Here is a 110070-nt window from a genome sequence, read left to right as displayed (position 1 = left end):
TTTCACCTTTCTTACGGGACATGGGAGGCTGCACAGTTCCCAGGTATTCCTTCTTCTTTTTTCACACCAGAGCTTAGAGCTTCTGTTTAGGTTTACATCCACATTTAAAGTTTAATCTTTACACTTTCTCAAACCTCATTAGGTGAATACCTGTCATAGTTTAAAAAATAGACCATCTGAAATCCTCATAAACTGTCTCAAAATGATCGTGTGCAACATTTTTCCTCTGATTCTAATTTCTTTACTACACTAATTAGGCTGAACTTTGCCAGGAGAAATAAGTGTTTACTCTAAACAGTTGTTTTCTATTTAAATAACTTGTACATATCCCGAGGTTTAAATGAAAGAAGAAATCCAAATGTTTATTGAGGACGTTCAGCTCAGAAACTTCTCCAACATTTTCATTCAAGCAAGGAACCTCAATTTAATTTGATCGATATCGACATGCCAGTTAATGGCTGTTTCTGTTTGCCTCACCCGTAAAGCTGCTGAAGCTGTTTCTTTGTGCGCATAAGAAACTGTACTCGTGGAAACCCCTAAATCAATAATTATAGGGTTTAATGAATGGGCCGGGCCGCTGCCATTAATCGCGCTCTGTCCTCGCCGCGAGTCCAACGCGCTGGCATCAAAGGTCAAATGGAAGAAGCCCGTAAAAGCGCCCGCATGACACCGCTAGTGCTGTGTGAGAGCGGCCAGCCGCAGCTGCGCCTCTCTATCAAAGCAATAGAGAAAAGTGCTGCACAGCCGCCTTTCCTTTACTGCCATAAAGCCAAACACTCAGAGAGGATGAAATGATACAAGAGACCTATGTGTGCAATATAAGGTTCGAGGGCCACCGAGGGGTGGTTTAAGGCACCTCAACAGGTCCACAATAAATTAGATTAAGGTATAGCGCAGAAAGGGAATGTGTGATGATGTTTTTTTGAGTACTTCTTGATTTTACACCGAAAATAGAGCCGAAAATAGAGCGATTTAGTTCCCTAGAGTGTAGTTCAAGTGCTAGGGTCACAAAAAAAATGCTATATTATTAGTGTTGTTGTTGTTGTTGTTGTTATTAAAGCATGTATATGTATGTATTTATTTTTTCAAACTTGTGCATAGGCCTGCACCTGCGATGGCCAAAAACTGCATCTTGGTGCGTTGTCTGTAGGTATTCTATATACAAAAGAACAATTACATATTTTTTCTCTTTACAAGTCTTTCCTTGTCTGCGGTCTTTGCTCTTTATCGTTTCTCAATGACGTGCGTAAAAGGAGCCAACCCCCTTACACTCTGCCGTATTTGTATCCTAGCATGCCTTCCACTAAGTTATGGTGCGTCATTTTCAGGCAGATCATCAGCTGTAATCACCCCGCACAACTTCCCTGTTACAGTTATGATCGCGTGCATGTGATTGTCTGCATGTGTATGGGCATGCAGATAAGGTGCAGCTTTGGCCGCTGCGTGTCTGAAATAAATGCACGTAAAGTGTTTTATTTGCCAGAAAGGTAAGCTGTAGCCACATTTCCTCTTCGGTGAACTCATTTGAATTTAAATACAGACGCCACGGCTAAATTTAAACAAATATGAAAACTGAAAAGTAGGTAACCTACTTGGCTGTGATTATGAAAATAAATTTGAATCCCGTAAACCAACACCGGCCAGACTTTACAGTAAACACACATCCCCACTTTCCTCAAACAGGCCAGGATGACGGGTGTAGCATCACTTGCTATCATATTATGGTGATCCGTGCAGGCTAATATCTGCAGTCATTAATACTCCCGCCTCGGAAAACTGTGAGTGTGCGTGCGTGCGTACGCGCACCCGTCAGCCCTCGTCTTTATTTTCTGCAGCAGGTGCTCGTTTAGTGTGTCGGAGTCGACAGGGCGAAGATCTTCCAAAGTTAATATTGTGTTTCCAGAGATGATGGGGAGTTCACTGTCCTCGCTTTATTTACACATTCTAAATTAATTAAGCGAAGGATTCCTCTGCCTGTTGCAAAAACACGGAGGCTGGAGGGAGAGCAGCGAGGGGAGGCTCTGATTTATAGCGGCGGTGCAAATATCGGGCCACGGCTCTCCTCTCCTCTCCTCTCCTCTCCTCTCCTCTCCTCTCCTCTCCTCTACAGCCAACATTCCTCTGCGGGTCGAGGAGGGAAGCTCGTCCGATACGCGCACGCACGCACACACACATTCAGGAGTAAGAGAGAGGAGTGTGCGATGGATACAACGGTCCTGTATGAAAGTGAAAGGAAAGTGCACAAAGTTAAGGGAGAGCCTCAGTCTGTCTCCACAAGTCGGGAAAACAATGTGTATTTTGTGGACATATGTGTCCACAAAGTAACACGAGACGGCTTGTTTTCATTATTACCACATTGCAAAGTCGTTCCCAACTGTGCAGTAGCAGTTTTTATAATTGTGTATCCAGTCAGATCTGGACTGCATCCAGTCAACCAGTCAATGAGGAACCTGCAGGTGTGGTCTCGTTATTTGAGCGCGTTTATTGTATGGAGCAACGTTTGAGGCGTCGTATTCACAAATCCTAAAACAAATACATTTAACTGATATCTATAATATCAGTAATTATATTTTTGTAATTAAGGCTGCACTTAGTTTGCAGATATTCCTACTATGAATAATAATTCTGCCTATATATTTATTATATTATATTATATTATATTATATTATATTATATTATATTATATTATATTATATTATATTATATTATATTATCGATTTGAAGGACCTGACCTTGAAGGTCTGACATCTCTATTTAATCACGTCCACACATGTTCTAGAAAACACACACACAGCGGAGCTGTCAGCACACCTTCTGTCCTTGCGTCCTTTAAGACGCAAAAGATACATCGATCAGGGTCATATACCGTTATTGGCAAGGCAGTGAAGATTTAAACAAAACGATTTCATTTAATCCTCGGCTGTCCTTCGCTTTGTAATCCTGACGGAAACGTAATAATAGACGTATTCATAATAATGATAATAATAATAATAATTATATGGTCTTTCTATACTGGTAATCCTCGCGACTCGTAAAAGAAAAACGTATTTCGAGTGGAAATAAAACTAGAAATAAATCTAAACGTTTTGTTGACATCCACAGTCTATAAATAAATTAAGGCTGCATTACTACGCCCAAGCGGGGCATATGGAAGTGCTTAGAAAGAAACGGGAATTGCCTTGAAATTTATAAACGTGTTTATGGTGACTGTTGAGTCATTTGGCTGTCACTTCACATATCACTCAGTCCTCATTTCGTTGGAGGAAAAAAATGACAAACGTCGTTGTGATGTCTAAATACAGACGAGCTGTGGTACTGAAACTGGGGGTGGTCTCCAAGTGACAACAGCGCGGAAACCAAGATCTTTACGACGCATTAACTTGTCAATTGTGGTGATGAGATCCTATTTGGACTTACATGAATTGTTAAAGAGAATTGTGAACGCTGGCCCTGGATATATGTTGTGTGTTTGTGGTAATTCCGGGCCTATTCTGATCACAGGTCTGCATGTAATCTCACAGCGGGGATGACCAGTGCGCATTCGAGCTGAAAATCCATACAAATTACTTCAGTTTCAAATCTCAAATTTTCAAAGCCGGTTCGTTAGTCTGAGCCTCTGCATAGCGGATACTCTGCATGTGAGTGCCGTATGTTATATGTCTATAGTGATTTTATTGGCTTAGCTTTCTTTCCTGCCGTTATTTAAATGTTTTTTTAATCACCTCTACAAACGCTTGATGTGGATTTTAATGGTCTGATGCGGTGCGTAATGACTCCCCGTCAGGGCTGGGGTACAGAGAAAACTTCAGTAGTCTGCTAATGTTTTTTTCTGCCTCATTTACTCTGCAAATTATATATATGGAGGAGATCAGTTAACGCGGTGGATACAGGCGCTGATCAGAATCGTTTCCCAAATCCTTATCGGCTGTCCAATTTCCACTAACAAGCAGGGAGAGATAGAAAAGAAATAAAGGCTGGGTCCAGATAAAGAAAGTAGTCATGTGTTGGTTTTCGTTTCAAAGACTTTCAGTGAGCTGTGCTGTGAGGAAAACAGAGGAGTCAGCCCTCCCACCCTTCATCCTTAATAATCATCTGTCAAAACACCCACAAACTGATTTAACCATTTGCGCACAGATCTGGTAAATAAAGGAGGCTTTACACCCCCTTCTGTCTGGAAACATGTGCTCCAACAACTCTGAAAAAGACCAATGGGCCTGTTTTCTGTAGCCGGACGAGTCCCACTGCTTCTTTTATATGTATCCCGAGACAACACAGACGACATGAAAGCGGAGCAAACCGAGGGCCTTTTGAGAAGATTGCTTTTCAGGGTCTAAATGTGTGTGGCTGGTCTCACAGGGGACCGCTCGCTGTGCTCACATTCACTCCTCTGGGCCAGGGGTCCACACTGACAACATCAACAAACGGCCAGAAAGCCGCATTATGGTGGATTAGGAGCCTGATGAAAAATGCTGCTACAAATTAGCAACGAAAGCCCAAAAGACCGTGGGTATATCCTTGTTCACTTTCAATTACAGACCGCCGAGGCCTGCTAACGTCCCCATTCATTTAGGGCCTTTGTAACTCGCAGGAAAAATGGTTCTTTACAAGCGAGCGAGAGCCACACAAGAGGAATACTTGCCCAGTGTTGCGTGATATTCATGAATGTTAGGTACAACAAGTTGCGTCTCAGGCGTTTAAAGTAAAAATCCGTGCGTTTTTCACAGCTAAAAGAGTCCTAAATTATAAGCGAGGCTGAAATATTTCTAACCGTTCAGGTGCAGCTGTGAAGGTTTGAGGAGCAAGTTTTGGGTCTAAAGTGCAAATACATTAAAAAATGAAACGAGCCCTTTCTGCATGCTCAAACATTTACATAACCTGGTTTAAAATTAAAGAGTGTATTAATGTGAAGGACACCATTCAAAATAAAGACAATTAAAAGATTTTTTTTTTTTTTTTTTCTAAATGATTTAGTTGAATTCAGCTCACGTGCCGGTGCTCTTTTTGAGGGTCAACTTCCCATGCAACAAAAATAACGATATAATTGTTTAAATTCACAAACATTTATTATTCTCGTCATTACAACAAAAAAATGACCTATGAACATTTAGGCGTTTATCTATTGGCAACACATACTGTATGTTTCACAGATTAAATTGTGAATAGGTAGAACGAACAATTAAAAGGTTTAGAGAGAGAGAGAGACAGAGAGAGAAAATTGTATTGCGCTCTTTAATACCAAAAATCACACAGCCTACGTGTCCACTGACAGCATGAAATGATATTGGCACAAGTTCACCATATAGAGGAGGCCGAAGGGGAGCGCTAGTGGGGAAACGGTTCTTTTTTGTATGTCAGGATACCCCCCCTCTTTGTCTCCCATGTGCTTTCTAAGTAAAACCTGAGTTTGCCGTCTTGTCAACCTATGTATCAACAACAACAGTGCCACTTTCTCACGACGCACAAAATAAAAACAATATAAATCATAATAAAATTCTCAATTATATATTTTTAAAAATCGGAATTAATCTCCCATTGGTGGCATATTTAACTTAAAACAACAGAATCATTTTCTTTTCCCAGCTCTGACAAATGAAGGCCAGACTGCAGGTCAGCTTTGTTTTTGTTTGTTTTTTTCTTTAAAAAACGGTCCTTCTCCGAGTTTCTCTTGCTATTGTTTCTTAATATTATACACATATTTACAAACCATAAATAAACTTATCTCCTCGCTTACATTGTGAGAAAACTGAAGGAGCCCAAAACCCTTTTTACTTCAGCAAGAATGCACGTCCTACCTTCTAACAGGACGAGGCCACAGTTGGCTTTTTTTAATAAAAGGTTTTCAGCGTCTTTGAGATCTTTTTTTTTTCTCTCTTTTCTAGAAATGACAAGTGTTCATAGTTGGGGTTTTGCTGGAAAAAGTCTGACCTTGTGGCCCAGGTTGTAATATGCTCTCCTGTGTTAAGTTCAAGTGACTGGAAGCAGAGGCCAGTGCTGGGGTCAGCATGGCCAGGATCTGAGCCTGGCTCCCCGGCTGCGAGCTGTAGGAAGAGGCGGTGGAGTTGGCAGCACCGATGATATTGTCAATGGAGAATGAAGGCCGACTCGGGGTGCTGGAGTCCGTCTTGAGGGGTGGCAGAGATGGGCTGAGTTGAGGATAAAAGGGCTTTCTTAAATCGGCCCCTAAAAGGGAGGGCAGGTGATGCGGCGCGGGGAATATGGAGGCTGACGAGGGCAAGGTGCAGGGGGCGTTTGGGAACGGGAATGAACCACCTGTGTGGTGTGGGTGGTAAGGGTTGTGCGCTGCGTGGAAGTTCTGCAGCTGCAGTCCGTAGTTGTATCCGTATGGGCCGTATCCAAACCCGGGTAGAAAGCCGCCAGAGTCCCTGAGGATTTCGTTAGTCTGGTGCCGCTTGAAGCGCTTCCTCCTGCGCAAGAAGCTGCCGTTGTCGAACATGTCTGCGGAATCCGGGTCGAGAGTCCAGTAGTTGCCTTTTCCGGGGTTGCCGGGCTCTCGTGGTATTTTCACGAAGCAGTCGTTTAGAGAAAGGTTGTGGCGAATAGAGTTTTGCCACGCGGGAAATTTCTCCCGATAGTAGGGGAATCTATTGCTGATGAACTCACAGATCTCGCTGAGAGTGAGGCGTTTCTTGGGACTCTGCAGGATGGCCATTGTAATCAGGGCGATGTAAGAGTAGGGTGGCTTCACAAGTGCACTTTTTCTGGGTTTGTCTCCAATCCCGGCCCCGGACTCTGCGCTGGACCCCAACTGGTCCGACGGACAGTCGGAGCTGCTGAGCCCAGGAGAGGAAACCCTCTCCGCCGCGTTCTGCGAGTAATTATCGTCCGAGTCATTGTCCAAGTTGAACTCGTGGTGAATGTACTTCCCGTCCTTTCCAACGGATATGTCACCACCGACCACATCTATGTCCACATCTTCGGACAATGCAGAGCTGTCGGACATATCCGTCCCTAAAGTCATCCTTGGAGACGCCGCTTCTCTTCCCCCTCTCTCCCAGATTTCCTCCTCCTCTCGTCCGGCGAGGTTACTGAGCGAGAGCGCGCGCACACCCTCCCTCTCTCCCTTACAACCACACCAGGCTTTAGCTGCAGCTTTATCTCCAACTACAGAATGCACACATGGCTAGAAGCTATTGAAAAAAAGAGAAATAACTGTAGACCTGTGTGTTTGGCGGCTCCCTGGCGTCCGAGGCTCGTCAAGCAGGGCCGCGTCAGGTTCTCATGGAGAAAACTTCTGATTGTCAGCCGTAAATAGACAGTCACAAATCAGCGATCTGGCTGGAAGCTGCTTTTCTTCAGACGCTATTCTTTTCTTCTGCGATCGCTTCCCCCCTTGTCGTTCACTTAAAACAGTTACTTCTGGATATCCAGATGTCTTTCCAAAATAGCTTTTACGCACAAGATTCGGTAGGTATCCAGCCAGACTGTCACACTATCCTCCTTAGCTCCCAAAAGGTATTTATAGGGCTACGCTGATCACGTGGTCCTTGAGTCACTGTTACCAGGAACTGGACGGAATCGTTCTGCAAAAAAGTAATATTTAGATTTACTTTTGAATCTCATATCATGCACCGTTAAAAATAATTACAGGCTGAAATGTAGATCGCACAGGGCGATGCAGTAACAACAGACGTCCCCACGTGTGTTAACATGTTTAAAGAGAAGTTTCAAGTTTTAATTGACTTGTCCAAGTGAATATCTCCCCCATCCTCTGCTGCTTTAACAAAATCCTGACAATTTACGAATAAAATGTAAGTAGTAAAAGCAGCAAAACGGACCTCGCGGGGAACCAGTTGATGGCATTTCTCATCAATTCTCAAAAAAAAAAAAAAAAAAAAAAATACGTCAAAACATAAAGTATTTGACTCATTAAAATAAGCTTATTTATTTATTTTATATTTTTTTATCAGAGCTGACATTGTTGATGGTGACTGATGTTATGATATGATATTATGAAGAAGCCCATAAACACACGCAGAGTACATTTCATTTGTCCACGAAACATCAGAAAAATCTCTTCTCCCTATTATTGTTATCTTTTCAAATGAAATCCGTTCGTTATAAAATGCACAATGTAGATAACAACAAATATTACACTAAATTAACTATGTCTATCAGAATATTTTATGCTTTGTTCATTGATTTATTTTATACTTCGATGATAAATATTTAAAGCTCCATATTTTATTTTTGACCAATTATGAAAATAAATGAGATTATCTGCTTCCTAATAAACTATCTGATTTGGGTGAAGTGAACAGTTCCCTGATTAATTCTCTTGGGTTTAGTGTTTTCTTTTTCAACAAGTGACAACATTATCGACTTAAATTTTCTGCATCATTTGCAAGACTACACGGGGGCAGCTGCAGACCTGCTCCGATTAGTCTTCGTCAGGAACTGAAGGCCAGCAGATGACAATGCGCAGCGTGTCTGTGTATGTGTGTGTGTCTGTCTGTCTGTGTGTGTATGTGTGTGTGTGTGTGTGTGTGTGTGTGTGTGTATGACAGAGAGAGAGAGAGAAAGGGAGAGAGAGAGAGGGCTTGTCTGGAGCAGGAAAACGTTCCGGTTCATTACGCTGCGGAGGCACCGAGTTATTACATCAGCGCCTCTTTAATCCCAGCCACAGGTCAGACAGCACGCATATTATCACGTTTTCTGAAATGCATTTGTAAATGAAACAATTAAGTAATTAACTGACTTTTGACTTGTCATGTAAACAGACTTATGTCGTTGCCATGTGGGGCCTCTTTTGTCTGGATTTGTGCCTTTTTTTCCTGATAGAGACGCGCTTTATGTGCAAAGGAATCAAGTTCAAGTGAAGCATGCAGCTCCTTAAGCACAGAAGCCATGTCTGATCCTTGTGTCCTGTTCTCTGACCTGCCTGTCACAAGCTCTTATAAATATCTGAAATAGACGCGCTGAGACCTGCGTGACAGCTGCTCGACAGACATGACACAATACTTTCTCCATACAGGGCTGAAAGTATGTAGTCCAGGCCTGATAATTGAATTTACAAAAAAAAAATTAAAAAAAATTTAAAAAAAAGTAAGAGAGAAAGAAAAAGAAATTTTTGTTTTTATTTCTTTTCTTTTTTTTAATGCCAAGCGACAAAACACTGTTCTTATTTATTTACTTCATTTCCACTATATTCTACAGCCTGGGCCATAATGTGATGACATGAACATGAATTTCTGGGATTTTAAAGAATGATTTTTATGATCTGACTTGTTGATTTGTGTCTTGATATAATTTTACCTTTAACATATATTTTTTTAAAATATAGATTTTTTTGACAATCGATAAATAGCCTAATACTCCTACTACCACTGTATAATATTTTATTCTGTGCTTTATATCAGGAAGACACATGGCTGCGCTGTAAAAAGAAAAAAAAAGAACAATCCATTTAATCCATTCATTTTTTGTTTGCTTGTTTTTTTTTGTTTTTTTTTTTCAAATGATAAATTTATGCTTATATACACAGATAAGACCTTAGACAAACGAGCTTCTTCAAGTTTCCAAAGGTTCAGTGGTTATTCCTAATCATAGACGGGTCCCTCGGTGGCTGTAGTTTGTGGTGTTAAAGCGCCCCCTGCTGTTAACGATGTGATGCAAAGTAATTCTTCTGGTTTGAGGTGAAACTGTTAAAATGACCTGATAAATCCTTTACAAATAAAGTGTACAGCTTACTGACTGTCAAAATAGGTATTTTGAGATTATGTGCTAAATATAAGCCAAATCAAGGAAACACGGCACTACACTAAAGCCAAATAGATTTTCATATAGATATTCATTCACACAAATAAAAATCACATCCATTTTACCATAAATGTCAATTTATTTCTAAATTGTTAATAACTGTTCAATTGTTAATAAAGTTTTTACCATTCTATCTACACAGGAAAATACAGATTAAAGTAATACAGGCCTATGTAAACTAAGTAAAACGAACTCCAAAATTCAACCTGACTCTGAGAACTGAGATCCAGATATAGAATGAGTCAAATTACGTGGCTTTGTCACACAGAAACATGGAAAAATAATATAAATATACATACTGTATATATAAATAACCACAGTCGAGTTGGTTTCTCACAGGGAGCCATTGTAAAGTCCTATGGTCTGATGTACAAACGACCTCCTCGGCGTGTCCCTGGAGCAGGACAGAGGCAGCCTATCACTGAATGAGCTTCTCTGCCTGACTATGGTGTTGTGCGGAGGGTGGTGGACATTGTCCATAATGGATCAGAGTTTCTCCACTCTCTTTTCCTTGCCTCTGCCACTAATCTAGCATGTTTTTTTAATGGTGGTGTATTATGACAGGCCTTCAGGTACTTCTCTTGGCTTGAGCTCAGAGGTTTGCACACATTAAAACAACGACTGTTGTATGTGAGAAAAAGTAGGTTCAACACCCTGGTTTTGCTTCCATCTACTGGTAGAAACATTTAACCTGCTGCAACTCTCTCTTTGGGTCCTCCAGCAGGCGGACAGTTGCCTAATGAATCAGCAGTTTGTCTGAACAATAATTTCACTGAACAATAAATCTATCTATCTATCTATCTATCTATCTATCTATCTATCTATCTATCTATCTATCTATCTATCTATCTATCTATCTATCTATCTATCTATCTATCTATCTATCTATCTATCTATATTTGTTGTGCTTTTCCATGCTTCAAAAAGACATATATTTATGAAGGGGTATTTTCTTTACAATTATCCCGAAAAGATCAAATGAATTATGCAACCCTTCAAACATAAAGATTATTTCTGCTAAGTGATGTAACACTCCAAAGGCTGAATAGCAAGAGTGAACACACATTTATACAGCTTATCCTTTTAGTCACTAGTCACTGCTTGCATGTTGGAGGTAAATAATAAGTCATGGATTTCAGATTATTATTACTCACAGTCATTTGTACACTACTCAAATATATGACTGATAATTAACTTTCACAATTTTTTTTTTCTGTGGTTTGTTTTTATGAAATTGCCATTTATTTATTTATTTTTAATCAAACAGACTATTCAACTCAGTTGAAGCTAAGGTTGTTCTCTGAAAAAGACATTTAGGCGTCAGCTCTCTTACAAATCAATGCTGCTAATTTGCCCATTATTATTATTATTATTATTATTATTATTATTATTATTATTATTATTATTATTATTTTATGTAGGACTGTTATCGGGATATTATATTATATTATATTATATTATATTATATTATATTATATTATATTAAATTATATTATATTATATTATATTATATTATATTATATTATATTATTATAGTGCTAAATAAGGACACACGTCCAGTTGATATTACTGACTGATGGTACACAAAAGACTACGCGTTACACTAAACTCAAAAACAATGCTCACGAATAAAAAACACATTCGTTTTACTGTAAAAGTCATTTATTTCAAGACTTCTTTTAATAAAGATTTTACAACAGTTAACTATTTACACACAGGGAAAAACAACCGATTTGAATAACAGGTCTATAAACAAACTCTAAAACGCAGCCTGGCAATATACGAAACACACGGAACTCTCTGAGATCCAGTCATAGTCTGAATCGATCTACATGGCTTTACACCTGTTAGGAATAGGAATGTTTAATAATGAGGCTCGGTAGTATTGTGTCATATCGCTTCTATCCATGGTGACATAATATACACTTTACTGTTCGTATTAATTCAATGCGTATTTAAAAAAAAAAAAAAAAAAAAAATCCGGGACTTCTATTCCTTCCACAGTTCATTTGCATTTTGGGGGCAAATAATATCTCACATATACCGCTCCAGTCCCGACGCAAAGTTGGCCTGTCTCATGTAGGTGTTGTTGTAGGAGTTCATGGGACTGGAAAGGCCCAGCAGCTGCTCCGTGTGCTCTGCGCAGGAGCTCGGACGCAGGGCCGGTAGGGAGAGCCGGTTGCTCGAGCAGTACATCTGAGAGCTCCCCGGGGAGAACCCGGACTGGCTCATGGCGGGCAGGTTCGGAGGAGAGGCCGAAGAGGAGTACGGGTACCCGGCGCTTAGGTTGGATGAGAGGTTCCCGCTGTTTCTGCTCAGCATGTTCGCCGACGGGTTAACGGTCTGGGCCTGGAAGCACGCAGACGGGTCCGCGCCGGCCACCGAGCAGCTGGAGGTCATGGTCCCCAGGTCACCGCCGCCCAGTCCCAGCGCCTGGGAGCTGAGCTCTCCGCCGGGGCCGCTCTGCACCACCGTCTGCTGACTGATGATGTTGTCGATGCTGAACATGCGCGGTTGTCCTTGGCCGACCCCTGCGGAGGTCTGGTAGTGATGCAGCATGGCCGGATGCGGGGACGTGGCCGTCAGCTGAGATCCATAACCCGAGCCTATCCCTGCGTACAGGCTGTTGGGGTACGGCGGCCTGCCCATTGGTGTTGGGGTAAAGGCGCTGGAGCTCTGCATGTAGCCGGGGTAGGTGCTCACGTCCGTGCGTTTGAATCTCTTCCTCCTCCTCAAAAAGCTCCCGTTGTCGAACATGTCCTCAGCCGCAGGGTCTAACGTCCAGTAGTTGCCTTTGCCCGGTCTGCCGGGCTCCCTGGGGATCTTCACGAAGCAGTCGTTCAGAGTGAGGTTGTGGCGGATGGAGTTCTGCCACTTCTTCGAGTTCTCTCTGTAGAAAGGAAAGCGCTCCATGATGAACTTATAAATGCCCCCCAGCGTGAGCTTCCTCTCTGGGGAGTTGGCAATGGCCATCGCGATAAGGGCGATGTAGCTGTAGGGAGGTTTCCCCCTCTGGACGGGCCTCTTCCTCCGGCGGCTCCCCGTGGGCAGGTGCTCCTCCGTCTGGCCCAGGGCGGCTCCATCCTCCGTGTTGGGACTGGTTCCCCTGGGTTCAGACTTGATCAGAACGTTGTCCTTGGACCGGGCCTGCAGCATCAGAGGCGGCGGAGGAAGCGGCGAGTCCAAACTCACGTTCGGAGACATGACAACGGGACTTGCCTCGGCAGGCGAGTGCTCGGCGGTCATGTTGCACATGCCAGAATAATAAGAATAATTTGCTAGATTCATAAAAAAGCAGTGTGACGATTTTCTTTTTGGAGTTGAAGATCAGCTGGAGGAAAAAGACAGTGAAAGCAAGAAGTATGTGCGTATTCTACCACCTGGTCTGTTGCTCTGGCCAAATGTCCCGTGCTGGAGTTCGTGGTGGTGGTGTGTGTGTGTGTGTGTGTGTGTGTGTGTCAGTCCAGGTGAGAGAAAGGCGTTGACAGTTTTATAAGACAGGACTGAAATGACGCAACTTGGTGCCAGTGACGATGGGGGCAGGATGAACCACCGCCCACCCACCCAAAAACAGAGTAATTTTGCAACAGGCAGATGGGGGCTAATACAAGAACATTATTTCCTTAACTTTAATGGTGAGCAGCAGTGTTGTAGTTTTGCCAGACACTATCATTTCACCAATAAACACCCCTCTGTCCCGCACATGGTCTATAATGGCTTCAGATGTGCTCCATCCCTATTAGATGTAATGTTTGAGACACTAACAGAGATTTACAGCTGATCCCTCCTCTGTGCCTGTGTCTCTGCCGCTGTCTCTCTGTTCTTTCACTGATAACTGCGTGTATATCCAGGGCAGAAACAACACCCGCAGAGCTGCTCCACGCTGCTCCAAACCCAACAGCCTATCCACCAATTGAAAGATAATAACAAGCCACTGAAAACAAGCAATTGAGCTATCAAAGCTTTTGGGGAAGAAAAGTAAATATCCCCTTCATTTCATTTTCATTTTTGGAGAGTGATAATCAAACAGCCGCCTTGGCGGAAAGCGGAGGTGTTATCTTATGGATTGTGAAGTGAAAACAGTGTTGTGCACACAGTTGGTGTGCAGACAACACCCTTTAAACACCAGGATGTGATAGTGCTTTTGATTGATTACTTAGGCAAACAGAGGAGCTGAAGCTAATCACAAAAGGTAAGATATACAGGGATATGTAAGATACACAGGGATGTGTAAGATACACAGGGGTCTGCCATCACTGCTCACACAGGTGACACGCTGAAAGAAGAATAAATGCAGATTAATCTACACCTGCAGCAATGGAAGAGGTACTCAGAGTAAAACAAGTAATATCGCACTATGAAAACATCCATTACGAATAAACAAAATAAAAAGCATCTTAATGTCATCAGAAAAATGAATGTAAATTTAGTCGTTTTGCAGTGTGAATAGTTCCTGTCAGGGCTTTAGTCTTTGCATTGATATGACTGCTGCATTAATACTCATGTTGCATTTTAGTGCTACACACATGTGAGGCTGGCCTTGTTTGGACCACCAGATGTACTGTTGTAGTTTACTCTCCAACAAGATTGTATTGACTTTTATGGATTCAGAACAATGGTTTCCATCTTTGCTCCAATACATCTCACATTTTATCTAAACAGGTTTAAAACAGTTTAGTTAACAGCATAGGTCAGATTTTTCAACTCACAGAGGAATACTTCATTTTGTTCAGTTTCTCACAAACATTCTTTTCACTGGACTTGAACATTATAGAAATCTGTGATCAGACTGGTAGTGAGTAACTAAAGCTGTCAGACTGTGGAGGACAAAGTACAGTGTTATCCTCTGATATGGTGGCACATACAATATACTTGCACAAAATAGAAATACTCAAATGTAGTAGAAGTAGAAGTACCTCAAATTTGAATTTAAATAAAGTACTAGAATAATTGTTAGTTACATTCCATGAATGTGCATAGGGCACAAAGGGGTCAGTAAATGGTTTGATGGTTTTACTCATATGCTATAATACTCAGAGATACTTGTTTGTTTCCATTACCTTCGACAAAGTATAGGGGTTAGTTTGGAATACTTTGAAAGTGTCTGTTAATTTTGAATTCTCCTTAATTCTTCTGTTTATATTCTTTTATGATGCTAGTTATTAATGTCTCATTTCTAGAGCACGAGAAGAAGAGAAAGAAAGTCCGAAATTCCGAGGTGACCAAACCAAAGACATTAATCATCACCGCCCACTGTCGTGCTCGCTGCCAGTTTTCCCCTCCACCATATCTCTGCCAACACACGGTAGCTGGAATCACCCCCTCCCCACCGATGACTGGAGCCCTCCCCACCCAGCCGCAGCTCAGACACCACTAAGCCCAGCTAGCTACTCACAGCCAGTGGCTAACAGCTTCAGACAGGCGTGGGAGCGGGGATGTATCCGAGCAGGATCTGCCCCCAGAGCTGCCAGGTCAGGCAGGACAAACAGGGGCTCAGGCCAGGAAACGAGGCCCTCTGCCTCGGGGCCCGCGGCCTCTTACTAATCCCCTCCCAAACCACCCCACCACCCCATCGGAGCATCCCTTCACCTCTCTGCACCTCTATCTCAGTCACGTACATAAACCACACACTGCACTCTACGTGATCATACACAAATATGCACGTTTCTGTTCAGATTTCCTCTCTGTCACAGTGAGTGGCATTAATTAGATTTAGTTTATAATATGGAGAGATTTGTTTTGACATGATGAACAACCAAGATACAGTCTGACAACACCTCTAGCTCTTTTGGCAGTCAGCTAAAACCCTGCTGGTTGAGGCTCTTAATAGTAAATACTGTTCCTTAAATCACAACTTGAAATAAAGTTGATATTTACATACATTTCTGTTACAAGTTACCATTTTTAAATACTTTCCTAGTTTTTACTCTTTCATATGTGTTGTATGTATACCTGAGCATGCTTCAGACTTGAATGATCATCTTTAAAAAAAAAAAAAAAAAAAGAGCCCACGTTAGATTGGCACTGTTTTAGTACAAGAATTAAAATTGTTGTCATCCACCAGCAACCGTTTGGGCTCTGATTAATATATCTTTGGGAAACCATATTTAGAAATTTATAGTGTACAGTGTTTGTTTTTGAGGCACTGACAGGTGCAGCTGTCTCCCGTTGGCTGTCAGATTTCTTTCACCTCTGATGGTCTGCCGGTTCACTTCTGCTTTTCGATGAAATCCTCAGAAGTTCAGAGGCTGAGAGGCACAGGCGAAGTTGCTGACTAAACACTTGGAATCCATTCATTCGCAAAGTGGCTCCAGGGGACGAGGAGGAGGGGGGCTTCATGAGAAAAAGAGGGGGAATGAAAGAGTGAGAGACAGAGAGAGAGAAACACACGGGAGAGCGCAACCTTTTTCTTGCTCAAGCTCATCAAGTACGGACCAGGGCTCCTGAAAACGCAGGGATTACCAGGGTGCTGAGGCTGGCCTGGCCCGGGCCGCCTCTGCTCACTCCTGCACTGCACGCTACACTGCCCTGCTAAAGCGCTGTACATGGTTCTCACACGCTTGCCTATATGGTTTGGCCGTTGACAAAAGTTCACATGGGCGTTTAACACACAAAGACACAGTAAACTTACATGTATCCAACTGTTTGTCTGTTTCTCAGTTATTGATATGTGTTATGTTCAAATTCGATAGGTGAGAAATAGACTTCAATAGGCACACAAAATACAGTTTATTCTACAATACTTGCTTCATTGTGGGACACAGGGTTTTGACCCATTGGGATGTGATTAAAGATATTCACCTTTAGTGTTGCCCTGGATAAGTACCCCTCTGCCCCCAAGACACCCAGGAAATCCCACAGCCCCCAGCGCTGCGGCCAAGGATGATACAAGGTCCATCCACAAGACTGAGGTCACAGCCAGTTAAGATAAGCACAGCAATTAAACAATTAGGAAGTGAGCCACATGTGCATTAGGTGGAAAATGGTAGTCCAGATTATACACACTTCTTTTAGAAAGGTTACATTTGATGAATGAAAACCAGAGGAGGGAAAGACAAATGTGACCTATTTTCACACTTTTATTGAGAGAAAACGTCAATAAAGTGATTGTTCATTATTGAAGGAATAATATGACAGTTAGGAAACGCACTTATTTGCTTTGCTGCTGAAAGTAAGATGAGAGTCACAAGCCTCGCTTGGCATGTGGACTGAAAGTCAAGAAAATGGCTCAAATGGGACTGAAAAATCAGCACCTCAAATAACATAATGTTAAATATTATATGTCTTTATCCCAACTGAAGTAAACAGTGTCACTTGGCCACAAAACAGTTTTGAATACCTGCAAACAGCTAAAATTTAAACACATATTGTTGCTCTAGTCTTTTATTTATTTGTACTGCATCTAAAAAAAACTTAGCTGCATCCCAACATATTATAATACACCCAAGGTTTTCAGACTTGTTGCCTGGATATCACTAAATGAGCAGCACAGCTGGCTTGATACTCTAAAGGGAAGAAGTAAACAGCGTTCTAATGCACCACAGCTTACCATGGTTAGCCAACAGAGAAAAGCCTAATGGCTCCCGAGAAGCTCCTGGCCCACTGCTTAGCCCTCCTTTAGCTGCTCTCTTTAGCAAGAGCCGCGTGAGACAAGACAAGAGCAAACAGAGGAAATCATACACCCGTCTCTCTGTGGAGAACTGAGGTGGCCAAACACCAAACGCACGTCTCTTCAAGAATCAGAGAAACTAAATCCACACGTTACAGGAAAGTAATTATCGACAAAAACTTTGTCTTTAGTGATTGAACATCATACAGCAGAAATTAATATATACACTTGGAATTAAAAAGTATTATTATGAGATATCAAAGTACTTTGATAAGTTGTAGACCAGTGTAATTCAGATCATTCAACTGAACGCCTCTTGTTGCCTTTACTGTATGAGACGCTGTGTATTTGAAGCATTCCTGGAAGGCTATGTGGACCAGACTGGCAGACTGGATGATGAGTAACAGCTTACCGCAAAAGGAAGAGGGGCATGGCTGCGTGTGTGTACGATCATGCGTGCGCATGTGTTAGGGGAAAACAAAACTATTGACTTTTGTTTCATTCAGGACACAATTTAAACTTGTTTCATCTTACATTTCTATCACCGTCGACTGTCTTGGAGTGGCAGAGCAGAGAGTATCAGTGAGGTCACGGTGACATAGGAAAATACTTCACCAGACGTCAGAGTTTCGGAGCAGAGAGAAAGGCATGAGAGGTGGGCTCAAAGGAGAGACAAGGACTTTCATTCAGTGACTCCATGTCTCCTTATAACGCCGTCTTTCAACGTGCACTTCTCACTCTTTCACTATCTAGTACTTCACCACAGAAAAACTGCAAAAGGAAGCCACTTTACTTGTAAATCATATATTATTTAACCACGAGTAATCATTTCTGAATCCAAAACACTGCTCATGTCACCAACAGCAGTTAGTTTGCGTCACAAACCGGTCACTGGCATTACCTGGTGGTGAGAGATGGACAGCAAGCATGCGGACACACAGCAGCCGGCCTCGGGGCTTTATTACACCGAGAGAGAGGAGAGAGCCACACAGACTGATAATGTACGATTTGGGTGTCTCACATACACACACACACACACACACACACAGCATACAGATTTGTTTTAGTGCCAAGCCCAAATTTTCAACCTTTATCATGAAAATTCATTAAAGTAGAAAGGTCAGAATGAAACTCATTTCAAGCCTGGGTGTTACCCACCACACACACTGTAAAAATCTAAAGTATTAACATGCAGATGGGGGAAAAAAACAATAACAAATTTGATAGAGGATACAGTTTCTGAAGAATGTGTTTTCTCTCTTACTGAAATTAAGGTTTTTGAGGACTTCTGAGATGCTCTCTACCCCCAGTGGTTTATCTGTTTGTGACTTAGGATGGAAGTTGCAGACCGGTGTTTACAATCCAATACCACACCCGCTCTCCTCCTATTGTCCCTCCTGTTGTCCAAGACTAGCTTAGACTGATGGGATCTGCACCCATTATGTACTTTAAGACTCGTGCACACAAACCAGCACTTACTCACTAAGCAGATGCCCACATATAGGATGAATGTGCAAATGCAGACATACGCGTTGTGGCTCGAGTTTACAAGTTCTCCTCGTTGTCTTTGTGGATTACTCCTGGGTGCTGCTTTTTAATGTGTTTCCTACAAACTCATCACACTCATCTCATGTACTGCCTGCAGACATAGTCTATCCACAACTTGACCCCGAACAGAATTATAAATAAGCAACATACTTCCCATCTAGTGGTTACTAGGTCTGCAGTGGTCTTTGGCATATTACAAGGTCTATAAGCATTCTTTGTCTAAAATATTATTTTATGAGGGACCCTACAGAGCTTCGACTCCTCAATACGTAGTGATGTCTGTATGAACATAATTCAATAGTCGTAGTAAATTAGTAGTTAAAACCTCATCAAAAACAGATTATTGAAACTATGACATAGTAAAAGTTCTTGTACTTTAAAAGTCATATATATAGTGAATCTGAAATCAGCACATGTGTTAGTGAAGTCTTTAAGGTAAAGATTTTGTTTTTAAGGCATTATCAAAAACAGAATTTGTTCATTTGTAAGTATCACTGCTGCTGCCATGGATGATAAATGTTGCAGAATATTTATAAACTCCCAGGAACGCAATGAATATTTATGTCATTAAAATTTATTTGAATTTTTAATTAAAACGAGTATGTGTGCACACGATACAGTCAATGGTGCACACGCAGCGTCGCTGTTCAATCCGTAGACATTAACACGTATTAATGTCTATGGTTCAGCCCGCCACAGATACGGCTAGAAGACGGCGGAACAAAATATCAGTCCTGGTTTCACCCGGTGCTCACAGCCGGCGTACAGGCGCTTTACTTCGAAAACATTATGGCGTCGAGAAGAACGACAATGGCGCAAAGTAGTTTTAAAAATGCCTCGACTGACGCAAAAAGGTAACTTCAATGTTTTTTTTTCCATCCTTTAAGCCAATTGAATAATTTGTGTCTAGGTTTATTCTCGAGGAAGATGATGTAAACACTGGGGCTCTTCCGGCTTATTCAACACACTTCTATGCATATTATTTTTTTCAGCTGGAATTCCGCATACCTACACTTATGGTTAATAAATAGACTGTTAAAGCAAGTAAATGTCAACGCTGTTGTGCTATTGTGAAGTTTAACAAACTACGCCGATTGTTGCTACGCTAATAGCGTAGGCTGCGGCGTAGCTTAACTACACTTTTCAAGTTAGAAACAAGTGAGGACGCAACGTATTACGACAACTCTGATTGGATTTGACAGTTGCTGTTTCTCTTTTTATTGGTAACAGTGCTAATAAATCCAACAACAGTGGAACTGGAAAGAAAACTGTCAAACGTAAGTATTCACTTATTCTCATATCTGTGGTTAAGACATGCAGGAAATGTGGACAGTAGTATTCCAGTCTAAAACCGTTTAGGATTGTTAATAAGTGATTAACAATTGAATGGGGTGTGCTTTCATTTAAAAAAACAAAAAACTATGATGTTAGTAGGTTCCAAAACTGATAATTTTGCCCATACACCTGCTATCTAAATTGACCTGTTACAACATTGAAACCACAAACTTGTGAAGTGAATAACATTGATGGTCTCATCACAATGTAAGTTCTACCTTGGTCACGGCATTTACCAGGATGTTACTTTGACTCACAGTACCACCTGAACATCCTCATCGGTAACAGCAAGGCTGTGATCCTGCAGTCCTTGTGTCACATGTTCCCCAGATCAATACACTGGATCAGACCACATCAGCCAGGCTTTACTCCCCACATGCATCAGTGAGTCATGGCCGGCCATGAGTCGTCCTTCCTTGGACCACTTTAGATAGGTGTTTCTCTCTGCAGACTGGGAACACCCCAACGAGCTGCAGTTTTGGAGATGATCTCACCCAGTAATCCAGTCAGCACGATTTGACCTTTTTGGTCGTTGCTCAGATCCTTCCACTTGTTCATTTACCCAGTTTCTAACACATCAACAACCCACCAACAGGTGCTATGATAGTGAGATAATCAGTGTTATTCACCTCACCTATCAGAGATCATAATTTCATGACTAATTGGTGCATGCTGCTAAAGACGGATGTGTGAGTCTCCCATATACATTTTAATATTTAAGGTCACAAAGAACGTTAATGGGTGTGCATGTATAGCCATATTTTGACGCGCTATATTTGGGTCGTGTTTCTGTTGCCATTCAGAATTGTTTGCAATTTGTCATGCACAGATACAGTATGCTGAATTAGACAAAAAAACAAAGCTGTAACAATTTATTTATTATTTATTTATATTTGAATCTTTCTTCATTGATCTTTAGCAAGTGGGACCATCGTCAAGTCTCGATATCTACAGTCTGTAGAGAAGACATCTCTTTCAAAGGTAACGTAAAGTCATTTCTGTGTGAAATTCACTTGTGGTAGTCCGTTAGTTATTGTCACTTAACATGTAGAAGCTATTCTGAGAAAATTTAAAATTATTAATTGTTGTTTTCTTTTAGTTCCCTTGTGTGTATTCAGTCTCTGTTTCTTGGTTTTAGTCAGTATGTTGCTGTGATTTGGCACATTTATATCTCATTGCACCCCTTGACCGTTAACAGAGTAACTCACTGACCAGTGAGTCGTTTGCTGTGCCACTGCGGCCTTCCTCACCCAAACCCAGTGATGTCAGACCAAACGTGGGCACTCCACCGAGACGATCGATGGCCCCACAGGCTCTTGCAGCATGTAGGTACTTCATATGGTGATAGTTGTAATTGTATGTTAAAACTGTTTTTACAAGGGTACATTTCTAGCTTATAATATTGTGTAAATAAAAACTAGAAAAAAAAAAACATTTATCTCCTCTTTGTATAGCAATGGTGTCACGTGAAACTGAACCATCACTTCTTGGGAAAAGCATCCTGCAGTCCACTTTCTCAGACGGTCACTGCTTCCGACCAGAGTTTGATATTTCAGTCATTAAAGGTAAATTGAATAAAATGTATGAAATACTATTCATACAGATATTTTGAAATATGATGGTGTTAGTCCAGTAGCATTCTTTATTGATGTACTCTGTATCTTCAAGACAAAACGGTGATTGAAACTGCAGCAGAGCCTGAGAAAAATCCTGAGACTGAGAAGAGAGTTATTGAGATGCAGACAGTTATTCTGGCCTACCTCACAGCTAAGGTTAGTGGGTCTAAGCCATTTATGCTGAAAAACTGCCAATATATGTTCAGTCAGTATCATCTTAGTCAATTTTAGTGTCTTGTCTTTAGTGTAGTATTAAAATGTTGTCTTTTTCAGTTCCCTGAATAATGTGGTTATAACTCCTTAATGTTTTATTTGAGATGGAGAGCAATACCGCAAAGTTCAAGGCTAAGGCAGAAGCCATGATTATGCAAGAGATGGAGAAAGAGACTTTACTGCATAATGAGGTCATGGAGAAGAAGCGCCGGTACCTTCTTGCTGAAAAGAAGAGACTGGTGAATGAGCTGTTGGATTTGCAGGTCAGGATTTCTTCTCCTTGATTTCTCCTTTTTTGTTCATTAGATGTGTGCATCCAAGAACGTTAAACAAAGACAACTGTAGCTGGAAGAAGCTACTTGTTAGTGATGAAAAATCTTCCAGAAACTCTACATGTTCAGTTGCCTTTCTTTAGCTTTTGGATTTACCATGACCTTTGATGTGTGTAGCTTTTATGTTTGTAATTGAATGTTTTTAATTAATTGGAGGATTCATTTCTGTGTATTTTTCTGTAATGGTGTGACTTTAACGTGTCCTAAACAGTCTTTTGTTGTTCTAAACAATGACAATGAACATTGTTTCTATTCTGTAATTTAGAATCTGACAAAATGGGAATACTTTCCTCTGTGACATGCTCTTTTAAAGTTTGTTGGGCCACACCCCTGTGCTTGTTGATAATGATATCTAGTGAAAAGATGGTGAATAGTTGGTTCAGTGTTTTATAAAATAATGATGCGTGCCATGTGTGTTTGTGGGCAAGATGGTGTATGATCATCTTAATCTTAATAACATTGTTTTTCCATCAGCTTGCTACTTTGACTCCTGTGGCAGAGGCTGCCAGTCAGTTCACAAACGACTACAAGTCTTTGGCAACAGCTGTTGACACCACCCGACACGAGCTGCCTGTCCAGGATTTCTACATTGAAGGGGACAGAAAGGAATTTCTAGGTTGTTGTTACTTCGTTTTAAAGTTCTAAGGATAAGTTGCACAACACAATCTATGAAACAAACCCCTGTGCTCTTGGACTTAATAATACTCATATGTCGCTGTGCAATTTCAATTTCAGTTATATTGCAGTTTACATATATTATAACATATATTGCTATTTTTGTGATTTGTTGACTTTTTTCAACTGCAAATTACAACAACATTGGTTTTATATGAAGACATCAAGTCACAAATCAAATGGTGCAGTACCACCACCTTGTGGACAGACAAACAAATAGTTTTTATTATTCTACCACCAAACTGTATTTTGTTTTGTTTTGCAATTTGTATAGTAAAAGATTAATACTACTCAGTATGATTGAGCCCCACCTGTAGTATTTTGCAGGAACTGATGATTATTATATCCACTTGCATCCTTTCTTGTTTAGGTAAAGCTGTGGCTTGCCTCAAGGAGAGTGAGAAATTGCTGGCGGAGTGCACAGAAGGAGATTATAAGGACAACATCGCATCTCTGGAGTGCCTTAGGAACATGAAATTGACATCAAAGGACATTATTCACCAGATTTCAGGGTAGGCACATTTACTGTATAGAGATTGCTGTGTACACATCTACAGTATCTGCCTTTTGATGATTTATTATTTTTTGTCCTGTATCAGGGGGTTTATACTGTCATTGTACCCTGGTACATATTCACTAGGTATTCATCATCTTTAATCAGATTGCAGTTGTACTCAGATGTTGGTGCTTTCCATCTTTTCAGTGCTTCTTCTGAGCTGCTTGAGCTGTCATCATTGGCCTGTCGTCACAAAATTTATGATCAGCTAGCCATGGAGGAAGAGGAACTTGGCCATTCAAGAACCCGTGAACTTTTCTGCCCCAAACAGTGAAGACTACCACACAGCATGAGATCCACCATATACAGTGCACTTTGGAGACCCCTTTCCTCCCCTTAATTTGTCTTTGTGTACTTCCTGATAACTTTTGCATTTTTATTATGTAAAATTGTACCGTTGAATGATTACTGATAACATTTATAGATGGAACATTGTTATTAAATGGAACAAAAATGTTCATTTGCATTGTTTGTATTTGTTTTTCAATAAGAATCGTCAGTGTTATAGTTTTTTAATCATAGTACTTCTGGGGAAAAAAATACAGAACAGTTGCAAGAGTTACAAATTTAAATTTTAGATTTATTTCTAAATTATGTATATTTGGAAATCGTTTAAATAACTATAACTATATAACACTATATCAGTAAACAATAAATATTGTTTACAATCATTTAAAAATAATATTAAATGAATCTGGAAATGAGAAAACAATCCTGAGCATGTATTCAATCAAAAATGAGGTAGATACGTTCATTCCCGGAAGTGACGTTAGAGCAAAACAAGACTGGGTCGTTTTCACTGGCTGATACAGACGTGACGTCCAGACTTTTGGAAGAACCAATGAACCGCAGGAGAGCTCCTCGTCGCATGTGAGTACAAGCATTTATCTCATATAAACTACAAGTTTCGAAGAAAATAGTCTTTCAAATCAATATTTTTCTAGTATGTCCGTAGCTTACCTTGTGTAACGTCCGTATTGTTAAATAAAACCCGTCATTCTTCAGCTTTTGCTAGCTGGCTAGCGGGCTAACTCTCGTTTGTTGCTAATGTTAGACGGTAGGACTCAGGAAAACACTGCACGCCTCACATGGGATGTTAATATAGTGATTCAAATGAACTAATAGAATGCACGGCACTGCGTTTTGTTGTGTGGACTCTGTTTGACATTTCAGTTCAGTTCGACCACTCCTGAAACAAAGCCTGATAATCTTCCAGGACATTTGACAACACACTATGTAGAGAGCTCGACAGGGATGAGAGCGGTTTAAGAATTCGTCTCCGCCATAGATTGTGTCCATAAGAGGTCAGGATGGGGGTAATGTGATGAAACGTCTTGGATAAACTGAGGCTCCTGTGTGCTAACAGAGAAATTGTGTACATTGTAATTAATGTTGATCAATTCTAGATGTAATGAAAGCGCACGTATTTACATGACTCCTGGCTGTGTACCACAAGGGATCATTAGGTGTTAACTACTCAAAATCTGAAAAATTGAAGTTGAACACTGTGTTTACCAAACGAAAGTACTGATCCCTGCAAACCTCCTTACAATACTTGTAGAATCCATGTATAGATCCACAGAATAAGGACAGTAGACAATTTCTATCTGGACGTACAAATGTGAGTAGAACAAAGAACATATTAGTGCCTTGAGAAGATGACATAGTTCATAGCGTCAAAGGCCACTCTCAAATCATGTTAACAAGATAAATGGCTTCAGGCTGCACAAGTGGGAAATGTTGGTCTCTAATTACTCAAGAGTTGTAATTCAAGATTATAAATTGAAAAAAACATAGCTGTTTTGTGTTTGAGAACATCGTAAACAGATGTGTATCTAGCTATCCAGGACAAACTTTACATGTCTTGGGGAAAACAGTTGATGAAAGAAAACAAGTTGCTTGCTTTTATATTGTAGATAGAGCGTTTTATATTGAACCACCTCTCAAACCGTTTTCCTCCAACAGTTCTCACTCGCAGAGAAGGGGTGCACCATCAGACGGACCATGGAGACGGAGCAACAAAGAGCAATGGAGAGACGAAGAGAGGGCACAGGGGAGAGAGGTGGAAGAGGAGAAGACTACAAGCGGAAGTAAAGGGAAAGAAATGGTGCCCAAGGGGACGTGCCAGACCATGTGTCCTGCTCATGAGCTGCGAGACCGCGAGGCTCAGAACCGCCTTCACCATTTTGAGATGCTTCCCGGCACAGAGAAAGTCCGGCGGCCGAAGGGAGACCCCTCGCGTGCTGTCAAAGAGTACTCCAGACCAGCAGCCGGGAAAGACTCGACAAGACCGTCGGACCTCAGACCACCTGCCGTTTTGCTGAAAACTGTTTGTTACCTTATTGATGACATTGCAGCCTCCCCTACTCTGCATCCATGGACTGAGGCAAGTATTATTTACACAACTCACACACACTGAGTTCAGTGACTTCAGTAGTTGATTAGAAAAAGAATAAAAAAATAGCGTGTGAAAGAAATTATTCACATAGAAGTGAGACCTTGGCAGCTGAAATACCTACCACCATTGTTTTAGTTTGGGATCTTAGATTACTGTTTAGGCTGGTAAAACACCACAAAGTGACTATGCTGCTCATGTTGTAAATTAACAAAATAAACACTTAGCATATTTTGCCTGTATTGCAACTGAGTTTCACTAAGAAATAAAACCTGCGTTGACTGTAAAATGTGATTAATTGTAGGGACTAGCAGGCAGGGCTTGTGCTAGTGAGACTGTAGTTCTGCAATAATACACCAGGTAAAATTCCTGTGTACATTATACATTTAGCCAATAAAGAGACTGTGATTCTGATATTACACATATAATCAGAGATGCATTCTTGTCTCCCAGGTGTATAACTTTGTCTTTGATCGCCTGCGTGGTGTGAAGCAGGACATGATCATCCAGAGGGTGTCTGGACCAGAATGTGTGGCCATTTTAGAACGGACAGTGCGTTTCCTCATCTATGCCTCTTACCGGCTCTGTGGCGAGCCCCTGCGGCTCTATGACCCACGCATCAACGACACGCACCTGCAAGAATACCTGAGCTGGCTGTTGGATTGCTACTTAAGTGAAACAGAACCACATCCTAACCAGGAGGAGTTCCAGGCTCTTGGTTTGCTGTATAACTTGGGTTGGTTAAATGTTTAATACTTGCAGCTTTTGTTCATTTGTATGCACGTGTAATGATGCAAATATCCCGTTAAAAACAAACGGAAAGAAAAAACATTATATTCAAATGCACCCTTTCTGTTACCTAATTACATCTGTAGTTGAAACTGTTCAGATTCTGTTGTCTTGCATTAAAAATATATTTTAAAGGTTGATCATCAAGGCACTCACACCGTAATCTGTTTTCCATGCTTGTTCTTCCAGGATCAGCTCGTGCAGCACAGCACATCATGCAACTCCCGGAGCGTCTCCGCAGCACTCCTTCCATCTCACTGGCTCTTTCCATCAACCGAGCGTTTCTGGAGCGAAACCCTGTACGTTTGCTGCGGCTGGCCAACAGACTGAACTTCCTTCAGACCTGTGCTCTGCACCGGCACCTAGTGACCTGCCGCAGGGATCTGCTGCTAATATACAGCCACGGATACAGCAGTCGCAACTGCCGCTTTCCTCTTGACAGACTATCGCAGCTGTTGTCCTTGGACAGGGCGCTTACAGCTAAACTTTGTCAGGTCTATGGACTGGAGGTTATCCAGGAGAACCAAGTGGTGTTCTCCAAAGCTGCTTTCACCGAGCCAGAACAGGTGAACCTGCACTGTAAACTGTATCACAGCATAGTGTCTGAGAAACAGGGAGACCTCACTGTTGAGAACATCATTCATGGCTGTGCTTGAGACAAATGAGTGAACTAGAAAGACTAGAAAAAAGTGATGCTTTATTACCATTCAGCTGTTTGTTCCCATTCTTCCACAGCAAGATCAGGGAATTAAAATCTTGTCTGTGGAGTTGCACACTTCCTCCATTTCACAATTTTGCTGCCTTAAAGCTGTGGATGGTTAGGGACACCCTTGTTATCAGAGCCTATCAGGTGTGAATATATGTTTTACCTATGACATATTTAAGACATTGAAAAAAAAAAACAGATCCAGGCTTGCTGAAGATCTGCCATACTCTGAGACCTGGGAAAGCCTCAGCTAAGTCATACTTGAGCCCGTATACTTTAAGATGTGAATCACTTTTCTATGGATGCCGCTCAGTTACATTAATTCCGTGTTTTACTCTGTATTTTATAAAACCTCAGTGTAGATCTACTGTGCAACAGTGTTCATTTATGCTCACAAATGCAGTATTTTGAAATAATTTCAATAAATTTTGTTATCTAAGACTGCTGCCTCGTTCCTGTGTTTGAACAACTTGTGAGATTTCACTGCATTTAAGCTCTTTAACCGCTAGAGGGCAGCAGATACCCGTGGAGGGCAAGTCCGAAAATAAGTTCTTAAAATTGAGATAATCCTGTTTGTGTTGAGTTTTTGTAAGTGTTTTTCATCCTGGTAACATTATATCACGAAAGGAACACGTTGCAGGCCTACGTGTGCTTATCAGCTTAGTTCTAGGCATGTGAAATGTGTAAGTAAACGACTTGGCGCAGGCTCCTCTCACTCGTCTTACCCCGCAGAGAATGAAAGGAGGTAGCTGTAAAAGTGAATGAAGCGCAGATCGTCTCTTGGCTCGCTACTGTTAAGGAGCTGAAAAACAGCTAGCGGCTTGAGATCACCAGGAACTTTCGGGAATAACGAGAGCTGCACGGATTTTCTACCCAAACGAATCATTTCTGCGCGCTGCGGTGGGAGGACACTTCCAAATTGTAATGCTGAAATATGAGAGAACGGAACCGGGGCGGGTGAAAGCGGCACATGGGAGAGGACTGACCGTGTACTCCAGGATCTAAAAGAAGAAGAAGAAGAAGAAAATACACGATCTACTTGGATTTGGAGAGGAGAGATGATAAGTTGACGTTTGGTCCCGGACGAAGTTCTTGCACACCTATCGCTCCGGCAAACCTCAATGGAGACAGATAGACCGAGAGAGCTGTAGATAAACGAGACTGTTGCATTTCATTGAATTTTTCAGCAACAGCGTGTACCTCATTCAGAGAGAGGGAGAGCTGATATCCTGGAATATCTCGACTACTGACGCCAAAATGTTGCGGTTGTCTCTGACAGCTTTGATTCTTTCCTGGACTTTGTTAATGTGCAGCGTGAGCAGAAGTTGTGCACAAGAAAGGCAGTAAGTAGTCAAGGTTGCATGGAGTGTCTTTGAGGCGCTCAGGTATTTCTGATGCTCTAACTGCTTGGTTAAACATAGAAATGAACTGACCACATGGTTTTTGGGCTTATAAAACGACTGTTTTCACAACAGCTGTGCTTTTCATTAAACTACTGCAATTTATATGTAATAATTAATCCAGAAACAATGTGTACTTACATTATAATCAGTTTTTTTTCTGTGTATATGTGCTGATTTAAGTCATTCTACAGAATGACATTATTATTACCTTGCCATTTATTCGCTGTCAGACCTTTCATTCACTTGAGAGAAGTCACACACAGCACTACTTGGAGACAAAGCCTGCACTTCTGATTTTGTTTTGATAGTGTGCTGTGATAGCCTCTTGGATTATTCCATACCCAGGCACACTGATGCCATCCATCAGCTGCTGGCGGGGTTCACTGTGACCTAGGCAGCTAAGAGCAGAGGCTTGTAAGCAATTCTTCCAGGAGGGAAGAGGAAGCTGTGCAGCTCAGTGTGCACAATAATCACCTGATTTACTGTCAAGCGCAATCTTGATTTATATGAAAAATAAGAGCGTGAGTATTAATCCGGGCCTGCTGGTTGTGAAGTTTGAGCGAAAGTCTGAGAATATAAACCCATGTGACCGTCTGTTAAAGGCTTCACCTACAAAGGAGAGCGCAAATCCTTCTCAGGCACCGAACGGCTCACAGAGGACAAAAGTTGGGCAAAAACAATGAGAGCTTGAGTACACGCTGCCATGTGACTGAAATGAGCGTGGTCTCCACCACCTGATCCAGGCTCATCCAAGAAGCTGGTTAAACTCACTGTAGATCAAACGCGCCGAGTCAATTTCCTCGTATTATCTTCTCTCTCCTGAAGCCTTGTTTTGCAGGGGATTTTCTCATGACTTTCTCTCTCGGGAACTGCAGTTGCCTCCAGCTGTAATGCTGCAGTGCTGTAATGCCAACCACCTGATCCGACTCTCATGCATGCAATTGGGTTTGTGCTCAGGGCTTTGCTCACTCCGAATTTGTGTGATCTTCAGGGCGAGCTGGCCCGTTTGGCAGGACTGCATTGGTCGGAGAAGGAGATATTTAGACTTACATCAGTCACTGATGACTGACTTAGCACTTTAATTCGTCACAGGCCCATCAAACTCATCCTCTTATGATGGCTGCATTATCTGACTGCTCCCTGCACCTCTAAACTCATTTCGTTACGCCATGCTAACAAGACCACCTATTATCCTCCCATTGTTACATGAGACATACAGCCCCTCAGTGCCAGATGGCATATTCTTACATTCAAATAAAACCTAAATTGGTCCTTTTTCCCCCTCACTTTGTTAAGAAGCATCAAAGAACGACCTTTGCTCCGTGACCTCAGTGACAGGCTCCTTCCCTCAATTAAATGTCAGAGTGACTGTGTGGAATCTCAGTCGTTATTTTTTCAAAACAGACGCCAAGGTTCTGTCAGAGGTGCCAGACCACCCAAAAGAAAACACTCAAGTGAAGGAAGCTCATTGGCCGACAGGTACCGTGTCCCTGGTAACCGTCGCAATTAAACCTGACCTGGCTGCACAAATCCACGTGGAATGTCACTGTTTGTATGTATGCATGTGGATGTGGAATCCAGTCAGGCGGAAAGTGGGTACCATCATTTCCACTCTCCCTCAAAACCAGGGAAGGAAAGTCATATTTGTGCTGGTTGGCCCTAAGTCTCAAGCGTTGATAGAATTCATATGCATCACACGTTTACCTCCTTTCTCTTCTTGTCACTTTTCTCCATTAGACCCCTGACCTGTCTTTTGTCTCCTGCCACCACCTCCCTGTGTTTCTCCTCCTCCTCTGCGTGCTTGTGCCTCCTCTCCTCCCCTCTCACCTCGCCACCCCTTCTCTCATCTACCTGTTTTCCCTCCCCTTCTCCGCCTTGCTCTCCTGCTCTCCTCTCAGGGGCTACTTGGTCGCCGCGCCCTCAGTGTTTCGAGCGGGCGTCGAGGAGAGCGTGAGCGTGACCATCTTCAGCCCGAAAGCAGACACCCGTGTCCAGGTGCAGCTGTCGGTGAAGGGACAGACAGTTGCCCACAGCCACGGCTCGGTGCTCGGTGAGAACAAATTCTTGAGCTAGGGTTACGCTGGCACAATGTATTACTTTTGGAGAGAAAACCTGCACCGTCAGGTTGAGCCAAGAGGTATCCTCCTTTGCGCGATTTGTTCAAAGGAGGCTGAGATCACACAGGTTCACAGCGCTGGTAAACACACACACAGCCTGATTGGCCGTGGCCGCGTGCTATGCTGTTCATTGACATTATCTCTGATTAGAGGCATCGGTTCAGCCCGGCCCACCAGCCACTTGGTGTATACAGTGTGTGATTTGTTTGACAGCACCATTAATAGATGGTGCTAGCTCTGCATAGAGTGGCATGGAGACAGGTTGCAGCTGGATTTCCTGTTAACTCAGGGTGAAAACCTTCAGGCAAACTCTCATACTCGCTGCACGTTAGGAGTATTAGACTGATCATTAATCAGCTGTGAATGCACTGGGGCTGTGAAAACAGATCTCACTTTAAACGTCTCTCTTCTGTTTCAGACAAAGGCACCATCAAATTAAAGGTGAGTCGAAGTCAGCGTGCAGCTTATTTCGCATTTATTTTCCCGGCATGCAGCTCTCCGGGCGCGTTTAAAATGCACTGCGCTGTTTAGCGGTGACAGCTGCACAGTAGTGAGAGCCCCTTGTCCGTTGTGTGCACATTCCTCAGGCAACATGCAAATCAACACTAACATTATTTGTAATGCAACATCTGTCTCCGCTCATTCATTGGGAATAAGGTAACAGCCTCAACGTAATATGCAACAGCTGTTGACGTGCATGTACGGTCCACCGCCCCCGAAGGCTGGAATAGATCAATCTAGTATGCACGACTCGATTCTTCGCCTCTCTCTCCCTCCCTGTAACCTCCACCCTCATTCTCTTGAAATACTGTCATGTGCAGCGCGCCGCGCTATAGACTGGCATCTCCCTCTGCTCCTTCAGTGTGCTTCTGTTATTTCTGTAGCCGTCGATCCCCTGCATTAAATCAAGGTGAAGAATTTGAAACATGAAGCAGCCTTGGGTAAACATTTCAATCCTAATTTTCTTTTTTCAACCCCGATTGACATTGCGTGTAATGTGTGTGCGTGCCACCAGGTCCCATCGGGGCTAAGAGGCCAGGCCCATCTGAAGGTCTGGGGGAACCGTCACCTCACAGAAGGGGGTTACATTTTCCACAACTACACCACCGTCACAGTGGAGAGCAAGGGCACCGCCGTCTTCATCCAGACTGACAAGCCCATCTACAAACCCAAACATAAAGGTTCCCTCATAGTGCACCTGGTAGTTAATCAGTTAATCACACAGAAATGCAGAGAATAGAGGCACATTTCTAGTGTTGACAGTCAGTCAGTAAATACGTTAGGGTCAGTCCTGGGCTTAAGTTGGAGAACTGATATAGGAATAACTGCTGTGATTATGTGGTCCTGGTAGATGTTAAGGGGTTTTCTGAAAAGTTTAACATTTAAAACCATTGAATGAATTCAGACGGTTCACACATAAGAGGTTTTCATGATAAACAGATGCATGTCTGCTCTATTTTCTTTACAACATTCTTTCTATTTTGTCTTTAGTGCTCATCAACGTTTACACAGTCACCCCCGACATGAGGCCAGTGAATGAAAAGGTAATTTTAAATTCATGTTGCATCTCCAACACCTGCACACTACAAACCAGTCCTGGCAAATGGTAAATAATCAACAGTCATTTTTGGTGAAAGTAAATTGGACCGATGGTGAAAATTGATTACAGAATTATTTCCATGTCATTTCACAGTGCTTGAAATAATATTAATACATCACATGAATATACTGTGAACATGAACATACCGTTCCACTTTTCACCCGTCCAGTGAAGAGGAGAAACCTAGTCTTCCCTGTGGGCAAAGAAATGTACAGTCACCTATTTGCAGAAGCCATTTTTCTTGGAATGTTAGCAATGGCTGCAAATATACTGCGCAGACAGACGGTTTATTGATGTTTGCAGCTATAAAGTTGTGTTGCAGGTAAAGGGCAGTGCACGCTTTCACAGATAGATGATTTTTAGGGTAGGAAATGAGTGGGCCATAACACTGAAACGATGCATGCTCTTCGCTTTTTTATCTAATTCATACCATCTTGTGTTCTCTCTCTCTTGTGTTCTCTCTCTTCTTTTTCAGATAGAGGCGTATGTTTTGGTGAGTGGAGGCTGGTGGGACCACCCAGGGCTGGCACAGCCGCGTTCGGGAGGGGACGGTGGCAATTTTAGTTCCCAGCCTGGTTGGAGATTACAGAGCAGAAGTCAGGGCAGCTCACCTAGATAACAGGGTGCTTTCTGGAACAGTGCAAGGATAAACAACATGAAAGAAGCCTCTTCTCTTCTCTTCTCTTCTCTTCTCTTCTCTTCTCTTCTCTTCTCTTCTCTTCTCTTCTCTTCTCTTCTCTTCTCTTCTCTTCTCTTCTCTTCTCTTCTCTTCTCTTCTCATGAGACATTTGCAGGGCAAATAACAGGCTGCTACTTCACAAGAAGCTCAGAGAAGCTTATACGTGAATGGGGCTAGATCTCTGGGTCAAGTCCAGTTTAAGAACAGTCCGACCCAATTCAGCAGTTACTGTGCAGTAACGACATGCATTTAATCACTTATTTAACTGCTCATATTTCCAATGTGAAAAGATTTGTGCTTGCATTATCCTAATTTGATCTTTCAGGACCCAAGAGGATCCAGGATGGTCCAGTGGAAAGGGCTTAAATCCATCTGCTGTGGTAAATCTATTTACACTATTATTGTGTGGGTTGAAAATTCACACATGAAAAGAGTTCTTGCATTGTGGACGTAAAACTCACACAGTTTGTTAATTTCAGTCACATTTGGGGTGCACTGTATATGGTTAACCAGTACCAAGCACGCACTGAATGAGTTAACTGTATTTTTCTTTCCCATAGGGGTAGTGAACATGAGTTTCCCTCTGTCTGACCAGCCTGTATTTGGAGAATGGTTTATCTTTGTGGAGGTGCAGGGCCACACCTATAACAAGTCGTTTGAAGTGCAGAAATATGGTGAGGACACAGACACACAGATTCCAGGATGTTCTTGGTCCAACAGTTGATAACATTGTTTGCAGAGAGAGTGCTCTGTTTTTGACATAATAAACTTTACGGCCCTCTCATTTGTGGTTCTGTCCTTTACATTCCTAGAAGCGCTGATGTTCCATGTTTATTGTAAGCGTTTCAATTAAAGGTGGAGTGAGCCATTTCTCAGAAGGGCGACTGATATTTGAACTCAGCAGCCGTGCAAACACGCCCCTCCCTTCAGTTCCCTGTCAGGAGCCCCGACACCGAATTGATAGATGTGCATTTCCAAGTCAACCCAGCAAGTAGTGCTGGGCAATGATTTGTGCAAGCTGTTGCTGCTGCTGCAGCGCTAACACACAGATTGGACGATGTGTCTTATGAGCAGCACATGAGATCCAGACGATCATATTAACCCACTCACTCTCCTGCTAGGTGGTCAGAATAGAGTTGTGTGGATCAGTTCGATACACTTTTCCAGAGCAAACACAGAATGTGAATACAACACATCCAGTACAGACTGCTGATTGACCCGTATGAGGATATTCACTCAAGGTGACACAGAGCATATTGGATTGGAATGCCTTACTCCACCTTTAATTCTGAAAGACATCTTCCCTCGAAGGAGAGGGGCTAAAGTATCATATGTTTTTAGAGGACACTATAGTACAATGGACGTAATTGTCAAATAACATGGCGGAAAGTCAGCGATACTGAGCAACAAAGATGTTCTGTTGCCTCTCTCACAGTGATGCCCAAGTTCGAGTTGGTGGTTGATCCACCGCGCTACATACGCGATCTCAGCTCATGCGAGCAGGCCACTGTCAGAGCCAGGTGAGTCTTAACATTCTAAGAGAAAAACGATCATTGCTCAGCTTTATTACGTTCATCACGTCCTCTCACATTCATCTAAGCTGCAACGTAAAAGTTATGAAAGGAGCGTGTTTGGAATAAAAACAAATACATGTTAAGCTTTGACATGTTTATGTTGTACAGGTATACCTTTGGGAAACCAGTGATGGGGAAGTTGACTGTGAACATGACAGTGAATGGAGTCGGCTACTACCGTCATGAGATGGGCCATCCTGTCATCAAAACTATGGAGGTCAGTTTATTTAATCCTGTCGAACTAATGCTATGTATTAAATGTGAACATATAAGAAATATTTAAAGTGACGTGGAAGCCTTCTTATTGTTATTGTTATACCACATACATTGTTGGTGAGAATTGTGTGATTCCTCTGTATGTGATTGCATCTCTTCTGTTTTCAGATTAAAGGCTCTGCAAATTTCAGTCTGTGTGTGAAGGACATGATGCCTTTGGATGTTGCGGATCACTTCAGGGGGACAATTAGCATTTGGGCATCGGTGACCAGCGTAGACGGAAGCAGGCAAACCACATTTGATGATTCCACGCCGGTCCATAAACAGCTCATTGACATCAAGTACTCCAAAGACACGCGCAAACAGTTCAAGCCTGGTCTGCCTTACAAAGGGAAGGTGAGGCTAAAGAGAACATACTCAGCTTTAATGTTCACCAGATAAATCAAACCATCCTTGATTCACATCAGCCCTTTTGACTGTTAATGTGGTTTCTCTCTGTCTTTGTCACCCCTGCCTTGTAGATTGAGGTCACCTATCCGGATGGGAGCCCAGCTGATGGGGTGAGGGTGCGTGTCAAGGCGGAGCTGACCCCCAAGGACAATGTGTACACCAGTGAACTGATCTCAAAGGACGGCCAGGCTACCTTCGAGATCCCCTCAATCCCTACTGCTGCCCAGTATGTCTGGCTTGAGGTCAGTGGCAGCCGTAAATAATGTAAAACAAACAGAACGATATGAGAGAGTCATTTTAAATCTAATAAGTTATGTTGTTTTATTTTCTTGCCATAGACCAAAGTGACATCTATTGACGGCAAGACAGTGGGAGACCAGTACTTGCCCAGCTACCTGTCAATCAGTAGTTGGTACTCTCCTAGTAGGTGTCACATCCAGATCCAGAGCCCCAGCACCCCGCTCAAGGTGAGCTTTGCCCTTTCTACATCTAAATCTGAGATAAAGCATTGAATCTTTTAAAAATAAAAACATCTCAGTGTTACAGTGTCACAGACGCATATTTGAATTGACGTGTGTGTGTGTGTGTGTGTATAGGTTGGCCAAGAGGCAGAGGTGGCTCTTAAATCCACATGTCCCTGTAACTTCACTCTGCACTATGAGGTGGCATCCAGGGGGAACATCGTCCTATCGGGCCAGCAGTCAGCCAACCTGACAGCCTCACACAGAGGGAAACGGGCTACAGTCACCTTTGACAAGAACATCCACACCACCCACCAGCCTCCCTCTGCTTCTGGTAGTACATGGATCCATTTCTTGTTGTTCTAGCTCTAACTATGCATCCATGCGTTGGATTTTAAGAAAATTTTTTTTTGCGTTAGGAGCACTTGACCAGCACTTCCCTGTGAATGAGTTTGACCAATAGTGGTCTGCTCAGGATAATCAGAAATACTGTCACACTCCAGTCACCTTCCTTTGCGTTCTCTTTGCCAGATGCCGCCGGCTCGTCCTCCCAGGCCGAGATGGACAGCTGTGTGTCTTATCTACGCTTCCCTGTAAGTCACAGCATGGCACCCCTCAGCCGTCTGCTCGTCTACTATGTGAGGGAAAACGGCGAAGGCGTCACAGACAGCCTGCAAATCCCTGTCCAGCCCGAGTTTGAGAACAAGGTATCGGAACCACATTAATTATTGTCATTCAATCATTTAATTATTTCAGAGAACAGCATTGAAAGATATTGAGATTTGATTTTAGACCTTGTTAGTGTAGAATATATAAAGTGTGAACTTGATGGATATACTGAAAATATGGTTTCTGTCAACATAAGTCTTTATTAAAACCTGGAGGCGAAGTTGCACTCTGTGTATACATTTTGGAGCTGGGCCTAAGTATCCATGCACCAGCCATTAGGCCGCAGTGTAATGTCTGTAAACAAACAGCTGTGTTGGCCTGGGAGAGCTCCCCAGTTCCTGCCTGCATTAGGTGGAGTTAACTCCCTGAAGTATTTACAGCTCTCTGGTATGCCCTTACAACACTGTGCGTGCGTGTGTGTGTCGGAGGAGGGGGTTGTGAGGGCAGGATGAGACAGCGGCCGTGCAGGCCGCAGGCAGATAAGTGGGGTCATGACAGGAGAGGATGACAGGTTACAGAATGGTGAAAGGAGGGCAGCGGAACCGATTAACAGGGTTAATTTGTGACTGTGTGCTGGTGAAAAATTGTTTTGATGTGTGAAAGTTTATGGCTGACTCTCACCATCCCTCCCCCTTTCAAAGGCTGTAGTTTTCCACTGCGTGTCATGTTGTTTTGCACCACTTCTTCATACTTCAAACTATTTCACTGATGTTTTTCCAAATGACACACAAATTGCTGCTGAAGATCTCTCAAGAAACACTGCCAACTAGTGATTTATTAATTGATAGTTAAACTGACAGTTTAGTTGAATTTATATGTCATTTATACAATTTGCATTTGGTTCTAGGTTTTTAAATGTGTTTCTCAATTTTGTAACTGGAGTGCTATTTATTTTTTTTAAAAAAAGGCCATTTCAAACATCCTCTGAGCAACCATATTGGACATCAATGATTCTCAGTTATCCATGTCATGGTGTATTCAGAAAAAAAGCTAAAACAAATGCAAATGCAGCTGGACTGGTCTGAGAGTCAATGAATGTGTTTTACCATTTATCCAAATAGCTTCATTAGTCCTAACTGACTGCTGGGAGTTTAGGTTTTTATATCTGGGCGTGGCGTCCACCTAAAACCCACCTGCTATTCGAGGAATGGTAGTGTCCCATCTTTTCTCACAATTAGTGGTTCCGTAATGACTTACTACTGGTGAAAACCTCCAGACTCCAGGTGTGAATGGCGGTCTCTGTTTGGATCAAGATGTTAAGATTGTGTTGCTGATAAGTCAGGCCTTAATCTATGCGGCCTGTTTAGAGAGGGGTTGAATGTGCAACTGTGTGATTTAGAGAAACTGTGGTCCATAGAAAAGTGCTGTTTCATTTTCACATGAGCATTGCACTTTATGTCGGTTGGATTGCAGGTATCAGTTTCTCTGTCAACTAACGAGTCCATGCCAGGGGACCCAGTTACTCTGAATGTTCGGGGTGAGAGAGGCTCCTGTGTTTGTGTGGCCACTGTGGATAAGAGCCTGTACCTGTTAAAGCCTGACTTCCAGCTGAGCTCTGACAAGGTCAGTCATGTATACTAAATCATTGTGATTTTTAAATTACTTGACTTTCAATAAAAAATTTAAAAAAAAAAGTAACAGTAGCTACCGAGATTTTATTTAAGTAGGTATCTGTGACTCCAACTACTGCATTGATGTCTTTACATGAATGGGTTTTCACTGTGCAGGTGTTTAAGGATCTGTCAGATTTTGACGTCTCGGACGCCTTCGGCATTCCTAAAGATGATGGACACTTCTGGTGGCCTGGGCTGTCGTCAAGGAGACGGAGGCGTTCCTCTGTGTTTCCGTGGCACTGGGACATCACTAAGGATGCACGCTTCGCATTCACAGTGAGAACACACATTAGTTACAGAGCCCACAGTGATGTTACACAGATGAAATATTGATTTGTGTTTATTTCTTCGTGTTTATTACAGGAAACAGGGCTAGTTGTAATGACAGATATGGTGAGTTTGAACCACCGACAGAGCGGAGGCATGTACACAGACGAGGCCGTTCCTGCTTTTCAGCCGCACAGCTCCACCTTAGTGGCTGCCATGCACTCCCGTCCCACAACAAGGTAACGCATCTGCTGCAGAGACCGTCTTTGGGAATCAGCTAACCTCTCTGAACTCTGACATGCCTAAAAAGAACGGTCCTGCTCCAACTATGTGAAGCTATTATAAAAGCTCTGAAATGTGAATTGCAAAATATCAACTATTTGTCATTAATACTTAACTGGGGTTGAACTGGGTGGGATGTCATTCTTAAGTGGTGGCTGTTTCACAGATACATCTCATGACCTTTGTCAGAAAATGGAATGAAATGGAAGAAAAAGAAAGTTGTTATTACTGAGGAAAATTTACTGTGATCATTTACAGGACCACACACAGCAACATGGGCATGAACCTAACTCAAAACAATGAATCTGAAAGCAAGCCCATAAGAGAGCAATGATTACTTCAAGATCCCAAAAATTATGTTCTAGTTATACACTTCTGAGCACTTGTCATCCTTGGGTTGAATAAGGTCTCCGGAGTGAGTAATAGACAAGCAGAGAAAAACATGACAATAGAAATTACATTCTCGGGTTCGTCCATATATTAGGCCTGCATTCCTCTGTTCCTGAAACACATGATGTGACTTAGAGAATATCAGCGTGGAATGTTCAGTGATACATTTTCCAATTATGGTGTTGTTTTATTAGAGCAGCTGAAGCTTTTTACTGATGTCAGTTTGTGTTTTGGTTGCAGAGCAGAGAAGCGGAGGCGCACATTTTTCCCAGAGACCTGGGTGTGGCACTGCCTCAACGTCAGGTATTTAAATTGCTGTATAAATATTTCTTGTGTGTCTGTGCGAAAGCTGCATGCCTGTGGCTACATATATCAGGTGCACCAGATTGTCTTTCCTTTCATGTGGTTTAGTCACTTTCTAAAGTGCTTAAGAGAGCAGAGAACAGAGTTTAGAGTGGACAAGAGGAGCAAATTCACAAAAACAGTGAAAGGGATCCTGCAGAGAGAAGCAATGGAGCATTCGTATGGTGAGAAAAGGTGTGACGAGGCAAATGGAAGAAGACAGGTGGAAGAAAAATGGTATTGGGATTTTAACAAGAGAGAAGTGAAAGGAAAAGAGTAAAGATGAGAGAGTGGTGGGAGAACTTCAAGAGAGGAAAGGTGTGAGGCAGCGCCGTGTGTGAGAAGGCCGATGTTCCATCATGTACCAGCATCCGGCATTTCCCCCTCTGGGTGTGAAAGTGCCTCATTTAATCTTGGAACACGCTGTTACTTTCTCAAGAGCTCCTTGGCCAATACAAATGAAATGCCCATAGATTTCCATATGCCAGATTCCTTTGGATGGGACTTCAGCGCTCCATAATTTCCCATGAAGCTCTGCAAAGCTCTGATTTTCCTTAAAAGTCTATTAAAAATGGATTTTGGGCAACTTTGATCAAAAGGAAGGGCGTAAGTGCAGTTTTTCATGTTTATTATGGCCTGAGACAGTTTGCCAAGACCAACATTAAGTATGTCCTGCCAATAATGACTTCAGCCCATTTTATTCAGAGAAATCTGACTGTCCCTCACACTTATCCACTTTAAAGTGCTGCAGTTTTATTGGTGCAGGTGTTGGTGTTGACACAGGTGCTGCATAAAATTAATCTACAGTTTTCTTGTTAGTTCCTTTTCTATTTCACCGCCAAACACAGTCTGAAACTTAGATTGTGCCTTGATGTGTCACTGACAGCTCTGAAACTGGTGAAGCTGAGCTGCAGCTGGATGTGCCGGATTCAATCACCACATGGGTGGCGGAGGCTGTTGGCCTGTCTGAAGAGAAGGGGCTGGGTTTGGCGAAGAGAGCGGAGCTTCGTACCTTCAAGCACTTCTTTGTGGACTTTACGCTGCCCTACAGCTTAATCAGAGGGGAGCAGACCAAAGTTCCCCTCACTGTCTACAACTACCTGCCTACCTGTACTGAGGTAAGGTGATGAATGAGAGGGCAGGCGGACAGAGTCAGACATGGTGCTTGACAACAGCACATTATTGAAGATGATGTATGCATTAGTTTAGTTTAGTGGAGCTTATAAGCCCTACTATTGCTTTTGTAATTTTAGCCCAAACTACCAATTTTATAGCCTCAAGAAGTTTCACAATAAAATTAAAGTCAGTGCTTATGTACGATTCCGATCTGGATCTGGGCTTTTGAAAACTCTCTGTGTAGCTTCAGTGTGAGAAGCAGCCGAATCACTGCAACAGCTCTACAGTACAGAGAATATGTTCATTATGCTTTTCATAAGGTCCTCATTTCCTCTGTTTGCTTGTCACACAAGATAGTGTGTCAGTGTAACCCACATCCAACCAAAGAGTTTGGCGAACACATCACAGAAAGATGGACCACAGACAGTTAACGCACGATTAAGTACAAGATTTATGTACACTGTAAATCATTTCAGAAAGCCCAAAGCAGGCTAATCACTCAAGAAAAACAACCCGCAAATTTCACTTTTATAGAAGAGAGACATTCAGTTGATAATTCTTTCTAAGCCTCCAGTTAGTAGCAGGAAATCAATTAGATTATGAATAAAGAGGGGCTAACACTTGCAAACAAACAGCAGACATCCCCAAAACAAATAATTTCATTTTCATAGTGAAGCTTTTACATTCTGAACAACTTACGACATTCAACGGGCCTGGACTTCAAAAAAAAAAAAAAAAACTTTCAAAAATATATAGGTTATTCAATGCAGCATCTTTTTCATCACAGCTTTTCCCAACAAAAAAACACATCAATCTTCAGTCTGAAGAGCCTTGAAAGCTACAAAGTAAATAGTGTAGCCAGCTGTAGTTTGAAGTTAGCATGTTGGTAGACAATTCTTGGTGTTTTTGTTGGGAAAATTTGAGCAAAGGCTGTTGTGACACCTAAAGCACACTCACGCTGATTGGTCTGCACCTCTGAGAGTCAGCCACAAGCACATGGTTCACAGGCTACAGACCAGGTCCCTGCAACACACGGCCATTTATGATATCCTTAGTGATGCGCTAACGCAGGCAAACCACTGTGGTGTTCACCAGCAGAACTGATGTGATGTCAAACCAATGTGATAAACGGGTCCAGGGTTCTCATGAAATAACTGTGAGTACGTAGACCCATGGCTACGAACAGACTCAAAATCAAAAAAAAAAAAAAAGTGAAGTTTTAATGTGAAGATATGAGATTAGCCCAGAAATATGTACTCTCTTTGAAGAGCCCTCCAAGATCCGTCCTGGCCTTAAACGGGTCCGTCCTGCGCTCCACGCAGATGACATCATGATGTTTGCTGATGAGCCTGTTAAATGGCCTGTGCGTGTGCTGGCCTGATGTCATGTTAGGTGAATATGCAAACCAGAATAGCCCTTCCTTTGATGTCCACCCCAGCAACATGTGATTCCTATATTTTCTGCTCAGTTATTTATGACTTGTGGCATGCGGATAAAGGCCAGTTAACAGATCCCTCTGCATTGCTGAGCCCTGTGAAAATTGGACAATGAGTGGAACTTAATCCTTTGGGGAGCCTGAGAAGCATGAGTCAGTCGGCATGGAAAATTCACAATGCGATTTAAGAATTCTCCCTCGCTTTTAGAGCTTTGAGGAAACACGCTATATGAGGGAGGGGCGTGCCTAGTAGATATGATATCATCATGGACTGTCAGAGGAGATCAATTGTCTCTGATGTTCCTCTCCTGTTCTCTCCTCTCTGCTTTTACAGGTTCATGTAAAAGTGTCAGTTCCAAAGGGGGTCAAGTTTGTGGGCCATCCTGGAAAGCACCACCTTACCAGAAAGAAGTGTGTTGCTCCTGGAGAGGCTACCCCTACATCCATTGTGCTGTCTTTCACTGAACTAGGATCTGTTAACATCACAGGTACCCACAGAGCACAATAACATGAGCATGTTCTCATTCATTTATCGGGTCTTCTTTGTGAAGTATAAGTTCTTGGAAATAAGGATGATAGTAAAATCTTCTTCCTTAATGTTGCGTAAGTTGTAGTCATTGGTTCATCTTAACAACCTTTGCGGAAACATTTTTCTGCAGCCATATGTGTTTTTTATGGTCGACTTATAAAAAATAAAACAAGCAGTTGAATTCCCGTTAAATATATGGAACTGACTACACAATGCCATGAAGCTCCTTGAAATTCTTGTCAAACACTCAGAAAGAAGGAAGCACGTCAGCATTTGTTGCATTTGTTGTGAGAAGGATTCAGGGTTTGGATGCTTACGTAAACAACACTGATTAGATTATGCTGAATCATGGAAATAGTGTTCTTTGAATTCCTAAGTGGTGTGGTGCTTAAAAACAACAGCAGCTTTTCACAGGGATGTCGGTCCTCTCTGCATGGTGCCTCCCAAAAAGGCCAGCTCAGAAGAGCTCTGCTGGCCACGGAGCTGAGCTGTGTGTGATCTGGTCACCCACCCACGTTACAAATAGTCCCCTCCAGAGCGCATGTGAAAACAAAGCGGACCAGCAATGGGGGAGTAACCAGAGCTGTGCTGTGACACTCAGTGGCATGTTGATGAGTTTGCAGGTCACTGGCGGTCAATGGGCCCCCCATGGCCCCACTCCTAGTCCCCTGGCCCCTTGTGTTTCCTTCTCACTACACACACACAAAGAGACGCCATTGGCACAGGGCCACATTTCCAATGTGCTCCCCAGCAAGAGAACTGGGAGTCCTTTTACAAACATGTTTGTCCTGTGTAATATATGCTTGTGTCCACAAACAACATAGATATCCACTTCTCCAGGAATAAGTGATTTTTGACTTCATTTTTCCATGTATTCCTCTAATCCCTTAATTTGCCAATATTACTATGATACATATAGAGAGTGACTCAATACGTCAACAGGATGAGCCTTGATGTATTCACTGGTAAAGGTAAAAACAATATATCCCTCATTAGTTAAGTTCTTTAATCTGAAGCTACACCAACCAGAATAGTCTTGAACTCCCTTCGGCCAATGCTCCCAATCTCCACATTTATGTTTTAATACATGCTAAATACACCAGTTTCTTCTGGCTGGCGTTGGGTGACTCTAATACCCTGACCCCGATACGCTCAAGTTGTGTTATGCCCTAACTGAAAGAATGAAAGCTAATTCAGTTATGTGCTACCTTGACAGCTCGTGCCATTGCCTACAGTGAACCAAGCTGTTGTTCAGATGGATTCTCGACAGCCAAGATGGGGAATGATGTGGAGGAAAGAAGGATCCCTACTGGTCTGGACTACGTCCGCAGGACCGTCTTGGTCGAGGTAAGAGAGCTAAGTTATTCATCACTGCCATCTCACAGAGCAAGCTGTCTTTGTATATTTGTATATATATATGACATTATAAATGAGTTTTTACCTTGCTGTTTACCTTTCCCCTCTTACATTGGTTGTAGCCAGAAGGCCTTCCCAGAGAGTACACCTACAGCGTCTTCTTCTGCCCCAATGGTTAGTTACGGTATTAATTTCTTTTATCATACTGCACAATTAAAAATGTTCAGAAGCCTAAATGGATATCATAGTTATACAAATGTTTGATTTCTGCTTTACGACTACACCTGCGCATGTTGTGTGTACAAAACCCAAGTATATTATGTGTTTCCATTGTCAGAGAGGATCCACATTTCTACCCCTAACAAATATGAGTATCAGTACGTGAAAAAGCCAGCCCGGATGAGCCAGTTCCAGGTGTCAGTGAAGACCCACAACGATGCCCATTTTGCCCTTTCTGCAAGTCCCCATGACACTGCAGAGATGCTAGAGATCATTCTCGGGGGTAGGCAGAACACGCGTTCCTGGATTTCCCTTGGCAAAATGGGTGACCCCCTTGTCAGCGTCCCTACCCCAGGGATCCTGTCATGGGATGAGTTCCGCAGCTTCTGGATCAGTTGGAAAGGAGGCGTGGTGCAGGTGAGAAGATAAAGGAATTAAATATAGCACTGAAATGTTCTGCTCGTGAGTACATGCTCCAGGACAATGAGAACTGAGAGGAACACTCTGAGCAGGCCATGGGGTTTGTGTGTTAGGAGAACTGGCGCCACTTTTACTGGTGTGCCCTCCTGTGACTGGGGAAACTCTGTGATCCATGGCCTGGTGCTCGCATTGGCAGTCAGTGGCTGGCACACTGCTCCCTGCTCCCCACCTCCCATCCCCCAACCCAGCATTAGCCTCGCATCATTCACCAAGGGCAGTAATTAAAAGCTTGCATATTACAGCCTGGAGTGATTCATTTATTTTCTTGGGGAATTTTGGCGTTTTGGGGTGGTTGAACTACAGGGCTTGGAATTGCATGGTCCTTGGTTTAATATGATTACAAAATTATACTACCAGGAAGTGTATTCTACATGAGTCTGTATGAATGTTTTTTTGTGGGCACTGTGAGCAATCAAACTGGCATCACCAACGCTTGTGGACCAGAGAACTGTACCAGCTCCTTTCTCTGGTTGATTCATTGCTTGTTAATGTTTTCTTGTTCTCCATCACCAAATAATGAACTAATGCAAGCAAAAACAACATAACTGAACCTTCTTTATTTCCAATAAATTGTGCAAAAGCGTCTGGCTTTACCTTGTCCACATTATGTTTTCCAGGTGGGACATGGTTTGCATCCATCCAATGAATCAGTGATTCTCCAGTGGGCAGGCCAATTCTCAGGACAGGTTTGATTCTTTATGGCATTTATGTTCAAGGATCTATCAAAGAGTTAAAGAAAAATATATTCAGTACATGTATTTTATCCACCCAGGTGCGACACATAGGTTTCTCAACAGGCTGGGGCTCAGTTGGGGAGTTCAAGATCTGGAGGAAGGAAGATTCTGATGACAACCACAACGAGGCCTTCACACTGGGGGTCCCGCACAACATGGTGCCTGGATCAGAAAGGGCCACTGCATTTATGATTGGTATCCTGATTTATGATTGAATACATTGCTGTTTATTTCCTCCAAGTCAAGTCACCATCACCAACGAATGTGTGTTGGTGTGTATCAGGGGATGTCATGGGGCCAACTCTTAACAACCTGGACAAACTGTTGAGGCTGCCCTTTGGGTGTGGTGAACAGAACATGATCCACTTTGCTCCCAACGTCTTTGTTCTGAAGTACCTGCAGAAGACCAGGCAGCTTAGCCCTGAAGTTGAGAATGAAGCTACGGACTACCTGCTTCAAGGTAAAGAAGCTGGCACCATCATTGGTTTTGTTTAATTCCCTGTTTGACAAAGAGGACCTCCACTCTAAGCCTTTTTCTTCTTTCTGTCCCTTTCTTACTCTCGTTTTCCTGTGTGTGTCCATGTCCTGGTAGATTTGAGTTGGAGATGGAATTAGATTTGTTAAGGACTGAGTTACAGTAAAGCATTTACACATCTATACAAACTGGTATTTTTGAATGTTTTCTTTCCAACAAACCTGAATGAGCAATCTGATATTTGACACTACTGTAAAATGAGGATCACCTTCAGATCCATCTCTTTTTCTCTAGTGTACAATGTTTCTCAACAAGTCCATTCCCTTCTGGCCCAGAAGTGCTTAAAATTGTTTCCTGCTGAAATTAAGGAATGTTTTCCAATTGTTAGCAAATTGTGTACTGTTGTTGGGTTTTCTGGAAACCACTGGAGAGTGCAGTTTACCCCGGACAATGGGTTCTGTTTGTGGAACTAAAAAATTCATTGACAGAGGAGCCTTGGGTTGACTGGTACTAAATTCTTTGGATCATAGACTGGAACATGAAGCTGGATGTTGTTTCTCAGAGTTACCCAGACCAGAGTTTTCTCTGCTTCCTCGATTTCATCACACACTTTTACAAAGGTCTACTGTTATGAAGGCAAACCTGACTTTTAGTAAGTCTCACTAGACTTTTGTAGCGCACTGTACCAGATGGATGTAATAGAGCTGTGTACAAACCTTGAACAGGCAGCAAAGATATTCTTGACAGTGTAGTTGACCTTAAGCTGGCAAAAGGAAAAGGGAAAACAGAAAAAACATGGATCGCATTAGGAATTCTACTACCAGGTTTTATAAAGTACCATTATTTACATGGTCATGAATTGGCCTGTTCTGGATTCGCCTACTTTGATCGCCCGGGGGTAGCATCTGAACATCTTTGCACAGTTTGTTCTGTTATAATTACATACCCACAACGACAGGTGCAAAAATCTTCATTGTGTAAGAACAACAACAAGGACATATCCAAGCGCACTTGGTATTTTCATTCATATATTTAGACGCAGCTCGCTATGCACAAAAGAGCTGGACGCAGTCCAACAAATGAAAGGTCAATAACAGGATTTACAGGGCAGGAGAATCCTACACATTCAAATGTTGTTTTTGCAGCAGCTGTAAAATGTGTCACCAAAACTTTATTATGGTTTTATTTGCATCATCTTCAAGTAATCAGGGTGTTCAGCTGGTGTTCTTATCATTTCTATATAATTTGGGTAATTTCTCACCAAGTATTCTGCCTTAAAGTCCTGTCCTACACCTTATTTTTATCCAGGCTACCAGAGGCAACTGACTTACAAACGGCAGGATGGATCCTACAGTGCCTTCGGAGAAAGGGATTCCTCTGGCAGTATGTGGTAAGTCATTGTAGGTGTTGAAGTTTACACAACTCATACCATCCATGCTATGCTTAGCAGTATCCACATTCTTCAGGTTTAACTGGAACATGGGTTTCTGGCCAGAGCAGTGAAGTTGTTATTAAAATCTCAGTACACTGTGCTCAAATGAATCTATTCCTGTTGGTGTGTTTAAATCTCTGGTGAGTTTTTTTCTCTGGGTGTTTATTTCTTGTTTACACTCCATGGGGGCAGGCATTCAGACAGAACCATCGTAATATTTATAAAACTGAAATCATTTCCCTCAATGGGGGAACTCCACTGCTTGTATATTGAGGCCCACGCACAATGTGCATACCTCTGGTCGATTTATGAGCTCAAGTGGGTATTATGATATTTAATAGAGCTAACACTGTGAAACAGCAGGTTACATAAACGAGGGACAATCATAAACAAACTGCATAATTGGATCCCCGAGGTAGGCAAAGTTGTCAAGATTTATTTGCAGTTAATCTGAGTTCATATCCGTGCCACTCAGTGGACCCATGCTGCTTTGGCCCCATAGGCAACCTCTTAATGCCACTGTTGGAGACAGTGTTCTAAGTTGTCTGGAGCTACTTCACCAAAAGGCTCCTTACCTTTTTTTCTGGCATGGCCTAAAATACAGAAATGATGCATTCCTCCTAATGACTCGCTACCCGGGTGTAATTGGTAACATTAAACCTCTACTGAAAGCTTGAACTCTTCCCCTGATGACTGTGAGAGGATATGAGGATGTAACAAGCAGCGATTTGGAGTTTTTCTTGGCGCCCGCAGCAACAAGTGTGGGTTGTGGGCACAAGACAGATGGTGAACCTTCAGTAAACCTGCATCAGACACTTTATGAATCCATCAACAACACTTTTGCATCCAGAACAAGCCCAGCTTTTGTTTTAGTTCCTGAGTTCACGAGTAGAGCAGTGCTTTTACTGCCTGCTTAAAAGCAGCTGCAATACAGTGTTAATGTATCCCAGTGTGTAAAAATGTATCAGAGTGGAAATTGACAGGATCTAATGAAAAGATTGAGCATAATGACCTGGGCTTGTAGTAATGGGTCGGCGTGCAGTGGCAGTCATCTCTGATGCCAAAGCTGTAAACACTACACAGACTGGGCTGAAAGTTCATTGAGTTAATGTTATTCAGAAGCAGGTAGAAAATGGCCAGAAATTACAGGGTGTTTGCAGCCCCCAGCTACTTTTGAATAAGAATTACCTGCTATTTTGAGAACTTGAGCATATCATAGATTGTATATAAAGATGGATGCAGCAAGTGAAGTTCTTACCCATCTGTTTGAATTGGAGCCTAATCAAAGTGTTGAGAGTTGCTTTGCGGTAACCAGTTGAAGCCAGGACCTTCCAAGAGTCTAGGAAGTGGGCCTGATAAATAGACACTTGGAACCTGACCTGAGCATAAAGCTAAAGCATATACCATCGCTATGTTAACCAGCAGGGAAGGTGAATTGTACACTCCACTTCATTCTAAAATCACGTATCACGTATAATGGAGCCTGGCCCACTTCCCCCGCCCATAAAATTTCTGCAGACAAATTTTTGCGAGGTTCCTCCATTAGGACCAGATTATTCAGAAATATCCAGGGGCATAATAACAATGTGGGTGGGCTTTAAGAGGAAGTGGACAGACGAGTAACAGCAATAAAGTCACACACATCATCTGAGAGGAGTGCAATTGGTCTGCACCAAAATGGCTCTGATTGTTTTGCATTTTCTCTGCATCGGTTGAAACACCCCCCATAATGGAGTCCAAATGTCACATCGCTATGCCTGGCTACTGATGAAGTCCATTAAGAGTTGAAACCGTTAAGAAGATCAACACACATTTCCCTTCTGACCAAACTGGATATCGCAAATTCCTTGACAGTCTGTTATTCGAATTAACTGAAGAACAAGCCAAAACTATCTGCGGACAATCTATTGCCTATTTCACAGAGAAATGACATGATAAAGAGTCATTACATCACAACAGAATCAAAACCGCATGTGTGTGACTCCAGCTAACTGGTGAGTGACCTTCCTGGCCTGCCCCATCAAAAGCAGTCATGTCCGAGAAGTGAGTCACGGCACCAAACATAGCTCTCTCTGGAACCCAATACCTGCTTAATTATTTACTAAAGGACAGGCCGGACACTGATCACAAGGAGTGAATTTAGCTAATGTCTGTTGTTACCATAGATGTTTTGGAGCTCTCTACGGGGTGTCCTCACTGGCTCTTGCGTACATGCATGTATTTATTGTTGTTTTTTTCCATTGGCCGCATTAGTTTCCTATCTCCTGGTCTGTAATGTACCCTTCATCCAGACTCAAAGCGTTTCATCTTTTTATCATTGTCACGCACAAACCTCATGAGTTTTTCAACAGCACACCCACTCTTACTATATTTCCTCCAGTAGCTAGAGGGGCTAACTTTCCTGGTTAAAAAACCCTAGAGTCTCTGTGTGCTTTCGTTCCAGCGAAGAGAGCCAAAAGCGATTCAGCGATCAAACTTGAAATTTACTCCAAAGCAGATTGGCTCTCCCGTACATAATTGTTTTAAGGAATAGGAAAGTGCTTTTTTTTTTTGTTGACTGGGATAGTGACAGTCTTAGTGCTTGGCTCTACATGTTGAGGCTGGCATGGCATCTGTGTCTGCCCAAAGATTGAACTGACAGCGTTAGTGGGGTTAGGGGCTGAATACCTGAGATTGAAAGCGCTGATATCTGCTGCTGTATTAACCTCATCTCTGTTTCCATTCCTGTGCCAAAACTGCGAGCCAGTGTTTCTTCCCTTTTCTTTGGCAGCTGCTTGTTGTCGCTTGGCTGTTTAACTTAGAAATAAAGAGTAATTGAAGTCTGCATGTTTATTATATACTACACGGTGATAACCTCCACAGACAGTAAGGAATATTTCTCCTAAAATGTGTGGGAAACACTCTCTCCAAGTCAACTCGTAACATTCTCCTTTCAGCTTATCGAGCCAGGCTTTATCAAGGAGCACGGCCATTTATTGTCTTTTTAAAAAAGAAAAAATCCTTCAGATCTGCCCTTTGAAGTGTGGAGCTCAGAGAGGGGATTTGGAAGTGGGAGGTTAGAAAACAGGGGCAAGAATAAAGGAGTGGGAGAATCATGAGCTGGCAAGCGTAATCGGTGTCTGAGGTGTGGAAGTGAGCTTGTCTGCTGCTTCCTTCCTTCCCCAAACCAAGTCATATTTACACTTTTCAGTATGTTTCCCCAAAGCCAACATTTAAAGCCAGTGACACAATATTACTTAACAGAATAAAAATTCCAACCGGCTTGTGGCTTTATCCCCAGTTTTGTCTCCGGGGAAGAATAATCCAGGTTCCAGCCAGAGAAGATTTAATGTTTTGGTTTATGAGAGAAAGGTTCTTTCTTCCCCATTCATCCCCCCTGGTGCTCTTTTCTGGGATTGTGATCTCACTACTTGTGGCCTGGGTTGAGAAACTACAGTGTGACCTGTTTGTTTATTCCCTCATTTCCAGTGTGTGTTTCTTTCTTTTATGGTAAACAGCTTACCTCATCCTATAAGTCACTTATGGCTAGGGGTGGTGTAATGGAATGTCTTGCTGTCACTGAGCAGTTGCTGGCCAAAGACTGCAGCTTTCAACCACTACCGGGAGGTCTGTTGTTTATGGATGAGTGTATGTTTATTAGCTCAGCCCTGTCCCCCAGGACTGACCTTGGCCTTTCTCCGTTACTCCCCTGGTTCTTCTCCACTGTGTCCCACTAAAACCATGGCTCATAAATTTTCACTTGCACTCCCAGGACGGCCCTATTCACAACCTTCATCCCTGGGATCCGTATTTGTATAAGTTGCAGAATGTTTTTGGGGAATCTTTGACTCACAACCAGAAACATACTTGATTGGCTCATGTGCGATTTCACATTCTCTAGAGCACAGCTGCCGCATCCTGTAACGCTGATCAAACCCTGCCGCACCCATCTGCTCCCCTCCTCGCTTCCTTTTTTCCATTTCATCAGATCCATCTATACATACCAGTCCTCTCGGACAAAAACATCCCCCATGTATGTTCTTCTCCATCCGCCCCCCCTCCCTCTCTGATGACAGATTGAAAGACTGGGACTTGTTGAAGAACCTTTCACTCCGCTCAAACGCTGATTGCATTTGAAATCTTGTGAAGTGTGATAAGTATTTTCAGGAATTTGCCAGCACATGTTGTAAATGATCTTTGATATCTCCCTTTCCCTCATCCATCTTTCTCCATCTCTCACCCCTCTACTCCATGTGGCCTTTCTTTTAGGTTGACAGCCTTTGTGCTCAAGTCCTTTGCTCAGTCTCGGGGTTTCATCTTCATTGACCCCGAGGAGCTTAGTGCAGCCAAGTCTTGGCTCATCAAACATCAGCGAGATGATGGATCCTTTCCCGCCATGGGACGTATCCTCAACAAAGACCTGCAGGTAGGCCTGGGTTAATGTAGTTCAGCTTTCTCCATGTACAAAGTCTTGGATTGTTTTTACTTCATGGAAAAATGGCACAACTTACTACAGTATATGAATCCATTTGTGTCATTGTGTTGTGGAGCTGACAACCAACGATCAACAATGTGTATGAAAGAGGGCTGAGGCATCCTAGGATTTGAAATGAAGTCAAAGCTAATGTATGTTTTTGTCCACAGGGAGGGATCCATGGGAAGATCTCGCTCACAGCTTATGTGGTGGCAGCTCTCTTGGAGACAGGGATAACCACAGAGGTAAGATGTCCAACAACACTACAAGATGCACCTCTCGCTTGAGCTTTTGATGGGCCACATAATTCAGTACTACTGAAAACAAGTTATAGACTTCTGCTTTGTCCAATATTTCATCTTAACTGTAAAATCCAGTTCTTTATATCACTGGTTCAGATTTTATTTTAACAGTCACAGCAGCCTAGTGCACTACCTGTCCCCCCTAAACCACTTACTTACTTGTAGACCTTCCTACCAGCCCTGGTCGTGTGTGGACATATTGCTGCATTCCTGATAGCTGTGAAGATGGATGTGTTGGCAGACAGCCCATTCAAATTTGCTATGCCCCAGTGCTGTAAATGTAAAGTTCGATCACGGTTTAGAATACTTCAAAAGATTCGGCCTGACGTGTAGAGACAGTTGAGTCACATGAAAGACACCTCTGTTGCTTTGCTCTGGTTTGCATTTTCACATGACACTCTACTATTCCCCTGCTTTCCTTTGCTCTCTCATTAATAGATCCTTGATAATTAAACATTGGTGTTAACAAAATTGGACAAGTCGATCAACCTGGGCTTGTACTGAAAATTCCTGCAATCTAAAAGCCTCTACACTCCTGACTGTTTTTGTATTTGCTCCCCAGTCATCCAAATAGTTGACTCTTTATTTTTAGCATTTTCTCTCCCTGGCTCCTCTCCATCCATCTGCACCCCCCACCCCTCCCCCATTCCTCCATTATCTCTCCAAAAAAGGTTTCTTCTGAGACTCTGTCCTTTTGCAACTGATAAAAATTGAAAAGGTATCCGTCACTTCAAAGCAGTTACTCCATCCCCCTTCAAATTTCACTTAATTAAAAGATGACTGTTGCAATTACAGTGAGTGACTCTGGAGGCCTATCATCCTGTGGATGAGAGGAAAGGTCACATCTGCATGAGATGAAAGTCAGCTCTCAACTTTTTAATGGCCGACACAAATGTTTCTAGACAGAAGAGACAGTTGCGTGTTTGGAAAGGGCAGCCTGTAAATTGTTCAACATTCAGTAAAGAAATAATGGTGACGATTACTGAATGAGTGTTTAAGTTTGCCAAAGGTCATGTCATGTAAATGACATTTCTGATGCTGCAGTAGCAAACACTGATATAACAGTGGCTTGTGGGTCACAGCATGAAGTGGGCACCAGATACCAGAGTTTACCAAAATGTGGGGTTTATCTCAATGAACATGCCACATGAAATAAGAACTTCACTCAATTCCAAAGTGAACTTCAACTTGCTTTTTTATCTACACATTATCAGGCGTTTACAACTTAAATCAAGAACACTGAACTAGAACTAGGTTTGGAGCCCTGCTAAATCCTTGAGCAAAACACCTGCCCCTTAAAAACTACTCCCCAGACACCTTGGCCAGCTGCTCCAAGTGTGCTGCTCTCTATTCCTAGCATTTCAAAAATCAAATTCCACTTTTATTTCATTGTGCTGTGCATCAGCTTGAATGAAAGTGGACAGTTACCACATGTTTTTCTGCATTTGTCTGACTTCCTGTCCTGTCGGATCTAGGAAGAGAAGGTGGCAGTGGCCAAAGCCAAGGACTTCCTGGAGAGCAACACGTATTCTGCAGATGACCCCTACACCACTGCTCTCTCTGCATACGCCTTGGCTCTGCTCCGCAGCCCTTATGCACCACTGGCCTTGCGCCGCCTCAACCACATGGCTATCACACAAGGTACTACTGCACACGAGTGCCAAGTCACTGGACTTTCATGCATTTGGAGCATAGCAACCTGGACAACAGATGTAGAAACAGGTGACAAGCAAAGACCATGTTGAATGAAAGTTTACTATAACATCAAAACTTATGCACTATCCAAAAACACCATACTGCAAAGCATAGATAATTGCTTACGCTGGTCAAATTTTGTAGCAACAGATAAGCTATAGGACAGAAACTATTTCTAAAGGAGTTGCTGTAGACCTCAGCAGCAGTTCAATCCACTCCTCCCTTTCCTCCTCTGTTTCTTATCTTACTGTTGGTTTCCTTTGGCCATTTCCTTCTCTTCCTCTCGATCAAAACTTTCTGCAAGTTTTGGCAGATTTGACTGAGGTGCAGGGGAAAACCAAACCGTCATTTTATTCCCAAAGTACAATGAAGGCGCTGGGCTTGGTTGCATAGTTGCTGAAAGATTCAATCAGGATATTGATACAGTGAGTCATACATCGGGCCCCTCCACTACTGCCCGTCTTTAGCCACTTTCCCACAGCTTTTTCAAGAATGGACTGCTGCATCGTTGTTGGCCGTTGCCACTCTTTGTGAAAAGCATGGAAATGGAGTGGATGACAGTGCTGTCGGACCCTAAAACCACCAGTGAAGGTAGTCACAAAGAAGGTTAATCTGGTTCTGAAACTCCAACTTGGTTTTACTGGGGAAAGATTATACAGGTGTTGTTGGTTCAGCTTGAACAATCAAAGCATAATGGTTAGGTCTTCTTTAGGGAATTGTGGGGCTTTCTCTGCGTAACATTGTTATCTGTCTCTGTAGATGGACTCACCCACTGGAGTCTGACTGGAAGCACCATGACAGACGAAGACACCTTCATGGGTTTCAGCGATGGCCTCTCTCAGTCAGGTAAAGTATACAGCTACAACATTTAAGAGCTCTAAACTATTATATATAATTAAAACAGTAATAAGGACACACTGAACACCAGGTTCAAAGCGGTAAAGAAATACGAAAGTAATGTCTTTAGCAACCGCACTTTTAATGCACCCATATAAAACTGTTCATAATCGGTCCTTGTTTGTTCCCAGTGGTGTCAGCAGAGGTGGAGATGACAGCCTACGGTCTTCTGACCTACACCCTTCTGGGGGACGTGGCCTCTGCCCTGCCTGTGGTCAAATGGCTTTCCCAACAACGGAATGCTTTGGGTGGCTTCTCTTCCACACAGGTAGCCCTGTGTATTTCGCCATTCCCTTCCGTCTTGGTCCAGACAGATGGAGCAGAATCAAAGAAATTTGCCAAATGAAGAACAATGAAAGTATGTTTTATTGATCAAAACTCAGACTGACTTTTTTTTTTAAAACCCCATTTCAGGATACGTGTGTGGCTCTGCATGCCCTTTCAGAGTACGCCATCCTGTCCTATGTAGGAGGAGTAAACCTCACCATCTCATTGGCCTCCACCAACCTGGACTTCCAGGAGACCTTTGAACTCAACAGGGACAATAAGAAACTCCTGCAGAGCGCCAAGGTAATTTGGAAACAGTGAATAATAGAAAACTTGCTTTTTTCATTCAGTTTTGGAGGGATCATTAATTTGCCATGCTGCTTTTTCAGGTTGTTTGTTTGGTTTGACAGCACTTTGAAAATGAATTGCGAGTTTCTCTAACTATTACCTGTGCTGCAGGCTGGTAATGTCACATCAAAGAGACCTCTTCAGTCCATAATGCAGTGTCAAAATGTGTCCCTCTTCATTGTTGTGACTGATGATCAGCTGTGTACCAGAACCACATTCTGGCATCAGACATTAATCTCGATGTCTCTGTGTTCAGCTATAGAAGCCAGGACTTTTTCATACTGCCAAACCAAACCAGGCTTTACTGGACTGCATTACCCCAGAAGTGCCCTGTTGGCCTGTTGATTTCTTAACTGCATGTTATTGGCCTGTTTGTCTGGCATTACAAATTTGACATGGTGGGCATGAACTACCTTGGCCAGGAGTCTGTGGCATCAGATCAGTGCTGCTTTGTACAACTGAGAAAGAGTGGTTCAGGTGAGAGCGCAGTAGGTTCTCTCAGGCCGACATGTTCCTCCACTATGATTAGTGGTGTCAGCTTAATTGGGGGCAATTAAGAGTGGCTGGTTAGTAGCCAGGGAACCACCAGTGGCAAAGCAGCCGCCTACAGCATTCATTCACTTGATAAATGACTCATTCACCTCTCCCTGCCCCCTCTGAATGTCTTTGTTTCTCTTCTTTCTCCCGTCTCTCTCTTTTTGCAGATCCCCAGTATCCCCACTGGCCTTTTTGTTAGTGCTAAAGGAGAAGGCTGCTGTCTCATGCAGGTATTGTAGCACACACAACCACACACACAAACCTTTGCAACGGCTAGAAAACAGCTTGAAAGTGGAACTGTAATGTCATGCCAATGGTAGTGGGTCATAGCCAGCAACGAGCTCTCCCCTGCTGGCAGATTGTTCACTCCATAATGCCTAAATACCGCCATGAAATTTGTAGTAATCTTCTGCAATTTAGCCAGTTGTTATGGACTGTGTTGATTCCTGTTTTCTCTTCCTACCTCGTCGCACAAGGAGAGAAAACCCTCTTTCATAAACAATAGGAGTCTTTTTATCCTTTACAGATAATATTCTGTCCTCTCTCCTTATCACCCATGTTTAAACATTTGCCTGTTTTAAAACCAAACAAGGTATAAATGAAGAAGCATGTTCCTTCAAAGATGTTTACAGTCCCACTTTCGGAAACCTGAATGTGAAATATGAGTTGATTCGAGTGAGGGAAAGCCAGCTGCAGTAGAGGATGTTGCGGTCAACCGCCCGGTGCCTGAGATCTCTTCCAACTCACTCACACAAACACACAATTTCTTTCTTCTCACTCTCTCTCCCTCTCTACTTTCCCTCCATCCACACCTCTTTGTGCGTCAACACACCTCTCTGACAGCCCCTCAGGCCAGCAGCACCTGGGCTCTAATGAAATACAAGAGCGGTGCAATCAAAGGGTGCTGCCAGCGCGCATGTTTGTAGACATACTGTATGCGATGAGTATATTTCCTGCACCTCAGGATTATCGTTCAGGAGCTGTGCTAAGATCTCAAATCATGATTTTTCCAAAACATGTAAGGTTCTTCTAAACCAAAGTTTTTTTAGTGGCAGAAATCATGAAAATTTGAATTCTGAATAAATTGTCACCAGTCTTTATAACCACTACTCGTTTCTTTTATATAACTGTCAGAAGGTTATTTAATTAGCATTTGTTTCGTATGAAAAGTCAAGCTGCAAACATGGTAACATAGTAACTATAATCAAGACCTAATGTCCTAATCATAATCAAAGCTAAAGGTCTGTTAAGCCTGTTAAAGTGTACTTGGATTATATTTGGAGCTGAACGCTAACTTCAACATGACAATCTCTGCCAATGAAACACAAAATACTGCTGAGGATGATAGGATTATAACATGGTATTCAACTATTCAAACAGAAATTATGGGTTTACCAAAAATTTCCTCAAGCATTGGTACCAGGTTTTAGGACAATCCATTTACCAGTTGTTTGGACAGTTCTCTTAAAACTACAATTTCGATTATTTTGAGTTCTCTACAGAAGCTGCTACAAAATCGGAACCAAAAGACTGACCATGCCATTGCTAGAACATCACAAGTCAGGGAAGCCACATCATGAAACAATCACAAGTTTGAAAGTCAGTTTAGCATTTAGTTCGGCATTTAGCATAAATATGTATGAAAACCGACAGCCCTGACCTATCCGTGGTGATTTTTTATTTTTTTTTTTTTCAATTCAAGGTTTGATTGCCATGGCTACAATTTTCTACTTGCCTGTCTGCAGATTGATGTGTCTTATAACGTACCTGACCCAGTGTCCAAGCCAGCCTTCCAGCTCAAGGTGGATCTGAAAGAGCCTTTCCAGGAGCGACACCCGCAGCCGTCCTCCTCTTCCCGTCACTCTACCTCACGCTCCCGTAGCCGGGCCGACAACCGCTCTGAGCTTAACCGGAAGCGGAGGGCACCCATTGATGACGACGACCCGGCAGCCCACCAGGACAAGATGGACGTCCACGTCTCCTTAGAAGTTTGTGCCAGGTAGACCTCGACCACAAACACATGCGCGGAACTGCTTCTAGCAAAACCTTGTATTTATCCGACCCCAACTGTTTGTCTAGGTGGCTCCACTCAGGATCATCCAACATGGCTGTCATAGAAGTTCCCATGATTTCTGGTTTCCGAGCAGACGTTGAAAGTCTAGAGAGGGTATGTGATCACTAACGCTAATGCACACACTTTGCCATGCGTTTCCATGTTGTCCAGAATACTGCATGCACTCAGACACTCATCGGCTTTTGCTGTTGGTCACAGTGAGTGAATGCAAGTAGTCAGGTAAGTGGGTAAGCTGAAAAGCAGGTGGAAGGAGAGACAGATGTGGCCACATCTGGAGGCCATTTTACAAAACGCAGTATGTCATGGAATTAATCTGACTCCTCCTGTTTCCTCTGCAGACTCTTTTACAAACACCACGCTTGCATGTACACATTCACGGCCGCACAGGATGTAGCCTAGTAACATAGGCACGCACGCACATTCTTTTAACATGGATTGTACTGCTGTGTTACCGTGGAAAGTGTTTTGATGTAAATATTTGTCAGTGCAGGAAGGAGTCAAGTGTTTACCTGAGGTTTTTTTTCTCCCGACTTGAAATGGAGGCAGGCCATCTAAGTGCTGCATGTTGTTCACATGTGTGGTGTAAAAGTATTTCAAGTATCCCCCTTGTGTTTGTTTGTGTCATGGTAATTACAATAAACCTCAAGGTGGGGTCCTTTTTCTGTTATATTCTTGGGTCTGATGAGAGAAACACCATCCAGCTCAGGCCATGTGGAGTTAAAGTGGTTCAGGGTTGGAGATCAGCAGGACGTCTCCAGGCTCACAGGGCGCGCAGCCTCGTGGGGCATAGAAAGAAAACTAGATAGTTTACGAAGGACAGAGAGGACTGGATTATAGTAGCCACAAACATTGGTTGGATGGATGAATTGAGGAGTGTTTATACAGATGCAGAGTGAGAGAAAGTGAGGCAAAGTCTTAGGGCTGGATCCAGGTCAGCTCCCCTGCCACCCATCAGGAGCTTGTCCCTCATTACTAGACAGTTATAGGGCCTCAGTCTGCAGGCTTCCACCCCTAAAAGAGCCACCTCACCGGCTACCTGGAGAGACGTTAAACATGCACACGCACACATACACGTATACTGCTGCGAGTATATCAGTTGTGGCTGACCTGAGTTGTGGTGGCTAACAAGCTCGGTTTACACCCCTGCTGGCCCCACTTGGAGTTTTACTGCTGCCTGCCCGACTGCCACTTACATTCCTCAATTTATGGTGGCAAGCTTGGCTTCTACAGTCATGTCTAGTTGCTTTCATGGATGCTGTGGTTATGAATGATTAGTCCAGTGACCGACTGGGAGCTCCACAGCAATGGCCCCTTATCACCTAATATAATGAGCTTTGTTTAACAACCCAGAACATTGTGTAACATTCGAGCTATGGGAAATAAATTGCAATTTTTAGTTGCTACGTAGACAAACAATGCTTTTCCAAACAGAGACTAGTGTGTGTGTGTGTGAGAGAGAGTATTGTGTGTCTGTGCGCGTGTCTCTGTGGCGCCAGCTCAGGCTGAGCACCTCATAAACCCCTGCTGTCCAAAGGCTGCCACCTTTGACAGAATGAAATATCCCCCTGTGGGGGGAATTAACTGCTGGCTTTCTATGCACACACAAATTCACAGTAAACAGCGTCCTTGTTACTCATTCATACTCTCATTTTTATTAGCCATGGTCCCGCATGTCTGTGTGATCATTTGTGTGCAAGGTTGACATAATAATAGCAGTTCCAAGAACAACTCTTGCTGGTTGCTAAGCCTAGCTGTGTCTGTGATTGGTGACTTGCACATTTACACGCGGGCCATCGTTTCACGGTAGCGTGCATATGGTTTGCGTTTCAGTTGTTGCCCACGGAGCACATTGAAATGCAGACCATGTGGACCGACAAATGGGTGTTAAGGGCACTGAACAATATAAGTCCTTTAAATACACATTAGTCATGATCTGTCCCAGTAGAAAAGGGGAGTACACCAGTTAAGGCATTAATGTGCTGAGGGCCAGGATTGTGTCGGTAAGTAAATATCACGTTGAAAAGGCTTTTATGAACATTAGGGCATGTTAACCCATATGTCTAACATCAAATAATATTTCATTCTTTTTGAATAGTGAGCCCTATTTTGCGCAAAGTGGAGCTGTCCAGTCCGTTGTGGTGCTGATTACTGTTAATGTGCATGTTAATGACTTGTATGCGCGGTGATTTACAATGGCTGCTTTCAAATGTGTAGCTGCTTTAAACAAGCAAATGTTTTTTGTTCCTGAATTACCATTTTAATTTACTAGTCATGTATTTTTAACTTCTGCTGGGTATGTGAAATGTATGAGGGGGCCATGTATATAAAGTCTGTTTTTTTATGAATTGATTATGCATTGTTCCAAGTTTAAATGAAGATGATTATGAGAATTCTCTTATGTGTTGTCTGACCATGGGGTTTTTGTTTTAATTACTGTGTTCCTCAACAGCTGCTGATGGACAAGAGAGTGGGTCTGAAAAGATATGAGGTGAACGGCAGGAAAGTGTTGTTCTACTTTGATGAGGTGAGTTTAATTCAAATTCAGTTTTGCACATGTGAAAGCATACCGCATGATGGATGCTGCTTCCACATCGTATACGGAGTGTATAAGTATTTGTTCTTCATTGTTAATGTTTCTGGGTGTTCTTTCTTAGATTCCCAGCCAGTGTATGACATGTGTGGCCTTCCAAGCTGTCAGGGAATACATTGTGGGCAAGACAGCGCCTGTTCCGGTTAAGATCTATGACTACTACGAACCAGGTGTGTGTCCGATGAATATTTTAAGCGCTGCTTTTAACTGCGCTCTACAATTTATGATGAAGAGCCTCGTTTTTTTTTGTGGAAATTGGATTTTTTAAAGTTTATGACCTAGTTATGTTGAGTGTCATCATTGTTTTGTGTGTGTGGATGTGTGAACGTGGTGGTGTGGGTCTGTACTTGTTATGCAGCTTTTGAGGCCACCCGCTTCTACAACGTTAGTGAGAGCAGTCCACTTGCACGGGAACTGTGTGACGGACCTACTTGCAATGAGGTGGAAAGTTCAACCAATCAGTGGATAGGTGAGAGATGCATGCAGGGCATTAAAGCTTTGCAGACACAGCACTTTGCCGGTGCCCTGACAAGGTCATTTTCCTGCAGGTTTTGTGCAGCCGAACCAGTGCAACAATGTCTTTGGCTGTCTGGAGGAGGAGCAGTTTGAACGCTGCATGTGCTACAGGGACTGCGGCTACGACGGGGAGCCTGTCTGTGGGTCTGACGGGCAGTTCTACCAGAACCAGTGTCAGATGGAGGTCTTTGCTTGTCGAAACGGGACACGCATCAAGCAGGTTCCACTGTCCCAGTGCCCACAAAGTAAGAGCTCATATGGTCAGACATTTTGAACTTCCTCTTTTCTCCTGTCCACCAGGTGGAGAAACAGTTGTCCAATAAGATAAGATAATCCAGATAATATAATACTTTAATTCATCTTTTCATCCAGCAGGTAGGTCATAACTTTGAGAGAGTTGTTGAGTTTACACCGACGGTAATGTCTTCTAATAATCGGGATAAATGTCTCAATTTGCCCTGTTAGCATTTTCATTCTGATTGAGAGTGGTGGTGTGGAGTAATTGTAACACTATGTTATGACCCGGCTCAAGGGCAGCAACATAAAGTGGCGACCTGACAACAAAGCAACAAAAACAAAGTGTTTATTTCATTAAAGAGACACGGTAAAGCTCTGCATCTGTGACAGGTTAGGGTAATGAAGCCCAAACTCCAGTCAAAGACACTTGCAGTGCCACTGCGATTGTTTTGGGAGTGCAGATGGACATAAACATTGGAGAAAAAAAACAACTTTGCTAAAACCTTATAATAATCTTTTGTTTTGATAACTTCTGCTTAGCTTGCCAGCCAGTGGGCTGCCAATTTGAAAGGACAATACTGTCTACGTCTAGTGACTGATTGGTTCCCTTGGCTTCTGAAGGCAGTGAAGCATTTTGAACTGTGATGAACTTATTTGGAAATAGACTGATCAGCCACAACATTAAAACCACTGACAAGAGAAGTAAATAACATTAACCATCTTGAAACATTTGACTGTTCTCCTGGGAAACTTTTTCGACCTGGCATTCATTTGCATGTTTTCTTAGACATGCACCGCCCACCTAGAGCAGATCAGACATCCCCACCCCATAGCAATGATGATGGCAGCAGGATGCAGCCTGACACAGACACACACGCAAAAACAGTTTTGGAACAACTAAAAAAACATGAACAATAGTGCAAATTCTGTATCTGTGGATGATCCACAGAGACCCCTCCCATCAAACCATGATCATTCTCTGATGAGTCACAACTGTTTTGGAGGCAAAGGGGAAACATACAATACTAGGATATATTATAGGATCATAATGTCATGCCTGATTGGTGTTTACCAAAATAAAATTGACAGGCATGTCAAGCCTGTTGTAACTTTAAATGACCGTCAAATACCTTGACAATCAAAACACAGAGAACAAGGTGTTGGTCAAAGTGTGGAAAAACATGACCAAACCAGAAATGGACGTGGCCACGATCTTTGTCATGTTCATACATCCACTCCGTTCAATGGTGTCAGTAAAGTGGGGAAGAAAACGTCTGTTATCATTATGTTTCCAGCAGATTTAGCCACAGTGGGCAGCATCACCTTGAGCTGGTCAACACAGCTCTGTCCTGATGTACTTGGAATCAGTCAAGTTAAACAATTTTTCATGTAAACTCACTGAGAGCAATAAAATGCCTTTTAATCTACTCTGTGCAATATGTCAGTTGTCAGTATGTGTGTTATCACATACGGTTGGATGGTTTTGTTGTAAGGAACCCAATAAGCATCGCAGATTGTGCGTGCGCCTGTTTGTGGGCACATGCAAGTGTGTCCATGATCTGAGCTGGGGAAACAGCTGTTCAGGTGTTGAGCTGATTACTGGATGAGTTTTCTGTGAAGAACTCCCCATCACAACCCCGCCACCCTCTCTCACTCTCTGCTGTATTACAGGGCTCTCTCCAAATGACAGAGTGCTTTTGTCCAGCCTTTGAAATCCTTGTCACATTCCTTTCCAACGCACAGCCCAACAACAAAGGAGCCTTCATGTTGTGGAGCTGATTGGGAAAAGGCATAGACAGAACTTTGGTGGGAAAAGACCTTAGTTTGTGCCAAGTGGTTGATGCATTCGATTATTAAAAGGATTGTATTTTTGTTTAGTGTCTGCAGACCGTGTTTGTTTGTGTATGGTGGTGGTGGGGAGATTTGTTCCTCCGTTTCCTCATTTTGCAAAGGAAAAAGATATAATTTGTTTCCGCACACGGCCTCCTGGCTCCTGCTTTGGCTGCTGCTAATTTTGAATGGACAGATTTGAGCGCAGGCTTCTGTTGAGGCTGAGTGTACATCACTGGTTTGCCAAGAAGTGTTGCTCAGTGGGGTGAATAATGCTTCTGGGCAGTATTTAGATTATGCAACACGGAAACTCGGTTAAATTCATTAATAGATTTTTTTTTTTTTTTTGCCATTGTACATGTGAATGATCTGTGTGTGTTTGTGTTTACAGTGGGGACCACGGAGGACAAGCGACCAATAGTTAACCAGGAAACCGAGCAACCCTCAGTGCCTGTTCACACAGGTAACTGTCACACCTTTACTGATTTTTTTTAACTTTGTCTAATCTAATCTAATCTAATCTAATCTAATCTAATCTAATCTAATCTAATCTAATCTAATCTAATCTAATCTAATTTTTAAAGAGTCAGCAGCAGGTTATTTCTGTAATGTTTTGCTTCCATTAGAGGTTAATCTGTGCATCTGTGTTTTCTAAATTTTAATGTTTATGTTAATCAAGAATTAAGGCATATTGCCACCTGACGTTGGCACATGTGAACATGCGCAAATGGTTGCGATATGCAAATGATATTTTCAGCAAACTGTGCACTTGTGTAGGGGGAGAAGAGTAGTGTGCGACAGAAAAAAGTGAAAGACAATGGGATGAGAAGGCTGTGGTCTGGGGTAAGCTAGATAGAAAGGGAGAGAAAAGATGGGGGGGGGGGGGGGTAAAAGGGGTAAGAAGAGGAAAGTAGATACGTGGTCGGTGGCACATTCCCCTGCCACCACCTCATGTCTACAATCGGTGTGATGTATAGGCGGATAGGTTTCACACTACAGGCTTGATTATCGCTCTGTCATGAGCCTAGATCAGCTGCCACTTCCCGAGAGGGGGCCAGAGAATTCCTGATAGGATGTTTGGCTGTGTGCGGAGGGAGGATATAGCTGTATTACTTTTGGCAGTGAAAACATAAAAAGGTTGTGCGGTCATTCGCAAGCACGCAGGACCATGTATACTTACATACATGCTCGCACACTGCATGTTGTAATACCCAAGCATTAAAGTCTACCTATGCGAACCCGTGCTGTACAGGTGTGTGTTATACAGGTGTGTGTGTGTGTGTGTGTGTGTGTGTGTGTGTGTGTGTGTGATGTGGCACAGCCTGCACTGACTTGTTTCCCAGCCTTCAGCTCCCAGTAGCTGCTGCTCACAAAGCTGCTCTCAGTCAAAGGTCTCCTTAGTACAAAAGCTAACGCTTCACATTCACCACAGGAATGCTGTTACGCACTTACACACACACACGCACACACACACACATATCTATATATGAGCACACACTTAACACATGCTCACACAGGCAAATATGTGCCCACACACATGCACACACTCATTTGCCATAAGATAACCCTGGGGTGATCAGATTGGATAAGTACTGTAAAAACACTGTCATTGTAAACCATTAGAATGTTGACGACATGCCCGCTAAGTGCACCAAGAGTGTAATAGGTGAAGCTGAGTTGTGCCAAGGAACTGACAGTTTCCACTAGAAGACTGGAGGAAGCTGAAGCTCTGGAATTAGCTTCCCTGTGCAGACATGTCTTATTAGTGAACCACAGGACAGCATAGAGGAGAATGCATACAGACCTGCAGGCTTCATTGGAGGTCACTGTTTCTCGGCATGTGCACGGCTGTCGGTCATGTCACATTTACATTTCACACTCGGGGAATCAACTGTTAACACATTGTTTTTATGTGCATTTAATAGAACTTCATGCTCTTAAAAGAGTGAATGTAAAGGAGCATGCTGTGTGACGGGAGAACTCACTTTAAGCAGGGTGGGACCCCTACTGGCCATGGGCTGGTGTTGCAGGGCATTAACGCTGCCATGTGGAGTTTTCTTGGCAAACAAAGAAAGCCTCCCTTTGCATTCTGTGCAACTGTCTTCTATATCAAGGTCTAAAGTGGTTTTCTGTGCATTTTTTTCTCTTAAAACATATTCACTCACCCAGTTTCTGAAACTCTGAAACCTTTATTGCTTACATTTCCAGCCTTCTTGCTAACAGTCCTCCTCTTCCCTGCCTTGGTTGGTATATGGCTGTGTGTTTCTTGACACATTAGCACTTGTATGTCAGTGGAGCACTATTAAAACTGGTGGTAGGGCTGTGCATCGGGTACATTTCAATAGGAATACTGAAGTGAGACGTATAACAACATTGCAGACTCATCTTCATTAAAGCCAACATTCAGGGCAGTTGTCTACCAGTGTAATACTAAATACTAGTTTACAGTATTTTTCCTTAAACTACAGTTTCAGTTGCCTTCATGTTTGATAATTCCCCCAGGCAAGTCACTCCCTCTTGTGTTTTTAAAGTGCCTAGCCTAAAGTAATAGCTACAACAAGACCTACAACAGAACTACAACCAGTTCCTAATCTCAAAGCTTGGACACAAAAAGGGGCACTTTCTCCAACAGTTGAGGGAGCTGTGGAAAAGTTCCTGCGGTCTAAACTTGTCTTCCGTCCACTCCCATTTGATTTCATTTGTGTGTGTGGCTCCTGATCTTTGTAGGTGAAGAGGAGCAGGGCTCCATGGCGGAGGTGTCTTACTACTCCTATGAATATGACCCAGATGCCGATCCTTTCCTGGCTGATGCAGAAGGAGGGGACCGTTTTGACCTCCCCGGAGGTGGGGGGAGTGTAGAGCACAAGGTGCTCCCACCAGTAGAAACCCAAGTACCCACGCTGGACACAAAAACTACCCCTGAGCGATGGTACGAGCTGCCTCACTGATGATTCTGTGTTTTGTGTGGTGTTTTTTTGCGCGTTCATATAGTAAGTAACTAAGTATCTATTTGAGCTCTTGACTGTTGAGAACGTGTTCGTGTTGCTCATTTGAAGGTGTTTTGTCCTTTAAAGACCGTGTCCTGTTTTCTTGTCGCCCACAGAAACGCTCTCACAGAGAAGCCATGCCCTCCTCCAAATTGTACATTATTTGTGAATATGCTAGTGAATGGAAAGAGAAGAGAGACTTGGAATTGAGCTCAGCCTGAAAGGAAGAGTCGGTGGGGTCTGGATGAACGAGTGCGTGCCTTTGTGTGACTCTGTGTTATTAGGTTTTAGACTGACATGAATGGAACGGATGTGTTGTATGTTTGCGTGCGGCCGGATGCGACTGTGTGTGATTGTTTTTAAGCTAGTTCCCTCCAGACTTTGGTTTTTCTTCCCCTAGACTCCTAGTCAGCTATAAGCACCATACCGTCTTTTTTATTCACTGTACTGCCTTTATAATCACTAGAAGAAATAATCAAGTATTTATGTTTGTAATTACACCTGACGTTAAGCAAAATATTTTGTTATATTTTCTATCTGTGGTATTTATTTGTAGCTAGAGGTCATATCATTTTTATTTTTTAAGTCATCGCCCGCCCTTACAGTCTACTTCTTTTTTTCTCTCATAGCAAGCTTTAACCCGATTATTGAAATGAAATGTTTGATGAAATTCCATTACTGGTATCATGCTGGAAGAAAAAGACACATGCGAAACACATGCTTTACAGAAACATAAGCTGAAATGTTTTTCATTTTAAGTTTTTTTTTTTTGTCTATATTAAAGAGTAGAGATTGACAGGAAACATGAGGAGGGTGAGGGGGCCTCTGGCCGACTCAGACTGAGGACTTTACAGTTCCAGGAAGTGTGCCTTTCAACCACTGGCCCACCTGAACGCCCCAGATCAAATGTTTCTGAAACTATTCCGCCGAGATGCCAGCATCGCCCACCGTTCACCTTACCTACCTTACCTTGAGATTTGATTGTACAGTTCATAAGCTATTTTGTTTTTGTTAAATTTTAATTTGTGAAGCAATCAAGTTAACAAAAAGAAAAAAAAAAAAGAATGAAGTTTTGAATTTCTGTAAATGTACCAAATTGGATTAAATGTAACCCAGACTCATTTCAAATATTGTGGCTTTCAAGATGAACGAGAATAAAATTTATATACAACCCAGAGTTTTGGTTTTGTTGCATCGAGCTTCGGTGCTGCGGTTAATTGAGCAGGAGAATGTGGGGTGCCGCTGTTTTCACACTTTGGATCATGTTTCCCGTGCAATCTCTACAGATGCAGCACAGTATCTCTTGCGCTAGCGGAGGAGCTGCAGAGCAGTTGTTGCTCCATTTCCTTTGAAAGGCTAGTTAAGTCTGGAGATCATTTCCTGTCAGCGGTGAGCTGTATTATAAGCCTGCTGCTTCAGAGGGCCCTTTGCTTTGATAACTGACTCTCTTGCCTTCCTAGCATGCCTCTGTGTTAGAAACACAGAGCGTGTCAGAATGTGTGTGTGTGTGTGTGTGTGCTAGTTTGTGTTTAACAACAGTATATGCACGTCTAAAGTTTGTATGTGCACCATGTGTTTCTGTTACTGCTGACAACAGCTTCAGGTATCCAAAGCAGCAGCAGCAGTAGCTGAGGGGAGAGAGTGGGAGCCTGTTAAAGTTTAATGTTTGTTTACTGCACATGTCACTTGTCGACCCTCTCGGTTACCGTGGCCCCCGGCAACCGGCAGCTCGGGGCTTTAAAATCCCAACAACAAATCATCACTGGGATTAGAGGAGATCAAAGAGAGCTAAACTGTAACTGCATATGGGTAATCTGCTTGACCTCAAATTGAAGATGACAAGCCAGGGGCTCGCTCATTTCCAGCAGCGTATTGCAGCTGTATGGTCACGATTTACGGCTGGATCAGTGAAGGCCGGCCAAATGAAGCCTGTCAGTCTGTTCCAGGTGTTCTTCGCTGCATCTGTATTGCGGGTTCATGAGCGAATGCGTCGTGAGGAAATTTTATACGAGGCAGTGTGGTGCATCACATTTCATCATATGAAGTCATTCTGTGTTGTCATTTGTTAAATTTAGAGAGTACGCTATAAGAAGGACTGGTACTAAGTTATACCCTCTCAGCTCTGAGCAGTCACAGTTCATTTAGTCGTCTAAGTTTGAATGGAAAAAAAAAAACTTTGTTCCAGCCGTGACAATAAGCGAGCAACGCAGGGGACCTGCCTGCAGCAAGTCTCTGTGGCAACTGCATGCACGGCCGAGGACGGATATCACGTCTCCACACTGTGATGAGCAGAAAGAGTGAAAGAGTCAGGAGGGAGAGGGGGATCTTGGTTTCATGGTTTGTGTGGGGGGGGAGCTAGCGTTACACGAGAGAGAATCGGAGTGATGACATTGTTCCTAAGTGCCAGCTGAGTGCACCTATACATCGGCCTCTGTGGAGGAAGGTCTATTCACCTGTCCGCAGATGGGGCTTTTGGATAAAGGGGCAAACAACAGATGGGTAAAACCCCATCAGGGTACAGTCTGCTGTGCTGTTGACACTTTGATAGGTCTCAAGTTTCCTAATTGTTTCAGAGGAAATTAGGGATTGATTCTGGATGGCATAGGTCGGAGTCTCACTGGAAGCCAGATGAAGGACCATGATGTCTGAAGAAAAGCCTCCAAGATGGATATGGATTAAAGAGTGAGCTGCACACTCATATGATCTCTGAATTTCCAAGTATGAATCTTGTCTTGCTTCAGTCTGAACAGGGGGATTACATTAGGTAAGCTGCAAAAAAACAAAACCGCAACAACAAAAAAAAAAACATATCAATTCCAAGCTATTATCTTCATGATTTTATAATTATCGTTTGATAATAGTGATTGACGCTGCATGTGTTCCTGTGTTACCGCTTCCACTGTTGGATTCCTGAAGTATCCATCACTTCTGCAGAAAATCAAATGGAGAAAAAATACCCAGCCATCGCAGGAAGAGAGAAAGGTAAGTCATTATTGTGTCACTGAGTGGGGTACCTAAGTCCTAAAACAGCCTGGGCACCTTGTATTACTGCCCACTGACTGCTCCGTGTCTGCACATAAAGTTGATTTACATCCACATTAAACTCCAGCTGGACATTTGATATTTCAAAACATTAACATGAGCAGAGGAGTGGAGGTTTTCTCAGTGTGCAGACCTGCCAGGACTCGCTCCTCTCTGTGAAAAATGCTCCTGGTTGCTCTGCTTGTTCACATGCCTCTGAACACTTGTACGCTGATGTAATGCTGTTCCCTATGCTGTGTTTTCATGCTGTTTTTTTCTGTTGCCTCCAGCCCTGTTTTGCTTGGTGGTTGTTTGTCTGACCTAGTGGACCACGATCAAACGCTGTCATTTAGGACAGTAGCACCCGGTTGATTGGCTGAAAAATACAATTAAATATTGCTCAGAACCTCATGAATTACAAGAGGCATGATTCGAACAAAATTGTTGACACTTTAAATTTGCCATCCTACATATTTAAGACAGTTGTGACCTGTTAAAATAATGTATGGAACAAAATGAATATGTGAGTTTGTAAACAAAGATGTAGGCCTTACATCTTTGAAACATTCTCTTCTGTCTGTAGGGCCGGGACCTGGGCGCTATGGGCTTCCTCCCACCATTGGATTTATTGGCCATGACTTCACAAAGCCAACTAGCCCTGCCTACTCTTTCCACGGCCGCATGAGTGATCATAGTAAGCCCATCTCTTTCTCTCGCTGTCTGATGAGGATAAGGATTAGCAACACATAAATAATTCTTCTTGTAACTACATGTTTTTGGTTATAATTCTTTTTTCAAAGACATAAAGAAGATGATTTCTGAAAGCAGAGACACTGACACCATGTTTTATATATGGTCATCTATTACTTTTATCTCAGTACCTAATTCTGCCTGATGTAATGTTAAACTAGAACCACTAGAGGGAGGCACCACTTCATAACTCGGTTGTTGTTGCTCACTTTTTGTTCAACAGTGTTTTTAAGAATGATTGAACCAAACTGACAGAAAAAACACAGAAATCAAAATGATAAGAAATGTTTTCTTTTGTTGCAGTGTACTGCGTTGACTCCAGTCCAGGGCCTCAATATCACGTTGATGCAAAAATCACTCGCTTTGGAAGGGATGGTACACCTGCATATTCAATGCTGGGTAGAATGAAAGCACAGAGTACGTTATTTTTCCTTCATTTTAAGGAAATTTTATTTTCATTTTCATCTTCTTTTAATGTAGAGTTAAACTACAGCATAACCCACGGCTCTGACATGTACGAAAACCCTTCTGTAAATCCAGTCAGCTGTTGCAACTGAAATTACACTCCACCATATGGTGTTGTCGTGTTCTTTTCACTAGAGGAGCTATGCCGCACACCTGGACCTGGGGCATACTACCCAGAGAAGGCTCCACCCAGCAACCTGCAGCGCAGACCCCCGTCCTACACCATGGGCTCACGCACACACTACCGCAGCACTGACTCTGTCCCTGCTCCCAACAAGTACTGTCTTCCTCCACTCATTGGCCCCCAAGTCCCCAACAAACCAGCCAGCGCAAGCTACACAATGTCAGGTAGTTTCAGCACAGGGGGACCATCTGTGGATTTAGCCAAAACGCCTGGGCCTTGCAGCTACAATAGTACAGACCCTAGTGTTTATTTGCCCCGGCAACCAGCATTTTCCATGCTGGGGCGTCACAGCTTACCCAGAGATGGCACCCGGAAGCCAGGTCCAGGAACTTACAATCCAGAGAAAGTGACTGTTCACAAAGCTCGGGCACCATCCTACTCCCTGGGGATCAGACACTCAGAATTTGTCACCCCGCTGGTGGTCAGTGTCTCTGACTGAACATCAGTGGAAACATGTGTGGGGGGGAAAAAATTACACATAAAAAACATGTATGTAGAAGTGTATTTTAATTTGTTCTCTGAGTAACAAAGAACTGATCAAATCAACTGTAACTCAAAAAGTATGGCAAAAGTATGTTACACAGAAATAATATATGCACATTAACACAAACATCAGTTTAAAGAACAGGCAATGTTCAAAAACAGAAAAGACTGAGGGAAATAGGTAGTTGAGCAAAATAAAACCATATGCTCATAGAACCACCAAAACAAATTCATCTTGACAAAATAAGATCTTAAAACATTTTTTAAAAAATGTGTTAGAAGTGTAGAATTGACAGGCAAATGTTCACCTTCATACTTATGTTATCATTCACAGTGGAATCAAATCAAAGCAATTTGTCTCTCATTACCTCTAAAAATTGAGGGTGTGAAACAACAGCAAAAAAAAAAAAAAAGATAAAGTACAGATTTTCTAAACAACAATTTATAACATACATAGAGATATATGTAGGCAGAAACAATAAACACAACTCAGTAAAGGTAATAGCAGGTATTTTATGGATGGTTTCCCTTTAATCCTTTGGAAGAGGCCTTCTGAAGAGCAGTATGTGTGGCTCTGGGGAGTAAAGCAAGAAAGATGTATCTGTCAATATCATCTACAGTGTACTGTCAGCCACGCAGCTGTGGTCTATCTACACTAACCTTCATCAGATGATGCACAGAAGCTGGCATTAAAGGATTGACAGGATAGGTTCTGGCAGTTTTTATACGTTTACCTTAATAAATTATTCACATGCCGCTGATTTCTCCACAGCATTGGATGTAAGTAAGTTGCGTGTGTGTGTGTGTGTGTGTATATATATATATATATATATATATATATATATATATATATATTTACACAGCATGATCTATCTATCTGTCTGCCAGCTCATTAGGTACACTCATAAAAACAAATGCATTCTTGTATTACAGTCCTGCACTAAAGTATCCTTCATGATCCATTCAACAGTATGATCATTTTGGGGGGGTTAATTTGTGGTGCTATTAAACTGGATTCAAATTGAACAAAAAGGTATTTCTTTTATTTCACCTAGCACACTGATTAAAATGGGTTTGTTAAAGTAATAGACACATGTGTAGATACAAGAGAACAGAACTCAGCAGTACACACCACAGCCTTCAACATGAAAAGCGCTTTCATTTTAAACACCGAATACCATAAACTTTGTGAAGCTAAGAATTAGTGCATGACTGTTATTTCAGAATGGATTTGTTTTCATTATTGAACTTGCAAATCAGTGTATTTTCTCAGACACAGCATCTTCACAACCATGTACTGAATGAATGATTGCAGCAACCACTAACGTCAGCTGTTTCTATGACATGTGGACGGGCGAACCTGTCCACCGGGTCTATAGTTACTGACCTGGTTTGTGGATCATGTAGTGAATCCAGCCCTGGCTCTGCTGCACACCGAGTCCTCTCCATTCATCTTCTGTCATCAGATGGGAGGAGGGAACCAGTTTAGACAGATGCTTTGGAAGCACGACATGTCTGTGGGAAGGTAAATCACAGATATGTCAAGAAGGAAAAAGAAAATATACTTTACAAAAAAGGACGATCATACATGAGAAATATTACGTACTAATTTTGATGCACGAAGGTTGGTATCGTATTAGTTGAAAGTAATGTATAAACACACCCATCTTGGCGTTAGCTTAACAGTTAGCATGGGTAGCTATTAGCCATAGGTTGTTCTGTTTGAATATCGTTTGGTTATGTTAATGCAAAGCCAAGTCAGATTACATACTCTTAACTGCATCCTATTAGATTAAAGCTATCACTAACACTACCAACATCATGATGGAGTTGTCAAGAGGATTTTATGTTTAGCAACAGCGTCGAGAAAACGTCAAACTCACAAAATAACGGACAACGGAAAACGTTGACAAAATCCAAAATACCTGTACTCGAACTCGTCGTCGTTGTACTTATCAGAGTAGAATATCTGTTTTTTTGACATTTTCTGTCCGTGATAGTTGGTACTCCTGAAAGGTGTTTGGGCAATGTGTAGTTAGCTAACAAAATCTGCGAGTGCAACAAGCTGCCACTGCTGTCATCTCATCTGCCGCTGTTTTCTGACGACGATTCAAACCCCAACGGCTACCCGCACGCACATGATTGGTCAATGCAGCAGCACGCGCACTGAACAAGATCGTCTATATAAGGGAGGATGACTCACTCTGCAGTGGAAAACACAATTCTACAGTTGGCAAATGATTTTTGCAACGGCGGGCGCATTTCACTTACATTCAGCTATTATGACACATTTCAGTTCTTTTATATAGTAAAAATAATTAGTAGAGGTTTATTTGACGTTTTTCCAAAAGTCTCTGGTTCCTCGCAATGAGTTCTGTCAAGGCGAAAACAGGGACTCAGTCAGAGCTGTTTGATTCGTTGTTATCTTTCTGACGTGATGCGCACAAGTGGGAACCTGGGAGCTGGAGTTTGGGAGCAATTATTGAATAAAAAAGTATATATATAAAAATATGGAAAAGTATCTCACCTACATGTTCAAGTGAGGAAAGTTTTCTAATAATAACTACATCATTTTTTGACATTTTTTTTGTTTGCTTCATTAATTCAGTGTGAGTGTGTTTAGTCACTTGGTCTACACACTGAAAAATATACATTTATCCCACCTTGTTATATTTTCTCCAAGGTTTTACATGTGTCGTCTTTCTTTTCTCAGTTAATGATTTCCTAGTATAAACTATCTGTCTACATTTTAACCATGGTCAGATTGTCCTGTCCAGTAGGTAGTACATGCTAAGTTGTAATCACTGTTCTCTGGGTAATAGCTGCTAATGAGTGGTGGTGAATTCAAAGCAGGATTTGTTCCACTTGTGTATGCAAAGTACCAAAGTCAGGAGGTAAATGCGTTAACTCTTCATGTGCAGAGTATAATTGTGTGGTTAAAATTGCATCATAGCATATATGTAAATAATCTGTTGGCGTCATAAATCACTATGTGACCTGTAATGACAGCATTGCACTTGTTTGTTGATTAATTCAGTTCAAAGAAATAAAATGATCTATTTTACTCTTGTATTTCATGTCAATGCATCTTTTTGTCAGAGAAGGCAACAGAGCATACAGAGAAAGGTCAGCTACTGTTGCATCTGTCAACATGCATCGATTACATCTGGTTTATCAGTAACTTTTTATACTCTGAGGCAAACAAACAAGAAGCGATTGGCTGTTTTGAGGAAGGTGGAGAGTTAGTGGTGGTGGTTTGACTGTATATGTTTTATTGTAATCTGGTATCTCCAGCGGTGGAACAAAATAGTCTTGCTTTTTTAACCTGAGAGTGCTGAGGAATTGATTATACACTGCACCACATTTTCATTGTCGAACGTAACTAGAAGTTCACTGCGTTGGATTCATCTCCTCACTCATCAGAGCCCAACCGAGGTAAGATTCTTCTTGCTGATGCCTTTTTTTTTTCAACCTGCAAACTTTTCTGTAGTAGATAATCTGTACATACTATACAGTCAGGTCCATAAATATTGGGACATCAATACAATTCTAATCTTTTTGGCTCTATACACCACCACAATGGATTTGAAATGAAACAAACAAGATGTGCTTTAACTGCAGACTTTCAGCTTTAATTTGAGGATATTTACATCCAAATCATTACAACAGTTTGTATATGTGCCTCCCACTTTTTAAGGGACCAAAAGTAATGGGACAATTGGCTGCTCAGCTGTTCCATGGCCAGGTGTGTGTTATTCCCTTATTATCCCATGTAGAAGGAGCAGATAGAAGGAGAGTTAATTTCAAGTGTGCTATTTGCATTTGGAATATGTTGCTGTTAACTGTCAATAAGAGATCGAAAGAGCTGTCACTATCAGTGAAGCAATCAAAACAAACCCATCAGAGAGATAGTAAAAACATTAGGTCTGGCCAAAGCAACTGTTTGGAACATTCTTAAAAAGAAAGAACGCACTAGTGAGGTCAGCAACACCAAAAGACCCGAATCAAGGAAAACAACTGTGGTGGATGACAGAAAAATTCTTTCCCTGGTGAAAAAAAACAACAAAAAACTTCACAACAGTTGGCCAGATCAAGAACATTCTCCAGGAGGTAGGTGTATGTGTGTCAAAGTCAGCAATCAAGAGAAGGCTTCACCAGAGTGAATACAGAGGGTTCACTACAAGATGTAAACCATCGGTGAGCCTCAAAAACAGTAAGGCCAGATTGGAGTTTGCCAAAACACATCTAAAAAAAACCTTCACAGTTCTGGAACAATATCCTATGGACAGATGAGACAAAGATCAACTTTTACTACAGTGATGGGAAGAGAAGAGTATGGAGAAGGAAAGGAACTGCTCATGATCCAAAGCATACCACCTCATCAGTGAAGCATGGTGGTGGTAGTGTCATGGCGTGGGCATGTATGGCTTCCAATGGAACTGATTCCCTTGTATTTATTGATGATATGACTGCTGACAAAAGCAGCAGGATGAATTCTGAAGTGTTTCGGACAATATTATCTGCTCATATTCAGCCAAATGCTTCAGAACTCACTGGACTGCGCTTCACAGTGCAGATGGACAATGACCCGAAGCGTACTGTGAAAGCAACCAAAGAGTTTTTTAAGGCAAAGAAGTGGAATGTTCATTTCACTTGCTAAAGACAAAACTGAAGGGAAAATGCCCCAAAAACAAGCAGGAACTGAAGACATTTGCAGTAGAGGACTGGCAGAGCATCACCAGGGATGAAACCCAGCGTCTGGTGATGTCTATGCGTTCCAGACTTCAGGCTGTAATTGACTGCAAAAGATTTACAACTAAGTATTAAAAAGTGAAAGTTTGATTTATGATATTTTAATTTGTCCCATTACTTTTGGTCCCTTAAAAAGTGGGAGGCACATATACAAACTGTTGTAATTCCTACACCGTTCACTTGATTTGATTGTAACTACCCTCAATTTAAAGCAGTTAAAGCACATCTTGTTTGTTTCATTTCAAATCCAGTGTGGTTGTGTATAGAGCCAAAAATATTAGAATTGTGTCGATGTCCCAATATTCATGGACCTGGCTGTATATTCTATTATATTCTGAATACATTGTGCAATGTTTTGCTTACTCTTCTAGAATTACATTACGTTGCAAAACAAACCTCTTGCACCACTTTTCTAACTAATTATGGCACCAGTTGTAATGACTTCGTCTGAAATTACCCAATGTACCTCATTTGACAGGAACATAATGAGTTTACCCTTTTGTGTGTCAGTGGATTACACAAACCCCCAGTTTTTTACCCAGGCTACTGAGTAATTTCACAATGTGCCTATCTGCAGATGCTTGTTTTTGGACATCAAGTCTTCTGTCTATCTTTGAATATAAGTCTTTTTGAACCCTTACCTATGTGCATACTTTGACCAAACACAACCAAAATGTTAATCCACTTTCCATGACAATCCTTACACTTGATATTACCTTTGTGTAAGACACAACTACAGCCGGAGAGAAAAAGAAAAGACAGTGAACGTAATTTGATGGCTTCCAAGGAAATGCTCGAGGGAGGGTGCAAGTGAGGAGCTAAAAGGATCATGCTGAGGTGGCTGACTGCTCTCTTGGGAAGTGGGTGGGAGTGAAGATGGGAAGAGAATTCAGGCAGATGGGACAGAGAGGATGTTTTCAGACACGTATTCCCTGATGAGTGTGGCCTTTGTGAAGTTTTTGTTTAACCAGACAAATTACACACACACGCACCTCAAGTGATCCAAAGTTCACTTTAGCTGAGTGGACTCGCCTCGTTGTCATATTTGCTGTTTGTTCACAATCGTTTCTTTAGTTAATACTTCTAATTTGCACCCCAAGTTGCCAAAACATCATGTCCAGTAGAGTAGTGAAAACTAATGCACCCTTGTAACAGTCCTGCACTAAATCCTCCTTTATATCTGTTCTAATGAGCAGTTTATTTGAAACTATGTTAGAAAGATGACAATGCAACTATATGATCATTTCTGACAATGTAGGTCGTGAAAAAAACAAATTATTGCCTTAATCGGACTATAACAGGAGAACTTAAGTGCATGTAAATATGTTACTCTGATTGAGACACCCAGATAATGCGTTCAGAATTCGATTTTCTCCGGCATGTATAAGGTAACTGCAGTTTTCCAATGGGATAATGCATGTGCGCATGCTCCACAAACACTGCGCTGACGTGTGACCCCGGAACAAAAACATCCAAGAGAGTCAGTTGCAGAAGAAGAAGCTAAACGGAGGCGGTAGAAGAGCCGTCTGAGGGATAGCGCATATCTTACCTGCACCAGAAGCAGTGCAAACATTACGTACAAGATTTAAAAATGTACTATTATCCCTATGGTTGTTGTTTGAAATGCCAGTCTGCCGCATTTACAGCTCTTGTTTATTATTTGACTTAATAGGTCAACCGGAAAACGGGTCATAATTACGTGGTATTATCCTGCTGAAAAGACACGTATCGCCACCTAGTGTAGAGGAGGAGAACAGTTATTTGATTTTCTTGAGCTGCATGTAAATTGGAACAAGGACTGTAGTCAGAAAGTCGAATTTTGAGCATACCTCAATTAAGGTCTGCATGTTAACGCACTGAATACAGTGTGTTTACATGTTTAAATATATTGAACGAAAAACAAAATGATTTCTGTTATACATATGTCCTAGCCCATTTACTAAAAAGACAAGAAACGTGTCAAACTACAAACATAGTTGAATCAACACCTCTCTCAACTAGTACTTAATATCACAACCATCATGAAGGTCTAGTCCAGAACTTTTATAATGGATTGCATTTGTTTTAAGTGGTGTATCCATTAAACTGACAAGTGAGTGTTCATCATTATCAACATAATCAACATAATATACAGTGTATCTCGGTCCACTCCATATTTCTATCCACTTAATGTCAGGTTCCAAATCCTCATTGCATATTCAACATATTTTTTAGCTTTTTTTTAATATCACCAACATAAAAAAAAATAAAAGATGTAATTTAAAATACATTGTTTACATTCTTATAAACACACTGTAACCTAATCTAATGTCATTGCTGACCAGCGCTAGCAGCATTGTTCATTCTGAGAGGTTTGAAATGCCACTGGTAATTTTGTTAAAAATTAATGTACACTGCCACAGCTTTTCTGCATTTCCTTTCTGCAGAAACACAGGTGCTCCGCAGTGCGAGTGTGTTTCTGGGTGGTTCAGGCAGATGTGTTTTAGCTAATACAGTCTAAGAGCAGCTGGACAGGGCAGGGCTAATAGTCCAATGACATCATCTAGAGAGAAAGAGAGAGGGAGAGAGAGAGAGTGAGAGAGAGAGATAGAGCTTGCCTAGGGCAGTGAAAGGAAGCAGGACAGCACAGACAGAGAGCAGAGCGGCATGAGAGTGGGACAGCGCGCGTATGTGAATGGGAGAGGACCAGGCAGCATTCAGTTGACTTTGACAAGGATATAGGACCCGGACGATTTTCTCTCCAGTTTTCTCTTCCACTTCCATTACACCTTTCCCCCTCCCCTTCCCCCTTTCCCCTCTCCCCTGCATCCTGTGGCAGTTATCCCCCCTCTCAGCTCCTGCTTCAGGCGGCTCCTCCGGGCATGCTCCTTAAGCCAAAGTATGGCCGCTTTCGCAATGAGTCTGTGACCTCTTCTGATGACCTGATGCAGAGCTTAGCCATGACCGGCAAAGTTGTGGCCACATCAGTGGTCCCCTCCTCCACCCCGAGCCTTCCTCTGCCTCCTTTGCCTCCTCTGGATCCCAGTGCCAGGTCCTCCTCCTCTGGCGGGGCAGCTGCCCTGGCTGACTCCCCTTGTTTGGATGGGGAGCAGGATGGCACCACAACCTTCTGCATGCTCATCCCAAAGATGCCTCAGTGGAAATTCTCCAACTCTCTGCTCAGCCGGAGCCCGTCCAACTCCAGCTCCAACTCCAGCTCCAGCAAGGACTCGGGCAAGGCAGCACCAGCTCCTTCCCAGGCCTCCGTCTCCTCTTCTTCATCATCACACAGGCCCAGTAGTGCAACCTCAGCCAGTGGCCCAGTGGCCAGCCTAGCAGCAGTGCTTAACTCCTGTGACCCTGTGTGTGTCACCCCGTGTTCCCTGCAGGCTATTCGGGGACAAAGAGCAGTAGCAGCGGCAAATTCTTCCAGTTCAGGGCTGCACGGATTTGGGGCCACAGAGGTCATGATGAGCCCTGGTGGTTCCAGCAGCTCCAGATCAGGAATGAACCGCAGAACAAGAGGTGAAGGCATGTGGCTGGGGGGAGAGGACTTCAACCAGAAGGGCAGCTTCATCCACAAACCCTCTCAAGGCTGGCTGCACCCTGACAAGAAGATTGCAGGACAAGGTGCCTCTTACATAGTCAGGGTGAGTCACCTTCTATGATGCATGCTGTTTATGAATTTTAAAAGGACGTAAAACATCCAGTTAATTCAACATTCCCTTCTACACAAAAAGATAACTTTTTCTGTTGCTCATGATTTACCAAGTGTCTTCACACAGGAGCAGGAGAACAACATGATATTAACGAGTGCATTTAAAGGTTTCTCTGTCTGGGTGTGAAACAAAAGGACACCTCTCCAGCAGGCAGTTTGTTATGCAGCTCATGTGGCTGTGGCTGGGGAATACATAATTTAATCCAGATAGGTGGCTTGGCGTGGCTGGTCGGTGGACTGCGTCAGGATCGCGCACAAGCATCAGGGCGGAGAGAGATTAACGATGAAATTATACGTACAAAGGATTGTTGTTCAGCAGCACTGTTTACCGAGGGTAGTATGCGCTGCGCCACAATTTAAACAATAACCATGTGCATTTATAGAGCGTGGGACCTATGTGATTGTAAGTGTGAGGGAGTGGTGCTCTCTGTAGGGTTTCGGGACTGTTTATGTTCATGTGTGCATCGAATGTTAAAATGTTATTTACAGTCCCTCTGCGTATGAATACGAATGTTTGTCATAGTTAACATTATTGAAGAATAATACAATTAAGCTTTTAAATGTTCAGAAAACTCCTTGTGTTTTTATCAAACAGAAAATAAGGCTTCATAAAGAAAGGAACGGATGAGCTAAAATGGTTAAATGGAGAAATGGAACATTCTGTGATCTGAGAGATATCGTCATTTTGTGTTTACAAGGGGTTACCATCTGAAGCGGACTGCTTGACGTCAATGTCAGTGATCTCCCCTTAGACATCCCCCATGACTGTTCACCTCTGGCCCTCCATTCTCTCCTCCGCCTCCTCCTCCTCCTCCTCAAACTAATGACATGGCTCTTGATTAGTGCAGTCTGGGGCCCAAGCCCGCTTCCTAATGGCATTACACAGGCACCATTCATTCCTATATTCAATTACGTTTAATCACAGTCATTTGAATCATGTGATGTGGAAGAGGATGGTTGGATCAGTACGTGAGGGATGCGAATGTTGAGCACACATAGGCCCTCAACACCACGCAGGGCTTTCCAAGATTCATAACAAGTGCTCATCTCCTATGTGATTGATATTTCAGCTAATGATCAGACCTAGCTTTTAGCAGATTACTGTTGTCATCTGAAAGTGTGTCACGCTAATGTTAGATGAACTGCGTGAGCTGATGTTTGAAATGTATTTCACAGCCGCTAAAAAAGAACTATGTGGGTACTTTGGTGGTGAATCTATGCAGGGAGGAGTACTTACTGCTTGTGTTAGTGTCACTGTGGCAGCAGATTTCTGCTGCGCTGTGCCATTTTTAAGCAGCGTTGTGAATAGCTCTCCCCCTATTTCTGCTCTCTCTCCCGCACACACACAGTAAAGCGTTCACACACGTCCACTCCTCTGGCGGGAAGGACGCGGATATGATCCTTATTAATGCTTTTACACTTTCCCTCTGTCTGCATCTGCCATCGCCAGGACACTGCAGCATCCATCTGCCAAAGCACTGCAGCTGCCAAAGCAGCCATCATTTTTAGAGCTATATTAAAACCAGGAAGCCATCATCTTAGTGTACAAATAATTTCCCCGTAACATTATGAATATATTTCTAATCTGTAATGTGGCCGTGTGTTGCTGTTGATGCAGAGTTAACTCCAGAAAGAGGGAATTACTCCTGATATAAATGACAAACATGACAGGACATGCAGTGAACTTTTAAACAGAACTTAAAAGAAAATCCTCCATCCATCTTTACACAACACGGCTCTTGTCTTATCCATGCCTCAAGGGTATAAAATAGATATATGGATGCTCAGACATTTTCTTTAGTGACATACCCTGAAACTGCAGTGTTTAATCTCACAGGAGACAGCCACACACACAACAGAATTTGAAAGGGGATTCCAGTGTTATTCAATTTGCGGCGAATGTTTCTTGGAAAGTCCTGTAGTCACAGGAAGTGTGTGTGCTCAAGGCTTGACTAAAAGGACAAGAGAGCAGATATTATGATAGTAAAGGGGGTGGGTTGCATCAACAGATCAGTGCGTGACAATGGAAGCATTGGCAGAGAGGGAAGGGGGAAAAAAAGAGGGACAATTTTCCTGATGGAAGACTTCCCTCATCTCCAAACCTTGTTAGAAAGCTTATTAAGTTCTCAGACTCAAAGCTCTCCCTCTCTCTCTCTCTGTCCCACCCTTCCTCTCTCTGGTGTGTGTGTGGTACAATAATAATTCTGGTAAACTACACTAAATATGACTGACTCAGCCTTATTGTGGGATATATAGAACGTAAATTACATCATACCTAATGTATTAAAAGCTTCATTTAAATATTTCACTATACACAACAATAGTGCATGGAATCAGAAATGAGGTCTTATGGGACTTGCTTTTCATCCAAGGTAAACATGCTGTAAACTATTTTTTACAGATGCAGATTCATGACCACATTATTTCCAATTTATACATTACAAATAAAAAATGACAGGGAGTAGTTCTCTCTGAATCGATTATTGACTGACTCATTACAGAAGGTAAACACAATCACTCACCTCCACATCTTTGCGTGAAAACCTTGTAGATATGCAAATGAGCACTTCAGGCCATCCTCACATGCATTGATTGTATACACAAATGCACTCACACCCTTAGCGCACCCCCCCCCCCCTCCCCCCGAGGGCTAAGATGTTGCAGTTTGTCCATGATTTAGAGCTCTTAGTGCTGCTAATCTAGTCAAGGCGTCATTAGCACCCCAACCTGACAGCCATTAGGAAGCATCTCAGCTGGGAGCTCTGATCTATATGACTATTTGATTTACATTATTGTTGGATATAGTCATGTTTACCAATAGAAGATTACGTATTGTACACTGTAAAAAATGCCAGTGGAAGTGCTGCAGCGTAACTAACTGTGATTATGACAGTTTGCAAGATTTATTCATTCTTGAGCTAGTGAAAGCCAATCGTGGTACTTTCTGCACTTCACAACAATGTTCTTGTACATGTTCATTTAAACTTGATTATGAGCTGTCTGCAGTCATTTTGCAGAACCAGTTCTTCTTAATGATTCTTTGATTTGTTTTTCTTTGTAGTACATGGGCTGCATTGAGGTGTTGAAGTCGATGCGCTCCCTCGACTTCAACACACGGACTCAGGTGACGAGGTAAGCTGCTAACCATCTCTACGGATGTTGTTGAGTCAGGAGAATTTGATCCAAGCTGCATAGTATTAACTGAAGTATCAAGCAGTATCGTACCAACTCAGACTTAAGAACGAAAGTCTTAAATCCTTTGACTGCTTCAACAGACCTATACAGGGAAACTCTATGAATTCTAGACATAAATCCACCTCCCCTGCATGGCCTTTACTGGAGAGATACAGTTTTATGAGCTTTAATGAGATTTTTGGACTACTTTCACATCCATGGCAGATGTCTCGCCTTTCCAGCGTGACATTGTTTACACTGGTTAAATAAATTCTATTAGATCCTTCAGAATATGCTTTATATGCGATTGGTCTATACCATTTACTGCATTCGGGCAATCAGCTTTCTCTGTATCAGCCACAAATCAACGGAACAGCCTGTCTGACGATGTGAGGCAGCTCTGTCAGTGCTTAAATAGTCTGCCAAAAGCTGCTCAGCTCTCTGTTGACTTGTTTTATGGTGATGGTGCCTTCTTTGACAAGCATACAGTATATTTGTGACAAGTTAATGTGTGTGGTTTTGTGCTGCATGCCTTTCTTTCATCTGCTTCTGCCATTGTTTGCTATCGCTTCGTTTCTTTTCTGGAGCCCAGAGCTGTAGTGTTGTGCATCAAATGGTGTGAGCTATGTCTGAACTGTGCAATGTTGGGAACCAATATGCTATTCCTTGTTTTTGTTAATATTGTTGGCTTTTCTTATTTAGCTCAGCTTCCGTGCCAAACACAACGCACACAGAAATTCAACCATGGTTTTCTTGGCAGTTGGTCTTCTTCTTAGTATGCACACTGACTGTGTACCTTTAGCTACTATCTGTCCATTTTAGTTATATTTTAGGTATTTATTGTAATCCTACATACAAATAACAACATAATAATGAGTGATAATGAGTGTACTATTTATCAGACAGATTATTGACGCAGATGTTTGTGTTGTCCACTGCCATATTCCAGATCAGATCATATACGTGTTCAGACATGTATGCCTGAACGCATGCCTACAGAATAATTTGTGAAGACATGATGTTGCTTTGTCGGTTTACAGTTTACTTATGGATCTACTAGGCTACAATACTTTCTATGTTAACCAGTGGCCATCAGTCAAAAGCAAAGACTGCCTACCTTAAAGAGACTGTACCTAAAACAGCCTGTTTCAGACAGTGGATAAACCAAAGGGTTGCTTGGCCAACATAAGAAAAACAAGGGTTATTCTGAACTGTGACTCATGCAAAAGTAGTGGAGTCTCTAAATAACATGCGTTTAAAAGAAAAAAAAGGACAAAAAAATAAAGAATGCAACTATTGGTGACAATAAACAGAGTTACACGCGTAGCTGTGGCAAACACTTTGGGAACGTGAAGAAAGAGCAACAACTTGGTGAACTAGTAGTTTACTTCACCAAAACCCATGCAATCTTTTGCAGTGGGATGTCAACATGTCAAATCATGGTAATGCCAGGTATGCTAACTATTAACCAAACTCAAGGTTTTGGATAAGTCGACAATATAATGCCTGTTAACAGACAAACAAAACTACTGTGTTCAGTGGCATGAACTGTCCCAATATATGAAACTATACCTCAGGGTCTTGGTAAAAGCTGAACATGTGATGTTATTGTTATAAAGCCAAGGTTCTGACCTCATGGGAGAAGTGAACTCCCTCACTCCCTCCCTGTCTCCCTTCTTTCTTCTCTGTGTCTCACCCTCCTCTCTCTCATCCACAATCGATCGGCAGTAATCTGAGCCCACCGTGCATCCAAGGCTTAAGTGCAGGGGGGAGGAGGCAGCAGAGATGGAGTGATAGTGAGGGAGATCTATTATTGATGATGTTCGCTAATGACTGTGGAAAGCTGCAGTGGTCCCCATGAACGCACCCCATTGGATAATGTCTGCGGCTGTAACTTCTCGAGGTGGAGGCCGGGGGGAGGGAGGGCTGTTCAAAACAAAACAGCAAAACAAGATGTTAGAAAAGGGAGGGACCATGCAGAGAATAAGCTACTTCTGGTTCTGCTGCTATGTGGCTGATTGCATGGCATCAGTTTAGCTGTGATTGTTTTAGCGATGATTAATGATTCGTGTTGTGTCCTTGCGGTTGTTGACATTGTAGCCAGTTTTCATTTTTGTGCTCACCCTCTGTCAAATTCACGATGGCCTTTTTTAGTAGGCAGTTTATTCGCTGTAAGGTCAAAGCGGTCAGCCAGTTTATCCTTGATGCTAACAGCATGATGCCTTTGTTTCTGATTCCTTCCTTAATTTGACAATGTCTCACAAAGTTTGCGTGATATTTACTGGATGTGAATAGTAGCTGGAGGGCGTTCAAGAGCAGCATTTTGAGTCAGAGCTTAGACCCCCACCCACAACTGGCCTTTCTTTCAGCTTCCTGACTTGTACACAACTTAATTTAGTTCCAGAGACCACAACAAAACATTAAGCACAATTTTAAAAAATGTACTTCAGCTCTTGGATATGAGGAAGATGCTTTCTGCAACAGTGCTCTCTATGTCATGCTGTATCAGCCACACTAGTGATAATGAGGCCTGGCATTTTATTGCAGCGAAGATACCAAGACTGCAGACAAAAACAACAACAGCCCGTCTCTCTCTCTTCCTCCTCCTTGTCCTCCTCCTTTCTCTGCCCTCTCATCAGCATGAGTCATTCAAACATTGTGGTGTTTTTCAAAAATCCCTGAGAAGACCTTTACTCGAGATGGGGCCCGGGACGCTGCTTTTTAAATATTTACGAGCCACTTGATAGGGGCAGCTGGGTTCTTGATTGCTGTCCCCACCGTCCCCTGGCAGAGAGAGCGAGAGCTGCCGCCTAAAATCCACATTATGCCTCTCTCCTTCCATCAGACCTACACAGGGGACGGACGCTTTAAATGCCCATTAGGAGGCCATTCCCAAGAGGTACAGCAGCTTGATTGCAAATTTGTAAGAAAACTTTGGATTGAATTGTACCGTGGAAAATAAATACGAATGCTAATGCCATAAAGAAACATCACAAACGCTCAGTTTTGATGATGACAGTGTTTCTTCTTCACTAAATCCAAAGCATTGTCTAATGATTAGCATTGTTGTTTTCTTCCATGAACATCAGTGGTAAATCTAGATAAGTAGTGTGCTTTGAACAGACCAGATAGAAACACTTTCTTGACCTTTGAACTCTAACAGGTCTGTGACCTACAACCTTAGACAGAGGAAGGGAACAAAAAGCTTCTGTTGATGAATAACCTCAGGTTTTTCCATTGCTGTGATCAGTAGTTTTGTGTACCACCGAAACACTTGTGAACATTATGTCAGTTTGCTCACAACATTATCATCAGATGGTTTATATGTGGGTTCACAGACATAATCCATCCATGTGCTTTCTAGATAATAAACAGCTGGTGATTGGCATCCCTCTTTAGTCTGACCTGTAACCTTTCTTTCATTTTCCTAATTAGGGAAGCCATCAACAGGCTGTGTGAAGCTGTGCCAGGTGGAAAGGGGGCTTGGAGGAAGAAGGTTCATTCTAAGTTTACAATCATACCATATATCAGTACACTTTTACCAAGTAATCAAAAGCATTTTCAAACTGAAATATTCTGGGCTCTGCTCCAGTACTGTATTGGTACAGTTTTTATGACTGCCACTATATATAGCAGAAGCTCTATTGCTCTGTGTATAAACTACAGTCAAAACTGTATGATTGTTATATTTTTCATGCAGGCCCTGAACAAAGCCCTGCAGTCGATTATGGGGAAGAGTAACCTGCGATTTGCAGGCATGAGCATCGCGGTCAATATTTCCATAGATGGCCTTGGTCTGCTCATCCCTACCACAAGACAGGTCAGATGATGCTTAATTACCATACGTTGCTATAGTCAATTTGAAAGCATTTTATCAAAGGTTAATCCCTGCCACTCATACACAATAATGTTCTGCATTTCACACTTTCATCTGGTTACATTTAATTTATCTGGGGTTAATGTTACTCTATCGAAGTTTGGCTTCTTTTTTCCTGCATGTATGTCGTCATATATGCACATTCATTGATCAAATGAAAGTAATCCACTTCTCCTTTTCAGGTTATAGCCCACCACCCTATGCAGTCCATCTCATTTGCCTCTGGGGGAGACACTGTGAGTTCAGCGTTTTACTCCCCGCTCTTCATTAAGTTGTTGTTGTATTGGACATCCTGGCCATCTGCACACATCTAACTCAATTGACTTTTATTGGTTTCCAATCTCATGACCTAAAAATCAACGAGAGCTTTGATTTAGTTATATATGTCTAATTTACTGAATGTTTGATTGAATTAAATCTTCTCTGCAGGACACACCTGATTACGTTGCGTATGTGGCCAAAGACCCAGTGAATCAAAGAGGTATGTCCTCAAAATCTTCTCTTTCTGACACAGTATCCCAAAGCTGCATCAAAGATCACTCCTATGTAGAGTTCATAAGTAAATAATGTTGGTAGTGAAAAGTATTTACTTTCTAACTCTAGTCAAACTATTCTATATACTCATGTAAGTAGACCAATGAACCTTGTCAAAATCTGCTACTTTTTATTTTAACAAATAGTGTAAATGTCTTTAACCCACTGCATGTCTTCTCTGTTTCCTTCAGCATGTCATATCCTGGAGTGCTCAGACGGTTTAGCCCAGAGTGTCATCAGTACGATCGGCCAAGCCTTCGAGCTGCAGTTCAAACAGTATCTACACAGTCCTCCTAAAACCATGGCATCTGTGGAGAGGTAACAGAACGTCCAGTCAAAATAACAACCTATTGGCAAAGTTGAAAAACCTTCCTAGGTCCAGAGTTCTTGTTACAGTCCCCAGAATGTGTGGTATCTCTGAAGTGGTGGCACAGAATACGGATGACATGGTGTATATTATAGTATAGGTCTTGGCACATGAGGTAGAATTCACAATTCACCTAACATCCATGTCCATAACCATCCTACATAAAGGTGATCTAGAGCACAATTCTCCGATTTCATTGTTATTTATTGGCAGGACGTGTAATAGCTTGTCTTTATCTCATCATATTGTTAATATATATCTATTATTACCAATAGATTTCTAAACATCAGATGTTGTCTCAGCAATGTCAAATGAACTTCAGACTATTAATATTTTCTCTTCTGGTTTCAAATGTTCCTCCTGCTAGCCTCAGCAACTCTAGCTCTCTATACATCTCTTGTTGATTTATATAGATCCCATTCGGATGTGGAGATGCCATCTGATCAGCTCAAATCTATTTGAGGACCAAGCTTTCCTTTGCTTGCGATTGTCTTGATATTGATATTGCTTGATATTCTCAATACAATTATGGAATGGATAATAAAATAAGAATGATCAACAAAAAGCATTGGTTAGGATATATTTTGCTATATTTTGTTTCTCTGTTCAGGTCTGTGAGGACAGAAGAGCCCATGTGGGGAGAGGATGAGGACTTCTCTGAACATGATTACTACAACAGTATCCCAGGGAAGGAGCCTCCTGTCGGGGGAGTGGTGGACTCCAGACTCAGGCAGAGTGGAGCCCTCCTCGGCCACATTCATACCCAGCCACAAAGCAAGACATCAGCTCAGGTAAATGTACTTCCTTTTACTTCCCGTCTTTGTTCGGTTTGCATCTGTGTGTGGGCTCCTTCCTCATTAGTTCCACCTGTCTGTTGTTTCCCACATAGTTCTCAAAGCATTTATTGTCAGTTTGCCAGTTTTTGTGTGTACCTTGCCTTTTTGAAGCATGTTCTCTTTGTGCCTGCTTTATTTAGTGCTTGGATTGTTTACATATACCAGACTCCTGGATTTCCTGGATCTTGGTTTTTGTTTTTTGCAGCTTACCTTCTCTGCATTTACTTTGTTAGTTACTTACCTCACAACATGTCCTACCTTTTTGTCTTGTGTCCCTTCATAAGAAAACAGTCATCTGTGCAGGAGGTCAACTCAATTCTTCCCACAGCAATCAAAGATCAAATTGGAGTAAATTCCATGAAACCTAAAACAGATTAATGAATTTGTTTTACCGCATTCTTTTTTATTGCAGTATTACGCTGTGGATGCATTGGTACATCAACATTATCACTAATAATGTAATTTCTAATAGGTTACTTAGTGCATATTTGATGTTTTAAGAATACCTTGAAGCTGGGGTTTGTATTTACACATGGCTGTACTGATAATTCCTTTTCTGTTCTGTCGGCGCCATCCTTCACATAGCCAGCGCTCTCTAATATGTAAGCATGATGTGCTCCATCTCAGTCTAATGTTATCACAGATACAATTGAAACTACATCTGGCCATTATCACGAACCGTGTGATTAACGCTTTCCACAGAATGACAGCCAGACTCAGGCTAAACTCTCTGACATGTCCACCATAAAATGGTGATTGATATGTTTTGCTGTTCAATCCCCGTATTGTTTACATCAAATGAACGCATAAAAATATACTCCACACCGGTCCTCCTGATGTGCCTGCTCCATAATTGACAAAGACAGATAGGATTTCATAAAGAGCTTTGTCTTCCCGGGTGAAAAGAACCCTTTGTCCTTTCCTTGCAGCATGTACACAATATGGTGACATGCTGTAGCTAATGTTTCAAATAGAGTGCTTCAAAACTGCATTATGCAGGCTCGAGAGATGAGAGGTCTCCATCCAGGTACAGAGAAATAAATGTATTTAGGATGTGTTATTCTGGTGTGTTTGTGTGTTAGCAGACAGGCTCACCAGCAAGAAGGGAGCAAGCATCTTACCCCCCTGGACAGCTGTGCTATGAGCTCCACTGGGACACAGAGGCGCCCTGCGGCTCAGGTGAGACACCTTGTGGCAGTAAGCAGCTATAACAGCTAGAAAAAAATGAAAAGGCGAGGCTATAGTGCTCATTGCAGTGCTGCAGGTTTGACTCCAGGCTGTGCCCTTTGCTGCGTGTCATCCCCTCCACGTCTCTCTGAAGTTATACCATTAAAAACCTCAAAATGATTTATAAACATTCCAGTCAGACATTGACAAGCAATATAAGCAGTTTCAATATAAGCCTATATTTTAATTAAACATGGATACTGTTGTAATGTGGCATGCATTAAAACCACTGAGCTACAAGTTCCATCATGAAGCTACTATTTCATCTGATGGTTTGTCAAAACATTAGCAATACAAATCCCCTTTAGTACATAATGTGGCTGCTTTCATTTTCTTTCCTTAGTTATGGTGTGGTTAAGTATTCAGTGCGATAAAATCCAACATTCAAATTACACTTTCAACCACTAGAAGGAGTAAAAGGCACATAGAGGCATTTCTGGCTCCTCCCAAAAACACAAAAGCACACACATTTCAGTTAAACCACAGTTCAGATAAATTATGAACACATCTATCGTCTTTAGGCCTGACATCAGATGGTTACCTGTGTGCTGACGGTCAGCCACCAGGCAGCAGGGACTACGAGGAGCATCAGTATGTTAACACACAGAGTCTGGAGAACCTGGATTCACTCACACAAGGTCCCGATGGACACAGAGGGACCAGGGCACCTGATAGTCCCAAAAAGGACCTCTTTGACATGAGTAAGTTCTGAGATTTAGTATGACATGTTCTGACAGGTGTACTGAATTTACAATAACCAGAATTTGTATTTTTGAAACACGTTTCTGAAGGGCCCTTTGAGGATGCCCTGAAGCTCCATGAGGCCTGTGGTGGAGCTGGTGGGTCCAGCATATCTGGTGGCTCCGGTACTCAGGTTGGTGGAGGAGGTGTTCGAGTGTTAGAGGACCAGTGGCCCAGCCCTCCACGACGCAGAGCTCCAGTGGCGCCAAATGAGGAGCAGCTCCGTAGGGAAACCTGGTATCACAGCCGTATGAGCCGACGAGACGCAGAGAAACTCCTGGTCCGAGATGGAGATTTCCTCGTCCGAGAGAGCACCACTAACCCCGGGCAGTATGTGCTAACAGGCATGCACTGTGGCCTGCCCAAACACTTACTGCTAGTGGACCCTGAGGGAGTGGTGAGTCTGTCAGCAAGTACCTACCTGAATTAATGAATTGACCATTCATTAAAGCTTGGTTCATATGAAGCCTTTAAAAGACTTAGACTTCAATTAAACTTTTTCTCTCCATTAAGGTCCGGACCAAAGACATGTTATTTGAGAGCATAAGCCACCTCATCTCATACCACCTGAAGAATGAGCTGCCAATTGTGGCAGCAGAGAGTGAGCTCCACCTCAAACAGGTAGTCAGGAGGAAACAGTGAGTCACCCGGCCCGGCATGGGAAGGTAAGCACGCAAAGTATGTTGTAAGTAAGAGATCTCTAGAATTAGATAAACACTTAAAATGCCGGTATCAGGGAAGAAAGGTGTAGTTGCTAACTGCAAATGTGAGCACCACTATAAATATACATTCATTATGTCATCTTTCTTTCTCTTCAATATTTCAGAGCCAAAATCACATGTGCCCATGCAAACCAAATTAAAAGATTATTCCGAAATCATTTTTTTCTGAGAGGATGGTTCATCTGGAGGAGAGAATATCGTTGACTCTTTCTTTCCACTGACACTTCTTCTGAGGAGAGTGAAGCATCTGACACCACCTTGTACTATCTCAGCCTGTTGGCTTCTTGGATAAAACCAAAACATCCCTCATCTGTCACAAACTCCTCAGCATTCAGCTATTAAGCTAATAAAGCAACCAGAATGCACGGTTTGTCCTGTTCTAGAGCTGGATAACCACCAAGCAAGATCAAAAAATGTAACTGACAAGTGTTTGGAGAGGACCCGACCTCAGGAAATCACAAAAGGATTTGATGCACAGTCAAGACATGTCCTACAAAGCCTGTAACAGTAAAGTGCTTCCAGTAATGAGTGACTTGCACAACCAGTCAGTCACCAGGTCCTTCATCCAACGAGTAACGGACATCACAGAACAAAAACTGATTTTCTGGTGAACAAATAAAAACAAAAGAGATGTCAGCTTCCACATTGATTGCAGCAAACTGCAAGAAACAAGAGAGCAAAAAAAAATAAGAAATCCATGTCTCACTGGACTATAAAGACTGCTGTTACATGTTCACAGGTCTGCATATCTGAGAAGGCACAAAGGATGCACCCTGAACACAAGTCAGTGCTGGATTTCTAAGTCATCTTCTATGTGATATTGTGAGCGTCACCTTTTTTCCATTTGAAAATAAATCATACAGGCACACTATATCTTCATGTAGACAGTCGTACATTACATACATTGTCTTGAACGTGATCACATTTACCATAGATATCGGTGGTTTGTGTTGTGTTTGTAAGGGCTGTTTATAATTTGGTGAAATTATGTGTTGTATAAGCCTGTGAACATTACTGGTCAGACTGTACTCTGGTGAATAAGACACCTCCTCTGCATTCAAACTCAGTATATCCATGCCTGTTTCCCTCTAGCCCCTCAAACTTCAGTGCCTTAATAAACTACACTGACAGGCGTTTGTGTCAGAGTGTATATAATGTGCATTTATGCTCCTATTGCAAAAGACTAGTTTTCTTGCTATGCCAATGAATAAATGAACAAACTTCAGGATGATTAAGCTCTTATACTTGTGAACAGTATCGTAAGCTGCTCTTGTTTTGGGGTGAATGCTGATTAGTGAGGTTTTATAGAGTTCTTGATTGTCTTTATGTGTGTCCATCAGAAGAATCCCCTCAAAGATTGTCTTTATCTCATAAGCCATAGTTAGTACCCCTGTACAGTGATTGATATACAAGAGGGGATTTAGACTTGAAAATAAATCCTTTATTTGTCCCGGCTCAGGGAAATGCATCACATTATTGATTGTCCTTATCCTTCATCAACGTTTATACATTTCAAGTGTGTTTATCCTCCCATTTTTTTTTGCCCACTGTAAAATTGTAGAGCTTTAACCCTTGCCCCTTTGGTTGTACGCTGTTTGCATTTGTCTTCTGCAACATATCTCTAATCTGGCCCTTGACTGTTCTTAGCATCAGCCTCACAAATGCACAGATATATGAGGTAAACTGCTTTCAGTGAGATCCAAATAATAAGGGTATTATTTGTGTGTATTCTTTTAACATCCCCCCCTTTGCTTTCTCAGGAATTTCTTGAATCTTCTCTGATTAACTGTAATGGCTTTTTGTCAATAAAATTGATTAAAAATAGGATACAGTTCAAATGGTGTTTTGTCATGTGCGAGTCTTTATATCTGTCACAAGTCCACAGTAATTCTCAGCTGTCTAGCTTCCCATGCTCACATACTGCAGCCAATTTAAGACCTGAGGCTTCCATCAACCAAAAATAGATGAGGGACAGTGTAGTGGTTGTGGCTTTAGAAACCCATTCCGTTTTGTATTCAGCCAACCGTATCAAGTTTAAAAAGAACAAGAGTAACAGCAGGGCAGTTATTTTTCTATTTTATTATAACAATATTGTATAAAATCAATAGGGTTTTTCCACAATCAGTGCACCTGATTCTATCGTCTAAATAACTGCTCTGTATCCACATACACTCAGCTATCATAAACCCCTGATAATGAAGGCACTCCACGTTCTGGTTTTTCAGTCAAGCCTTAAGGCTTTTGTTTAGGTTACTATATTGTAAGCATGCAGCTACTGTATGTCTGACCACAGATCATTTTATTTGGCTTTCTAGACACAGTCTTTATGATACTGGTCCCACAGGCTGCTGGACTGGAGGTGGAGAGAGACTTGCAGAAAAGAGTCACTGCTGTGTCATACTCAGGATCTGGAGGAGCAAATGCTGCACCTCTTCATCCATACGGCCCTGTTTGGAAAAAAGAGCAGAACCACAACGCTCATAAGCGGCAGTGGGATGTAGTTAAATAGCCTACTGCTTGATGCCACTTCATACACTGCTCGAAAAAATAAGAGGAGCACTTATAAATCATAGTATATCATCAAGTCAATTCAGCTTCTGAACTTCTAAATATTGGTCAGTTAAATAAAAAGGGGCTGATAACATCAGATCAACATCACCTGACATCAGGTACAGTAGAGGGGCAACAATGAGACAACCCCCAAAACAGGAATGGTTTAACAGGCGGAGGTCACTGACATTATTCCCTCCTCGTCTTTCCTGACTGTTGAACTGATTCCTGGATCCCACTGAGGTTACATGGGCAGTCCAGCTCCTCCACGATGACAAATCAGTCAACGAGACAGGCAGTTACTGTAGAAGAGCTGGACAGGGCTGTGGCAGGTCCTCAACCCATCCCAGGGAGGAACAAGAATAAGCACTGCCAGAGTCCTTCAAAATGACCTCCAGCAGATCACTGGAGGTCTGGAGGAGCCATGGAGAATGTTATGCTGCCTGAAGATACCTCTGGACACCAGGCATGCCCCAATGTGTAACTATACATACAAGCCCATGGAGGCCATACAAACTATTGTGGCTGGGCTACTGGAATGACATTTCAGCAAAATGTCTAGACCATCAAAATATGTGGCATCCTTTCCTTCCTAACACGTTACCTCATCCATATCAGTATAACCAGCACAAACCTCTGACTTTCCTGGCACACTCACCAGTGCTAGAGGAAAGAGACAACAGCTGCTAATTAGCCATTAAGCAAGCCTATCCCATTTTAAGAGACACCTGGAAGCTTCTAGAGCCACTACCTTACCCTAAAAGCATTAACTGTAAGCAGCTCATTGGTCAGCTGTTTCCAGTAAGCTATAACACACTGGAATAACATATGTCTACATCTTAGTTTTGGAATACAATCAAGCTAATGGAATGAGAGAGCGAGGTGAGCCCCTTTGTCCTGCATCTTTCCTGAGATTTCCCTCAAAAACAAGGAAATAGTCAAGACCGTAGTGGTTTACTTCTACAATAATTGCTGAGGTGTGACCTGGAGCAACCCAAACCACTGATCAGGAATATCCTATTGCCATTTTTAATATATGTTAATGTGCATATGTTCATCTGACCTGTACAGCTGCCAGTAAATGGGAACGGTATACAGTCACCACTTGTTTGTGCTTTCGCTCCCAGTCCTGCAAAAAATAATATTAGCATCATGTTAAAATCCAGGATCTATAGTGATCTTTTCTGTAGATAATATAAAGTGATATGTGGCTTCTTTCCCTACTGTCAATTCCTTCCTTACCTGGAGCTGTTGGGTGAGTATTCCAATCCTGTTCTGCAGTGCCATTTGCTGTCCAGGATTACCTTGATGGGTAGATGAGGAGGAGGACGTGATGCCAAGAGGAGGTGAGAGAGCTCCCAGAGCTTCTTTTAGACGGAACACTTCTTTTGACAGCTCTGTTATCTGCAAAAACGAGCATCCCAACACATGAGTTTGTAAATCTTGTACTTTAACAGCAATTATCAGAACTGTCTACGAGGTCTCTCACCTTGCGGTCCTTCTCTTTGACCAGGCCTTGGGACTCCTGGATACCCTTGTGGAGCTCCTGGATGTGGCTGGACTGGGCCTTTAGTTCTGCAAGCTGCTGCTGGACTGTGGCCAGCTGGGACTCTGCAACCTGCCGCTCACTCTTGTTAAACAGCGCCTCCCTCTGCACCTGGAACACCTAGACGGTAAAACCACGTGCCACACTATAAAAATCCCATTTTAGATACTTTTTCCTTCTATCAAAGTGGAGGTAAAACCAAAAGCAAATATTGAAGGCACATAGTTGGGCCATACAGTGTTGCAATAATTAAAAAAAAAACAAACAAACAGAAACACATGCTAGCAGGAAAACCTTATTTTGGATTCAGTGGGCCCTTCTTTTGAATGTAGGCCAGTCAAATACACTACACACACACATACACTAGACCTGTTTTATGTGTTTTGCTTTATACCGTTAGACGTTTATCACAGCAGACTTTTTGACATATCATAGGAGCAGATGCACAGGTTTATTAAAGCTGACTACTTCCACCCATCAGTAATGTTATTAATCCCACCCGTGCTGCTCCTGCTGTGACAAACCAAATATCTGCAGTGATAAAAGATAAAAGTCTGTTTTGAAGAATTCTCGCCTCCTTTTCTATTTCACAAGCCATCTAACATTGTGACATGTTATGCCACGTCATATGTCCTGATTTAGTGAATGAACGTTACATGAATCATTAATATACTCTTTGGATTTGTTTTTGTTGTTGTGCTGAAACACCTTTTACTCTCAGCAGCAGTCAGTTTTAAGATAGCATTTCTTTGTGACAAGGCCCCTGAATGACCTTTATGTTACCCAGTTTATCAAGTAGAGTATTTACTGTTCATCTGAATAACATAACACAGGCTAAAGGAACATTTTGAGCTCTAACCCAGCACTGGATCAGTACATCAGTAGGCACATACGCAGTGGAGTCAATAAAACAGAAAAGGGCACTGACGAGGGAAAGTCATAGACATACTGTATGAATAATGTAGAAGCATGAAAGAGGCCTTCATGGAACACAGCTCACTTTGTGGCAGACACAATAACATCTAATTTGGCTTTAATGGCATTTGAAAAGATTGAAGGCAGACAAAGTAACATGCACCCCCCCTCCCACACACACACACATACACACACACACCACTTGTGAAGACATACACACACCTCAGTGCAGGTCTTCTCATGTTTTCGAGTGAGGTCATTGAAACGAGCTGTGATGGCGTTGATCTCAGCCTGCAAAGAGAGCCGCAGGGCCTCATGGTCCTCCTTAGAGATCAGACCCTGTTCCGCGGCCTTCAGGGATTTTAGTTCTCTCAACTCCATCTCCTTCTCAGTCAGAGCGTCCTGAGCTGCTGCTGCATTACTCTCACTGGCCTGCAGGGCAGCCTGAGGGACAAGAAACTCAGATCAGTTAGGACTTTGGTTTCATGCTGAATGTTCATTGTTAACCTACAAAGCATGCTCTTAAATGACATAGAAATACAATGATTATTATTTAAATAACTGCATAGCTTATTTTATTACTGTATCTATGTGATCTACTACAGTATGTGTATCTCAATTGCTAAAGCTAACTAGAACTCTTATCAATAGTATCCTGTATTTCATCTCATTTATTGATTAATCATGAAATTCATAAAAAAATGCCACAGCTCCATTACTTTGCTGTGATAATTGTTGTGATAATATTTGGTAATCCCTGCTGACCTTGATTTTCTCATGTTCCTCTTTGGAAATGGCGTCCTGCATGTCCTGCAGTTTGGCTTCTAGTTTGGCGGTCTGCTCCTCAGCATGGCCCCGAAGGGTCTTCTCCTCTTGGAGCTCCTGCAGTGTCTGAGCTAGCTGCTCTGACACCGCAGACAGCGCCTCCTTATGTTTTGAAAGAGGCACGGCGTCTTTCAGCTGCAGGGCGTCCTGTGCCCGGCCCTCCCGCTCTGCACATAGGCAGTCCAGAGCCTGGGCTGCTTCCTGCCTGGCCACCTCCAGTTCTTCTCTCACTGCTGCCAAAGTGCGCCTGGAGTGCTCTGATTGGACAAAGGTGCGACCCATCACAACATGATCAAATGGTGCAGGAATGTCAACTAAATACAATGGTTTTATATTCAGAAAAACTGCACACCTGATACGACTGAGGGCTCTGAGCTCTCAGAATGCTCTTCCTCCTCCTCTTCCTCCTCCTCCTCATCACCACGTAGAGGGGGTCTGAGTCTCTCCAGCTCCAGGAGGGCATCGTTGAGCCTTCTAGCCACATCCGCCCTTTCCCTTGCCAGCTGCTCACACTGGAGGCCCAGAGCCACCTGTACCTCCTCTAATTCAGATCGAGGGACACACTTTCTCAGCTCTCCCTCTAGCTCACCCAATCGCTCCTGAAGACGGCGGACGTGATCTCCATCTCCTGCTGCTCCTCCCTCTTTCCCGGACGTCCTGCTCTCTGCCAGCGCTGCCTCCAACTCAGCAACTTTGCCACGTAGACTCTTCACTGTTTCTGAATCTCCTCTTTTGTCTTCTTTCTCCCCTTCCTCTTTCATCGACTCTTTCTGGGCCAGAGCAGCCTGGAGTTCCTTTACTTTCTCCGTCAGCTGTTTGATTGTGTCACTGTCCTGGCTGCTCTGACCCCCAGCCTCGCCCTGTCTCTTAACAAGCTCCTCCTCTAACTCCGTCACCCTGGCTCTCAGCTGCTGTGCCTCCTGGCTTGGACCCTCCTCTGCAGCCCCTGCACCTGCTGCGGGAATATCTCCTTCACCACACTCCACAGAAAGCACCCCGAGGCGCATCTGCTCCTTTAGCTCCTCGAGTTCAGACTGGGCAGAGGCCAGCTGCTCCTCCAGCCCACGCAGCTTCTCCTTCAGAGCTTCTGTACTCTCTGCATCTGCAGCTCCTTCCTGAGACTTGGCATCACTTCTACAAAACGAGACAAGGAGTATGAAGCAATTTCTCAATAAAATTCAAGAGGCCCATGTAACAGTAAGCATGTCTAGCACCATATCAGGCAGATCATTCATTATGTTGCACAGGGATGAAATTACACAAATGTCACGCACCTAACGATCATAAATAGGTTGTAAGACGTCGTAAAAAGCTGAACAAGCATGACTCACATGAGCCAAAGATAACGTCCTTAAATTACACCCAAACAACACTTTTCTTATTCTTGGGAGATTTTGTTTGATAAACATATTATACAAATTATAATATAATTATAATCAATTGCAAAAACAGAAGTTAATTCATCATTTCACTTTGACGACAGTTTCAGCATTACAGTATAGTGCAGTTTACTTTTGCACACACATATTCTGGGATTTATTTAAATAAAACAATAAGCAGCAAAGCCATGATACCATGTGTATACATCTTGCACACAAGCCTGCTCAGCCTCTACATTACTACATTTTTTAAATGCTCAGTAGTAGTAAAACGTTACTTATAGAGGTTGAAGAATTGAATGTGAACTGCAACAGTTACTCCAGTTTATTTTTTAAATTAAAAAGGAATAAATCTTACTGCTCCTTTGCCAAACTGGAGGCCTCATCCGAAGCTTGGGCTTGAGAGAAGCGTTCCTGTAGGGATTCATACTCTTTTCTGAGGGTCTCATACTGGACAATGGGGACAAAGTCCGAAGTGGAGGTCTGCATGTCTGTGTCGTCCTTCTCGAACATCTCCAGCATCTGCACACAACACAGGTGAAATGATCACACTTTTCAGTAACATGCCTTGTACTGTTTTTTAGGCAACTGCTAGATTTGATAAGATCTCACACAACTACTGAGTAACGTCTGTTATCAGAGTAAACAAGTTATTTTGGTAACAGTGGACAAGGCGTGTACAATGAAGTGCAAGCGAGTGCTTTTGTAACATGGCAGAGAAACATAAAAAAGCGGACCTTTGCATGGGTCAAGCACCAAAACAGTTCATCTATCGTTTCATTACAGTTCCCTTCCTGCCAGGGAAATTCTTTCAATCCCCATATCCCCAGATAACACTGATGACATTAACCCAGGTTAATTCGTCAGACAGGACAGTTTCCTCTACATACCTAGATAACGTACAAATGTTTTCATGAGCTTAAAATGTACCTTTATGTCTAAAACAGATACAACTTCTTTGAAAGAAATGATCTCACTAGGAGTTACAGAACAGCAGGAGGTTTTGGTGCTAGTTTACGACTGTCACGGACTCTATCTCTATGCCCTCGTTTCTAACTCTACTTCTTCCCTGTCTGACCCTTTTGCACACATCAGGGCTGATGTGGCGAAACTCTTGGCCTGGATCCGTGCTAGTCATTGGTGAATGAACAACCACAGCATAACAGACTACTTCAAACAAACCTCAGTTCTAAATAACTCTGCTTACTTCAACCGGCATGACCCAGTTGGTTGGGAATGTCTACAAAATGCCATCATGTCTGCATCTGATGCTGTTTTATTTATACCTGCATGTACACATACTGTCTCGGTGCATTAGTGTACCACGGCCCTAGGGTTTAAGTGGTCATGACTAATGCTTGCGTCAGGGACACTCAGCCCTCTGCAGGGGAACCATTTAATAATCACTTCACAATCGATATAATCTTGTTAAAGACTCTTGTTAACACTGTGCGTGGGTAAGAGAGAGAGAGACTAGGTATATCTGTGTGCTTTAATACGGCACATATTGAATGACTGAGCATCTGTTCCGTGTGTGAGTAGGTGTTCATACATTATTTGCGTGTTTGTGCATTTGTGTTGTTTGGCCTTACCTGCACTTTAAGGACCAGTTCAGAGTTCTGTGAGGTAAGTTCCTCTATTTGTTTACGCAGCTCAGCAACAGTTCCTGGGTCTGCAGGGGCAGGAGAGGGGCTGGCTGCGTCAGTGTCTGTTTGAGAAGTGGCCTCATCCTGAGCAGGGGAGGCTCTGGAGCGCTTAGAGAGCAGCTTTTCTAGAAGGAGAGGTTCAACAGAAACCAGAACGAGAATAAATCGGCGCACTCATGCACACACGCATGGATGTACAAGTGTGCTCTGTGTGAAATGGGAAAGTTCACAAATACATGGTTCGCATACCTGGGAAGTCCAACATTTCATCCATGTCCTCAGAGTCACTGGCTCCAATACCATGGGCCCCCTTGAGCTCCTCAAGCAGCTTATCTCTCTCTGCCTCTGCTTCCTCTAGACGCTGCTTCAGTTTGGACAACTAGTGCATGGACACACATTCAGCTAGGCTATAAGTCGCAGTATCTTAGTTTAACAATAAATAAATAAATATATACATTAGGGGTCATAGTCATAGACTAGTCTGCTAGTCAGTTTGTCAACTTCAGTGCTGTGCCATGATGCTTTAAGCCCGTGAAAGTACCGTGAAAATATGTAAGTCAATTCTAAAATACAACAAAAGCACTATTGCAATGCACACTCAACTGAAAAGACATCCTCTAACGCTAGCAGAGCAACCGTCCAAATCCTCTCAACACCAGTTAATTAACAATTTCACCAAAAGTCCTTCCCTAACACAGAGAGAAGAAGGCTGCACCATCCCATCTTACAACACACTGTGGGGTACTATTAATTACTACTCATGGTGCTGAGTTGTTTTAATATAGACTATACATATCTACACTGAGCGTTAATTTAGCGCATTAGCCGTCTGTTCTTAGCGTATGTATTCAGGTTAGGAATATAGATTTCACTGTATTACTTTTGAATGTGTTTTTATTGGTGACGTCATCAGAGGCTAGTCGGTGTCGACTGTCGACTTTAAAAATTCTGAAATTGTGCAACCCCTGGTATGCACACAGAGCTCTATCAATAGAGTTCAGACTGAATGAATGAGCCCAGTGCAGACAAACATAGTAGTGAGAATAGTTTAGTACCTCCTCCATTGCGGACAGAGCACTCTGTTGCTGCTGCTCCAAGGTTTTGATCTTCTGCAGCAGACGGCCTCTCTCCAGACGCAGTCGACGGATCTCCTCAAACACTTCCTCATCTTCTGCCTTAAAAATATAACCACAAAAAACGATCAAGTAATGTGAAGGGAAAACAGCCACTACAGCTGAACAAAACACTAAACTAACAGTGCTAACCTGGGCTGATTGCTGGGATTCTGGAGGCTGGGGAGAGGGAGACTGGGACTGCTGGGGCTCAGGGGACTGGGCAGGAGGAGCTGGACTTTGAGGTAGTGGAGAGGGGGGCAAACCCTGGATCTTTGTGATGAGAGGAGAAATAAAATTGGTGTTAAAGAGATGATAGCGTCGTGTTAATCTTTTGCAAAACAATACTTCAAGAAAATCACTCTCAGATTTTCACAGCTCAGACGTCGCTTCATGTTTGAGGTACAGATACTGCATATGCTTCTTACAGTACCTGAAGAGGGGAGCGAGGCGGCGGAGGAGCTTTCCGTTTGCGGGGGGTAGTCCCCCCTTGCACTGATGAGGCGCCAGAGGGGATATGTGTAGGCTACATGTGGATGGGAGGGGGGGGGGGTCATAGACAAGCAGAGATCAAGCTCAACTTAAAATGGAAAATGGAGGAAACCAAGATAAGACAGGGGTCAGCAACAAAGGGGAAAGAAAGACCAACAAAGAGAAAGCAGCACACAAAAACAATGACCTCATATTGGAAAACGTGCACAATATGATCGGCCAACGTGAACCATGAGCTCATTGATGGAGGGAGTGATGCAACACACAGCTATGCATTACCTCCTCGCCTGCGCCCTCAGATGCTGCGTTCGCATAGAGAAAGAGACATAATGTAAAACACCTCTTCAGCAAGGAGGTTCAGCAGACAACCTGAAGCTCTTATAAATACAGTATGTGGACTTTCCATTTGCTTTTTAATCAGCCTTCATACAGTAATTGCCATTGCAAATCTTATTTTCTATTAATACAGTATGAACTTTATTGGTCAGGCATCACGTGAGGACCGAATCCTCTGCTTCATCTTTCGTGACCAGCCACACATCTGTTTTTCATATATCAGCAAAGTCTTTGTTGGGAGATAAAAGTAGAACAACCCTTTGGCTCAGTTTTTTTTTTAAACCCCACTTTACAATCACACCCAGCTGTCCTCCTCATCCACTTCCTCCTGCTATAGTCACTTCCTGGGGGAGCAGTGCAGTAAGAAAGCAGAAGCCATACAATAGGTCTGATGATCAGTGTGATGCTGCTGATGTGTGTTTTATAAAAAGCTGACACTTCACATGAAAAAATAGTGTTGTCCAAAGCTGTTTTAGTCATGATTTAACAGAACTAACTAAACAGGATTGTCAATAATTTGATCACAAAGGCCAACAGAGCTGGGCTAGTTAGAAAGACTTCATGAAATCTCCAAGCAAAGGCAATAATAAAGACTGGATACTGTACCTGGAGGTACTCCGTCCTGCAACATCTGCGTGATGCGTTGGTTACCGGTGGTTGCACTGTAGTCGCTAGCTTTGTGTCCAAGGGAGTCAACCAGCTGTGTGTTAGCACCGCCTCTCAGCAGGACGGCTACGGTCTCAGCACTGTCACTCTCACAGGCCACCATCAATGCAGACCTGTGACCCCCAGGCACAATATAAAGTTACAACACGATGACACAACATTAGCCAACTACACAACCGCAAATTACTGATGAAGAAAAGTAAGAATAACACGGGTATGTGCAAAGACAATTCATTAGACAAGCATCTCTCTATGGCCAAACAGAAAGCTGATTCTCCCAGATGGATGTCCTCTATTCCTCCAAAACTCCAAGTACTCCAAACTACTGTTTAATGCCTTATCTTCTGAGAATGAAATGGGCAAGGGGCGGCAGAGAAAATCTCTCGGAGATTATCAGTTTAAATTCAGTACCTTCCTTGGTTGTCCTGTATGTTTCCATTGGCACCTCGACCCAACAGAAAGACACACAGCTCTGCTCTGCTCATCTGGGCTGCTAGGATCAGAGGAGTGACCCCGTCCTGATAGAAACCATGCAAACATGATGAAGCAACAATATATTGAATAGTCGACTGAATAATAATGTACATTGTACTTGAAAAATTTTAATTGCATTCCTCGAACTCACACTGTCCTGGACGTCCAGATTAGCTTTAAAGTCCCACAAGATTTCAGTGCAGGATAAACAGCCACTAACCGCTGGGGGTATAATCACAATCATGGTTATCAAGACTTGACATACAGTCAACTGGATTCCTAAACTTTTTCCAGTCGCTGTAGATTTTGTAGATACTGTTATGGTAAACTGAGATTCAGGGTTGATGCTTAGTTTAAATAATATGTTCAATGGGATCTATTTGCTGAGTTTGCTTTGCTTGACTGCATCGTTTTAATTTTGTTGCATGCTGTAACAGTTACCTGCATGGTGAAGAGGTGTCCTACCAATGCTGTCGGTGCAATCTACAGCCATCCTCTCCTATGAAAAGAAACCAACATGACAGCAAAAAAAAAAATCCCATTTGTAATTAGATCATTTTTAAAAAATATATTTTCCAAACTTTATTCATTGAGAATTTATGTATTAACTATCGCTCTGTTGTACCTGTAACAGCCTCTTTAAACACTCTGGCTGGCCATTTTTGGCTGCAAGGTGAAGTGCGCTGAAGCCTAGAATCAGTCAGTCATAAACATTTACAAACAGGCCATGACACTTACAGGAGAATATATCTGTAAGAATATCTCACCAGCCCCATCAGTGATATTGACGTCTGCTCCATGAGAGATGATTACCTCCAGACAGTCTAGTCGACCTCTGGATGCACAGAGGTGAAACCTGGCAAAAGTGAATGAGAAAAATACAAATGACTCATATTTACATGTTTGATTTCTGAGAATTGTGTACAACTGCTAAGTTTCTCCAGTCAGTTTAGTTGTAGAGTTCATGCTAAACACTCAGTGTTAGGTATATTTGTGTATAATAACTTGTGTAACAATTTCACTAAAACCAATAAAACCTTTGCAACTGAAACACCTCCACTAACAGAACAGCTTCCAACAGTATAAAATTAAAATTAGGTGCCCAACTTACGCCGACTTGCCCTCAGCATCCAGCTTGGTGGGACAGACACCCTTTTTGATAATGAGGACCGACACTTTGTCCAGTTCATTCTGCTCCACAGCCTGCAGGAGCCTCTCATCACTCTTACTCCAGTCCTGACTCTGAGGGGGCCAAGCCAGAGAACAGGTCACTACCCACCAGGTCACCATTGTCCCATGAAAACTGATATCACTCTGCATATCTCAGATGGCTGAGCAATATAAGGAACAAAAATCATTGATTGTACCCACGAAACATGACTTTCCATGAAGATTAAGAGAATACAGCAAACCAATTTTATAAGTTACACAAAACAACTTTTAATACAGATATTACATTACATACAATGTATATTATATCAGAGTTCATATTATGCGCAGCAGTTTTAATTCCTATTCATCTATTGGACAGGAGAGAGGATACCTACTGGCAGCGGCAGCAGGCTGAGACACGGACAGAACCGCTTCATCAGGCTAAAAACAGGCTGCTGAGGATCCATTCGGCTAGCCGGGCATCACACACAACTACAGCTACAATGTACAGTACAAAGTCCTGCCTGACAACACACACTGCTGCCAGGCTAAATACCAAGCAGACTCGGTTAATTTGGAGGCTAAGATAAGTTTCTGTAAGACATCCTTTAGAGGTCAGAGCAACCGTACATACCACAGTATTTATGCAGTCATCATATCATAGCTCCGGTGAAACGGACCACTTCATCACACATAAATTGTGACCCACACACGCACAGTCAAACGGCTATTTACTGTCCTCCCAGGATCCCTCAGCGCAGTGTACCCTCTCTGTATTCAAAACAACATCCTCTCGTCCCGTTCCAGCTGCTAGCGGGGACATAGCCGGTCCATCCACTGCACCTCACCACCACCTCCCTCCTATCCTCACTGTCCTCCTTTCTCTAACCTAATAATTTCTCTGCAGACTTATTCTCTATAGAGGCTCCCTCCTTCTCTCCATTAGTTTTTGTCAAGTCCTGCACAGTACCCCCCCTCCCAACCCCCAACCCCTCCCGCAGCGTCACAGATCTGTTTCTCTGCAGCTACAGAGCGAGGCCTGTGTGAAGTGAGGACTCAGCACAAGGACGAGAAAAAAGCTGGATAAGCTGCACCCTGCTCTGCAGGTTTGGGTGGACACGAATGATGTGATATCTATCTATCTATCTATCTATCTATCTATCTATCTATCTATCTATCTATCTATCTATTAGTTTATATCAGTGTCTAACATCAATATGCCAGTCTGAACCATGTTATATTTCCTTGTATCAGTTCATGGAAAAAACACAAAAGTTTATACTCACATCAGCATCCTTTTGGATGACAGCAGAAAGGTAGGAATTCTTTGTGAGTCTCTGTGTGCATGTGTGTGTATGTGTGAATAATTGAAGGCTACCTGAGATCTCTGGTTATAGCAGCAGTCTGCAGACTGGCCTGCTCTCCTGCTGCTGCTTGGTGACACCAAATCCCAGTGCCCCCCATTCACACACACACGCAAAAAGCAACCTGGGACCTACGTGAATGACTATTTAATTCAGAGCAGCCGGGCACTGTGATATTAGGTTAAAGGCAAGATAACTTAGGTGTACTCCTTTAAACTACACCCACCTATTAGGATCAGCATGTACAAAGGAAGATGGCTCTTACCTCATTCTTTTTAAACTTTGCTTTCAGACTTTTCATGATGGTGTGATAGCCTCTGTGTCAACAAGAGCACTAGAAACAAGGTAACCAAGAAACACACTTAGAGTCTTCCTCAATGGCCTTACAGGACTGAATTATTCATGACTTATTAACGGTAGGTTCATTAAATGGCATTTAGCATCAAAAACAATCAAAACTGTCTCTGGAGACTTTACTGAATGCAGAGTCTGAATCACCCAAGCACTACGGCACCGGAGGCAATGTATAACTCCCATTTAATAGGAAGAAACCTTGAGCAGAAGTCAGCTCATGTGGGGCGACCCAGCCTGAGGTTGCCCAGGTAGTGAGACAGAAGAAAGAGGTGAGCAGAAAATAAGGAAGGGAAGAGAGAAAAGAGGATAAAGCACACAGGTACTATATTTGCATGAAACAAACAGTAAAGCATCCTAGTCTCAACCACATGGCATGCAGGAGCACTGACATTTTAGGAATGCACAAATGTGCTTACTATGATAAGCATTGGTGTAGTAGCTTTTAACATACAACTGTGCAATAAGCCGGTGGAGAAACATGCAGCCTACCTGTGGAGCACTGTCCTGTTCCAGGTGAGGGTTTCTGTTTCTTCTGTCCCAGCAGCTGCTCACGGCAAAATACTGGAGTCACTGCTGCCTGGCGAAAATACGCCCGCCCTCACCGTAAATCAACCAATCAGCAATGCGCAAAACGCCGGATCAGCGTTTGATTGGCGATGATTGACGACATATTGTGTCTGGCGCGTGCAGCGCAATATGCCGAGGAGTTTTTTTTCAAGAAACGGAATAAGTGGCGCGGAATAAAGATGTGACATGTGTTTAACAGTAAGAAATAGCTGTAAACTGTAGAAGAATATTTTAATAGACATTTTATCGACATTTTTTTTTCTCTTAGACTCACAGTCCAACGCGTGGTAGTAACGTTCCTTCGTTTAGATATTTTAGCCAATCACAGAGACGTCACGATTGAATTTCACCAATAACATCGCCGGAAGAGCTCAACCCGGAAGTGCACACCTTTGTTCTGTAAACAAGATGTGAGGTGAGTGAAAATAGTTAAGGTTAACCTAAATGTTACTTTATTAATAATGACGTAGACCGGGACCGTTTTGCTTCAGCATTGAATGCATGAGATTCTTATAAGGTGATTATTTGGTGGTGATTAGAGGCTTGGATATGTCAAAGATTAGGAATAAAACAGATTTGATTGCATTAGTATTTTTATGTAGTCCCAAACTCCCTCTCGACGCCTTTGTGGCCAAAAATGCCCCATAGACTTCCACATTTTTTACGTTCAGGGAAAACAAAATCCAAAGTTGTCACAGCACTGTAAATGGCAAATTTAGAAGAATTTCATGCATCGATCTACAAGAGGTTGAATCTAAACAAGTACAGTAAAAATGTGAAATATCACCACTTTTCTTCTAAATGAAATGCTAACATTACAGAATGCGTACAGAATTTTATACTGCAATGACAGATTTAAAAAGTGTTTTTTTCTTTCGTTAGTTTTGTTTTTATTATAACTAAAGCTTGTTAAAGATGATACGTGTTGCAGAGGAACGTGGGATAGAGATGTGGATATTATTTGGATACTTAGTAGCATAGTGTGCATTTGTTGATTGGGTGGATTTGATGATCCTATATTTGACAATATAAGTTTGGATAGTTTGAGGGTTAGAAGATAATTCAATAACAATAAGTATCTCAAGTGAGGTTTGAGTGATGTATCTCAAAACAAAAACAGATATTTCCCTCGGAATCGGAGTCAAACGGAATCAAAAAAGCTACAGAGTGGATGGGTTGGTCAGGTTTTTTTTTTTTTTTTTTTTTTTACAGTACATTTGCATTGAGTAAGCGAGGGATTATTATTTTAATTTGGGGTGGAGCAGGCAATTAAAGATATCAGTGTGGGGAATTCCCCAAGAGGATTTTCTACAGGCTTTTACAAGTAATTTCTGATCCATTGGCCCCAAGACTTCTTACTGTTTTTCAGGATACTTTCCAGAAGGGATGCCTACCAGAGAGTATGCAGAATGAAATAATAACCTTAATGTGTAAAAAAGGACAAAGATCCATAACAGTGTGGTTGTTTTAGGCCAGTGTCTTTGACTAATGTGGATAGCAGAAGAGCATCGCCCTACCTTGATCCATCCTGATCAAGTGGGATTTATTAAGGGCCGATCTTCAGCAGATAATTTACGTAGATTTCTGCTTCTGGTGTGGTAAATTAGAAACAGTATAGAACCGGTGAAGGCTTCCTCTCTGGATGCAGAGAAAGCATTCAATAGAGTGGAGTGGGAGTATTTACTTGCAATTCTTGTGCAGTTTGAGCTAGGTTATACATTGGAAATCATAATAATATTAAGGGTATTGTTTCAGAACAAAAACAACATGAACTTTTGCTGTTTGCAGACGACATTTTATTGTTGTCAATCAACCCAGAAACTGGGTTACAGTGGGTTACATTTTATCTATGGTCAGCTCATTACCTAGGTGTATCAGGTTATAAGATTAATTGGTCAAAGTCTGAAGTAATGCCTTTGTCTAAAATGTGTCTTCCCAGTATTCGTAAGAAATGGCAATTTACTTTTTTTATGGGAAGGAAAGGAGCCTGCTTTTGATGAAAAAAGTTATATGCAGTAGAAGAAGGTTGGTATTGCTATGCTTCATTTAGCTTTAAGGAGCTATGTTGCAGCAGCAGATAGGATGAAAACATTTATACCAGTCTCTTGTATTCAAGAACTATTCAATCAAGCATAGAGAGGGGACATCCAAATTCAATGATATGTTTAGAAAACATCAGGTCAAGTTAACAGGGGAAAAATATTTGGGCTACTTATCGACACAGAGGTCTGGGAAGAAACTGTTAGGTGCTGGTTCACCATAGTTCAAGACATGGAGACAAGACTGGTAGCATTCAAAATATTGAATAGAAATTGTTGGACCTCAGTAAAAATGTCAAAGTTAGTGCTCAGGGAATTGAGAAGGAAAGGGGGGCGCTGGTTAACATGTTATATGAAGGTGACATGGTGCACAACCTCTGGACTGCTATCATCCAATCTATTAATGATGTTCTGAAAACAGAGTTCAGGAAAGGTCCAGCATTATGTATGTTGGGTATTCTGCCAAGAAAGTCTGGCCCGTCCTCACAGATGTTTTCATGGATCACACTAGGGCTCGTAACAGGAAACGGGTTTATCTTAAGACACTGAAAGTCAAAAATAAGTTTTAAGGAATGAAGATGAGATGAACTTACCAAGATATGCCTTTTTGTTTGTTTATTTATTTTTTATTTTTTTAATATTATGGATGTTTAATTAAACTAAATGGAAGTCTATTGGGCATTTCTGGCCACAAAGGTGTCCAGAGGGAGTGCAATCAATTTATTTTATTGCTAATACTTTACATATCCAGGACCATCCACCTACTGTTGAGTTTTCTGTGGGGTTTTCTGTTTGTTTGTTTCTTGTACAAAATAATGAAATATTTTGTATCATTAGACTGGCATTTAAATTGTTTAAATGTGGAAATCCTATTGAAAATGTGGTCATTTTGGACGAATCCGAAGCTGTTTAAGAGATTTATCTAAAAGAAGTCTAAAAAAAAATATTGATGAATGATGATTTTATGGCTGTTTCTTTGCGTGCTTATGATTTTTCCACAAAGGTGTCCAGAGGGTAGTACATTTGAAGAGACCACAAGGGATATAGATGGCTATGTATGCTTTAATGCAGCACCTACGTGTCCTCAAAAGTCAAAATGACAAATGAATGTTGGTACCCCTGAAATGTAGCCTTGGAGGGCCCAGACACTTCATAGGGTACAAGTTGCCTACACACCATACAAATATCATCTAACTGGGCATCCTATAAAAATAAAGTAAACAAATAAATAAAATACACAAATTATACTCATGTTTCTATAATGGGATGATTATAAAAAATGTTGTGTGTTGCAACTATCCCAGTACCATCGCTCTTAGCTTGCTGTATTGCCATACTGTTTTAAAGGCAAAGTCCATCATGTTTTGCCTGGGAAACTACAGTTTAATGTAACATAGCATAATATGATTTTATTGCACTACAAAATATTTTCTAAATCAAAAAATTCACCTAATTAACAACTCTAATATTTGTTCTAGTTTTATTTACATTGCACAGTAATGACTGGCTACCAGTTAAGCCATTTTCACAAACCCTGACGTTCAATGCACCATCTGTTGCGATACTTACAAGCCACCAAATGAGGGCAGTCAACGCAAGCTAGAACCTGGGAACTGGAAATCAATTATTCCTGCATGCATGCCTTTCTCCCAGCTTCTTGATTGAACCCAAAGGGTCCAGATTAAATTTGTGGCTTTGAA

General features: G+C 42.4%; 9 protein-coding genes across 15 annotated transcripts; 5 read left to right on the top strand and 4 right to left on the bottom strand.

The window, feature by feature from the left end:
* Positions 1–5044: 5044 nt before the first annotated feature.
* On the bottom strand, positions 5045–7440 carry foxd2 (forkhead box D2). Its single transcript, XM_047586110.1, has one exon. The coding sequence runs from the start codon at positions 6977–6979 to the stop codon at positions 5876–5878; it is 1104 nt and encodes a 367-aa protein (XP_047442066.1). The 5' UTR covers positions 6980–7440; the 3' UTR covers positions 5045–5875.
* Positions 7441–11440: 4000 nt separating this feature from the next.
* Positions 11441–13219, bottom strand: foxe3 (forkhead box E3). The gene has a single exon (XM_047587661.1). The coding sequence runs from the start codon at positions 13063–13065 to the stop codon at positions 11812–11814; it is 1254 nt and encodes a 417-aa protein (XP_047443617.1). The 5' UTR covers positions 13066–13219; the 3' UTR covers positions 11441–11811.
* A 6436-nt stretch (positions 13220–19655) lies between these two features.
* haus8 (HAUS augmin like complex subunit 8) lies at positions 19656–24121 on the top strand. Its single transcript, XM_047587522.1, has 10 exons — positions 19656–19788; positions 20165–20211; positions 21189–21250; positions 21468–21594; positions 21724–21834; positions 21938–22041; positions 22203–22361; positions 22905–23046; positions 23476–23617; positions 23809–24121. Exons 1-10 carry the CDS (start codon positions 19724–19726, stop codon positions 23933–23935), a joined length of 1086 nt encoding a protein of 361 aa, XP_047443478.1. The 5' UTR covers positions 19656–19723; the 3' UTR covers positions 23936–24121.
* A 320-nt stretch (positions 24122–24441) lies between these two features.
* Positions 24442–27992, top strand: sac3d1 (SAC3 domain containing 1). Of its 2 annotated transcripts, XM_047586221.1 has the most exons (5): positions 24515–24531; positions 24835–24965; positions 25627–26047; positions 26510–26792; positions 27035–27992. In XM_047586221.1, the coding sequence occupies exons 3-5, from the start codon at positions 25766–25768 to the stop codon at positions 27499–27501; spliced, it is 1032 nt and encodes a 343-aa protein (XP_047442177.1). In that variant the 5' UTR covers positions 24515–24531; positions 24835–24965; positions 25627–25765; the 3' UTR covers positions 27502–27992. The 2 variants fall into 2 exon arrangements, with proteins under 2 accessions (XP_047442176.1, XP_047442177.1); XM_047586220.1 differs by lacking the exon at positions 24835–24965 and having other exon boundaries at positions 24442–24531.
* Positions 27993–28205: 213 nt separating this feature from the next.
* Positions 28206–67300, top strand: cpamd8 (C3 and PZP like alpha-2-macroglobulin domain containing 8). Its single transcript, XM_047587443.1, has 44 exons — positions 28206–28894; positions 30853–31004; positions 31490–31512; positions 32087–32252; positions 32563–32615; positions 33147–33164; positions 33676–33730; positions 33911–34024; positions 34786–34870; positions 35033–35141; positions 35309–35536; positions 35662–35832; positions 35929–36057; positions 36187–36385; positions 36583–36758; positions 38134–38283; positions 38448–38609; positions 38697–38839; positions 39513–39575; positions 40501–40732; positions 42500–42653; positions 43911–44041; positions 44173–44224; positions 44388–44686; positions 45367–45435; positions 45522–45678; positions 45767–45943; positions 47267–47348; positions 51639–51795; positions 52014–52088; positions 53621–53786; positions 54600–54686; positions 54869–55005; positions 55152–55307; positions 56057–56119; positions 57635–57888; positions 57969–58056; positions 60413–60487; positions 60618–60723; positions 60912–61022; positions 61102–61314; positions 63528–63599; positions 65864–66065; positions 66240–67300. Coding segments are annotated over exons 1-44 (5598 nt in total). The 5' UTR covers positions 28206–28808; the 3' UTR covers positions 66241–67300.
* Positions 67301–67408: 108 nt separating this feature from the next.
* Positions 67409–71509, top strand: odf3l2b (outer dense fiber of sperm tails 3-like 2b). Of its 3 annotated transcripts, none has more exons than XM_047587446.1 (5): positions 67409–68887; positions 69040–69105; positions 69728–69838; positions 70198–70311; positions 70495–71509. In XM_047587446.1, exons 2-5 carry the CDS (start codon positions 69066–69068, stop codon positions 70980–70982), a joined length of 753 nt encoding a protein of 250 aa, XP_047443402.1. In that variant the 5' UTR covers positions 67409–68887; positions 69040–69065; the 3' UTR covers positions 70983–71509. The 3 variants fall into 3 exon arrangements, with proteins under 3 accessions (XP_047443402.1, XP_047443401.1, XP_047443400.1); XM_047587445.1 differs by having other exon boundaries at positions 68985–69105; XM_047587444.1 differs by having other exon boundaries at positions 67409–69105.
* cks2 (CDC28 protein kinase regulatory subunit 2) lies at positions 71034–74003 on the bottom strand. Its single transcript, XM_047587447.1, has 3 exons — positions 72952–74003; positions 72414–72541; positions 71034–71600 (listed from the first exon to the last, which is right to left on the bottom strand). The coding sequence occupies exons 1-3, from the start codon at positions 73008–73010 to the stop codon at positions 71557–71559; spliced, it is 231 nt and encodes a 76-aa protein (XP_047443403.1). The 5' UTR covers positions 73011–74003; the 3' UTR covers positions 71034–71556.
* Positions 74004–74312: 309 nt separating this feature from the next.
* On the top strand, positions 74313–92777 carry shc2 (SHC (Src homology 2 domain containing) transforming protein 2). 4 transcript variants are annotated; one of them, XM_047587970.1, is made up of 14 exons: positions 74313–74461; positions 79147–79407; positions 82537–82607; positions 86085–86145; positions 86350–86469; positions 86709–86762; positions 86956–87007; positions 87252–87378; positions 88038–88218; positions 89346–89442; positions 90012–90191; positions 90282–90628; positions 90745–90896; positions 91058–92777. In XM_047587970.1, the coding sequence occupies exons 2-13, from the start codon at positions 79225–79227 to the stop codon at positions 90871–90873; spliced, it is 1602 nt and encodes a 533-aa protein (XP_047443926.1). In that variant the 5' UTR covers positions 74313–74461; positions 79147–79224; the 3' UTR covers positions 90874–90896; positions 91058–92777. The 4 variants fall into 4 exon arrangements, with proteins under 4 accessions (XP_047443926.1, XP_047443924.1, XP_047443923.1 ...); XM_047587968.1 differs by having other exon boundaries at positions 74321–74461; positions 78597–79407; XM_047587967.1 differs by lacking the exon at positions 74313–74461 and having other exon boundaries at positions 77525–79407.
* Positions 92778–93013: 236 nt separating this feature from the next.
* Positions 93014–105744, bottom strand: ankrd24 (ankyrin repeat domain 24). The gene is made up of 21 exons (XM_047587966.1): positions 105676–105744; positions 104006–104136; positions 103662–103750; positions 103520–103584; positions 103336–103393; positions 103046–103116; positions 102832–102938; positions 102361–102533; positions 101698–101720; positions 101080–101199; positions 100870–100989; positions 100064–100193; positions 99761–99939; positions 98527–98690; positions 97142–97923; positions 96730–97046; positions 96187–96408; positions 94993–95169; positions 94746–94907; positions 94567–94632; positions 93014–93400 (listed from the first exon to the last, which is right to left on the bottom strand). The coding sequence occupies exons 1-21, from the start codon at positions 105709–105711 to the stop codon at positions 93338–93340; spliced, it is 3255 nt and encodes a 1084-aa protein (XP_047443922.1). The 5' UTR covers positions 105712–105744; the 3' UTR covers positions 93014–93337.
* Positions 105745–110070: the final 4326 nt, after the last annotated feature.

This window comes from Mugil cephalus, chromosome 6, assembly GCF_022458985.1.
Source record: "Mugil cephalus isolate CIBA_MC_2020 chromosome 6, CIBA_Mcephalus_1.1, whole genome shotgun sequence".
Lineage (NCBI taxonomy): Eukaryota > Metazoa > Chordata > Actinopteri > Mugiliformes > Mugilidae > Mugil > Mugil cephalus.
This window is presented reverse-complemented; position numbering and strand designations above follow the sequence as displayed.

Excerpts from the sequence above, each read along its gene's own strand:
- cks2 (XM_047587447.1), bottom strand. The coding sequence starts at position 73,010 with ATGTCAAAAAAACAGATATTCTACTCTGATAAGTACAACGACGACGAG. Across the intron at positions 72,542-72,951 it reads GACGACGAGTTCGAGTACAG|ACATGTCGTGCTTCCAAAGC; the intron begins GTATTTTGGATT and ends ACCTTCCCACAG. Across the intron at positions 71,601-72,413 it reads CTACATGATCCACAAACCAG|AGCCACACATACTGCTCTTC; the intron begins GTCAGTAACTAT and ends TTTACTCCCCAG.
- haus8 (XM_047587522.1), top strand. The coding sequence starts at position 19,724 with ATGGCGTCGAGAAGAACGACAATGGCGCAAAGTAGTTTTAAAAATGCC. Across the intron at positions 22,362-22,904 it reads ATGAGCTGTTGGATTTGCAG|CTTGCTACTTTGACTCCTGT; the intron begins GTCAGGATTTCT and ends TTTTTCCATCAG. Across the intron at positions 23,047-23,475 it reads GGACAGAAAGGAATTTCTAG|GTAAAGCTGTGGCTTGCCTC; the intron begins GTTGTTGTTACT and ends TTTCTTGTTTAG.
- ankrd24 (XM_047587966.1), bottom strand. The coding sequence starts at position 105,711 with ATGAAAAGTCTGAAAGCAAAGTTTAAAAAGAATGAG. Across the intron at positions 104,137-105,675 it reads CAAAGTTTAAAAAGAATGAG|AGTCAGGACTGGAGTAAGAG; the intron begins GTAAGAGCCATC and ends TGGCCCCCTCAG. Across the intron at positions 97,047-97,141 it reads AGAGCCCTCAGTCGTATCAG|AGCACTCCAGGCGCACTTTG; the intron begins GTGTGCAGTTTT and ends TTGTCCAATCAG.
- odf3l2b (XM_047587446.1), top strand. The coding sequence starts at position 69,066 with ATGGAGAAAAAATACCCAGCCATCGCAGGAAGAGAGAAAG. Across the intron at positions 69,106-69,727 it reads CATCGCAGGAAGAGAGAAAG|GGCCGGGACCTGGGCGCTAT; the intron begins GTAAGTCATTAT and ends TTCTGTCTGTAG. Across the intron at positions 70,312-70,494 it reads GGGTAGAATGAAAGCACAGA|AGGAGCTATGCCGCACACCT; the intron begins GTACGTTATTTT and ends TCTTTTCACTAG.
- shc2 (XM_047587968.1), top strand. The coding sequence starts at position 78,640 with ATGCTCCTTAAGCCAAAGTATGGCCGCTTTCGCAATGAGTCTGTGACC. Across the intron at positions 82,608-86,084 it reads ACACGGACTCAGGTGACGAG|GGAAGCCATCAACAGGCTGT; the intron begins GTAAGCTGCTAA and ends TTTCCTAATTAG. Across the intron at positions 86,763-86,955 it reads TTGCCTCTGGGGGAGACACT|GACACACCTGATTACGTTGC; the intron begins GTGAGTTCAGCG and ends TCTTCTCTGCAG.
- sac3d1 (XM_047586220.1), top strand. The coding sequence starts at position 24,503 with ATGAACCGCAGGAGAGCTCCTCGTCGCAT. Across the intron at positions 24,532-25,626 it reads AGGAGAGCTCCTCGTCGCAT|TTCTCACTCGCAGAGAAGGG; the intron begins GTGAGTACAAGC and ends TTCCTCCAACAG. Across the intron at positions 26,048-26,509 it reads CTCTGCATCCATGGACTGAG|GTGTATAACTTTGTCTTTGA; the intron begins GCAAGTATTATT and ends CTTGTCTCCCAG.
- foxd2 (XM_047586110.1), bottom strand. The coding sequence starts at position 6,979 with ATGACTTTAGGGACGGATATGTCCGACAGCTCTGCATTGTCCGAAGAT.
- cpamd8 (XM_047587443.1), top strand. The coding sequence starts at position 28,809 with ATGTTGCGGTTGTCTCTGACAGCTTTGATTCTTTCCTGGACTTTGTTA. Across the intron at positions 34,871-35,032 it reads CAGGCCACTGTCAGAGCCAG|GTATACCTTTGGGAAACCAG; the intron begins GTGAGTCTTAAC and ends TATGTTGTACAG. Across the intron at positions 57,889-57,968 it reads TCCTTAGAAGTTTGTGCCAG|GTGGCTCCACTCAGGATCAT; the intron begins GTAGACCTCGAC and ends CTGTTTGTCTAG.
- foxe3 (XM_047587661.1), bottom strand. The coding sequence starts at position 13,065 with ATGAATCTAGCAAATTATTCTTATTATTCTGGCATGTGCAACATGACC.